At 36.8% G+C, this 144,179-nt stretch overlaps 1 protein-coding gene across 6 annotated transcripts; it reads left to right on the top strand.

The window, feature by feature from the left end:
- Nucleotides 1-26,785: 26,785 nt before the first annotated feature.
- VPS13A (vacuolar protein sorting 13 homolog A) lies at nt 26,786-135,463 on the top strand. Of its 6 annotated transcripts, XM_048292950.1 has the most exons (73): nt 26,786-26,951; nt 34,819-34,862; nt 35,345-35,387; nt 36,276-36,371; nt 36,652-36,753; nt 37,429-37,538; nt 37,806-37,865; nt 38,913-38,972; nt 39,168-39,248; nt 39,684-39,741; nt 41,745-41,872; nt 42,079-42,185; nt 42,862-43,033; nt 43,405-43,467; nt 47,234-47,369; nt 47,940-48,034; nt 48,831-48,973; nt 50,262-50,463; nt 50,544-50,658; nt 53,400-53,536; nt 57,229-57,361; nt 58,178-58,295; nt 61,975-62,113; nt 66,195-66,279; nt 68,000-68,172; nt 69,622-69,778; nt 70,131-70,210; nt 70,466-70,525; nt 70,604-70,760; nt 71,189-71,305; nt 71,388-71,491; nt 71,944-72,111; nt 72,755-73,062; nt 73,790-73,937; nt 74,809-74,959; nt 83,968-84,092; nt 84,776-84,945; nt 85,537-85,757; nt 86,886-87,118; nt 89,476-89,568; nt 90,040-90,396; nt 91,169-91,270; nt 92,559-92,717; nt 92,834-93,095; nt 93,956-94,116; nt 95,221-95,324; nt 96,566-96,863; nt 98,027-98,422; nt 99,214-99,318; nt 99,410-99,556; nt 102,998-103,036; nt 104,036-104,164; nt 104,856-104,989; nt 106,443-106,572; nt 106,956-107,191; nt 109,168-109,321; nt 110,181-110,327; nt 110,892-110,973; nt 112,219-112,288; nt 112,902-113,007; nt 113,378-113,491; nt 114,777-114,922; nt 115,042-115,123; nt 115,761-115,874; nt 116,341-116,416; nt 116,519-116,682; nt 117,049-117,094; nt 117,363-117,486; nt 118,412-118,526; nt 128,869-128,954; nt 129,585-129,708; nt 131,105-131,179; nt 132,601-135,463. In XM_048292950.1, exons 1-73 carry the CDS (start codon nt 26,852-26,854, stop codon nt 132,649-132,651), a joined length of 9,627 nt encoding a protein of 3,208 aa, XP_048148907.1. In that variant the 5' UTR covers nt 26,786-26,851; the 3' UTR covers nt 132,652-135,463. The 6 variants fall into 6 exon arrangements, with proteins under 6 accessions (XP_048148907.1, XP_048148909.1, XP_048148910.1 ...); XM_048292952.1 differs by lacking the exon at nt 102,998-103,036; XM_048292953.1 differs by lacking the exons at nt 128,869-128,954; nt 129,585-129,708; nt 131,105-131,179; nt 132,601-135,463 and adding an exon at nt 120,694-121,271.
- Nucleotides 135,464-144,179: the final 8,716 nt, after the last annotated feature.

Genomic DNA, 144,179 nt, shown 5'->3' with positions numbered 1-144,179 from the left:
CATCCTGTCTTCTGAATTTTCCTCTGAGCAGAGGAGCAGAACTGGGAACTGCTAGTGCCTCCAGACTGCCTCCTTTCCCTCTTAATGGGTGAAACTGTCACTTGTTTCTTGGCCTCAGGAGGACTGTTTGTTTCTGCCACATGCCCTGGCTGCTAGGAGATGGTGTTAACAATATAACCCAGTTTGGAAATCTTTTGTCTAGTGGGGAAGAGGTTTTGGGCCACGGTTTCTATGCACATAAAAAAAAGGAGCAAAGTCCTTAAAGATGGAAAGTGTTAGGACTGAGCACTTTGCTGTGTCCCTTCATCTGGCTGGCCTAATTTCTAGCCACCAAAGTTTTAGTCAACTAGGGAACATCTTAGTGCTATATGTAGCAGGGGACAGCTAATAAACAGCATGTTCTATGAAGACAAGACATTTCACTCGCCTTAAACAGGAATCAGTCTTGTGCAGCCTGAGTAAATGCTGTATCATGGAGCTGTTGGAAACCAGGACACACACCACCTCCAGCCACAGAATAAAGAAATGGAGTTTGACACTTAGTCAACACTGGCTCTGTTAGGTATCTTACCGAAGGACTTTGATGTATCTCATTATAAAGCAAGTATTTTCTGTGGGGTTGCCAGACAGCTAAATCCAGGGCTCTGGATTCTGCTACCTGACCTAGGCATACTCATTTTTCTGTGAAGCTAATCCTGCCTATGTATATTTAAATAATACTGAAATACTTATACCTTGCCATAATTCACTCCATGCTCTTTTTCTTTCAGTATACACAGAGATAAATAAAGAGATGCAATTAGAAGTCATAATACCAGTAAATATTGAGCAGAAAATCAGTAGTCCTATTTGGGTGAGGACTGAAAAGTTAGGCTGCAGTTATCCAGTCATATTTTTCTCACTTTGTGCTATTTATTTATGACATGAAAAATCACCTACATCCAAGTATGCGTATACTGGTAGAGCATACAGGAATTATCACTTCCAACAGTTCTTCCAATACAACAAAACTCACCTCTGCAGCTGTAGTTGCTGGAACCTTCTTTTAAATTCATTTATCTCTGTCCTTCCATCCAGTTACACAGTAGGTCAGTACTAGATCAGTAAGGGTAATCTATACTTTTCAGAACGTTGATTCATGACCTTTTAAAGTGATTTATTTGAGGACAAAATATGGTACACAGGGTCATTAGATGCTTAGATGGCAGCTCATGCCTATCTTACACAATTGTAAGTGGCTAAAGTAAATGTTATCAAGGGAGAGTTTGACCCCAGGAAATTATTTCTTTCTGACTTGCAATCACCCTTAGGACTGTATATTTTCTGAACTGTCCTTGACTAACATTAGAGTCAGAATTTTTTTACATAAGTTATTACAAAGGAGAGATCTTACATCTTACAAACAGAATAAGGTGGATGCACTAATGATGTTTGTTTATCTTTTGAAAACACTTCTTAGCATAATGTTCATCACATTTCCATAAAAGCAGAGTGGTGATGTTGTGATCAGATAGTTAAGATACTTTGTCATTAAAATGATTCTATGAATAGGATAAATAATGACAACTGGATACCTGAGAGAGCCTTGATCTGAAAAGTCTGTTACCTATCTACAGATATCAGAAGGGGCATAATTATAGATAAACTGCATAGCATTCATACAAAAAAAAAATATCTATATAGTTATTTAAAAATGTAAAATTAAAACTGATTAAAAACTGCCATAAACCAAATTTGCCAAAGTGAGTTTCAGAGGTTATATGAATGTGGGTAGAGTTTTCACAGGCAGGGAGATATACTTGTGACTGGGAAGAATTGGGAAGTTGAAATACAATTAATATCTGTGCTTGTGAGCACTGGCAGAGTGGAAACAGATGGGAACAATATAGGGAAAAGAGTAAGCAAAAAAAGGTTTGAGATTTGATATAATGGGAGGGGAAAGAGGGAAAGAAAGCAAGAAAGAAAGCAAGAGGGCAAGCAAGAGGAAGGAAGGAAGGAAGGAAGGAAGGAAGGAAGGAAGGAAGGAAGGAAGGAAGGAAGGAAGGAAGGAAGGAAGGGAGGAAGGGAGGAAGGGAAGAAGGGAGGGAGGGAGGAAGGGAGGAAGGGAGGAAGGGAGGGAGGGAGGAAGGGAGGGAGGAAAAGAAAGAAAGAAAGAAAGAAAGAAAGAAAGAAAGAAAGAAAGAAAGAAAGAAAGAAAGAAAGAAAGAAAGAAAGAAAGAAAGAAAGAAAGAAAGAAAGAAAGAAAGAAAGAAAGAAAGAAAGAAAGAAAGAAAGAACTTTGAAAATACTGAGTGTGAGGGATTGACAAGAGTTAGATATGGCCTGAAAAGGAGTTTCAAAGTCAGCAATAAAACACAGAAATCATTGGTCAAACCCATGTTGTCCCCATGGGATTCACTGCTGGGACAGTCACAGGATTACAATCAAGCCTTCAGCAGACTTAGATTAGTACCCATTTTAAGTAAGACAACATCATAAATATGATAGAGGATGCTTTTCAAAAGGGCAGACTCATGAAGTCAGTAGTGGAGACTGCTGAAAGACATAATGTTCATGTACATCACATGCTTTTAAACATATGACCCCAAATACCTATGGGAAGTCATAATTAAAATGTGGTCTTTCAAGTCTTTCATTCATACAGATTACTTTGGTTTCACAGATTTATACACTGATGAGATACATGTGTCTCTAGTTATAGTAGGGATCTGAAGTGAAATGAGATGGTTTTCAAATGGTCAGGAAAATTAAAATTCTTCATTTTTATGCAAAAATACACAGTAGAACATTCTATAAATTTGAGGGATTTCAGAAGATTTTGGTCCCAAACACAGCTGAGACAACTTGAACTGAACTCACAACATTTTGGTGTTGAAAAGCACATCACAAAACCAATAAAACACAGCCTAAATGCTTGTGACTGAGAAAATTCTCCCAATGTAGGTAAATTTAGGTAAAGCAATTTCCAATTGGATAGGTCAAGTCCCTGTTCTCAAATATTAAGAGGGCATTCTAGTTAAAGACAATGCACAGTATCAATTCACTATTTTCATATTAATAACATCTTAAGAATTATTAGAAGTTACATGAAAAAGAAGTTGCAGATTCCAATTCCCCTTACAGTTAAGAGTCTGGCTCTTATAAGGGTTCTAAAGACTGTATTTTTATCTTCATATTACTGTTGGCTTATCTTAATACATATGAGAACTAGGTGAAAATTTTTCAGTTTTTTTGTTTTCAAAACATCCCATATGTCAACTTTTGTAGGAATGGCAAAACAATTTATTTTGAAACTCTGCAAGAGAAAACAAAGTTTTGTGTGAGCAATGGAAGCACTAAAGCTGGGGCACTACTGATTTGCTTCCCACATTCTCTAGAGCACGACTCATATATGCACTCAATTTATCTTTCAGTTACCACGAACCATCCAGTTCTTTCAGTTTCATATTTAATGAAAGTCAAACACATTTCATCGTTTTGAGACGTATAATTCTCTGGAAAGGTGGAGGCTTGAAGGGAAGAGGAATTACAAATGGAGAGTCTGACTGTACAATTTTTTTAGGTATTTTGTGAAGGAAATTAGAGAATAAAATGGTAATATTAATGTAACCAGTACCACACAGCCAAAGACAGTACGGGAACTATTTCAGATTGAACTATTAGCTCATCAGTGGATGAGATTTTATTGATTCCATATATGGTCCAATACTGGAAATTGTGGACCAGTTATTACTTAAAGGCCCTTAGAAACACAAACTAACTAAAACATACTCCCCATTTGTCAATTCATGGACACACACACACAGAAAGAAACTCCACAAAATGGACAGATTAAACCTTGATTACAGTTGAAGTACAATTTGCACTGATGTTTATGAGTTCTTTGGCTAAATAAAATCAAATTAAATTAGACAGTCTAGTAAGTCTTACTTGGAGTAAATCTTAGAGACTAAGACTAGATTATCTTTATTTAAATTGATAATAAATAGTAGCTACTGCATTTGAAAAAGGGTAATAAAGCTGTTGAGACAGTTCATCTTGAACATAGGATCCTGCTTCTAAGAACAAGAGATTGTATAACATACCATGAATAAATGCACTTTAAAAAAAGTATTGAAAGATTGACATTAGTTCTTATAAAAACTGATAAATATGAATGTGAAAATGAATAAAATATAAGGTCATCAGCAGCTTACCCTATTTTATGAACTTTGATCATGTAATAGGGTTTGCATTTGTTTCTCAAATCTGAATGGAGATGGAATTCAAGATAAGATATTAATCATAATTAAACTGACTATAACAGGTCTATGCCAGCAAATTCTTAACGACAACAAAGAATGCTTAGCCATAATGAACTGCTTCATTCATTAATTTCCTCATTAAGAGGGCCTCCAGTTAATAAGTTCAGTAAAAAGTTGATATAATATTGTATTTGTATTCTCTTTTTTATCAATTTCTACTTCAGTGGTATATTATTTGGAAAATGAAATAAATAATTTAAAACATATAATTGCTTGTATATATTCATATAGTAATTCCCTAAGCAATGCGGTGTTTATAAGATGTCAGTGTGCATATTAATTTGTCATACCCACCAATCTCATGTTCATTTATTTACTACTATTCATTGAGAAACAGATTAAAAAGGACATGCTGCCCCTTCTTTGAAAGTTTTAATAAGGCCAAGTAGGCCAAACAGTATATTCCAATTGAATCCTGCTGGTTGCTAGGACTTGAAAATTACTCATTACTGTTCTTAGTGATTTAATATGTTTGTATGCATGATTATTTATGAATACATGTTAAGTGCCATATAAAATAACACTTTCTCATTTGAATATTAAAATGTATTAATTGTTCAATATGTACAGGCTCATAGGAACTTGTTGAATACCATTAATTAACTGAAATTTGTGTCATATTGATAAAAACTGGTGATGGCCCTGTGTAGAATAAACAAAAAATGAACTAAAAATACATCTTCCTTTTCCTTGTTCTTCTCCTCTTCCCTCCTTCTTGCTACTTCTGCTCTTCCACCCTTCTTACTGGGCCTTCATAAATACCTATATGACTACTACCCAGAGAATTTAGTAGCTGAGCTTCTGTTTTCCAAAAAAATAGCGACACACACACATTGCATATAAGCAAGGAAAAAAGCATACTGTTCCCACCTTTCCCAAAAACGATCAGAATCAGAGAATTATTCAGAAAAGGCCATCTTGAGATCATCACATGGAACCTACTGCTCAAGAGCTTGTTGTCCAGGACTGAGGCCAGCTGGGTTTTGAATCTCTTCACAGATTAAAACTCCACAGCCTCTCAGGGCAATCTCTGCTGGTGTTTGGCCATCCTCACAACATAAAAATATTTTTATGTTCAGAAGAAATGCCATTTTTTTAAAATTTGTGCCTGTAGTCTTTTGTTTTGTCAGTGGGCACCAGTAAAAGGAGCCTAGCTCCCTCTTTTTCATTCTCACCCATTTATCATTTACACACATGCTTAAGATCTCCCTGAGCCAATCTCTCCAGGCCTGGTCAGTTTTAGCTCTCTTAGTCTCTCCTCACATGAAAGATGCTCCAGTCCCTTTATCATCTTCTAGACCCTGCACCAGACTCACTCCAGTATGTTTGTATCTCTTCTTTACTGGGGAGTCCAGCACTGCACCCAGAACTCCAGATGTACCTCACCAGTGCTGACTAGAGGGGAAGGATCACTTCACTCAATCTGCTGACAACAGCCAGCCTACTGCAGCTCCAGAGGCTGTTGATCAACTTCAGCTTGGTGTCCCCTGCCCTTCAGGTCTTTTTCTGCAAAGATACTTTACAGCTGAACTGCCCCCAAAATGTCCTGGGCATGGGGATGCATTTCTCTCAAGAGGCAAATCTTTCTATTACCTCCTTTTACACATCATGAGATTATTCCCAACCCAATTCTCCAGCATGGCAAAGTCCCTCTGATGTTTATGCTAATCCTCCCAGTTTTGCTTCCTCTGCAAACTTGCTGAGGGTGCACTCTGTCTCAATGCCCAGGCCATGGATGACATGCTAAAAAGTACTGGCCCCAGTATTTTCCACTGTGTAAACCACTAGTGACCACAATCCTTTGGGCTTGGCCAGTCACTCTGTTTTCAATCCATCTCACTGCCCACTTAGCTAGACAGTACTTTGCCAGCTTCTTTATGATGCTACAAGAGGTAGTGTCAAATACATATCTAAAGTTGATGTAAATAACTTTCACTGCTCTCCCCTTGTCCACCAAGGTAGTCACCTCACTGCAGAAGGATTTCAGGTTTCATTGGATGTTGAAAGGGCAGCCAAGAAATGAGATTACTCTCTGCTTCTTTTAGCCCTATCAGCAGAAAAAAACCCCGATAGCAAAAAAAAAAGTGTTACTGCAATCCTTGCATATGTCTTTTTTTTACAATTTCTATGTCTAAACCTAGGGAAGAAGAACTGAGGATTTAATTGCAAAACTTTGTAATTTCAATGACGCTCTCAAAAAATAAGATTTTCTCTGTCCATATAAAATCCTAGGCCTAATCCCATATGATCATGGAAATATGATTCTAGTGTACTGTGGAATGTGAACAAAATTTATCTCCTGGACGCATTCAAGACCTCCATGACCAGCTCTTTTGCTGATGAACCATTAATTGGTAAAAGGTCTAACTGCATTTCCTTTTTTTGGCCCAAAGCCTCACTGCTGGGAAGGATGCATTTCTGGGAATTGAAGAGGAAGATGGTGTACACCTAGGAGCTGTCTGAGAGTGAAAAATGCCATAAAGCAGTGGACATTAAGCAGTTTATGGAGTTAAAAGAGAAATATATGGAACTGACATTTGAATTGGAAATGCCTTTATGCTTTTCAATGCCTTATTATATGCTTCATAACTATATAAATAACAAGCAATTTTATGTTTAAAATTCTTTATTTCATTTTCCAAATATTATATCACTGAAGTGGAAATTGATATAAAAGAGAATACAAAATATTATTAATTACACTGTACTTGTGAAGAGCAAAGTGAAAGAACTTCTACACAGCAGAGCTTCTGACGAATGAACCTTAATGCAGCCAGCGATATTAATACTTTACAGAATTCAAGAATACGGTTACATGGTAATTCTGTATGAAAGTCTTTATGACCTGTATTAAGCAACTCTTTCTTCCATTTCTTTTTAAGAATAGTAGGACATGAAAAAATAACAGTAACAATGTTTATAAAGCAAGGTTTTCTATGAAAGGAAGACTAAGTCTCAAAACACCTTTGCAGAAATTACTGGGTTTGTTGCCCTGAAGATAAATTACCAATCTTAAGTGCTTGTCCAAGAACATACTTGACTGAGATTCGTACTCAAATTCTTAATTACTTTCATATACCTGAAAGAAGAACCTAGCAAACTGATTCTACTGTTTCAACAGACAACTACTTACACTTGTTCCAGATGAAAAATAACATTGTCCTTCAGTTACAAATAAAAACACACAGATTAGAAATATTTTGTGTTTTTTCTCTAAATTGGAGGTCACTGCAAAAAGATGTTAAGATAATAAATCTACCGAATAAACATATTCTCCTGGCACTCAGCAGGGGCTGGCTTGGGCTCATTTGTCTCCAGTTCATTATCTTGTCTGCATTATTCAGTAGTCTGGTTCATGCTCAATGGGCTTCAAGCAACTTTTAACAGCTGAAGTCTTCTTCAGTTTTGACTTACTCTCTCACTTTGTAAAACAAATTTGAAAGTTGCTCAAATTGTTATGGTGAATTAATGTCATTAATGCCGTAATGGAGTGTTACTTATTCATGTGGTACTGTTAATGTTCAACTTGGAATTAGCTAATATACATGGCAAATTTCCAAAGTTTCCGTTTAAGCATCGTTAGATTCAGTTTCATATATGAATAACAGCTGTTAATTCAAAAGAATTTATACATGCTTTTGCTGCATCCTTTATACATATATATTATTATCGTTTTAAAATTATAAAATATATACTATCTTATTTTATAAATATTTATTTTATATACAAAGCTCAACAAAACCTGTTGAAATAAAACTCTGAACAACTAAATATTTATTTGCATACATTTATAATTTATTGACATGTACAAGTACTTAAAATCCACAGAATTATGTATTCCTAAAACATGACTCAGACATATTTCGATCTAAGGGTGCCAAAGATATTTGTAATACTGTTTACTGGGTTAGTATGGCAAGATTTTGATAGCAGGGGGACTGAAGGAATGAGTGAAGGTGCTAGAATGTTTGTCCATGTCTGACTGAGCCAATGCCAGCTACAAGATAGACCTGTCACTAGCCAAGGCAGAGCCCATCACTAATGTTGGTAGTGCCTTTGAAATTCTTATTTAAGAAGGGAGAAAAAAAATCTTCTCCACAAAAAGCAGCTAAAACAGAAGAATTAGAATATGTGAGAGAAACAGCCCTGAAGACACCAAAGTCAGTGGAGAAGGAGGGGAAGCAGGTGCTTCAGGCACTGGAACTGAGATTCCCCTGAAGCTTGTGATGGAGACCAGGGTGAGGGAGCTGTGCCCCTGCAGCCCATGGAGGTCCATGGTGGAGCAGAAATCCACCTGCAGCCCGTGGAGGACCCCATGATGGAGCAGGTGGGCTGTGACCCCATTGGAAGCTTGCACTTGAGCAAGCTCCTGGCAGGACCGATGGCCTAATGGAGACAGAAGCCCACACTGGAGCAGATTTTCTGGCAGGAGTTGTGTCCCTGCAGGGGGACTCATGCTGGAGCAGTGTGTTCTCAAAAGACTGCACCACATGGAAGGGACACATGCTGGAGGAGTTTGTGAAGAACTTCAGCCCCTGGGAAGGAGAAGGACCCATTCTGGAGAAGGCTGTGGAGGACTGCCTGCTGTGGGAAAAACAGGAGCAGGGGAAGAATGTGAGAAGGAAGGAGCAGCAGAGGCAGCATGTGAGGGTCCACAGCCCCCATTCCTTGTTGCCCTGTGCCACTGGGAGGGTGAAGGTAGCAGAAATCAGGAGTGAAGTTGAGCCTGTGAGGAAGGAAGGGTTGGCTGGTGGAATGTGTTTTAAGCATTGGTTTTATTTCTCATTACCCTATTCTGCTGTGTTTGGTAATAAAGTGGTTTCCCCAAACTGGGTCTGTTTTGCCTGTGACAGTAATTGGTGAGTGATCTCTTCCTCTTCTTATGTCATCCTATGACCCTTTCATTGTATTTTTATCCCTCTGTGAAGCTGGGAGGGGTGATGATAAAGCAGCTTCATGGGCATCTGGTGGACAGTCATGTGGTCAACCCACCATATGCTGGTTTTCTCATTCTCATTTGGAACATGAAGTAACAAAAAATTGCTCCTTGGCAATTGTGGGCTCATATTGCCAATTTCAGCATTAATTTGTGAAAGGGTTATGTCTGCTACATGACCTCTTGTCATAGAAGGAAGGCAGGGATTTGTCTTTACCTTCAGGCTAGAAGATACAGGTACATGTTTTGAATTTAGGAAAAAAACCCCCTTTTTTTTTTTTTTTTTTTTTTTGTCCTGGGGAAAATAAATTTAAACAAACCTGAATTCCAAATAAATTAAACTGTAAGGTATTTCTCAACATGAAATTCCAGGATTTTCAGAGGTCTGGTTTTGGTTTTTTTTCCTAGAAATGCAACAAAATATATTCTTGCATTTGAAACAGCTGACATCCACACAGAAGAAACTCATACTTAAATACTCCCAGAGAAAATACATAATATTCCATGCACTTAGCAGTAAAGTTGTGTCAGGAAAAAACTAGAAAATCAAGCTTCTTTTTAATATGTTTATCTGTCACAGGTCTTAAGACAGGCAAGAGTTGTGTCAGACAAGAATAATCTCTTTCCACACTGTTAGGCAGTTCTATCTGTTGCCAGAACAAGCTGCAATTTGGTTCTTGGTGATACAATTTGATAGGTACACAAAAGCAGTAGAGACTACATAAACTCCAGAAGCCAAGTAGCTATGCATGCTACATGGAAGACCATATACCAATGCAAAATAAATAGTCTTTTTTTCTGGTTAGATTATACAGTAATACCTCAGCTGAAACTTGGGAAAATTGAAAGGATAATAAATATCCTTAAATATTGATGTTAAATTTATTACATTATCATACATTATCACTACATGCTAATTTGTAAGGCTTCAGTGCTGGGGAAGAATACATTCTGCAGTCCAAAGTCCGTGCCAGGAAATGTACTTCAGCACCAATTGCTTCCAAGTTCATTAACTAGAAGTCATAACTGAATATAGAACAAATCAAAATTCTTTTGTGAGCAAATTGATTGCAGGAACTGCCAAGAATGCATGTAAACACAGAATAGGGGTAAAACATTATTACAGAAGATCTAATAGAAGCAGCTTAGGGACCTAGCAAATGCCAACTATTTCATACTATCAATCTTTCATAATTAAACAACCAGCAAACACTTAACAATGCTGGGATAACAGTGCTGACAAGTCTGAGAAATAAAAGTGACGTGAAAAAGAAGGAATTTGTAAAGAATCAGGCCCTCACCCATTTTCATTATGAATTTCCTATCAGCATTACTTCTCCATCATTCAGTAGTCTGACCACAGCATGATCCTCTACAAAATCAACAGGTGAAACTTCCAAATTTGTTTCCTCACTAAAAATACATGGAAATTATTTAAATAAAATATTGAAAAGAATTTTGCTTTGGAAACAAGAAGATTCATAACATTGTTTTTAACTTGGTCTCACATCTATGTAAAGATCAGTTACTGCAATTTGTAAGCTGGTACAATACTCAGCTGCCTTGCAGGAGACACCAACACCAAAGCTGCAAATAAATCATTATACTACAGAAGACAACTTCACTCATGCTTTTGAAACCTTGAATATTTAGGAAAGAATTCCAACAAGATAAATTAAGAAAGATACTTGAAGAAGATACAAAGAGAGTAGAGGAAAATCTTGGGCAGCCAGTAGCTGTGTGAGGACATGAATTTTTGTACAGTAAGTATAAATGACTGATGGTTTGCAACAAAGTTTTGTTGGGATGTGGGCAACTGAAATGTATTTAAAATGAAAAATATGTGTTATTAAAGAGATGAAAAAATAATGCCAGCCTTAATAACACATTTGGACGGCAGACCTGAGATTTCTTCTTGCAATTGGCATGCTGGGAAAAAAGCACAAGCTAAAAAATGTGAATGTACATATAACAATACTGTTTCTTAAAGTATACCTCCTCACTGAGATAAATTTGGTATCAAGAAAATACAGAAGAGTTTTAATATTGGCCAAAGGGGCTTTCTAGGTTTTTGACACTTCTGTATGTTCTGCAAAGACAAAAATCTTTTCTAGTCTTTTCTAGTAGTGCAGCTAGAGATGATAAATTTATTTCAATGTCACTGGCATACATTTAATGGAACACTTACATCTTAAAACATTTTTAAAATTTATTTTCAAATGTATAATATTCTCAGGTGGTAAAACCTGTTTTCTGTGTAGATGTATTTGATAACAGAGGCTGTGGTGCATTTGCTTGTATCATTATCGCCCTACCGATTAAGTAATCCAAAAAGCAATTCTGTTACTACAAAAGTGAATCACTCTCCAGAGGCTTTATATTCCACTGTGCACTAAGAAATTAATTTGAATGGGAATAGGAAAGACTATGTAAGAGAGTAATAATGGTAATGATCAATAAGATAAACCAAAAATAGAAGGACAGAACAACGAAACGTTACTAGACATCTGAATTCATCATTCATATAGTTAAGAAATCAATTGAGAATAAGATAAACCAAAAATAGAAGGACAGAACAACGAAACGTTACTAGACATCTGAATTCATCATTCATATAGTTAAGAAATCAATTGAGATGTTCTCATGCTTCACTGATTTGAATTTATTATGTGAGCTGGGGTTTTTTTTGGTTAGAAAAAATATGCCTTCAAAATCAAGGTCTAACTTGTCTTCATTTCTGCAATTTTGTAGTTACTCAGAAGCAAATACAACAGTGCTGGTGTAGATGTGGTATTTGTTGAGTAATACATGTTCTTCTTTTAAAGATTTGTAAAGAGGGAGACCAGAAACTGTACCAGCTATAAACAGACAAATGTAATCACACAAAAAATTATCAACTTTATGAACTGAGGAGTCTTAACGCTACTTGATATTCACTCTCAATTACCTATCTCTTGTTTCTCCTGGTGATTGAACAGCACTAGAAAATATGTCAAATAAATGAATAAATTTTGGGAACCTACTGTGGTGCAAGAAGCATGCTTCAAAGAAATTGAGTTAGCCAACAAAGCACTAAATGCTAATTTGTATTTAACAGCAGTCACAAACTTTTGAAAATGCACCTTTCCACTCTTTCAGATGCTTAGTTTTGAAGAAAACACTCAGTGTTTTGATGCAGTAATAAAGAATACAGTAATTAATTTTGAAAAAAGGGCATTTAACTGCTGACTATCCACAGCAGCAGATGACTAAAGGTGTTAATAGTCCTATTTGACATTTCTTCTAGTTATGCCTCCAGATAGACTTGTCTGAAGGATAAATCACATTGTGTATAATATGTTCATAGTATCATAGAATGGTTTGGGATGAAAAAGACCTTAAAGATGACCTAGTTCCAGCCCTGCAGCCTTGGGCAGGGATCCTTTTCACCAGACCAAGTTGCTCGGTGCCTCACCCAACCTGGCCTTGAACACTGCCAGGGATGGGGCATTCACAGCTTCTCTGCACAACCTGTTCAGTGCCTCACCACCCTAACAGTACAGAATTTCTTCCAATATCTAATCTAAACCTGCCCTCCTTCAGCTCAAAGCCATTTCTTCTTGTCCTACTAATACATGCCCTTGTAAAGAATCCCTCCCCAGCTTTCTTGCAGGCCCCCTTCAGGTACTGTAAGGCTGCTATAACCTCTCCCTGGAGTCTTGTCTTTTCCAGTCTGAACAACCCCAACTCTCTCAGCTTGTGGTCATGGGAGAGGTGTTCCAGCCCTGTGATCAATTTAATGGCTCTCCTCTGCACTCGTTCCAGCAGATCCATATCTTTCTTGCACTGGAGACCCCAGAGCTGGATGCAGTGTTCCAGCTGGGGTCTCACCAGAGCAGAGCAGAGCAGAGGGGCAGAATCCCCTCCCTTGCCTTGCTGGCCATGCTGCCTTTGATGCAGCCCAGGATACAACTGGCTTTCTGGGCTGTGAGCACACAATGAACTTTTAGTCCACAAACACCCCCAAGTCTTTCTCCGCAGGGCTGCTCTCAATGCTTTTCCCACTCAGACTGTATTTATGCTTGGGATTGCACAAACTCTGGTGCAAGACCGTGCACTTTGTTGAACTTCATCAGATTTGTTTGGGCCCATGCCTGAATCCTGTCACAGTCCCTCTGAAAGGCATCCCTTCCCTCCAGTATATTGACTGTACCATACAGCCTGGTATTGTTGACAAACTTGCTGAGGGTGCACTTGATCCCTCTGTCCATGTTGCCAAGAAAATCTTAAACAGTGCTGGTTTATTGGTTGATAACACAATACATGTTATCAAAGAACATATTCTTAGACCTGCATATTTATTTGGGGTAATGGGTTTATTTTAGAATAATTGTTACATCATTGTTATATTAGGAAACGAGAGAAGTTTCTCACAGTTTCACCAATCACACAGTGAACCAGAGAATCAAACCAATTGATTCAATTGATCAAACCAGTTAACTGATCTACCAGAAAAAATCTCTAATTACTTCCTGTCTAAATCTGATTACTATAACTTGTCTCTAAACCAGAAAGGTCTTGAAGGATCAATTAAAAAGTCGAGGTACTTCCTATACTGAATTTAATTTTGGAAATAAATCATACCTAATTTTCAGTATGACCTATCTTTTATACCAGATAGGTATAACAATCCTTACTCTTCTTCAATCTTATAATATTGATGGGTGATACTGCCATTTAAGACACTTGAATATTTACACTTTTCAAACCACTATTTTATAGATCTGTTTTTCTACCAGATGGATGGCATTCAGATCCCTCAACAATTCTTACTAATGTTCCCCTGAGCAGTGTTAACACAGAATCTTTCTTACAGACACCTATCCAACAAATATGGTCTTTTTTCTTATTATTCCTGTAATTTTAGTATGGCCACCTAGTTTACCTTGGAGTTCACGAGTTTTGTCCATTTTTTTTCCTACTACTCTACCCATTGGACAGAGGAAAAGTAATAAAACTTTCCCAGCTGTTCTATTTAGAAGTGAAATGAATTCCTGAACATGCAGTTGCAACATGCAAAAATGTTCTGTTATCAGTTCCACGGTTGTATTTTGCTTTCATTGCCTTCCCTCACTGTATGCCTGTTGGGCTACCAGCAGATACAGAAAAGCAAGTCAAATGTCATGATTTAATAGAAAAAGAATATGAGCAACATTACTAAGTCACTGAAAAAACATCCATATACCACTATTCACTCATGGCTCACCTGCACCTTGAACAGGTAAACTGGAAAAACAAAACTAAGACAATGTGCATAATCAAAGTTATGGGATGGTTTGTCTGAGGAGAAACTAAATAAATTAAGATTCTTTACACTTATGAAGGCTTGGATGAGGCAAGATTTTCAGCAGGCTTTTCAAATTGTAAGTGGCTTCCAGGTCACTTTTGATGAAACTTAAACCTTACTTCAAAATAGTTACACTGCAATTCGTTAAATTTAAAGACTTTGAAGGATGCTTATATGACAGAACTACTATTTAATGATGTGTGAAGTTCATAGTATTTTTCTCCCAGCTCGTCTCTGATACACTGTAATTTATATTAAATCAGGTGCACTTTTTCTCTCCTGAACTTTACCCAGATCTGTTAAGCTGTCTACTCAAAACTAGTTTTGATACGTGGTCCAGTAGGTCATTTCCAGAAGGATTTAAAATTATTCCAATGAGTTGCTCTGGCCAAGCGTGCTACTCTAATAAAATTGTGCAGAGAGTATAGTTTGTATTTATTACCACCTTTCCACAAGCTAACATTATACACAGTACTCAAATTAAAATCCAGAAACAAAGCATTAAACCTCCTGCACCTCTACCTGCTGGTTCAGTCCTATCTACCTTGCCAAACTAGAAACAGGCTGACACACTGAGAAGAATTAGACCTCAGTTTTAAGTGTTCCCATCAAGACCAATGGAAGCACTACCCTCATTCTGAGCTATCCTGAAATCAACATATAAGGTTATCTTCCATCACCATTAATACTTTTAACTGTTGATATGACTACTGAGAAACAGCATTTATCTTTCAAACACGTGCTGCAAAAAAGCTCCAGAGATGGCAGTATGAAGAAAAACTGTCTCTATACATGCGCATTTGTATTTATGTGTTCAACAGATCACCGCATTATTTCTTTGGCATATGCACACTAACAGCCCCTCACAGCATTAGTCTTTTCAAATGAATAAACCTGTTTGAAATGGATTAGCACTCTCACTTCCCTGTGCAAGAATAATGGTATTGATACAAATGTAAATTAGCTCTTTTCTGTTATACATCACATTCAAAGCAAATGCTTGCATTAAAAAGAATATTGATTTGCTCTGAAGGTGTGAAGAGGTTCAGTGGCATAAAATTCTAATCAACACTTGCTGCCATCTTCTGGTTTCATAAAAATCCACAAAAAGTACTTCTCTTCAAACCCAAATACTTCTTTGGTACAAACACAAAATTAAATGTCACTAATCTACTTCCCAATTCCATAAAAATGTTCGTATCTTACAGGTCTAATTCTTCAAAAAACACACATGAAGTTTTGGCAGCACAAAAAAAAGAAGAAGAAATTAGAAGAAACTATTGATAATGCAATTGTATTGCATAGATGCTAAAAATAATGTATTTGGTATGTTTTCAGTGACATATGTGGATTACTATATAATGCCATTTATGATACACATTGTTGGGTTTTTAGGAGCTCTCTTGGGTTTTTTTTCTGTTAAAGGAATTTTCCCCATTCGTGTTGCTAGGGGAGCAAATGGCTGGGTACTTAAGAAAAACAAAGTAGCTGGCTTCTCCTTTGTTTCACCTGGGTGTGTGGAGGGTCGGTCTCTGGCATTAGGACAGAGAGGGAGGCTGCTTTCTTCGGCTGCTTTTCCTTCTGCTGGAGAAGCCCCGCGATCCCAAAACCCTCCTTCCCCGCCCCGCTGGGAGCCGGGCCGTGGCCGCCCTGCCCCGCCATTGCTTTGAGCCTTCGCTGTGTTGTAGCCCTGCTCGCCCTGCCTGCCCAGACCTCCGGGGGGTTCTCCGCTTGGATACATCGCGTCTGCCACCCGGGATTTGTGCTCGTCCCTGCCGTTCCAGCCTGCCGTTCCAGCCTGCTGTTCCCGAGGGTCCGGCCGGACACCGGGATCGGCTGCCCAGGGGTTTGTGAAGCCTTTGTTCCATCCTTTTCCCGGGATCCCGGGGCACCGGTGCCGCGGGTTTCCCGAGCTCGCCCCGGAGCGCCCCCTGCAGCCGCGGGGGAACCATCGCACCTGCCCTGCTCACCGGGAGCCGCCAGCGCCCCTGCCGGCTGCGAGCGGAACTGCACCCGAGGGGAAAGGGCCTGACAGCCGAGAAGGCTGGCACTGGGTTTGTGATTGTTTGCTGTTACTGCCATAGTTGTTGTTGTTTGACTGGTTATACACATATAGATATATAATAGTAAAGAACTGTTATTCCTATTTCCCACATCTTTGCCCAAAAGCCCCTTGATTTCAAAATTATAATAACTCGGAGGGAAGGGGGGTTGCATCTGCCATTCCAAGGGGGGCTCCTGCCTTCCTTAGCAGACATCTGTCTTTCAAACCAAGACACACATGTATAGTCTTTCTAATGTATTATATGTACAGATATTTTAAATTTGTATAAAAACTAGATTTAGCAACAACAACACCAAAACAAAGTAAAACACATTTTGGGCTTAAGCCCTTTTGACACTCAGAGCACAGTATGCTTTTGGACACTGAAGGTCAACCTTAATGCAGTACTAGAAGAGGTGGAAGGGGAAATCTAGAGAATTCTAAAGCAGCTTCCAAGGCCCAGATCAACTAGAATTGAGCAGAGGTATGAAATGAGAGACAACGCCCTGAATTCTGAGGTTCAAAACCCCAGATGACATGAGAGTACAAAACAATGACACAAGGGCTTGCCAGCTAATTACAAATAAGCTAGACGTCCAAATAGCCTAGGACCTCTATTTCTAGGAAAGTAGACTAATTAATATGTACATACAACCAAGCTAATGGTTTGGTAATCCAAAATGCATGCATGATAACACACCACAATTTCCGAAGATATAATTATCTTTAGCATGGTGATCACTTCAGACCTACCCTGTTCAGTTTGAAAATAATATTTTCAATAAATCACTTTTATGGTGGGATAGAAGTGCCCTATTGGATGATTACAGGCAGGGCAGAAGAGGCTGGGAGGTGGCATTTTATGTAATGACAAGGATAAAATGTGTATGGAGCTCACAATTGGCAATGGCATGGTTGAGAGATACTGGGTAAGAATCAGGGACTAACAAATAATGTGGATGTCATTGTGGGAGTCTGCTATAGACCTGCCAGCCAGGACGATAATGCCGACAAATTATTCTTTGAGGAACTAAAGGACACCTCCAAGTCAACTGCCCTTGTCCTTATGGGGGACTCCAGCTTGTGAGAAATCAACTGCGAGCATCACACAGATGGTACAAGCCAGGCCAGAATATTCATAAAAAACCTGGATGACAACTCTATGAAAGAGGTTCTAAGCCTGCTGACTCAGAATCAGAGAATCAGAGAATCATAGAATATGGTGAGTTGGAAGGGACCCAGCAGGATCAAGTCCAACTCCTGGCTCTATGCAGGACATAGCAAGAATCACACTGAGTGCCCAAGAGCATTGTCCAAATGCTTCTTGACACAGAGAGGCTTGGTGCTGTGACCATGTTCCTGGGAAGCCTGTTCCAGTGTTCAAGCACCCTCTGGGGGAAGAACCTTTTTCTAATATCCAATCTAAACCTCCCCTGATTCAGCTTCATGCCATTTCCTTGAGTCCTGTCACTAGTCACAGAGAGATGAGATCAATGTCTGCCCCTCCTCTTCCCCTCATGGGGAAGCTGTAGACTGCAATGAGGTCTGTCCTCAGTCTCCTCTTCTCCAGGCTGAACAGACCAAGGGACCTCAGCCACTCCTCACAAGGCTTCCCCTCAAGGCCCTTCACCATCTTTGTGGTCCTTCTTTGAATGCTCTCTAGTAGTTTAATGTCTTTCTTGTGTTGCAGTGCCCAAAACTATACAAAGGACTTGAGGTGAGGCCGCCCCAGTGCAGAGCAGAGTGGGACAATCCCCTCCTTGCCAGGCTGGCGATGCTGTGCCTGATGCCCCCCAGGACATGGCTGGCCATCCTGGCTGCCAGAGCACTGCTGAGTCTTGTTCAATTTCCTGTCAAACAGGACCACCAGGTCCCTTTCTGAAGGGCTGCTGTGCAACACCTCCTTCTCCAATCTATCTGTACGCCCAGGATTGCCCCACCCCAGGTGCAGAACCTGTCCCTTTCCCTTGCTGAACTTCATACGGCTGATGATTGCCCAGCCCTCTAATTTGTCGAGGTCTCTCTAAAGGCCATTGGAGTACAAGTGCACATACACCCATTTCCTACGTAAAAGCTCATACAGAGGAACTACAGGGTTCAGATTTGCCATTTGAGCCATGGAGTCAAAGTATCTTCATTTAGAACCACAGAGTGAGTAACAGCGCAGAAAGACCAGAAAGCAAGGCATAGCAGTGATGGCTCTACTGCCTCAGGACTAAGCAGAGATGGCTAAGTTGGCACCCCATTTCAGCAGGGGTAGTCATGGTTCACATCCAAATGTTACTTTGAAGAACTGGTTTGCAAGGGCCTGTCTTCAGGAACTTTCCAAAGACTACAGTATCAATGACTTTTCAAAAGGGGGCACAAATGTGGCATTAATCCCTAGGAATTCTAGAAATTACCTTTAGTATCTATATTGCCTTATTTATTCTGTAGCTAAACATGCAAGAATATCTTTGCAGTAAGTTCTATCTTCTCTTTTACATATGGTACTTAAGAATAAACAACACGGGAAAATTACAGTCTTTATCTAACGCCATATAGAAGACACCCATTCAATGCTGGATGACAGCTGGGCTGCCAAAGGTGCTTTCCAAACACGAATTCCACTGCATTTACCCAACTCCAAATGCAATTACCTTTGTGTTGTGAGAATTCACATTTTCCATGTGCACTTAATTTAAAAAGGGACATAAAATAATTTAAAATTATGAATGTTAACTGTAACTATTTGTTGAACATAAACTACCATAAAATGCTTGAGCCCATCAATCCAACACTATTCACAAAAATCTGCATATAGCCACCAGATGGTGCCATGTCCATCATTTAACAAGGAGAGCTCTCCCACTCCAATTGTCCTTCACATAACCAGCAAAAATCGCTCATTTGCTCTGACTCCTGCAACCTTGTGAGTAAAAAACCAAATGCCAACTTCAATATCCAGAGGCTCCATTATGGTTAAGACTTCCCAGTAGCATTTGAGCTCTGCCACTCTCTCTTTCTTTTCTGCAAAACAGTCCCAGCAACGCACACTTCACGATAAAGGTTCATATTTCTGGTTTGGTGTCCTGGTTTTGGCTGAGATAGAGGTAATTTTCTTCACAGTAGCTATATAGGGTTATGTTTTGGATTTGTTCTGGAAACAGTGTTGCTAACTCAGGGATGCTTTCTTTACTGCTAAGCAGGGCTTACACAGTGTCAGGGCCTTTTCTGCTCCTCTCCAGCACCCTACTGGTGAGTGGGCTGGGGATGCACAAGGAGCTGGGAGAGGACACAGCCAAGACAACTGAACCCAACTGACTAAAGAGATATTCCAGTCCATATGGTGTTGGGGAAGATGAAAGAAGTGAGGGACTTTTGTCTTCCCATGTCACTGTTATGTGTGATGGAGCCCTGTCTTCCTGGAGGTGGCTGAATGCCTGTCTGTCCATGGGTAGTGATGAATGAATTCCTTGTTTTGCTTTGCTCGTGGGCACGGTTTGTGCTTTGCCCATTAAACTGTCTTTATCTCAACTCATGAGTTTTCTCACTTGTGACTCTCTCCTTCATCCTGCTGCAGGAGAGTGAGCAGGTGGGTGGTGCTTAGTTGCCAGCTGGGATTAAACCTAGACATTTGGTCAACTGAAACAGGTGGAAAAATATTTAGCCATTTGCTGACCTTCAGATCTGACACCACACACCTACCTTCTCTCTTGCCTCCCTTCCTTCCTATTTTCCCCTATCAAGACATGCATTTAGCAGACTAAAGAGTCTTACAGATTAAATCTAGCATACAGACTACTGTTCAACTACTACTGCTACTACCGCTACTACCAACCTTGAGCATTACAAGTGTGCAGTTGCATTAGCACAATGATATCACCTGACTGAGGTTCAGTAGCACAACAGAAGTGTGAATGCAGCACAGAAGTGCAGGCTTCATTGAAGACCAGTGCTTAGGGTTTAATTAAAACACAAATAAAGTGTTCAATAATTACATATCATGCATGAAGAGAGAAAAATTTCCACGTTGAGCAGGATATGCAGCATGCCATAGGTATTTGTCTCTGTAGCACAGCGGGAATGTACACTGTGACTGAATACATGGAGTTGTGCTATAATAAAAAAACCAAGTAGATGAGGATGGCCACTAAGTTCTGTGAATTGATTTCTTAAAAGTAAGGAAATAACATATACCTGCCCTTTGTGTCAAAAAGAGATCTGAGTCATATAAAATGTCAGGTAGCGTACCCTGAGCAGTTCTGCCAATAGTATCTGTATCCTCTGACTAATTGTATTTATGCTGGCTTCTCTTATGCAGATTTGTCATGTCAAATACAGATTACTTGTATTTAGTATTCAAAGTTGCCCCATTGGTGTCCTGATGCCATTTCTACTCAAATAATTGGCAACACTCTGTTTACTTTGCTAATAAGGGAATCACTTGGAAAGACACTAATGCTGCTCTTCCAAAACCAGTCAGTAAAACAAATGCTACTGCAGAACTTGACTTTTTGGGAACCCAAGAGTATGTGTGATAGTCCAGGGATGCGCCACTTTTAAGGTAAGTTGCTAAAGTTGCTGGTTCTTTTTCTACATTTCTTTTTTTCAACTGGAACTCTTTAGAGTTGTCCTTTCTCCATATTTTACTTACACTGGAAAAGTAAGGGTCAAGATAGGCCTCCAAAATCCTGCGAATTATACAAGAAATACAGTAGGAATAAGTTTGATGGGTCTAACAACTCAAAGTATGAAAGGTCTCGGAATTTCAAGTGCTTTAATAGCACTTTAATAGTGAAGCAATTATTGTACTGTGTGTGTTCAAACTGAGTAGTCCTTTCACTCATTCCCTTTTCACTGTCAACTCCAATTTTCTGTTTATATAATAATACTTGGGCTTCAGTGAAACTGCATACTTAAAAGGCGTAAAAGATGCTTTGACAGGCTTCAGTAATCAAAGACCTAGAAAAGTAGTGGAGCAAGAAATAAAGGTGGAGACAGTATCTCTTGAATGGTATAAAACAAAGAAGGGATCCTTTATCTGTGAACTTTTGGATGGACTAACTGTTTTTCATTATATATATATGTATAAAACTGTAAATTCTTTAAACAAATTTGATGGAAAAAATTACTGCTATTACTAAAAAAAGTGTCAAAAGTTTTTGTCTGTCTGAAACCATCATCCATAGGTTTGGAATTACACATCAGCATCGCTTTTTTGTACTCATTTTTTTTGAAAAAACCCCCAACTATATGTCTATAGGACCTCTCCATACTGTATCAGTCCCCATTCAGATCTTTTTATCTCCTTTTGCAGGCTCTTAATTCACAACAAATTCTACATCATTCCCTCAAACAAAAACATCTCTCCTTCCACTTGCCAACCCTGGATATATGTCTGCTCTGAGAAGGACAGATAAACTGCAAATCCATGAATACTGCTTGTGTGGGAAGATGATAGGGTAAAAAGATAATGTTATGGAAACCACAGGGGAAAATACAGTTGCTACTCCCTGGATGGAATGTAGCCAGCATATCTGACCTCCCACACACAATACAGTCTCAGGGTAACTAAATAAAGGGCAGAGTGGAGACACCATGACCAGGCTCTGCTGACACCCTTGGAGAGGAGGGAGGAACTTGGTGATACTTTCTAGCTGATAAGCTGCACAGCAGCTGAAAACCAAGTGAGATAAAGAAAGATGTCTTGCTGTTGAATCAGCAACTGCGGAGAAATCACTCTCCTTGGACTGACACATGCCCCTGTCCCAAGGTTATGTCTGGTACTGTACTGAGATATCTGCTGCAAAGGTACAGCCTCCCCTCACTGAGTAAGATGTACTCAAGCTCCACCAAATTGTAAAGAAGTAGTATAAAAGTGAGTTAAAAATGACAAGAAGTAAGGGAAGAGTCCATCATAACTTCTGGCATCAGTTGATGGGTTTCATCCTAATATCCCTGCTCAAAATAAGGCAGAACCATGCCTACTAGACATGTAAGTAGTCTACTTTACTTCATATCTGCTCAGAAAGAAGATTATACCCTTTACCAAGATAAAATTTCTGACAGTAAATTTGTTTTGATTGAAATCAGGGCTTTATTTGTAATGCCTTGTGTTGCCTGACACATACTTCGATGAGTAAAGAAAAAGGCAAGGACATGTAACAAAACACACTCAGTGTCAGATTTAAATTTATTCTGCAAAGCTATTTCCAGATCGTAAGACACATGTATTACTTTGCACATGCCAACAAAGTATTTCCAATTCTGATTTTCTTTCTATGTCATATTGCTTTTCAGTGTTTATGAATGACTTACCAAATGTAAAATGAAATGCAAATTCAGAAATCTGGTGTAAATTATATATATTTAAATGAAGTATAAAGACAGTATTCATAATGTTAAGCATGGTACTTCGTAAGTTCTTTTAATCAACTAGAAGATCTGCCAACATGCCAAATATATTAGAGAGACATGTTTTGTCTACTGCCATGTTAGACTACAATTTTGGATAAAGCTTGAAGATCAGGGTCTTCTCAGTGAAAGTGCTAAGAAGGCTCCTGGACTTCTAAAGCTTCTATCTACCAAGCCGCTGAATGCACTCCTTTGATGATGACAGGAAGAATATAATTACTCTCTAGTCTGTTCCTTGAACTGCAAAAACTGGCTTTAAAATTTAGCTGAAGTGTTTTATTGATAAGAAGATCTTGGAGTTTTTATTGCATAGCATGATCAGGTAAAAAAATCTGGTTTTGTCCTTGGGTTTCAAAATCCTTAAGCAGGTCAGCCTCAGTGCAACTGAGTAGAGCAAACATTCCACCATGATTCAGCTGATTCTGAAGGAGATTCAAAAGCAGGTGACTCTGAAAGATTTAGAAATAAGGCATCCCTGTGGTTTTGCTGCAGTTATATTCTAAAATTCTCCAGGAAATAGTTAAAAATTTTTGAAAGCCCTGTAACATTGGGCTTTTGGGTTTTTGGAAACACACTAAAGAGGTTCACAGGTTCACATCCTGCTTTATTCACTGCACTCCATGCTTTGAGTTAAAACCATTTTGAAAGCACTATCTGCAACACGGAAGAAACAAGGATAAGGATATTCATATTTATGAGCAGGAAAATGCATAAAATCATGGCAGTATGACTAAAGTTATGTAACTTCATTAGACACTGGAAATTAGATGTATTTGAGGAGAGTAAAAACAAGGATAAACATCTTTTACACTGTTTTTTTTTTTTAAATGAGCAAGTCTACTTCCTTGAACTCTAAGATGTGACTGAGAAGGCTGCTCGTGATTGTCCTGAAGCAGAGGATAACACCTAACCCGAAGATGACCTGCCATCCTGGCAGACCTGTGAGGTGCTGAGTCACTTCAGTACAAGTCTGAGCAGCCTTCACACAGAGGGCAGCAGAAAGCCGACATGGAATCTCTCATACTCACAGAGAAGTCTGTGGCCTCCAGCCTCAGTTTGCAGAAACTCTATGAGCAGGGAGCCCAGAAACTTGGTTGCTAACATCCAGCCAGACGTTAAACAGCTTTGTTACAGGTGTGAAGTCCCATCAAGGTATCAGAAGCTTTGATTACAAAAAGGGGAAAAGTAGAGTGATTACTAATTGATTTCAATGGAGACCGGAAGAACATATAAAGCAAGACCTCAAGCGGAAAAACTGCTGTCCAGGTGGCTCTGATTGTATCGTGTATGTAGACAGAGTTCCCAAATTCTGTGCAAATGCCAGGGAGAAAACTTGGTTCACGGGACTAGATGGATTCCCCACAGATGGTACACTGTTTGATGCACTCTGTTCCTTACTTCTCAGATACTGCTCCAGCCTGGGCTTGAAATTACACTGCATCTGCTAGTGCTAGTGAGCTGTGGGATATGAAAAGGCAGGAAGGGGAAAAAGACGGAACCCTGTGCCTTGACGAGTCTGCAAATGTTATGGATTTCTTAGTAGGTAAGAGTCACTAGTAGGAAACACATGCTTATCCATGGTTGCCTACCCTAGGCCTAGTAGTTCACCAGCAGCAAGCAGTTTTTCTCAGCTGGAGAGCTTCAAACTTAGCCGATTGCTGTGGAAGATTCACCCACACTTTGTGAATTGGAAAAATCCATCATAGCATAAAATTTTCTTTGCGGTAACAAAATAAAAATCCTGTATCCTTTTGATGCAAAGAAGTGGTACTTGACCTAGGACACTTCTGCTCTCCTGACTTCAGAGTGACTTCACCAGAATATTTGAATATGACAAAGAGATTTTACTTACACCCTAAGAAGCTGTAGGCTTACAAAGTAAAGTTACTTTGGAAAACTGACTGGTAGAAGATAATCCTGAAGACGTATACTTCCAAAGCTCAACTTTGGAATAGCAAATGGACAGGCATGAATATAAATGGGTTCAACATCTAGCTTTTCCACAACTAAACAGGAAGATATGTGATTAAGTCACAAAATAAAGCCTTTTGTTCACACTTCTTTCTTGAGATAGCTTATAAGAAATATGTCTGGCTTTGTGTAAGAAATTCATAGAAAGCCAGCTGCATAAATATTCTCCTGTATGTGTATTAGTGCATGGACACATGCATTGGTCCAATGAATCTCTTTCTAATGTAGGGTTTTTTTCGTATTACTTGTTTTTCAATAGAAAAAGATGCTAAATCCAAGAACTGAGAAACCAATGCTGAGACTGTAATTTTTCCAAACAATACAAAATAACTTCAAAGGAACCTAAGCCTGAATTAGACAGCGTATTTTTTGTCTTTTGTTAACCTTCTTCAGTATTACTCTTTCCCTTTCCTTGTGTTAATAAAGAATGTCATCCCTGATAGAAGTGTATTTCTTTAAAGCAAACTACTTCTTTGCAAATTATTTTATTCTGCATATGGGGTGGATGTGAGGCATTGCTGGTGTGGCAGGTTGTGGTAAGCAGGCTTATATATCCCATTGTGAAAGGAAAGGTCAGCAGTGGTAGGTAGTATTCTTTTATTTCTGTATAAAGGAATGAAAAGATGTGTAATATCTGACAATTTTCTCATTCCTTTCCCCCCAATGGTTTAAATTTCTATATTAAATACAAAGGTTCAGCAACACTGAGGAGGTGAGGTGTGTAGGAAGCCCAGCGGGGGCAGGGCACCCATCCGCTTGCTGGAGCCACCTGCTGTGAAGGGCCTTCTAACAGTGAGAGTCTCTGGCATTGGGAGTGTGGCTGTCAAGGAGCCTTGTGAATGGTCACACCGGGCAGTTACCTCAAAAAGCCTTGTGACTGCAGGGGTCCTCAGCACAGCCACTCAGGGCAAACATGGCCCAGTTATTTCAATGTGATTCAGCTGACACCCAAGCCAGAACACAGCCTGGGAGTCAAGCTCTTCGGAGAGATAAATTAAATTCAACTTGTTTTAGCCATTATGCCAGTAATAGCTCAACCATTTTTGAACAGCTCAACAGATGCAGTAATTTCTACATTTGCCTAGCTTGGATGAGAAAAATATTCAAAAAACTGTTATGGCTATCTCGCATTTAAATCCCTTGGACAAACTAATCGGTCTAGTGGAGAACAGAGAGATGATTAAGAAACTGACGTATCTCTCTGAAGAAGGAAGGTTGAGGGAGTTGGGCCTGCTCAGCCTCGAGAAGAGTTGACTGGGAGGAGATTTTATCAATGTCCGTGACTATCTGAAGGGAGGGTGTCAGGTAGACGGATCCAGACTCCACTCGGTGGCACCGAGCAATAGCACAAAAGTCAGTGGGCAAAAACGGGCGCACAGGAAGCTCCACCTGAACATGAGGAATAGCTTCCTTACTGTGCAGTGACAGAGCACTGGAACAAGTTGCCCAGAGAGGTTGTAGAGTCTCCCTTACTGGCGATATTCAAGAACAACATGCTCGCAGCCCTGCGCCATGTGCTCTGGGATGACCCGGCTTGAGCAGGGAGGTTGGACCAGATGATCCCCCGTGATCCCTTCCAACCCGACCCATTCTGTGATAAATCGTACCTTTCCAAGAGCGCATGTACGGAGCGATACTGGGAAGGAAACGCCCAAGGCAGGCGGACCTGCGCAGCCCCCACCGGCTGCCGTAGCCTCAGACAGGCCACGCCTCTTCCCCGCCTCGCCGCGCCCGCAGCCGGACGGGGCGGGACGGGGGCAGCGCTGGGCCGCCCCCGCGGGGTGGGGTGGGGCGGGGCGGGGCGGACCGGACCGGCGGGGAGCGGCAGGAGCCGGGCTGGCGGCGCTGCTGCCGGGCGGCGGCGGCGGGGCAGGATGGTGTTTGAGTCCTTGGTCGTGGACGTCCTGAACCGTTTCCTTGGCGACTACGTGGTGAACCTGGACAGTTCCCAGCTGAAGCTGGGCATCTGGGGAGGTAGGGGCCTGGGGCGCCGCGGGGGAGCCGCCTGTCTGCCCTCATGTCGCCGCGTGCCTTCCTGCCCGGCCGGGCTCGCACTGCCGCCCGCACAAGGGAGGAGCCCGGGGCGGCGCCCCCTGGGCGCGGTCAGGCCGAGCCGAGCCGAGCCGAGCCGGGCCGAGCCGGGCCGAGCCGAGCCGCCTGCTCGCCCGCCAACTCCACCACCGCTCCGCCTGCCCGGCCGCTTAAAAATAGCCGCGGGGGCGGTCAGGCGGGCGGGTTGGGGAGGTGGTGTCCACGGAGCCGTGGCTGCGGCAGTGGGGGGTGGCGGCGGCGCGGGAGGAGCTGCAGAACGGGGGAAAGAGAAACCGGGCGAAGTGCTGGCGGCGCATGGAGGGCCGCTCCTGTTTTGTTTTTCCCTACGGAGCCGTCCGTACTGTCTCGTAGCTGCGGACGGACCTTGGCTGGCCGCGGTGTCTCTGGTGCTCGCGGAAAGTTTGGGAATTGGTGGGCGGGCAGCTTGGAGGCGGGAGTCTGACCTGGCTCTGGGAATGCGAAACTCAACTGGCTTACGGGCGTTTTCCACGCCTGGAAGTAAACCGTGCCAAAGATTTTACTGCTCGTGGGAGTGAGTGGCCTCTCTGCGAACAGCAGTGCCATCCCGTTTTTTTTTTGGTGCTGTCATCTGTAGGTCTGGAATATTTGTTATTTTTAGCCTTAAAGAACCAGTAGTAGATACTGCCTTAAGTGTTTGCAGAGGTCGTTCCCAGCTGTGCTAGGTGAGGTAAACGGTGGTCTGTAGAATTAAATTAACGTGCTAGTTCTGATGGCAGTAAAGTGTTCTATTTGAATGTGCTCTCCTGAGGTCCCCTTGTAAGGTATGTGCAACAAAACAGCATCAGAGGTCCGTCAGACACAGACCACGAACGGATGTCTGTGCAGTGTCCACTGCTGGCTCGGTTTCGAATGTGCATCCCAGGTGTCTGCAGCATCAGCAAAAGCAAACACAGAGGTTCAAGGTTTTTTTTGCAGGTGCTTTCATGTATTAGTAGGTGTGAAACATCCTCGAGGTATTGCCTACCTGCAGTTCCATTCCTAGGCGCTCATATACATTAACCAGACTTTATAAGCTTCTTCTGGAGCTTGTTACATCGTGGACATTTTTGTTTTCATGCTTGTTTTCCGAAATGGCGTCCTTATTTAGTTGCATCTCTGCAGTAATTTCCCTTCGGTTAGTCAAGGCATTTATAGCATCTTTGTAAAGTTCAGTCTCTGTAAGGAGTCTTAACACAGCAACAGCACATGTAACTGCTGGAGACAAAGTAGTAGTCCTTGATCTATAGCAGTAAGGCTTAATATCACGTACCTCTTACTGATTAGGTGAGTCTTACTTGGAAGGTTTGACTAATTGCACCTTTCAGCAAAACTGTGTCAGCCTAATTGCTTGATTTATGTACTGAAGTTCTGAAGTTACCATAGTATCTTCTTTCTGTTCAGTGAAGACAGGCAGAATATTTAATGAAAAATATGAAATGCTTTGTAAATGTTTTGGGCAATGTTTATGCATTACAAAAAAGGTAGAAGTTTCTTTTACCAGCTCGCTACGTTACTGATGGTTAATCATGACAGCTTATGCCTCTGTGAAGCTACTGTTAACGGATTAGATGCATTGTCTCAGTTTAAAAAAACTAAAAAAAACCTCCACCAAACCCAACTGAAAACTAAAAAAAACCCCACCAACTCAGTTTTACTTGGAAGTTTCATATTCAGCTGCCATATTTTTTCATGTCTGTGGAATTTAATTTTCTTTTTTATTATCTCCTCTTCAAGAAGGTCTCATATATTAGAGGTTTTAGTATATTTTTATTTAAATTAAATTTCTCACTTCTCTAGTGTCTATGTATTAGAATAAAATTATTTTTTCTCTTCATAACCTGTCAACTTGTTAGTAGTGAATACTGATGTACAGCCGTAGTGAAGCATCACCTGTAGAGTTTTTTCCCTGGCCTACCACATGATGCTTTTTTTCAACTTAATAAAATTGTGTTTAATCATCTGTGAATCTGCAATATTTCTTTCATTTCAAATATCTCAAAGGACCCAGAAATTGCATTCTTCTATCTAAAAGGCAATGACTATTAGTAACAACAGCAGTAGAATACTGTTTTTATGTGGAGTGCATCATTGATTAGCAGATCCCTACACTCACAGTATACCTAAAGTGTGGATAATTTTTTTAGCTTGTTAATTACTAAAATTCTGTAACTAAGGTATTAAAATAAAAAAATTACTTTTTTGGCCTTCATATTAAAACTTAATGGTTTTAATGCTTGTCTGCATGCTCTGAAAGCATTTCCATGACAGCTATGTGTTTTCATACAGTGTTTGTGTGTCGTGATTACTAAACTTTACATAAATCATATACTATTGAAAGGAAATTGTCCTAAATCCATCACATGAAAAGAAAAAAAAAAAAAAAAGTTGCTTGTTTTTTTTCTTCCTTGTAACAAATCACCACTGCTTTTTGTTTATAGACTGAATATATGTATAAAACTTAATGTTACATAGTTTCAGCTTCTGTAAATGGAGAAATTTCTTAATGAGCTTTAAATGAGCATACTTGATATTAACTTTGGTTGAATAAATGAGAGAATTCATCATGCTGTATTAAAGCTATTCCAGATTCAATCTGTGTAGTAAAGTTGTATGATGATGATACTCCAGAAAATACATGAACATGGTAATAATTACGGAAATGCTTTGATTTTTTTTTTCTTGTTAAAAACCTCTCAGATTGAAAGGTAAAAATGTAGACTGTCTCAGTATTGAAGAAGGACATAATATCTGAAAACACTTGTGGCTGAGAATGTTGCAAGAACTGAAAGACCTGAAATATAAAAGGCAGTGCAGAAAGTTGAAGGTAGCTCAACCTACACAGGTAAAAAAGGTAATTTGAACATGTAAAGCTAATACTGGCAAAGGCAAGGCTCAGAAAAGAGGGTAACGGGACAAAATCACATGCATAAGGAACTCCATTAATATGAAGCAGGGTAAAAGACTAGTGTGTTAGGCAGCCATGAGAGAAAGCTATTGGATGGCTGATGCTGGGAAGGACAGTGTTTTTTAACTTCTTTTTGTTCGGTGTTTACTAAGAAAGATCGTTTCAATGGGCTGTGTTAACAAGTGTGGAAGTACTTGGCTTAGATAAACAGGTTAGATAAGTATTTAGGTGAGTTAGATATTTTTGAATGCTCTAGACCTGGTCAAGTTAAAATACCTGGAAAGATGCTTGCAGCAATGTGAGACATATGCAGTTATCTTTGACATGAGGTGAAGTGCCAGTGAGGTTTCCAGACAGTGTTGAGAGACCAAACAGTTGTTTTATTATACAGTTCATGATGCCATTATTTTCTTTTGACTATGTCTAAATAACCTTTCAGTGTCGTGGTCAGACCCTCTGTACTGCCCTTTAAAAAGCTTAATTCTCAGTTGGTTTGGCACACTTGCTTATTACATAATGTCTCAAGCATGTCTTACTTAACACAACTTATTACTTGAATAGCTGGTAACTTTTTTGGGCAGCTGTGTGAGTAAGATGATATAGGCAGATAATTGGCGTGTTTGTGAGCACAAAACCACTTTTTTTTTTTTTTTTTTTTTGCTACAACTATTACTATAGTGAAAGGCAACTACTTTTGCATGCCTTGCCTTGTCTAGGTATAGCAGGTGCAACCTCCTGCTCTCCCCTTACATAATAGTAATTTGAATTCACTTGAGGGATACATACTGTCTAGTAGTTTTTGTTGTCTTTCATGACCTGTTTTAAAATAGATGTCAATAGAGGAGGTATTTGGCAGACACTGATCCTCAAAGACTTACAGCTTGTCTTTAGAGGGTGTGCTTAAACAGAAATAATTAACGGCCCAAAAACAAGTGGAACATGACTAGCAAAGGCAGCTGTTTGTATAAAGTGATCAGGGGGGTTCACAAGCTGACAATGCTGTTGGAAAAAAGCAGAAATTTTGTTAAAATATGTGAACAGCAGTGTTGTGTACCGATCAGATACTAGCTAAGGTATTTGTGCTTTCTGATCTTTCCTCTCTCTCTGCTTTCCTTCCCCTTCCCCTTTATTTACAAGACAGCAGAGAGTGATTAATTAGGTAAAATCTGCAGGATTTTTATGTAGATTAATTTTCTCCCCTCCCTTTAACTTCTGTTTATAACCATAACAAAATTTCAGTTAGGCCTCTTTGGTGAAATAGTTTACCAGATCTCTTTTTGCAAGCTGAATCCTTGGTAGTAGATGTTGGTTCTTGAACTCAAATTCATGAAGCTATTTTGAGTATCTAAAATTAAAACTATAAACCTATTCTAGAATTTTGAAAACTTTTTAATTTTGTTGAATTATTCACATTGTCCAGAGATCAGTAAATCTAAAAATTTGCTTTATAATGCAGTCTAAATAAATCCTAGACTTTGCGATAGATATTTGAAACTGTTCTGGCTTTTATTATTGTTTCGGCTGGTAGCCTGCATGTTTAACTCTAGTTGTTTATACAACTCCAACTACTTGTACATACAGTTTCTGAGGTTGCTTAGTTGGGTAATTTTTAATCATGCATTGGATGCATTTCTGTCATCAAAACATCCAGTTGCTCCCGACAGGGGAACACCACCCCTGCCAAAAAAATCCCCAACAAACCATCAGAAAAACTAACAATCAAATCCTGATGTATTTCCTGATTTTTGTAATTAATATCTACTGTCAGTACTCCAAGAATAATTCACTAGCTGTGTTACATCCTGTAACTAGGGTTTGTTCCCTGATTTTCCTGCTTCTGTTTGTGGGGGCTTTTGGGTTTTTGCCTCCCATCCCCAACAGAATGGTCAAGATTCAGTGTAGTTGCACTTAGATCTACATTTCATTGCAAGGGAAATGACTACATATGGTAGAGACTAAATTTTGGTAGTGAAAGAGAGTACTGGCATGGTCAATATTTACTCAGTCTCTGTGCTAACCCATGAGTCTCTCAGGCTCTCTCTCATGTGTTGGAACAAGAAAGATCACATCAATACACAAAACCTAGTGCCTCCTTAGTAGTCTGTTGTGTGCTTTAATAGGCCATTCACTGTGGTTGTGACCCTCAACTGAGGTTTCTGTAAGTAAATTGTTATATTTTAGTAAATGTGTCTCAGTAATTATATACTAAAATTCAGCTGCCTGGAGTTCTACTAATGTGTATTTCTGCTAGTGATTCTTAACTAAAACATTAAAATTTTTAATTGTAAAATCATAAGTAAAAGCAGTGAAGAATGATGTACCCCACTTCCAAATCCTAGCATTTAATGTAGAAATTTTGAAGTCTTCCTGTTTGAAACATTATTGATTCCATGTTTATTGTCTGCTATTATGATGTGCTCAGGTAAAATGAGGAAGAGTTCTGCCTTCACAAAGTATTGTTTGTAAATGCTGAAGATAATCCTTACTCACTTTGCAGTACTTTGTTTTTGGAAGCATCTGGGCTACCAAATTATTGTAGCTTGAGTTATAGTGCCTCTGCAGAACTGTGGCATGTGTCAGACCCTTGCTAAATGAGAGGCAATGTTTACTTAGCCATCAGTGAAAATGAAGAAATTCAACCCAGTTAAACTGCTTCATGTGTCACGGAGTCTTACAGTTTCCTTATGAATGTTTTTAACGTGGCTCAACTGGCCTGCAGAAATTGCATGTTGTGCCTGGTAACTTGATTACAAACCTGGACCTTTGCTCTGGATACCATTAGAGTTACTTGCCATGAATACAATTACAGTTAGTGATATCTTCTTGAAGAAGCAAACGGGATGTGTTTTAGTGTTAAAATGGTCTCTGCAGAGTAAGCTTTATCAGGGAATAAATTTAGAATGGAGTTGAACCAATGGTATATAAAACTGTCACCTTGTTATTGCCCACAAAGACTATGTAGTTCTAGTTCCTAGAGTAGTTACAGACTACTACTAGGAATGCTTTCTTTGCTTTTTTTTTTTTTCCTTTTCTGTTGTTTCTGGCAATGTGTATGTATTTTAAGGCTTAAAAGCATCATCATCAGCTATCAAAAAACATCCTTCTGCATGTAGCATTTCTCTGGAGAGGCTGATGTTAGCATATGTCACATGTATAGACTTCTACTGGAAAGTGATTATGAATTGTTGCAATGAATAAATTAAAACGTTTATAACTTCATAGTATTTTGTGAGTGCTACAAGATGGATGGATTAGTTTACCTGATCAGCTCTTCCATATCAGTTCAACAATTTGAGCCAATTCTTCTAATCTATGCATTTTTGAGATTTGAGTCCAATTTCCCAAAATTGGTGGTACTTTGAACAGTTGTTTATCGCCATTAGCACTATATAACTGCAAGATTATTCTTCCAATTGGAGCTCCCATTTCCCCATACATTTTGCTATTTCTAACATGCATACCAAAAGAAAAGCGTTTTTGAGTCTATCAAATCTTCATTTGCAACCTCAAGTTGTATTCCTTTCCAGGCCTGTAATGTGCTTCTGGTTTCTGGAATCTCATTTATGCCCCTGCTCAGCTGTATCAGGTGTCTGTTCCATGTGCATGTGTTAATGCTATACAAGTAATTTGAAAGTAACCATCACAGAAGCTTCATTCTTGTAGATTTTGCAGAAGACATTGCTTTGGACTATGTGCATGTTTAAGTTATGAGTTTTCTGGTCCCAGTATTCCTTTTGTTATGGCAAGTGTTTGATGTGAAGTATATTGTAAAACTGATCTTGCAATTTGAATTTTCTTTGTTTAAGGACAGAAATTCAGTATACTGAATTTCTGTCCTTAAAAAATTAGATTACTGAAATGCTTCCTGTGAATTTTTGTGAGGCTATAAATAAAACTGGCAAGAGTAAGATCTTTTGAGGGCTAAAATTTAACTCGCATTTACTGTTCATAGATTTCTACAAGCATAGGAAACAGATGGTTGAGGAAAAAGAAGCTAACTTTTGGTTTCAAAATGGGTCCTTACAAAATTGAGACAGTGATTTCCAGCATTTTTACTTTGAGTAATTTTAGGTTATTTTTCATGGACATGCAAGCTTCATGTGACAATCTCAGATATTATTTTGTAGCATGATTAATCATCTTTCATAGTCTTAATCATCTTTCAGGGATATTTGACGTGTAGGATGTGGATCTGTTTCATGGTTAAGATTTTAGGAAATGTGGTGGTAAATCTTGGATAAGGGGTAGGATAAAAAAGAGAAAGACACACAGAGGTTAAAGTGCGGTACAGAGAAAGAAAGGAAGAAAGATTGGCAGTCCTGGCTCCAGCCTCAATGCAGCTGGGGTGTCCAGGGTCCTGGGGCACATATGTGCCTGGGTTTGATGAGGGTGCCTTTGCACAGTTAAGTTTTCTGTGCCATGGAGCTAAGTTGCTTGTTTACTATGCAAATGGGTTCTCATGTGCAGTTCCTTCTTCCAGACCTTTCTGGAAATGGGTCAGAGGGCTTTGGGGGTCTCTCGTGGTTTCGATCCCTCCATACTGGGTTTACCTTAGGTTGACAGTCCATGCCTGCTTCTTGACCTCATTGCTTTGCACGTGCTCTACTTCAGGAGCCAGAGCATAGACCTTTGTCTGAGAGGAGTTCTGGCTTATGTCTGTATGGCCCCCACTTCCTGCCACATCCCGTTCTTTCTCATGGCATGTTCTTAGCAACAATTCTTGGTTGACTCCAGTGCTATCCTCCATTGGTGTTTGAGACATACACATTAGTCCCCTTATCTTCTAGGCTTCTGTAACCCACTGATTTAGACTGTAGGACTTGCAGTGTATACCAGTCCTACTTTACTTATTCCAGTTTTACTTGTTGGCTTCTTTTTTTTTAGGAGCTGTAGCACTGAAGAATCTGGAAATAAAAGAAAATGCACTGGTAAGCTAGTGAAAATAACAATAATACTTGCAAAAATGATTCCTGAACTATGTTTAATGTGCATTTTTTAGTTCTTATTTTAGGATACACTTTCTTTTAAGTGGAAGCTTACTGATTTGCTTTCTTTGTACCCATGTAGATTATCTGATTAATTTGAGATTAAATTTAAAGGGGAAAGTGTATGCATTTTTTTTCCCCTTAACAGAACTTTCCGAAATTGCTAAAAGAATGTGTTTAGGTCAAAATCGGTACTGAAAGCCCTTTTTATTTTATAGCTCATGAAGCTAGGACTTTGTTTTTGGAAATGTATTTAGCCTAACATGGCTTAACAGTATAAATTGGTAACCAAATGCTTGCTTATTCATTATATTGAATTTTTTTTTTTAGTGGTTTGTTAAAATTATTGTAATATCTTTTCCTGCATTGGAACATTTCACAAGTTGCTGAATTGAGCTTAAATTTTCTGAACCTCTTTCTTTCAGAGTCAGTTGGATGTGCCATTTAAAGTTAAAGCAGGACATATTAGTAAGTTGCATTTTATCTTGTATACATGCAGGAATTTCTAAATATTACCTTTCCTTGCAAGTGACTTTAGGCATCCTAAGCAAGAAATTTCCGTATGTTCATTGATTTGTATACTTTGTACACTCTGAAGTTTGTCTCTTCTGAAAGAAACTTTCTGGAGAAGCTCCTTTTGATAAAGTATCCTCGAGTCTTGTTTAATCACCTCAATGAGAAAAGAGCCCAACACAGCAAAGATGAGCAATTGGTCAGGACTGGATCTCAGTCCTTGTCCTGACAAGACTCCATAACTGATTTTTACCTTTCGCTTGCCTTTTCATCTCCTTCCTTGTTTTCTTGTTGCATGTTGATTGTCTTGTAAAAGTTAGTGGTTTCTTAAAGTAAACTGAGTCTAAAGCCATTATGTGTCCTTTAAATCTACCTTGGAGTAATGTATTTTCTGTGATTGATTTAATATTTTATTAAAATTGGCACTCGGGTGAAGAAGAAGAGACCTCATGTAACTTCATGATCCCCGAGTTCACAAAACATAATATTTAGCTGACTGATGATGTATGAGCTGCCCATGTGCTTTTCTTGTTTCTGAGAGTGCTGCAGTGGATTTTCAAGGAGGGAGACATTGCTGTTGAGAAGGAAGAATGTAATTCAAGGGTTTTAAGGAAAGACAAGGAAAGACTTGATAGTTCTCCTCATGGAAAAACTTCTCATGTTGCTTGTGTGTTGTGTATGAATATACAACCCAAAGGACTTTTGCCTCAGATACACTGGGGTATTTTCTATCCAATATAATGATTTTTAAGAGATTTTGTGTCTAGTATCAATTAACTTTGCATTTCTTTTCCAGTCAACTATTTAACTGCATACCTCAACCTTTTTCTTCTGTGTTTGCAGGTCAACTTAACCTACAGATTCCGTGGCAAAACCTTTATACTCAACCTGTTGAGGCAGTCCTTGATGGAGTTTATTTGCTTATTGTGCCCATAGCCAGTAAGTTAATGTATCGGAAGAAGTGACTGTAGATTGGTGGGATTTCAGAAGTATCTGGAGTGGGTTGATACTGTTTTCATGACCTTTATTCCTAGTAGATACTCTAAGCAATTACAATTAAATAATGGAGTGGAAGTCTTTCAGTAATTTACATTTCATCACCTAATCTTTTTGCTGTTTTGTAACTGTTACAAAAAATGCAGAAATTACACCTTTTGAAACAGTATCTTTAAAAAAAGTATTTTTTTTGTTACTATATCTTTTTACATTATGTGTTTAGGCATAAAATACGATGCTGAAAAAGAAGCCAGGCAACTCTTAGAAGCAAGACAAAGGGAATTGCAGAGGATAGAAGAAGCAAAGCAGAAGATAGCTGACCAAGGTAAGAGTGGGAAAAGCTAATGAAAGTGGTGCTGCTTCTTTCTTTATTTTAATCCAGAAAGACACAGACTTTGTCAAAGTGTTCTAGATTCTTGTTTTTTCCTTATTGCTTAAAAACCTATTAGTTATGGTTTTTTAGGTATAATGGCCATTGCAGAAGCAGCATTCTGAAAACAAAAAGGGTTGAGCATTGACATGATCTGATATAAATTGGGCTTTTGAGATATTACTTTTGTATCATGTCGCCTGACATTTTCTTTCCTCTTTCGTAAGAAATAATTTAACTTTGTTTCCCATATCAAAGCATTTTTACAAATAAAGCTTTTTAAAGGTCTTCTTCATCCTGTTCTTCGATACATGCAAGTTCTTATCTTTAAATTCAACTTCCAGTACTTCCAAGAAATATGTATTGGCCACCTTGAATATTGGTGTGTGCTGGTCATACTTCTGAACTACCTGCTTCTTCACTCAGCAGGTAGTAAAGCTAGGAAACCTTCTGGTCTGAGAATATAAATGATGTAGATTACACAGAACAAACATGTTTTTGTACAACTGGAGTACAATGTAACAGAGAATTAAAATGCTTATCATGCTAAATTTGTTATGTTAATGTTTTGTCTAATTTTAAAAATACTGAAATGTAAACAAAACACTAAATTATTTTCCTTTTACATAGATAAAGTAAAAGAAGAGAAACAAGACACTTTTGTAGAAAAGCTAGTTACTCAGGTCATCAAAAATCTTCAGCTGAAAATTTCCAACATCCATATTCGCTATGAAGATGATGTAAGTATTTTTGTATATCATAGCATAAGGGATTGCTCACTGTAACATGAAATTGGGAACCTGTCTTGATTTCTTCCAGTTGCTTTTCATGCTGAGACAGTACTAGTAAAGCTGTGGAATTTTCTTAGTCTTATTAAAAAAAAATAGAAAATAAAACCTGAAAAAAAGCTTGTACCAAAACATAAAGATACTTAAATTCTTAGCCAAATATAAGTGCTTATAGAGCATGAAATAATTCTTTTTTTGTCTTTTCCTGTGTTCTATTAGATCACAAATCGTGATAACCCCTTGTCATTTGGGATTTCACTTCAGAATCTAAGTTTGCAGGTAATATTATTTTTCACCTTTTATCTGAAAAACGTGTTGATATATACCAATAGGTGAAGTTGTGTTTTTGTGTGTTGTGCTTCCGGTAACATACTGTTTAATGAAAGTGTAGCTATAATCATCAGCAACGCACAATGGTAACTACTTGGTTTATCAAATTCAGCATAAATACTGTGGTGGGTATGCCATTAAAGGTAAAATGCTAGCATTAAAATAGATTTTTAGGAGGAATCATCCTGCTGCACTTTGTGATTTCCAATCCACTTCGCTGGATTTGGGCTATTCAAACTCTGAATATTTTGCTGAAACTGACTTGAGCTCCAAGAAGGGAAGTTACTACCTGATAACAGGGAGTGGGGGTCGTGGTGGGGAAGGAAAAAGAAAAAAAGGATGATGTCTTTTTTTTTCAGCTGGAGCTCAATTTTTTTCGAACTGCACTTTATTGTGCTAAGAGTAGTCATCACAAACAGTATGGAATTTTTTTTCTGGAAGACTGTGTAGTAGCAATATGCTGATGGTGCTGAGTTGCTCTGATTCAGCAGTTTTTGCTGTGTAACTGCTAGTCTTAAAGAAAATATGTCTTAAACAAGTGCTACTTTCTTCAGTGACATGGTGATTTCATGAACGTTTGTTCCTAGCACATTGAAAGGTCTTCTTTAGGCTCAAACTAAAATGAATTACTTCCAGATTTATAAAAGAATTCAATCCCTTTTTTATCTCTGTTCAAAGAACCTGCCTAAAAATAATACTGGTGTGAAGGAAAACAGTTTGAAATACAGAAAACAGAATTTTATAGTGTCTTTGGTTCTTGTGTGAAGCCTATTAATCAGTGCATATTTTATAATTATACGTATTTTTTGGGGAAAGTAGCCTTATCAAGTTTTCACTTAAAATAATGGATTAATCATCTTAAATCAGAAGATTGTGTCCCAGTATTTTCCATGGCATTTAATTATGATGATGTTTCTTTCTTTTTTAGTAGTTTGTTTCGGTTATAACGTGTTGGTGAATTATAAACAGAGTAACTTCATTTAATTTTCATTTCAGACCTCAGATAAGAATTGGAATCCATGTTTACATGATGAAACAGCCAAGTTGTTCCACAAGGTACAGTATAAACTGTCTGCTAAAGAAAGAATTCCTAATAAAACCAGCTGCATTAGAATTTCTTCCACAGAAATTAAGATCAAGAAAAGTTGTAACTATATAGTCTCTAAACCAAAAGTAACATTCTCAATATTTTTATTCATCCAGACTTTGTGAATTTCAAATTATTGATCTAAAATTTGTTTGTATTTTCAGCTTGTGCGACTGGATAACCTTTTTGCTTATTGGAATGTGAAGTCGGAGATGTTCTACCATGGTGGTTATGATGAATCATTGGTAAGTAAAGCACGAGGTAGTGTATCTAGCTAGCATTCTAGTTGAAACTGGGAAGCAGAGAACGTGCTTCGCATTCAGGCCTGCTTCTGTTTATGTCAGCGTCCTGGAGAATTGTTTGTAGCTAAAAGCGTTTTTAGGAGAAAATAGTACACGGTTAAGGCTTTTATGTGATGGACATATAACACCCATCCGAGAAAGTTAAAAAAAACCTAGTCTTCTGCCAGTAACAAAATGTACACGATTGATCGTCACCTTGTTCAGTGATAGCTAAAGATAGACATAGCATTCTGTTTAAAACATAGATGAGTATTTGAATTTTACTTTGGATCAGGGGGATTATCTGAGAACTGTTTAAAAATGCTAACATTTTGTACTTTTAAAAGCTTTATCTGGAAATAGAAATGCAATTTTCTTTTAACTCTGTTGTGTGTGTAGGTTAACTTAAAACACGGAGTTGCCAGCCACAACGTGATTCCAGAGGGTTATGATTTTGGTAAGTGTTAATTAATTGTAATATGCATCCATAATTCTAATTTTTGGTGCATCTGAGAGGTTGTCACTTTGGCTGTTACTCAAAAATCTTAAGGAGTGCAATTTAATCCTGTAAGAGTAACTTACTGACACTTTCTGACACTGTCTTTGTGACAGTGAATACCATATTGTATAGGTAGCCTTAAAAAGCCTTAATAAAAATTTGTCTTGAGTCATGTGTCAATCTAATGGAATGTCATACATAGATCCTCATTGTTAACACCCATTGATGAATTCCTTTATTTAAGAAGCTTAGCAATAACATGTAGTCTGTGTAGATTTTGTGAATTTAGATTAGTTTGAGTATGTTTTTGAGGTCACCTGCTTTGTGCAAAGTGTCTTTGTTCATGTGAGGTGGAAACAGTAATCACACAGCTTTGAAACATTAACATTTTAGTGGGAATATTGCAAGTTACTATTGCTTTGAGTGTTTCTTACTTAAGTCGGAAAGCTGAAAGTCACATTGGCATCACTCAAACATGGTGATAGTTTACTTTCCATTGTAAAATACATGATTTGTATTTATCATGTGCATCTGTGTGATGGTTTAGAAACTGTTCACAAGGCTGAATGGCCTTTGAAGTGGCTTGTTTTCTGGGAAGAAAGTCCTCAGTTTACTATAGCCAGGGTTAAAAGAGACACTGTCAGCTTTATGCTGCCACTTTCCCCTGAGTGAGTCCTATTTTGACTGACAGAGAACTATGTAGCAATTTCTTCTGATTTCTTATCCATCTTTTTTGACTCTGGCTTTGACTCTTTTTTGTAAGAGAACAAGTGTTAAACATCGTAGGATGTTTAAGTCTTTATGTAGTAAGTTCAAAATAGGTGTATGTAAAGCTTAGGATTCAAGATTTACACTCTTTAAATTCAGCTGTGCCATCAGAGATGCAGACTATGGTGTTCTGTGGTAAATGAAAATTTGGTCCTGTTTAGGGCAAGTCTTCAGATTAAAACTGATAGGAAGGCAATAAGCATGAAGTCTAATTCTATCACTTGATGTAAATACAAACATTATACTTACATATGAGAATTACAAAAAATGAAGTTTAGGAACCTAAATACAGGGAGAAGATTAATTGAAATGCTATTATATACAGGTGTAGCTAGAAGTTGCATGGTTTCATCTTGCAAAAATGCCTGTTTCCACTTGTATGAACCTTTCAGAGAATTTGGAATATTTGCTATAGGTAGCAAATAGTGATATAAAATACTGATATATAGGTAATATATCAGTATTTTCTGTATTATGTATCAGAGATGAAAGAAATTGTGTTTGATAAAAATATGATTTACACACATTCAAGCAATATAAAAATTCTGATTGTTGGATCAATTGCTGAAACAGATTAAAATACTGAACTAAACATGGCGTCAAATGCCTGATATTGCCAGGCTATGGAACAGATAAAACATCTGCTCTGAATGTTTTTTCTTGTGACGTGCCTCACTTTTATGTAGAATCCATGTTGATTTTTTTTCATTCTTGCTTGGGCTTGGATTTAGAAATATGGAATGTTTGGTTTTAACCACTGTTGTGAGTATAATTTATCAAACAGTAAAGCATTCGTAACAAAAACAATTTAAAAAACCTTATGGAATAAGAGTTCCTATAGTGAAATAAATGCTATATTTGAATCTGTCTTGTGCTATAAATGTATCATAGCCAAAAAAGAATACATTTGTTACAAATGTAAACTATTTATTGAAACATCTGTATGTAGTTCAGCATACAGGAAAGTTTGTGGTGGTGATCAGCAAAAATTTGTATGATAAATGTTGCCAGAGTGAAACTGAAAATTTAGTTTAGATTGTATTCTATTTTAAGCTCTGTTGATGGACTTAATGTTTTTCAAGTCTAGCATTTTAAAACTAATAATCTGTCATAATTTAAGATAAGTATATATAAAATTAATTACAGTCTTCAATAATTTAATTGCACTTTTTGTATCAACTTGTGTTTTTTAGTATTCCGCCCAATTTCAGCTAGAGCCAAACTCCTTATGAATCCTCGATCTGATGTTGACTTTTCATCACCAAAAATGGACTTAGATGTAAACTTACAGGATATAACTGTTGAATTCAATAAGCCACAGGTACAAACTATTTTTCTGAAGTTATATGTAATGTGGTAAAAAATTCAGCTAGCACAAATAAGAGAGGCAGTCTTAAATTTTTCGGTGTACATATGGAATCTATTAACTTAGTCTTGTATTTCTTTGTTACTAATTTTCTCTTCAAAAAGAAGTTTGATACTTGTTGTTCTCAGGTAATAATGCTCAGTTTGAATTTCTTTGCCTAGTACTTCAGTGTTATGGAGCTTCTTGAGTCTATTGATATGATGACTCGAAATCTGCCATATAGGAAGTACAGACCTGATGTTCCATTGCACAACAACGCCAAGACATGGTAGGCAACCTCAGACTTCGAAAATAATTTGTTGGTTATTACCTTGAAATAATTACCAAGGAATTGCTTCTTACTTAAGGAGGTGAGAACTAATTTCCTTCTGAAAGGAAGTCTTCTCTTTTGTTTTTATTAGTTTTTCTTAAGCTAGTATTGTAAGAAGTTGATAAGGACCTCAAACCAAAGCTGAGGACACAATATTTGAAAACCTGTGATTGCTGTATTAAAGACCACTGTCAGGAACTTAGGTCTGATAGTATTCTTGTATCATAACTTTGTTTAAATGAAGGCCTGCTTGCTATATGTTAGGTAGTATTACAAGAGCATAGCTTTTTTCTAAAAATAGGTAAACCTTTTCAACACAGATGGCAAGGATTTGATTTCTTTTCTGAAGATTCCATACAAATATATTTTTTTGTTCTCACACATACATGCATAGATTTGTGGGTATTTTTCATACACAGTTACCTTTGAATTTTAGGAAACGGCAATCTGTCAACTTTGGGTGGGAGAAAAAGAGTAAAATTCTTAGGTTTCTCAACTCATCAGAAGTGCAGTATTAGTCAGGGCATTTCATTCTTTCAACTTGATGTTATATTTAGTGAAAGTCTGCAAAGGCTTAGGAGTCTTTTCAATATACCAAAAGGAAGGTAGGCTATACATTTGTCTTTGCTTTTAGGTGGAAATACATTATTTATGGCATCCTTGAAGTAAATGTTCAACCTAAGCTCCAAATGTGGTCATGGGAACATATTTCGCATCATAGGAAGCAAGTGAAGAACTATAAAGAGATGTATAAAACCAAGATAACATCAAAAAAACCTAATGAAGAAATCTTAAAATTGTTGGAGGTGAGTAATTTTGTGGTGAAGGCTTAAATATTGTTCATCTTGATACTTGTTCCAGCTTAAATGTTAAAATGTTCATAAATCGATCGAAGTTAAAATAAGATTTTCAGTGGCCATACTTGCAACTTAGTCACTACCTTTTTCTGTGGGTAATATTAACAAATACATGAGGTAAGTCTTTAAATTAGAAACTGCAAGAAAGAACAACTTAAACTGAGGTGCTTTTCTTTTCCAGGTTTCTTTGAAGTTTTCAGATTGAGCAAATTAACTTGGATTGCATAAATTTAATTGCTTGCTGTTGTTTCCTGTAAAACTGAGCTGTGGAATGTAACAATTGTCAAATTGTCAAAAATAATTTCTCACCTCTCTTGTAGGAATTTGAAAAAGCCTTGGATATTTTTAACATCACTCTAGCGAGGCAACAAGCAGAAGTTGAGGTAAAATTGCATCATTTAAATAAGTCTATGAATAGCTGAAACATGAGGTTGTGGAAATTTTAGGCAGACGCCGTTTAGTTATGGTGATCGAATTGGGTATCATACAGTCTTCCGATTTTCCTTGTTCATGGTTTTTTATTATAAAGTGTAGTTAATTTTTCAGCTTGTAATGAACCAAAAATTAAATAGCTCCATATACTGCTTCTTCAAAGTGACTGATCTGGGATAAATTCTTTTCTACTTCTGGTTGGAAAGAACTGCTGTGGAAAATATGGCCAAAGGATGACCGAAGTCAAATTGGAAACAATTACACCCAAAGCTGTGGGGTTGGAGGGTCCCTCCCTGCGCCCCACAACGGCCTGGACCATTAGTTTATTCCTTTTTATTCATGGTACTGTGTTACGTAGGCTGATCACCTGCAGTATGTTGACTCTTAGCAAAGAGATGCAATGTTTCTATTTGCAAATGTTACTCAGGATAGAGCAAATGCAGAACAGATTTAAAGTAGGTAAGTGCATTTAGGTAAGATGATGTGACTTGTTTAGTTACATTTAATTTGTTAGCCTTGGTTTTCCTAGGTTAATGTACTGCTTAGTTTTCCATGTAGTGTCTGAGCATCTTTCTAGGACACTGAAGTGAAATACTTAGAGTTTTTCTGAAATCTGTGAAGTGATTTTTCTCCATTAATAATGCACCTAAAAGTAAGCAGAATAAGAAGTTTGTAATCTGAAAGAAGGCAGTAATTAATAATTAAGCTTTATAAATATCAGTTACTGCTTGTAGCAGTGCTTGAGAGCAATTTTTTTGTTTGTTTGTTTTTGTTTTAGTATGTGAAGTATATTAAATGTGGTATATATGTAATTGCTGGAGTCATAGATACTGTGCTTCTAACCCAAAACTCTGAAGAGGAATCTATATACGTAATTTTTCCTTCTATTTTTCTATATGTACACTCACATTTGAATGCTTGTGTTATCATTATCCAGACTGTAACAGAACCAGAAGGAACATTCATGGCTGTTCCCCTTCAGTTTGGCTGAATTGTAGTGCTTTTCAAGGGGTGGGGGAAGGTTTGGTTTTGATTTAGTTCTCATTTGATCTTGGAATAGTCTTATCTTGTAGTGTATAGTTTCTCTTGGTTTTATCTTTTTCCTCCAGCTTCTTGCAAGGTGATGGAAATCCTGAAATATTTCCTATCTAGTTTTCGTCTTCTTTTCCCCAGTATGATTGTGCTGCTTACAAAAGGTTATGTCATATTGCATTCCTGACTACCTTCAAAACCTGAGTTTTAAGATAGCTTCCTGTAACACTTAGAAGTAGGTTGCAAGAAAATGAATTTTCAGTTGTTTGGATTTTAAGTCTTGCATTTGAAAAATGTTAGAAGTCTTGAAAGATGTGCTAGATGATTATCTGAATATATTTCAAGGTATTGAAAATCAGGTCACAGTGATTCTAAATTGAGTTCTATCTCCATTTATCTGTCAGGACCCATCTGTGTTATTGTTATCAGGTCATACCTCTGAAAAGAGATTTGAAGGACTTACAAGAGCCAAATCTGCTATTGGTTTGGTATCCTGACAGTTAGCCTTAAGTCTGCCAGGTATTTTAAGGAGCACCCATTAGATGTGGGCTGAGTAAAGCCAGGCAAATGATCCTGCTGTTTCCAAAGCTTTTCTGTTTCTTAAAAACATACGTAAGAGTTGAATTTCAAGGGCTTACTTTTATCTAGACATTGAAATCAAGTTCCTCAGAAATCACGTTTGTGATCACAGTGCTGATTTTCTGGCAACTTTGTAGCCAGAAAATAAAGTTTGGACTTTATATTCCAAACCTCAGACCACTTTTGCTACTTCATCATGAATGCTCGAAGTACCAGATAGTAGCTTCAGTGAGCTAAGTATCAAGTCTCTGTATCAGCTTGAGAAATGTTACCCTGTTTCAAGTTAGGGCAGACTTTTGGGATTTACCTAAGTAAGAACATAGGATGGAGTTATGGAATCATGTAGGTTGGAAAAGACCTGGAAGATTACCAAGTTCAACTGTTTACAGAAAATGCTAAGTCTACCAGCAAACCGTGTTCCAGAGCACATCTATGTGCCTTTTAAATACCTCCAGGGATGGTGATTCAACCACATCCCTGGGCAACCGTTTTGCTTGGCAACCCTTTCAGTGCAGAAACTTCTAATAGCCAATACAAACCTCCCCTGGCACAACTTGAGACTCTTTCTGCATGTTCAGTTGCTTGTTCCTTGAGAGGATAGACTGACCTATCTGGCTGCACCCACATTTCAGGTAGTTCTCTCTTTTAGTCAAAATAGTTGACCTTGCTGATTAAGGTTTAAGTCTACGACTGTGTTGATTACTAAACCATTGTAAATGGAGGACAGAGAAAGCTCAAGAGGATTCTTCAGCAAATTTTTGTAGTTCCCATACTGCACAAATTTTTTTGTTCTTCTTTGCAGAAGTGGCTTCTGTCTGCAATCTTTCTTACCCTGCACTCTGGTGCTTCTGCCTCAGACACATTAAGAGTCTTTAAACATCACCTATTTGCCATGGCAGTTGTCATTCAGCACCAACCCCTCAGTATCCCAGAAACCTGTAATTTCACAGTAATTTAACATCCTTTTATGTATGACCTGTCCATTTTTACTTTGGGCCATTCACTTTGTGACATCTGCTTGATGACATGGTAACCTTTATAAAGAGGACTTTGAGGACTTTGTTCAAACTTCTTGAAGCTTTGTGTTGTTAAGCTGACATTCTGTATCATCTCTCGAGGTGAATCAATAGTATAAATTCAGAAGCCTTTGTGTTTTTGTGGTGAGTCCTGCCTTCCTTTGGCCAGTAGGTATATAGATGTGATAAGTCTACTGACTTATAGTCAGCTGTTTTCCCTAGTTGTGTTGCAGAGATCTTGGGGTTTTGAATGCTCAGAAGGGATCCCTGTCTCGCTTCCACTAGATTATCTTTAAATTTAGGGCTTATCTGCAACTGTTTGTATATTTTTGGATCGTATCAGTCACAAAGAAAGTTAGTTTGTGTGGATCACTGCAGTTCTGAGAATCACTTTGTCTTTTAGATCTCTTGATGTTTGTTTGCTGTCCACATGACAAACTTTCAGTGGTCAGTTTTTGATGTAGTCTACACCTTCTTTGAGGACCCAGTATTGGAATCATCACTGGCATCAGCTAGGACATCCCCTAGTTGTGGAAATAATGAGTGTGGGAGAAGGGAGGGCTTCCTTACTATTCTAACTGTATGTGTCACATGCAGGAATAGTTAGAGTAAATACTGTATTATGGGAGTAAATACTACTTTAATTGCTTTGGGTATCCATATTGTAAGGAAAAATATAGGGCTAATGTAAAATTTGTCCTGTGATGGCTATTTAATTGATTACATATGTTATTTTAAATGGTTTTTTATAAAGCTGTTGTAGTAATGTAAAACACTATATAATGTTGGGTTTTTTTATGGTGAAAGCTAGAGAGAAAATCTGCTATGTAAGAAATGTTTATTGACATTTTACATGCTCTGTTGTTTTGCAAAGGTGGTTGTTATTATGCAGAATAAAATTGGTCCGATAATGCACTGTGTACTTGAAAAAGTGACTAGAAGGGGAACTGAAAAACAACATTTTGCCTTTTTAATGGTTGTCTAATTATGTTCTGGTGTGTTAGAGCTGCCTTGGGTCTATATTTTTCTTAGGAAAATGAAGAAAGAAGCATGAAGAAAATTACTTACCTGAATATTTTTTAAATTTAAGGCAACTAAGGCTGGATTGAAAATCTACAGACCAGGCGTAAAACAAGATGATGAAAATTCTGGTGGCTGGTTTAGCTGGATATGGAGCTGGTCAGGTGAAAAAAAGGATGAACAAAGCCAAGAAATAAAGGGTTCAAGTATGATAATTTATTCTTTTTGTTACCGGAATCTATTAGAATCCTTGGTCCCTAGCAGTTGGAACTTTGTTATCAAATTACTGCTGTTTACATGTTCCCTTAGCTTTTTCTTTTGCTGATGAAATTGTTAATTGTATGTAACAGAGGTTGTACAATTGTACAACTCCTTCCATAGTTTCTTCTGAACTGCCTTCAATACAGTAGAAGTTAATGGAATGTAAAAAATTTTACTTCAGTTTAAAATTTGTCTATTTCATGCAATGTATGTTTGATTTATGAGGCGCCTAGTAAAGATTATGGAACATAGAAAGTAAATCAGAAAGGCTCCTTCTGTTGTTACCAAGCTAGGAAATAGAACAGGTAAGGAAAAAATTGTAAGAGCATTTTAAAGCATGCTTTAGATTCTCAAGACTTGGCTTTAAGCCCCAGGGTATTTTCTTCTACTAATTCAGGGCAATGTTGACAGTATCTATTGTATGTTATAAAGCTGCTAAGCACAGGGAAGTGTATAACTGTTTTCATTTTTCATATACCTATACTGAGTTTACCTAACCTCTTGAAATGTGACAGGTCTTGAAGAATTGATGACACAGGAAGAGAAGGCTAAACTTTATGCAGCAATTGGATATAGTGAAACAGCTGTGGATCCAACCCTTCCAAAATCAGTAAGTCATAGCTGACTATATGATACCAAACAGTTGGTAGCTATATCTACTAATAAAAATCTACAGATGGTAGGAAATCACTTCTAAATTACTTGAAGCTCTATCTCTATATTTGAATACTGTTCTGATACTTTTTAATGAAGTTACTGCATGCCGGATTTCTACATAACAGAGCATCATTAGATGCAGTTTCAGTATAGTGGTTATAAAGCTTTCTTTTAGATATTCTGAAATAGTAAAGAATAAAATTTTGCTTGCTCTAACAACAATAAAATCGTAGATTTAGTGTATTGTGGTTTAAACATTGAAGTATAGTCATATATTATCTTAAAATATTCAGAAGCTTTTTAAGAAAATGCACTAAGGAATCTTAATAAGGGATCAGAAAGTGCACTGGAATATAAAATATGAGTGATAGTAGATGAGGTAGAATAAAGGATTATATAAAGAAAGAGGTGGTTCAAGGATTGTAATGGGGAAGAGCAACATTTTGAACCATTTGAAAATAGTCTGATAAATCATCTTAATGTGAGATACCAAGGATTATATGATGAACAGCTTTCTAGCTTTGCAAGAGACGGTCTTTATCACAAAATGTGGTAAAGGTATCAAAGACAATTGTTTGTAAGGATAGTCTAGTCTTTGTAGACTTTTGCACCAGCTATGCTACAAGCTATTCATGCATGAAAACAACAGTTTCAAACTTACTTGTAGCTGTCATCTCTTCATAAACTGTATCAAGATGTATATTAACATATTTTATACTCTTGTGTTGTTGTTTTTCTGGCACATGTAGTATGAAGCCATGAAGTTCTCTGTGAAGTTATTAAGCATGTGTATATCAATAAGAGAAAACAAACAAACTCCTAAGCTGGTAGAATTTGCATTAACTGACTTGAGTACAGTATTTACCCAACGACCAGGTGCACAAGCAATAAGGTGAGCTTTCTCTGTCAAACTGGTTTTGCTCCTCATGAAATGATGATGATGTCTAGTAGGCATTTTAAGACTCTGTTATGGTATTTAAGTGGTCAGTTCTTGTGCAGTTTGGAGTGGAATTACTCTGCAGCTAACAGATGAATCATGGATACTCTTTCCATGATTGGTTTCTCTGCCTCTTCAGAGCTTTTTGTGCCAATACAGATACACTCCTTCTTTTTTTCAGTTTGTCATTGTTGTGTGCAAACAATCCAGTTACTAACTTGTTACTTGCTTTGAAAAGTGACTGTTACGTATCCTCTTGAAACTTAATCTGAACAAGGTGATCTCACAACCGCTTGTTCATGGGCATTTAACATGACTGAAAAGTTCTTGTGTTCCCAGTTCACTTTTAGATTTATGGAAGAAAGATGTAACTGATGATTTTTCCTTTGGTTTGTGCTCTCACAGTAGGTGGTGAAAAGCATCTACTGAAATATTTCAATTTTATTTCAAATGTAATGACTTAAAAATTCTGGGAGAAGGTAAACTTCCTGTTTTAAACCTTGTTCCCTCTACTTTGAGACATATAAGTATAATCTGTGTATGATACCAAGATACCATTGATCTTGATTATTTTTATGCATATTTTTTTGTTAAGTTTTGCTTAAGGGTTTTCTGTTGGTACTCCTGTGCATCTAAATAGCCCTGATAATGCTATTGTACTAAGAAAAAAGGAAAAATACTACATTTTTTACAGTGAATTATTTTTCTTAGAGTATTGGGAGATAAAGGTCTTCAACTGAGAGCTGTTACAGAGGTGAACAGTGTATTGGAAAAAAAAAAATCCAATTAAAAAATACCTCTTGGAGTAATGAGACTATTTATCTTTGTTTCTTTTATTTCTCTGCACCAGAACCCTTTTCTCTCTGCTGTATGTCTGTTTCCTACTATAAATATACCTTCTAATTCCTGAGGTCATACTGAAGAATTCCCATTTGTATCTCTTACCTGCCCCGACACCTGTCCTCATGAAAACTGTATCGAGGAAGTAACTTGGATGTCCTTTCGTATTTAGACAGGGGCAGCTAACAGACACAAAAGATAATGAAATGGAAAACAGTTAACACATGATTGTATGTATTAAATCCTTAGAATAAGCTGTTTATATTTAAGGTGGGGTAGAGATGTATTGTACTGGTTAGTGGGGGGGGGTTTTCCCCATCTGATTTTTTTATACTCTTACCATCTAATTGTACTTAGCCAGATGGATATTGCATCTGAATAATCTGCTTACATTTCTTTACAGGTTTGAAACAAAAATTACCTCGCTTGAAGTTACAGGCGTGTCTCGAGAAAAGTGTACACCCTGTCTCCTCTCTTCTCGAACAGTCTATTCAGATGAGAGTACCTCACTTTTAAGCATCATGTTTGAGACTAATCCTTTGGATGAGAAAGCAGACCAGAGGATTAGAATAGAATCACAACCACTGGAAATAGTATATGATGCAGTAAGTAAATATTTGAATAAACTATAAATCATCAAAAATCCTGCTTAACAGTAAATTTACCATGGGTGTTTTTTTAACAGATGACAGTAAATAACTTAGTGGATTTCTTCAGACCTCCGAAAGATGTACATTTAGAGCAATTGACATCAGCAACTCTGATGAAACTTGAAGAATTCCGTGAAAAAACATCAACAGGCAAGTGCTGAATGCTCTTCTGATGGCACACTCAGACAAATTTTAGATTCTAGGAGTGTGAAAACTGCATTTTTCCCTATGGAGATGTATGCATCCAAGTCATACCTTTCTAACACACCACCTAAATAAGTTGAATTATTCAATCTCATTGCAATGTGTTGATTCTAGGTATTGAATAATTTTATGTCTGTATCTTTTTAAACTTCACCTATTTCTACATATTTGTAAGATATACATATCTATGGTTATGTAAAAACTATAGATAGTCTTTCAGTATTTTTACTCCATACAGAGTTAAAAGAGTGTTATATCTTCTGTTTAGTTCATCTGATATGTAAATGGCTTTAGTTATTTAGTACTCCTCAAATACTGATACTGAGATATTATTCCTCTAAGTTAACCTCTAAATCCCTTTCAGATTTCTTGTTTTTGGGGACATTATGCCTTTGTATAGGTGTTTTTGATTTTCTGACTTCCTTGATGAATACTGATTTTGATTCGGATTGACTCCGTTCAAGTTATATAAAATATGTTTATCTGCCTTGCAGCTGCTCAGCTTTACAGCCATTTCGCTAGTTTTCATTTCATCCTGTTTATCTCTAGACATCTTACATTTTAAGACATGAATGCAAGTGTTGAACAGTTGAATACTGTGAAGACTGTATGAGGTCTGTGGAATTAACTTGTTCTAGTAAGGATGTCTGAGACTTTGTACATCAGAGCTGTGTCCAGCACAGTGTCCTGTCTCTGTGGATGGGAGTGGATGCTGAGGGGAGATTTAATATATAAATTATTCTTAAAAGAAAAAAACGAACAATGGATGCTTTCTTAAACCTCTTTTAATTTTATAACCTATTAATAATTAAATTGTAAATATAAGAAAATCTGAATACTCAAGTGATAAAGAATTTAAAGAAAACTCAAGCAAAATGTTTATTTAATTGATTGCTTTTATCTGGCTAGTACTGGGAGGGAAATCAAGTATCAATGGTATCTTTATTCATTAGTTCTTCTTTGACTGAACTATTTAATTAAGGACTAATATCAGATAAACCAGAGTTATGTGAGTCATCTTGCTTGTCTTTTCTTTCAGAAATTTCTTGAGCAATATTGAGTATATTGATACAACAGTTCATTGTTAATTTCTGAGATGAAATTTTAAATTTGCTTAGATAAAATATGCTTGGTTCTCTGTTTGTTAGCACCAAATACAGTGGTGTTGATCATAATTAGTTTTTTTGTGGAAATACGAAATTGTGCTCTGTGTTTATTACAGTTTAACCATATCATTACTGTAGAAGTATACCCAATACTGTTTGTACCCTCATGAGAATGCTGAGTTGCCTACAGTAACCTAAAACCTTGTTCCAGTCACAAATGAAAAATTTGGTGGGAATGTCTAAAAATATGTGGTACATTGCTTGTAAAATCTTGTCTGAGTCTTAGAGAATTTCCAGGGAAAAAATATTTGATCTGCAGAATATTCTGTTGCAAGGGACTATGCTAATCTCAGAGGTAGAATAAGAAAAATGGAAATGTATAAATGTAATTAGTATGTTCAGACCTGCAGTCCTCAAGAATGAGTTCTTCACACTTTTCTTTGAAGCAGTAGAACATAGCTGGAAAACATGGCGGAACTGTGAACTGCAAAAGTGAAGGAACCTGCTACACCAGAATAGTTACGATTTTCAGCACTAAAAGACATTACAAAAGTTTGGTTTACTGGAGGTCAATTTATGGACTCCGCTACATTTTCTTCCCAAATAAAAGAAACAAGAAAATATTTGCTTGACCTTTCTACATCACTCAAATTCAGTTAGGCAGTGCAAACTGAAAAAATCTTACTCTTTTTATTATTCCAGGTTGTTTTGTCTTGCAAATCTTGAAATGTAGTTGCCATCCAGTTCTTTACTGACTAGTCTAGCTCTCCAGTGGCAGGACAACCTTTGATAATGTAACAGTTTTAATTGGTTTTTTACCAGTGGATGTGCTGAATGTCATGTTGTCATCTTCGTAATTCATTATCTCTACTTCTTTGATCATCAGCGTGTTGTACATGGTAAATATTTAATGGATTGTGGCTGCATCGTAAGGCAGTTTCCAGACTAATTTGAAGCAATACCATTCATTCCTCTTCAGCTGAGCAAAAAAGCAGAATTTGATCTCAAATCTTATGACTGTCTGATTTTCCCAACTAATTGCATGATTTTTAAGCATAATTTTTGTAAGATTATATATCTGCATATCTTTGATATCTCAAGATGGAGATGCTTGTCAGCAGAGTTAGTGTAAACTTCTGTATCTCAGTATTAGCAAACACTAGTAGTTTGACCAGTGCAGTTGGATACTCCCAGTAAGAAAATCTAGAGCAATTAAATTTCTGAATCTATGGAGCATAGTGGGTTAACTCAGTAATTGCAAAGTTGCAGTTCACATTCCGGTTCTTCTCAATTCATCTCTGCTCAGTGGGAAACTTTTTTGAGTTTGCATATGTCATGTTGTTGTTTATACTTGTTAGCAGTGTTAGCTATCATCATTTCATGTAGTTGATGCTTCTTTAAGACTGCCTATAATGATTGGTTCAGAAAAAATATGAAGATCATATGTACCTTAGTTATCCGGCGTACAGAGTTTATTTAAAATTAGACCTGATTTTCTTTTTATTGCTTTCTTTTAATCCTATAGGTTTTGTATGAATTACTTTTGTTTGTTTATATTTACTAATTGTACTGTTTTTTCAGGTTTGTTGTATGTTATTGAAACCCAGAAAGTTCTTGACCTCAAAATTAACCTCATGGCTTCATACATCATTGTTCCACAAAAAGGATTCTATGATCATACATCAAATTTACTACTTCTGGATCTTGGTAGTTTTAAAGTATGTATTTGCCTAATGCACTAATTTACCAAAAATGGTAATTCAGCTTTTACATGATTTCCAGTTTTGTAATTTGCATTTTATGGTAGTGATTAAGTAAAAGTATCTCTTGCAGTTTATATATTAAGTATTTATTTTAAAGTGCTTTCTAGTCAAGGCAGAAGTTACTGAACTCAGTGGATTCAATGCAAAAGAATTTCTAGAAAATACTCTTTCCCTAGTATGAAACTACTGTTGATGTTTTGGACTGTTACATGGAAAGTGTCTAATAATTTTTTACATTGCCTTACAATATAAAATAGTGAACTTCTTTCTTATGTGATTAAATGGTATTCTTATTTTTCATATTATTATTACTTACCTCTTATGTTTGAGATAATGATATATCTTTTTGACTTTTACCTTGCATGAAGTATGTAAAATTATAATTTATCACTACAAAATCATAGAAGAGACTTTCCCCATATTATTAGCGATCTTCTTACTCATTGATGAACTTGTGTTCTTCAGGATAAATGATCTTACATGTGTACAGGCAATTTAATTTTTTTTAGTTGTACTCTGTGTAAGATTGATTCTGCCACTTTCTGTTTAAATTGCTGTCTGTTTTTTTAGTAAGAATTTGTTTCAAATTTTATAATCTTGCTAAAGAGATAAGTTTTCTATGTAGTTTCCACAAAATTACTTTCTGAACGTGTGATTTCAGTTAGAATCATAGAATGATTTGCCTTGGGAGAGACCTTTAAAGGTCATTGAATCTAACCTCCCTGCAATGAGTCGAGACATCTTCACCTAGATCAGGTTCCTCAGCCACCTGTCCATCCTGACCTTGAATGTTTCCAGGGATGGACATCCACCCCTTCTCTGAGCAACTTGTGCCAGTGTATTGCCACTCATTGTAAGAAAATTCCTTATATGTAGTCTATATCTACTCTTAGTTTTAGAATGTTACCCATTGACATGTCAGAACAGGTCCTGGTAAAATGTCTGTTCCCATCTTTTTTTTTTGGCCCACTTTAAGTGCTGAAAGGCTGCTGAAAAGTCTCCCCAGAGCCTTCTCTTCTTCAGGCTGAACAACACCAACCCTTTCCGCCTTTTTCTCAGGGGAGATGTGTTTTGTCCCTCTGGTCACGTTTCTGGCCCTTCTCTGGACCTATTCCCAGAGGTTGCAGTATTCCAGGTGAGGTGCAGAGTAGAGGGGCAGAATCCCCTCCCTTCCCCTGATGGCCACGCTGCTTTGGATGCAGCCCAGAATATGTTTGCCTTCTTGGGCTTCAAGTGCACGTTGTTGGGTCATGTCCAGCTTTTCATCCCCCAGCACCCCCAGGCCCTACTCCATAGAGCAACTCTCAATCTGCTTGTTAGCAGCTTATATTGATCACAGAACTACTGAATCACTCAGATTGGAAAAGACCTTGAGGATACTTGAGTCCAGCCATTAACCCAGCACTGCCAAGTCCACCACTAAACTATGTCCGTAAGTGCCATGTCTACATGGCTTTTTAATTCCTCCAGGGATGATGACTCAACCACGTCCCTGGGCAGGCTGTTCGAGTGCTTGGCAACTCTTTCAATGAAGAAATGTTTCCTAATATCCATTTTAAACCACCCCTGAGGCTGTTTCTGCATGTTCAGTTGCTTGTTTCTTTGGGGAAGAGACAAACTCCCCACCTACATCCTCAAGAGTTACAGACTCCTTTCAGGTAGTTTTAAGTAAGGGCCCCTCTCTTCCTCCTTTTTTCCAGACTAAAGAACTCCAGCTCCCTTGAGGCTGCTACTTGGGCTCCAGATCCCTCCCCAGCTCTGTTGCCCTTCTCTGGACGTGTTCCAGCACCCCCATGTCTTTGTTGCTGTGAGGAGCCCCAAATTAAGTATAGTATTCAAGGTCCAGCCTCACCAGTACCAAGTGCAGGGCGACAATCCCTTCCCCAGTTCCGCTGGCCACACTATTTCTGATACAGGCCAGGATGCCACTGGTCTTTTTGGCCAGCTGGGCACACGCTGGCTCATGTTCAGACAGCTGTTGATCAGTTCAACCTGCTGACCTCCTCCTGGAGCTATGTCACTAAGCAGAGGAATTCTCTACCTGGGCACACCTCCTTCAGGACTTCTCACTGCTGCTGTATGGTGTTGGCGTAAGAGTCAGGCACATCCTGCAGCCTGGCACCTCGGTGGCAGCATGTTCCCACCAGAGCTCTGTGTGATCAGCTGCATCATTCATGGTGGTGCCATGCTTTGGTAGTAGGGGCTGCCCCAATCCAAGTGCAGGACCTTGCAATAGGTCACGTTTAAAAAGATTGTATTGGATTGCTCCAGAAAGTAGAATTAGTGAAGAAGATTGCTCTGTAGATACTAAAAATAATGTGGTGTGGTTGTAAATCCAAGTTCTTTCAGTGGCAAGTAATTTCACTAGCTCTTCTGAGTGTTGGTCATTTGTAGGCAGTTTGTGGAGCTGGCACTTTGTAGCTGTGTGTGTGCTTGAGACAGCCTCCTGGATCAAATCCTAGATCTAATAGCCCACCTCCTTTTCCACCCATACAAGATTAGTCTTTGAAGAATTACATAGAAGAATACATTTCAAAATCAGACTTCAGTGTGTCTGTGAGATCTTTTTCCTGAAATGGATGAGTAATTTTTGTAGTGAATATGACTTCTGGATTGGTTCCTCTGATTCAATAGAAATTAGAAATACCATAAGCGAAAATTCAGTTGCCTCTCAGGATATGTTTATTAATTCTGTATTCACTTTGAGTGACATATGCTTAAGTGAGAGGTAGGTCGTTTGTTGAATGACTATGCTTCACACAAAACAAATAGTCTTTTTTCTTCAGTTGCATACTGGAGAAGATCAAGCCCTGGGAGGAAAAATGACATAAGAAATTAAAACTGTGTCTCAGTGTAGATAAATGGGGTTATTAATTTAGTCATTCTGAATTTGAATCTCCAAGTTCTTTTTAACATAAAAGTTAAAATGGACTTAGAGTCCAGCAGTACTGAAAAATAAATGCTATGTCTTAGATGCTAGTTTTTAAACTTATTTTAGTTCTCTTGAATATTACCTGGGTTTGACAAAACCAAATATGAATCCAAAGTTATTAGACATATTAGGATGAGGACATACACATTTCATCAGAGATGAACATCAGGGAGGGCACATATAAATGTGAAATATCACAGAAGTATGGGTGTCCCAAAGCTGAATCAAAGGCATATTGACTCATATTAAAGGAAAGACATTGATGATGAACAGTCCAAATAATCTTTTCCTCTCTAATATGTCTCAACTGAATTCAACAGGATTCAGAAATAAATTTCATGTGTCTGAGTTGACGAATGCAGTAATATTTTATAGATAAAAATTCTGAATTATTCTACTGATTACAAAGGGCTAGAGAGTTTATACTTTGGAGTATAAGCCACTTAATAAAGAAAATTATTCTGTACAAAGTATACAGTATATTTTAATTCACTTTTTGTTTATTTCTTTGAGGAAGAAATGGTGTTAATACTCTGTTTTTTGTTTTGGTGCAGGCTAGGAATGTTAGATATTTGCTGTGCTGTGACAGTTGTAAGACTCTGTGACCTTATAGTGAGGACTTAATCGTTTGTTGTGGTAGGAACAAGTATTTGTAGAATTAGTGCTTTGAATATTTTTTAAATTGATTTATGCTTTTTTTTGGTCCTGTTTCAAGATGACAAGCAAAAGTCGTTCTGATTTATCAGAACTCAAAGTAGGACAAAGCACTATTGAAGATATAATGTCAAGGGCTTATGACAGTTTTGATGTCCAGCTCAGCAGTATGCAGTTACTGTATAGCAAACATGGTAAGTATTCATGAAAGTAATCTTTCTTTATATGACTAAATATAATGTGGGAGTTGTTGTGCCTCATATTTTTAGCTGAAGCAGTGGAGAATCTCTTGGAACATACTTCTTCAAATGTAAATGTTCTAAATTCTGTACTATGAACGTGTTATGAGTTTCCAAAATGTACCTTTAGGGCTTCAATTCCAATCTTAGCAAATTTATAATAAAATCCCTTTTATTGAAGGTGTCTCATTTGATTTGTTGCAAAATAAATATAAGACTGTAATTATTTTGTTTATGGTGTTTTCCTTCAGTGCCTTTGCTTTTCTCCGGATTTTAAGCAGAATTCACAAATAGTTGTAGGTTTGATGATTTTTTGAGGGTAAAGAAAGGATGAGAATCAATTTACTTCAAGAATTGGAGTCAATTTATTTCAATGAGGTATCAAAGGAAACTTTAGTATTTTGGGAACTAGCAACACAGAGTCAGTCATAATCAGAGAAGTCTTAAGCATTTAATTCTTAATCCTTTGGTTCCAGGGGAGAATCCAAAGCCTTAACTCCCAGTACCTGTGCTTGTTAAAAATTGGGTCCTTAGAAGTCTACCCCATGGATGGGTTAGCTGTGTAGATGAGAATGGGAGAAATTATTAATTAGTCTTGTATGTCTGAAGTTCAGATCATGTGTAATATACATCTATTGATAAAGCTGTAAAAGAGATCGTGGCACCTGAATTTTTAGCCATATATACTAATATCAGATACTTGAATTCTGTAATGTGTACTGAGAAGGAATATCTTTCAGTGTTTAAAGTAGGTTTTCTCTGCTCTTCTAGATGAGAACTGGCAAGAAGCTCGGAAGCAAAAAAATTCATCTCAGTGTATCTTGCAGCCCTTGGATGTAAACCTGGAATTTAGCAGGGCTATGGTTGTTACAGATGCAAGAATGCCCAAGTATGTATTTTTCCCAATTTTGAAATTTTATGCTAAATGACTTCTTTGAGGGGGAAAAGAGAAAAAAATAAGAATCATACCTGTGCTCTTTTGCATTGGTTATGTGTAAATCTTGGAAGTAAAATACATTTATCTGGAAAAATAGAAAATAAATAAGTTTTTAGATATTGAGAAGGTGATAGAATGTTATAGTAGTATGTTTAATACATTTAAAAATTTTTATTAAAAATATTATTGCCTCTTCTAATTCAGTCTTACTAGTAGCTGCATTTCAGTTCTTACTGAAAATACCAAGGAACTAAAAATCTGAACTTAAAATCTCTTTTATAAATAACAACAAATATTTTGAGAAGTAATGTGCTATCATACTCCCTCTCTTTTGACTTGCCTTATTGCTCTAATTAGTTTACCTGCTGTGAATCACTTCTCCAGGAAACAGCCCGTAATGCCTTGAAGTTTGCCCTTAGGCTTATTTAGCAAAATCTTGTTAGTTATGGAAATTGTACCAATCAGAACAAAATAATAAGTGCTGTTAATAATGGTCAATGATTGCGTGGTGTAATACTGCCACGTTCTGGAAACCTGGGAGGCCGGATTCTGAATTTTGATGCTTACAAAAGATGTTACGTTTTCCCTCCTTACTTTTTCTCTGTTTGGTGAAGAAGGTCAAATAAGGGGAATACAATTCACAGGAATCTTTTTATGTTAGAAAGTGAAATTTAATTTCTATGGTCATGGAATGACATAGTTTTAATGTAGATTTGTAATTGACATCTCTTGAAGTTTTTCAAGTATAACCTGGATTACGGAATGTCTGAATGTCTTCTCTTAATGAGAACACCTGTTGCAGTATTGCAATACTACCTGTCTAACTGTCTTGGCTACCAGGTGTGCTTTGCCAGTTCATGTGTCCAAACTGATTCTCGAAAATTTCTCCCTAGTTTTTCCTCTGTATCACATTGGGTATAAATGTAAAAGTTAACTCTATCTTTTGTTTCAGCAAGAATCCCCTAAACTGTAAATTTTAGGAAGTATAGTTGAATAGGGTATTATGCTTACATCAGTTACATATAAATAAAAATGTATTTTTAGTATACATGTATCTATTCTTTTAAATTTCAATTTTTCTAAGTATACTGTCATGTAAACCCAGAATGATATTTTTCTAGAGTTTTTTTTTAATTAGTGTTTTGAACTGTCTGCATAGAACAGCATAGTTCTGTTGAGAAAAATGAGTGGAAAGATGTTAGTTTTACAGCAAAACCTAGTACTAGAATTTTTGTTTAGTGTAGTAGGTTTTTACGAATTAGTTTCTTAGTTTGGAAAGCCCCTGTTTTACAGTTAGTCATCTGAAAAGCAGGTGGTTGGGTGTCTCTGTTTTTTGATTCTTTGATTGATTGTCTTCCAGTGACCATCGAATTCGTTTGAATTCCTTGCAATTTTGTTGTTCAAAACAGTAATGAATTTACTAGGCTTTGTCCTTGCTTTGTTTAGAAAGGCACATTTCTGTATTGCTTGAGGAGAATACCAATTTAGGTAATTTTGTTAATCACTACTGTACCAAGGCACTTCCATTGTTTATCTGTCCTTTCATCTACTCATATTTCCTAATCCTTAAAATGGTCTTTCATTCTGATTGGATATGTATATCTGCATTTCTTCCATTTCTAGTAACAGGATGTTCCTTACGGTTTCTGTCACTTCACATTTAGAAGCACAGATATGATTCTGTAGTTTTATAGCCTGTATAAGGTTTTATATTTTTTTAATGTTTGTTTTATCATGTCATATGGTTCCTCCATTTTCTGGAGGAAGTGTCTGTCATATGGTTTTTGAAGGTGTGTGAAGAAAGTATTAGGATAGCAATGTTAAGAGCATCTATATAATAGCATTCATTATAAACACAATAAAAATTCCAGTGTGAAGGAATGCACCTATTAGCAGCTTTGATGGTGGCATTCTTTTAACATTTCTTTCTCTGTAAATACAACCAGACTAAACTTGAAGGAAATTTCTGCACACATTTCCTCATCAATTGAAGTACTTAGCTTCTCCTTGCCTCAGTCTCTACAGATGAGGATCTCTTAGATCTCTACAGATCTGGAGGTTTTCCACACCTTAAAAGCTTTTGTTTTAAGGAGGGGTGTAGAGAGCTGAGATTATTTGCAGTTGTCTGCTTTGTATCTGCTGAGTGTCTTCCTTCTAACTGTATGGGCTGTCTGTTGTACAAACACTCATCAAAAATGTGTGTTTTAACATTATACACAAATTTTTGTAGAGAGGTTTAAGTGAAATGAAAGTGAGAATTGCTATTGTATGCTCCTCCAACAACTGAGGAGCACAGCAGAGAGAGGTCCCTTCAAACCCGGTGGCTACATACGTTAACCCTCTCCATAATAATGAAAGAACAAAAAAGAAAAAAAAAAGGAGGAGTCTAAATCTCTCCCTGATAGAACTGGAATAAGAGTAAGATTAGTAGTTGAGAATTAATCCTGTAAATTTAAGGATGTGAAGAAATTAATGATCTGATGAAAACTGGTTAGTGTCACAGTTTAACATGTACTGTTTTGTGCTTGCTTAAGTGTCAGAAGTTGTTTTTTCAGATACTCCTAAAGTATCAAGGTTAGCTGAGATGGATTGAAAATACGGAGCTTTTTGGTTCTCACATCATCTTCAGTCTTATATTTTATGTCCCTTTGAAGACTGACAAGTTTGTTAAGAGCATCAAAAATGGAAGGAAGTAGCTTGTCTTGTTCCTTACACACTACGTGTTAAGCATCTGGTGCTGCCTTTTGGTTCAACAGTTACCTGTTGAACAGACCTCTTTATCTGTTCTAACTAGAAGTTGTAATAAAAGCACAATAATGTTCTTTGAGCCAATTTTCTGCTTACTTCTGTTACACTCACTTTTATGAGAAACTGAGTTGTGTTTTAGGTCTTTAAAAACTCAATGTCTATGTTTGACATGATTCTACTTCTTTTTTGGCCAAAGCCTATTCAAATACACTTAAAATGTGTTTTACTGTTGTCATTTTTAGTAATGGTTATTTTATTATTTTATATCCTGTATTGCTATACTGTTTATTTCTTTGTTAAATATCCAGACTACTGCTAGAGTCCACTTGGGTGTACATGACTTCTAGGAAGTATTTTGTATACTTTTTTTGAGCTTTGAGCCTTAAACATTTCATATGCAAAACCCCCTCCACCTTCTCTTCTGTAAGATACTGTGTAAAAGCTCAGTTATGTGATTTACTGAGTAATTAAATTAAATACATGAACTAGAGGGAGCAATTTCTGATTGTAAGGAAAATATGCCTTATGCAGCCTAACGGGAAGTGGTTATTAGTACTGTTTGTAGTCCTGATCCACAAGACTTTGTAGCAAATGGAAATATAAATTATTAATTAATATTATAATATAAATTATAAATTAATGAATGGGTATTTTCTGATTAAGTAACTTTTCTGTGTGCAACAGAAGGGTTGCATGTATATATACACACACACATATATATACATATATATACACACTACATGTAATGATTAGATGAATAATTTTCTGACCAGGAAGACTTACGTGTTTTTCAGAAGAAAATTAATGTGAAGTTTGATTGAAAAAAATTTAAGATTGATTGTTTTAACTGTGGAACTTTTGACTTTGGTTTTTTAAAAAACAGGTTCAAACTCTCTGGACAGTTGCCTTTACTTTCTATCCAAATATCAGACCAGAAGCTGACAAGTATTTTGGAGCTAATTGATAGCATTCCTAAGCCAGAAAGTGCACCTGCTACCAGTTCTCCTCCAAAAGTAACCGAGGTAAGGTTTTTAAAAGAGATTTAATCAAAAATGATCAGAAAAATACCTTCTTGATATTAGCATTCCAGTTTTGAAAGGTGCACAAAGAAAGTGGAGAACAAGCATTGGCTTAGTGCCTCTTGAAAAAGTTAGCTCTTTCTCTAAAGCTGTAGAAAATTTTCTTGCTATTTAGTTTATTATGAACTTTAGCCAATAATTATGAAATAGTTGTCCAGTGTTTGGACTTAAAGTAGAACCCCTCAGAGTTTTACTACTATGGGAATTAATTTGTAGTTAATAATTATCTTGACTAACAAACATACTCAGTTTTGTTGAAGATGAGTTTAGTTGTACCTTCATATTTACACATGTATCATAGTGCTGCAGAATTTGTGTTCAGCTGTTTCATGTAGTGAAGAAAACATTAAATGCTGTAATTTTTGAAGTTCAAGTATTATGTGATGTTAGATGAAAGTTTCAAAAGCCAAACAAAATGTATTCACTATCTGTTTTGTAAACAATGCCTGTCTGGCAAAAGTAGCAGGTTTTTTTCATCAGACCTCAGTGCTTTTCCCATTTCAAGTTCATTACACAATGTAGCTCGGGGGTGGAAGTTCTTCCGCACTCAAAACAATTACGAGTTTGGAGGGTGGTTCTTGCTCTTTCCCCACCCCCTTTCCTTAGTGAAAATGGTTTGGGTCACTGTTTTATACCTTCTTCAGAACAGAAGTTTGCCCCCTTCTTATTATTCCTGAAAAATGTATTTCACCTTTTGAGCTGTTCTTAACAAAATTAGGAAATGAACTCACAGTTGCTAATTTTTGACATGACTAGTCTGTGTGATCTGGCTATGTTTTACATATGTGTAAAACAGTTCTATCATTAGAATAGGACTCATCTTAAAAGTTAAAGACAGAATTTGGCTCTCAATTTTTCTGTCATTTGTAAATACTTCTAACAATGTGTTGTTACTTAATAACTCGCGCACTTGGTTCTAAAGGACTAGTGGTCATCTTTGTATTTGGGGTTTTTTAGATTATTTGATAATCTTTCCATATTTGTACAAATTATTCTGCCCTGTTCTGGAAGGCTGTTGCTACAGCTTGGTACTTTCTGTGGGTTATATTAGCATACTATTTACTAACAGTAAATGCAACAATTAGACATGTATACCTGTTTAAAGTATATTTAGAGCGAAGACTGTTTCACTTCCATGTGTGGTTCTTGCCATCTCTTTAGTGGTGCTGTTAAAATTTTAGCTAATTGTGACCTGCTCTTTCACTCTTCATATACTAGTAGTATACCCAACCAAAAGCTGCCTTAACCTCTGTTGTTTTGTGCAACTAATCACAGACTAACTTTTTTTGAGGGTAGGTATTGGGACTTCACTTTTACATAAATAGAATCTGCATGTATAAGATGATTGCCCTGTGCTTTCTAACACTGACTATGCTTGAATTTAATTATAGAATTCAACTATTACATCTGAAGTATTTTAAGTGACCTTGAAGTAGTTAGTATTATCTGTACATTAGTTGTGATATACACTAGATGAGGTGAGGGAAGACTGTGGACCAAGTATGAATATATTTGCATTATATGTGAATCCGTATCAAAACGTAAGCTTAAAACCCGTCTGCTCAAGCTTCCATCTACTTCAGACCTTGACAGACTTTAATTGCTGGTTAATTTGAGTGGATTTTGTGCTTTGGTGGTGGCTGGTATATTGCCATACTTTCATCCTTACAGCTGTAATTCTTCTGAACTTTGTTAGCATCACATCACTTCTGAACTGAAAAGGATGTGAAGTCCTTTTTCAGAGTGCTGTTTTCTTCTTTACATTTTGAGTTAGTGATGGAAGTGTTCTTGAGCTGTGAAAACAGAAGACATTTTGGAACAGATCCTTCTACATTTTTGCGCTCAGTGTTTTAGTTCAAGAACACAGTCCACTTCGATGTGGAAGGCTATTTTTCATGATTTAGTACTATGAAGTCAAATTTACAGTTTTTTCTCCATGTTTTGTTAGAATGTGGAAGTGTTACAAATGACACACTTTCACAGTTACAAGACTCTTGAATACTTTGTTTATTACTCATAGGCATGAATATACTTGGTAAAGTCAGATTAGGTAGGCTGGAGACCAAGAGAGATGTTGAAATGTTAAGAGTGAGATGAAAAATGTAGCCTTGGAAACAATATTAAAGATGAGTGTTTCTTGTTGCCATAATGTCTAGATTTGATACTGTGATTTTGTGAATAATTGTCTGAGCCTGAGCTTTGAGAGGTGCAGTAACAAGGGAGAGGAGAAGGTGTGGTGGTGCAGAGAAAGAACTCCTGTCAACCATGCAGTCCAGAACCAAAGACACTCAAGAAGAAGGGGCACACAGTGTACAGTTCTCTTACTTTACCACTCTGTGCAAGGCACATGTTTAATACATGTGCATGTCGAACTTGCAGGTGAGAATTCTTTACAAACTCAGATTGCTGAGATTGCTTTCTGAGACTTGATGGTAGATAAACCATTTGGATACCTTTACTAAGAGAATTTAATTCTATCATATATGAAACCACGTGGAGTGGAGGATTCCTGTTCTATAGTGTACTCTAGTGGCATTTCACGTATTTTCAGTTACTACTCTGGGCCATGCATAACTGCATTTCACAGCTGAAGACTCAGAATCATAGATTATCCTGACCTGGAAAGGACCAACAAGGATCATCAAAATCCAACTCCTGCACAGGACTATCCCCAGGAGTCACACCATGTGACTGAGAACATTGTCCAAATGCTTCTTGACTCTGTCAGACTGGTTCTGTGACTTTCCTGGGGAACCTGTTCCAGTGCCCAACGGCCTTCTTGGGATAGGACCTTTTCCCAGTGTAAACCTCCCTGACACCCCTTCATGCTGTTCCCTTGAGTCCTGTCACTGGTTACCAGAGAGAAGAGATCAGTGTCTGCCCCTCTGCTGCTTCTTGTGAGAAAGATGAAGACTATTGTGAGGTCTCCCCTCAGTATACTGGTTGATTTTTTTTTTCCCCATATGTGTGAAGCAGTGCAATTCAATAAGGCGAAGTATCAGGTCCCACACTTGGTTCACAACAGCTCCAAGCAGTGCTACAGGCTGGGGACAGAGCGGCTGGAAAGCTGTCCAGCAGGAAAGGAGCTGGCAGTACTGTATGACAGGCAGCTGAACATAAGCCAGCATGTGCTCAGGTGGTCAAGAAGGCCAATGGCATCCTGGCCTGTATCAGCAATAGTGTGACCAGTAGGACCAAGGCAGTGATTGTCCCCCTGTCCTTGGCACTGGTAGAGCCCCACCTCGAATCCTGTGCTCAGTTTTGGGCTCCTCACTCCAAGAAAGACTGCGGTGTTGGTCTTTTCTCCCAGGTAAAAAGTGACAGGACAAGAGTAAATGGCCTCAGATTGCTCCAGAGGAGGTTTAGATGGGATATTAGGAAAATTTTTTCACCAAAATGATTGTCAAACATTGGAGCAGGTTGCCCAGTGGATGAGTGACCATCCCTGCAGCTGTTTAAAAGACTTGTAGATGTGGCATTTAAGTTTTATCACTAAGCCATGTTCCTGGCAGTGCTAGGTTTACAGTTGGACTTGGTGATCTGAAAGGTCTTTTCTAACATAAATGTTTCCATGATTCTACTGTCTGCTCTAATTTTTTGTGTAGCTCTTTTTTCTTTCTTCCCCACCTGGCACTTGGGTTATTTTTGTAAAGAACTGTTGATCTTTGTTGTTCTCTGAAGTTGCTGTATTGTAGTCCTTTGAGGGACTAGGTTTTGTCTTTTATGATTTTTCATATAACATGCCATTTCTGACCATCTTTTGGTCTGTGAAGTTGAGCGTTTGAACCTCTTCACTGTTTCCTAGTGTGTTCTCACTAGCTAGATGCAAGTGCAATAGCTGCTGCTTCTATCTATTTTAGGCCTCATTTCTCCCCATGCTTATAATTTTAGTAATGTGTTAAACTTTACTGATTTGCGCTTAAGCGAAGTTTCCCTAAGCTGTAAAACTTTGATGCAGCATATATGCATGCAATAGCATGACCAATAAACACAAGAAAAAAATTTATGGTATCTCCTGTTTCAGGCAGCACTGTCTCCTGTGCTTTCAGCACCACATTTATCTCAAGGCATGTATCCTGTTTTGGATCTTCATTCATTTGCTGAGTCAGGTAACATAATCTATTTTAAAATCTTGCTTAAGAAGCAGGTCAAGTCAAGAAGTTTTTTAGTTCTTTGAATTAATTTACTATTCTTGCTGTAAGGAAGGATATGGGGCTTTGTTGCAAGTTCTTGAGGGCTGAATAGTGTTATATTCTGTTTATCTTATAATTGATACTGTATAAACTACTTGAGTATTTTCTCATAGCAATAAAATTCTGCATGCTTGTTTTTGTCATTCCCCTCCTGAAGGGTATAGCAGTAAAATTTTATTTGGTATGGTGGCCTTATTTTTGTCAGGGCATATGCTATTGCAAAGCTCTATTCAGGGCATCTGAAGTAGTATGACATATTTAGCTTTAGCATGTACTTAGTCCTCTGATGATGGTTTTGGTTATTTTCTTATGGTGAAGGATTTCTGTCCTATTTAGGTGGATTTATTTATCTGGTACTGAAGGTACCAAAATTACGACTGTTAGAAACTGCTGTGTTTCTGTAAACAAACATCTTGACTTCTACTGGATAAAGCAGAAGATTGGCTGTGGGAGAACCAGTTGTGTTCAATACTGCCTTCCTATTCAAAACAGCTTAGCTAGATCCTAACATTTCATCTAGTTATTACATTAGAAAAATAATCCAATATATCAATGTTATTTCAGTGTCAGTCATGTTTGTGATGCCAAAACACTCAACTGGAGAAACAGAGAGCTAAACTACTACTCCTTTCTTTAGTTAATGATATATGTGGTTAGCAAACACTAGCAAAATTACCAGCATAGTTAATTTTTATGTCTACTTTATAGCTTTAACATCAGTGTGTATGCAGCATGTGTAGAAATATGTACTTGTACATCTTCATCTGTTTTTATATGAGTTCCTTTAAGTGTCCAAGGTAGAGTGGAAATGTCTTTCAGTTCTTAAAAATTAGGCTGAAATGAGAATGCATGTTGGAAACAAGTAATTTGAGAAAGTAATAGCTAGATTTAGAATTGAATCAAGTCTGATTTTTAATCTATGCTTTAGATACAGCCATGCAGTCCTTTTAAATGATTTATGTTAATTCTCTATCTTCACCCTCCAAGAGCTCAGAGCTGCTTTTAAGCTTTAGAAAATACTTCATGTAATTTGTTGAGTTTTTTTAGAAGGATATTTCTTCCACAGTTACTTTATACTTCAGTGTTTTTGGTTTTTAGGTAAAGGAGAAGACCTTCGCAAGACAGTGCAATCTATTTATCTTGGTTATACTTCTGCAATAAAGTCAAGTAGATTAAAAGCTTGATAGTTCCTAGGAGTCTCTCTGAAATGGGAGATCTACAGCTGGGAGAAATCCCAAGTAATGTGCCTGATACTGAGGCAAAGGCTCCTGTACTGTCAAGAGCAGTCTGACCAGCAGACAAGTTAAGCTGTTAGGTCACACCAGAGGCAAGACAATGCATCGTTTGTGTGCTGTCTTTTGCAAAGCCACAAGTGAAAGAATGCTGACGAAGGAATTAGCTAATGAGAACTGAAGTTTATGGTGACGTGATGGAGGCAGCTGTAGGTGTGGTGTAAAGTTGTGAAGGCAGGAGTTGAGATGGTTATGGAAACAGATTTTATTGGTTGTTAATTGTCAGCTAGATACTTGTATGTTTAAGCTTTTATAGATATAGATGTAAAAACTCTAGGTCACAGTACTGTAAAATACTAGCTGTGTAAACTGCATATGTAATGTTGTTGTGAACTAATCCTTAGAATCAGAAGAAGAATTTTATGATGCACTAAGCAGTCCTGTGGAAGATGTGCCATTTTTTGAAGTCCCATCTGATTCTCTCAAGCGAGCCGGCAGTTCAAGGCGAAAAACCCTACGTAAACAAGAATCTTTGAAAAATATGACAGAATTCCAGCTAAGGTTTGAAGTAGCTGAGGTAAAATTACTTTTTAAATTTCCCTGAAGCGCATCAGGGAAATTTTTTTTCCTTGTTTGTTGGGTTTATAAATCCATGTCTGCAGAGATATTAATTCCCCATTTTTTCCTAAAACTATTATGCAGAGCTTTTGCCAAGTCGTAGTTGTGCTTCTGTATCCTTGTCATCACTGAAATGCTTTGATTTATCCACTTGATTTCCCAATTCACTTTGTCACTGAATTTCTTTACCTATGGCTCAGAAATCACATTACATACTTGTTTTAGCTAAATATGTGCTTGTGACTTGATACTGCTGTGGTTAGTGGGAAAACTTCATTGATGTTTTATCTTGTAAAAAGCACCATATTTTTCTCCTCTAGTTTTTCCCAGTTGCTGTTGTCCATACACATGAATCTGTAACATCTTTGTTATGAAGAGTTTTCTGTGTTCTTGCTATTTCAGGCTTTGGGGGGAAAAAAGAGTATTTTATCCAAATGCAAGAACACTTTCTAACTGTATCCGTTCTTCTTGTAAAAGAGGTGACCTCTTAACACTTAACGCTCCTGCTACTCACTGTTTTTTACTTTTAATTTATTTAAAAAAATAAATCGTACAAATTCAGTTAACTTTATAAATTCTGTTTTAGGGTAGGGCTCACAGAATGTCTTCAACACATCACAGCTAGCTTGTAGCATACTATATACTACACCTTTACTACAGATAAAACTGAAATATACTGTTTGTGTGATGACAAGACCTTATTTAAGAACTACTAGTCTAAAAGGAAGATGCTGGGTTTTACATTATTCTCTAATAGCAACTAACTTTAAATCTTTAAGAAAAAAAAAATGGGAATCTATTAGAAATCACCTCTGTCATCCTCATAGTTTAAAATTACTTACTGGATTTTGTTTTGATTTTCCTTATTTGTAGACAGCATTACATGGAAAGGAAGAATACGTATATTTGTTTGGTTGTCAGTCAGATACAACAGCTCAGCTAGGTCTTTATTTAACAACAGTATTGTCATGCATGGGTGGAAATGTAGTAAATCCTCTTGCCTGACATTCTGCTTGGGAATCTAACTCTTAGCAGGAGAGTTCAGAGAAATTCCAGTGAAAGTAGTAAACACTTTGTGTTGACTGAAAATCTAGTTTTGACTGTATTGAACGTTGCTGAGTGCTGTACAGAATTGTTTTTAAAAATAACTTAGTTTGTTACTGTTACTTTGGTATTACATGCATGAATGTTCGAAGTTTTTGTTACAGTAACAGCAACCAGTACTGCTTGTTGAATTATTTTTTTCCAAGGCATTGGCTGTATAAAGTTAAATGATCAATACACAAATAGACATTAGCCAATAAAATATAAGTAAATATGTTATATCCTGTATAAAAACTAAGAGGTTTTTATACCTCTTATGGTCCCTTACTGGTTTTGGATGTGTGTTTTGGTTCTTTTTTTTCAGGTCTTAATTAAGTTATGCCGTCACACTGGTAATACTGAGATGCCTGTGCTCCAGCTTGATATTTTGGGCTTAGGCACTGAACTTAAATTAAGAACATTTGACATGACTGGAAATGCTTTCCTTCGTGAAGTTGGTCTTCTGTGCCCAGAGTATATGGGTAAGTATTTATAACTTGGTCAAGGAATTATTCACAAATAACACTGTGAATTTGTCTTCGAAAACTCTGTAGGGCTTTTGTCAGATAAGGAAGATTTGCTTCCTAAGTTAAATCCAGGGCTGAGGGGAAGTAAAGCAGGAACTCATCCTCTTGTTAGTGTTTTGGTAAATATGTTCGGGTGCTGATGATTGTAGAGAGACATTTAACTATTTCATGTCTGCAAAAGAGGTTTCGTGATTAAACAGGAATAACAGCTAGTAGCCTAGTTTGCAGTTTATAGTTAAGAAAGTTTTAATTTTTTTTCTTTTAAAAAAAGTAAATTTCTATATTCTCTTTTTCCTTTTTTTTTTAGATGATAATGACAAGCCAGTTTACATAATTACTACATTGGATAATGTAGAAGATGATCTTCTCACTCTGGAGTATACAAAGGTTAGGAAAGAGTAGACTTAGCTTTTGAATTGTAAGCCTGTCACAAACATCACATTAACATGGAGCAGATGTTGAAGGTTTTTTCCTTACTTAGTGATGTTTTTAACATCTTGAGTGTCATGTGCAAAGTCTGTCTGCTCCTTCAACAGAATAAGTTTTACATCTTAAATTGTAGTGGTTTTGAAAATAAGTTTTCTCTAATGGAATTTGCGAACTTCTGATTTGTTTGTTTTATGTGCACTTTTGATGAAATAGACTGATATTAAGGGACCAGAACTGAAAACTGTCTGTCAGAATGTTCTACAAAAAATAAAGGTATGATATCTTTTTTTAACATAATTTTCTCAGGGTGGGAGGAGAGGCATACTGAATAAATAAAGATTTTTCTTTTAGGTGAACTTCTCTTCTCTAGATGTCCATTTGCATACTGAAGCTCTGCTGAATGCTATGAACTATCTGAATAATCTTCTACCCAAACAAGGAACTAAAGTTGCCGAAGAACCAGTCCATGAAAAAACAGAGGAGAAGAAGGATGTTCTTAAAAAATTAAGTAAGTTTCTTTATTATTGTTTCCTTTTTTCATTCCTCTCTCTTCACTTAAGTAAGGAGGAAAACAAATGTATTTTCTATCTTTGTAAACCTGTTAATGATATTTGATATGAGAAATTTTGCTTAGGGCTATATATACTTAAAAGGTTGTATCCTTAACTATGTGCAGTTTTCTGACACATAGGTCAAGGCGTACCTTTGCTGTGTATTGGAGGCACTGAGTCATTGTAAATAGAAAACCCATAAATTGTTGTCAGGTTTTTTTCGTTTTTTTCCTGGTATGAATTAAGACTTTTGATGGCCTTACCGTTATTGCGTTATACTTGAGGAGCATGAACATCTTGCTTGCTGTGCAGTTCAAAGGGATACCAAAATACTACATGTCCTCACTGAAGAATGATAACTTTTGTTATTCTTTATTTCCCATAGCATCAAAAAAATCGAAGTGTGACGATGTTGTTGACCTCATTATCTGTGCGGATTTATCATGTTTGCGTATTTTTATCAGAGAGAAAAACCGCAGAATAGCTGAAATTCACATTGAAGGTAGGAAGAAAACTTTAATCACAAAGACACAAAACTTTGTAACCGTAACAGTGTATAGATTTTCTATGTCTCATTTTTTGAGGTCTGGATAGCCAAGTGATCGTGAAGAAAGCAGCAACGAATGTGACTGCAAAACTGAAGAACATCATTATTGTGGATTCTGATGAGACAGCATTGTATAAAAAGGTGGGCATATGCATGTATCATTGAATTTTTTTTTGAATGGATGTTAAATTAAACTTAAACTTACTTTGTAGACTCTACTCTCTACTGTGATTTTTTTCAGTCATGTTTTATGTATTTGTTGAGAGTAGCATTCTCTGTATGACAGATTGATTTTTCTCCCACAACCAGTAATTATTAGGCTGATATTAATTTGTGCAACTGTGATATTCAGCTGCTCATTGTGCCTCTTACGCTGTTGACTTTAGCGAAGAGAATTATTCAAGCTGACACGTCAACTGAATATTTTCAGCTATCAATGGATTTTTTTATTTCCTTTTTTTATTTTCATATATTGTTGAGATATTTGAAGTAAAAATGTCTTAGTGGTGTGAGGTACTGCGTTTTGTTTTGACGTTAAGTTTCTCCAGTATGTAAGGTTCTACAGTAGAGATACTATTTTTTTTCTTCTTAAGGCTCTTTACATCACAGAAAAAGAAGTCTTCAACTTCAGAATGGTATCATATGTGAATGCTACAGATGGCATTGCATACACAAACATGGATGTTGTTGACAATCGTATTTACCTAACTGTTGGGTGTATTCAAGTAGTTTTTGTCAAAAAGTTTGTTTCGTCTATTTTGGTAAGTTAAATTTTCCAGATACTGTTCTTTAGCATATAGATGAAGTTGTCAGAGCAAGAAAGGGATAAGAGTGTTCCATATGGGGTGTTATCCATTTGTGTAAGAGCTCCGATATACTATTGTAAAAACTTTACTGGGATTGATGGTTGGGCTATTTATTTTTCCTCTACATGTGCTTTTTACTGTGGAGCAGATGAGTAAGCAAAAAGGTTTGCTGTCATTAATAATACTGGTTTTCTTAGATGATTTGTGACAGCTGTTAAGTATACATCCATTCATTATTTTTAACACTGAAATATAAGTAAGAAACCCTGAAAATTAATGCCCTTTCCATAAATTTTGCTAAGTGAATCAGTCTTTTGCTGCTTGTATGATTAAATAAAATGTAATTCCTACAAGTCATGTTACAAGGTCATTGCTCTTACTGTCTAATTTTCCAAATATTTTGGATAGCAATTTATTTTTATATATGCATAATTTGTCATATTTGAGGGAAGATTATCCTATTAAAGAATCTGGACAAAGTATATAGCAAAAATAACATCTTAGGATGCTTTGCTGTTTAAATAACTATGATTCATAGTGTTTTTGAAGTACTGTAATTCTTAATAATTAATTCCTGAGACCTGTATTCTTTTCCTAGGCTTTTATAAATAACTTTCAAGCTGCCAAGGAAGCTCTTACTGAGGCAACTGTTCAAGCAGCAGAGAAAGCAGCTACAGGTGTAAAAGAGTTAGCAGAGCGTAGTTCCCGTTTGGCACTAGATATCAATATCAAAGCACCTGTTGTGATAGTTCCTCAGTCAGCAATGTCTGCAAATGTCCTGGTGGCTGATCTTGGTCTGATCACTGTGAAGAACCAATTCTTTATTGCTAAAACAAAAGCACGGTATAATCTCCCACCTGTTATTGACTCTATGACGGTGAAATTGAGTGAATTGAAGTTATACAGGTAATGTAGTGTCGATATTTTTAAAATCCATTAAATCCTTTTGGTATTCTTCAGTTACAGAGCTTTGAGGAGTTGTTAAATAATTAGTTTATGGTTGGTGATTGACAGATACACTATTATCTTGGAATATAACAGCAAACTAGTGTTTTTTTAAAGCAATGAAAATGTATGTCTTAGGAAAAGAGCAATCTACACATCTTTAAATAGAAGAATGTTTGAAGCAAATGTTTGTTTAGGGTAAATTGTGTATTACTATATATTTATGCATTATTCATTACTTTGGGACAGGTTATACACCTATTTGTATTAGACTATTTTGATGGGGTTTTCAAGCTATGCATAGCAGCAAAGGTACTGAGTTAGCCATAAAGAACTGTTTGAAAATGGTCCTTGGTGCAGGGGATTCATGAGGGGAGAGGGAAGGGAAGGGGCTTTTCAAACACTGTTGAAGAGTACTGAGGAAAGAAGGAATAGCTCTCCACTGGAGAGCAGGTAAGAGGTCCTGACTTGGGAGAGTTTGTGTGTTGCATGCCTGATATGTGCCCAGTACTTCCTCCCTGCCAAGGGAAGATGTCTAGTTTGTGGAGTAAGGCTTTATCTAGAGCTACTTGGGGTAGTATAAAGGCAGTTTTATAGCATTATTTAAAAAGATGAGGAAAAGACAGAGATGTGTTTGTTAGAATGTGAAATATGTTGAAGCTGGGAGTATTGTTTCTTCTTTTCACAGGTCTTACTATGAGCAAGATTCTTTGCAAACTGAAGTACAGTTGCTGCAGCCAGTCAATCTGGAAGTAGCTGTTGAACGAAATTTAGCTGCTGCATGGTATAATGAAGTTCCTGATATTGAAATATCTGGCCGACTCAAGCCTATGAATGTAAGCACTCGTTTCTGAAAGAAACTGTTAAAATATGTGTGCAAAACAGATTCATTTTTCTCTATTTATATAAAGTCCAGGCTCAGTAGTTAAGGTATTGTTTGATTTCAAGACACAGAGTAGATTTTGTTGTTTCATAGGGGAAAAGGAAATTAATAGATTTCTGTTCTAGTTTAAGCTCTGTATTTCATCTGTGATACTCCAGGAAGACCTTGTACTATGAATTACTGTTGCTAGTTAAAAATGGTTATGCTGTTCTAGGCTTTTACCTGTCAATGTCTTTCAATGAAGGATTGGAAAAGTTGGGGTTTATTGGTTTGTTCAATAGCAGTGCTGAATTTATACCTATGACAAGCCTGACTTGTAATTAGTGAGCTGCTGTGCCACATACGTACTCACAAATCTGTGAGGCCAGATGGGATTCATCCTAGGATGATTTAAATTTAACATTAAGAAATAGAAAGGTTGTGAAGTGTATGAGGAAAACCAACTTGCAAGATTTTGAAATAGAACTTTTAATAGTATTAATAGTATTAATGTAGAGTAACTAGTGCCTTGTCATTAAATGCAGATAAAAATTTTGGTTGACTGTAAGTCAAACTGTATATGTATGTGTTCTGACATTCTGGTTTCTAAATTGTAACATGGTAGGGAAATTTTGTGGATGAGAACAAAATAATGTGTGACTGACTTCCAATTTCTAGAAATTACTGCAAGGTGTTGTGTGAATTTGAGAAGAATGTTTAGTGTCCTAAACAGAGACTCAGATGAGATTAATTTGGTTTATCTGTTTATTTGTAAGCTTAGATTTTAGTTACCAAAAGTTATGTGAACAGAGTTGTTCTGATTTCCATTCCAATCTCTCTTAAAGCTAATTCTTAGTCAGGAAGATATTACCACAATACTGAGGACACTGAATGAAAATGCAGGTGAAAGCTCTGGTGCATCAACAGCTTTGCCAGAATTGAAAGCATCAACTAGTCATTCCAGTGAAATGCATGGTACTTCACAGCACTCTGCAGGTAATATTTTCTAAAATGACATCATCTAGCATTTTTAGGTATTACTATCTGGATATTACTTCTGTTGGAATTGCATTTATAAAGGATGCCAGATTCATTTGTGTATACCAATATTGTAGAATCACAGGATAATTAAGGCCTCCAAGATCATCAAATGCAACCTTTGACCAAACACCACCATGTCAACTAAACCATAGCACTAAGTGCCACATCTAAGTCTTCTTGAACACTTCCAGGGATGGTAACTCCACCACCTTCCTGAGCAGAAATTCTTCCTGATGTCCAGCCTGAACCTCCCCTGTCTCAGCTTGAGGCTGTATCATCTTGTCCTGTCACTCACTAGCTGTCTGTGAAAAGAGACCAGCCCCCCATCTTGCTCAAGTCGTTGTAGAGAGCAATAGGGTCCCTTTGAGCTTCCTTTTCTCTAGCCTGAACACACCCAGCTCCCTCAACCACTCATCATACAACCTGTGTTCCAGACCATTCACCGGTTCCATTTCCCTTCTCTGGATATGCTTCAGGACCTAGATGTCTTTGTTTTGTGAGGGACCCAGAACTTGAAACAGGATTTGAGGTGTCACTTTCCTTACTGGCTTAGTACAGGGGGACAATCACTGCCCTGGTCCTGCTGGCCACACTATTTTTGATACAGGCCATGATGACATTGGCCTTCTTGGCCACCTGGGCATAGCTGGCTCATGTTCAGCCACTACAGGGTCCTTTTGCCCTGGGTAGCTTTCCAGCAACTTTGCCCCCAGCCTGTTGCACTGCCTGAGGTTGTTGTGATCCAAGTGCAGGACACATGGCATTTCACCTTGTTGAACCTCCGTTGGCCGTTGGCCGTTGGCCTCAGCCCATCGATCCAGCCTGTCCAGACTCACCTGCAGAGCCTTCCAGCCCTCCAGCATATTGACACCCGTGCCAAACTTGGTGTTACCTGTGAACTGACTGAGGGGCATTTGATCCCCTTGTCCAAATCCTTGATAAAGTTTTTAAACAGAACTGGTCCCAGTACTCAGCCCTGGAGAACACCACTGGTGACGGCCACCAACTGGATATAGTTCTATTCACTACCACTCTCTAGATCCAACCATCCAGCCAGTTCTTAACCAGCAAAGAGAGCACCTGTCCAAGCCATGGTGTGCCAGCTTCTCCAGGATAATTCTGTGGGAGAAGGTGTCAAGGACTGCCCTAACATACATGTAATCAACATCCACAGCCTTTCTCTCTTTCACTAGATGAGTCACCTGGTCAAAAAAGGAGATCAGGTTGGCCAAGCAGGACCTGCCTTTCCTAAACCCATTCTGAAACCATTCTGCCTGGACCTGATCCCTTAGTTGTCCAGTTTGTGCCATGTGATTGCACTCAAGATACTCTGCTCCCTACCCTTCCCCAGCACTGAGGCCAGCCTGACAGGCTTGTAGTTCCCTGGATCTTTCTTTTGTAGATGGGTGTGACATTGGCCAACCTCCACTCATCTGGGACCTCTCCAGTTAACCAGGACTCATGTTAAATGATGGAGAGTGAGTGACTTGGTGAGCTGCTCTGCCAGCTCCATCATCACTCTAGGTTGAATCCCATCTGGTCCCATAGACTTGTGAGTGTCTAAGTGGCACAGCAGTCACTAATTACTTCCTCATGTATTGCATCAGGTCTCTTCTGCTCCAGGTCTCTTCTGCTCCCTGACCCTGTCTATGAGCTCAGGGGCCAGTTGCCCAGAGAATAACCATTTTTACTCTTAAAGACTGAGGTGAAGAAGGGTTGAAGTATCTCAGCCTTTTCCTCATCCTTGGTGGCATCTGCATCCAATAAAGGGTGGAGATTTTTCCTTTGCCTGCTCTTTGCTGTTAATGTATTTGTAAAAACACTTTTTATTTTCCTTCACAGCAGTGACCAGATTGAGTTCTAGGTGAATTTTAACCTTGCTAATTTACTCTCTACATGACTCAACAACATTCTTGTTCTCTTCTTCCAGTTGCCTGCTCCTTCTTTCAAAGGTCATAAACGCTGATTTTTACCCCTGAGTTCCTCCATATTCAGCCAAGCCAGCACATAGAGACAGTCTGATCTGTGCCTATAAGATTTCCTTCTTAAGGTACATCTAGACTTCTTGGACCCCTTTGGTTTTAAGGGCTTTATTGCCAATGCACTGTCTGAACCAGTGTCCTGAACAGGACAAAGTCTGCACTTTGGAAGTCCAAGGTTTTGTTGACACCCCTGACTATTGAAAATTCTTGTGTCATGGTCTCTGTGCTCAAGATGGCTCTGACCACAGTGTCTCCCACCAGCCCTTCTGTGTTTGTAAGCAGCAGATCCAGCAGGGCAGCTCCCTTGGTAGGCTCACTTCCCAGCTGTGTTGGGAAGTTACCTTCACACACTCCAGGAATCTCCTAGACTGCCTCCTCTCCACTGTGTTGAATTTCCAGCAGACATCTGGCAGGTTAAAATTTCCAGCAGACATATCTGGCAGGTTAAAATTTCCCATGATTTCACGACAATCATGAAACATCAGCCAGCTGATCATAGAATACTTCATCCACCTCCTCATCCTGGCTGGGTGGTCTATATCAGACTCCCACCAGGATACCTGCCTTTTTGGCTTTCCCCCTCATTGTCACCCATAGGCACTCAACCTTCTCATCACTATCCTTGAGCTCTGTACAGTCAGAACACTTCCTAATGTACAGAGCCGCCTCACCATCTCTCCTTCCTTGCCTGTCCCTTCTGAAGGGCTTGTAGCCATCCAGTGCAGCACTCTGGTCATCCCACCACATTTCCGTCATTGCTTTCCTGCTGCACAGTGGCCTCCAGCTCCTCCTGTTTGTTACCCATACTGTGTGCATTGGTGTAGATGCACTTCAGTTGGGCTACTGATTTTACCCCTAACCCTGGCATCCCACCCCTAGGCCCATCTTCAGTGAGCCTGGTCTTAATCCCATCTAAACTAAGTCTGGTTTAAAGCCTTTTTAATCAGCCCTGCTAACATGGGCAAGAATACTTTTTCTCCCTTCACGACAGATGAATCTCATCTGTCCCCAGCAGTCCTGGTATTGTATCAACTTGTCCTTGGTCAAAAAAAGACAGAATTCCACTGATGTCACCAGCCTTTAAGCAACGTGTTCATCAGGTGGGTCCTCCTGTTCATTTCAGCATTCTTCCCTGCTACTGATGGGGTCAAGGAAAACACCACCTTATGCTCCTGTGCCTTCAACCAGTCATCCTGAAGTCCTTTCTAATTGTCGTAGGACTTTTTTCCTCAACCTCATCATTGCCAACCTGTACAAACAGAAGTGGGTAATAATCAGGGGGCTGGATCAGTCTAGAGGATCTCACAGAATCACAGAATGGGTCATGTTGGAAGAGACCACAGGGGGACGTCTAGTCCAACCTCCCTGCTGAAGCAGGGTCATCCCAGAGCACATGGCACAGGATTGTATGCAAACAGTTCTTGAAAATTTCCAGTGAGGGAGACTTCACAACCTCTCTGGGCAATCTGTTCCAATGTGTGGTCATCTGCACAGTAAAGAAGTTCTATTTGGAACTTCATGTCCATAACTTTCTGCCCTGTCCACCTCACTGTCCACTGATCCAGGCAACGCTTGCTGAGTTTGCCTGTAAGGATGTTGTGAGAGGCATTACTGAAAGCCTTGTTCGAGTCAAGGTAGACAATATCCAGTGCTCTTACCTCATGCATCCAGGTAGTTATTTCATTGTAGAAGGCATTCAGGTTGGTCAAGCATGATTCCCCCTAGGTGAATCCATGCTGACTACTCCTGTCTTCCATGGGGATGGAAGAGATGGCCTCCAGAGTGAGGCCCTCCATCATGTTTGCAGGGACTGAAGTGAGGCTGACTTGCTGGTAGTTCCTTGTTTCATGCCATTTTTGAAGACTGGGATGACATTTAGTTCCTTCCAGTCCTCAGGCATCACTCCTAACTGCCACAGCCTTTCAAAGATGATTGTGTGCAGTCAGCTCTCTCAGCACTCATAACTGTATCCCATCAGGACCCATGGTCTTGTGGATGTCAGGATTGCATAGGTGTTCTCTAACGCAATCCTCCTTGACCAAGGGAAAGGCTTCCTTCCAACATTCCTTTACTCTGGCCTCCTGGGTCAGAGATTCCTGAGGGCTGGTCTTGTCAGTGAAAACTGATGGAAAGAAGACATTCAGTAATGCCTCTGCTTCCTCTGTTACCAGTGTCCCCCTGTCAGAGACTGAAATATTATATTTTATGACTTAAACATTTTCTTAAAGGACTTTTTAAAACTGTATTACAAAAGCTGAAGAGAACACTACCACACCCTGAATGGGGCCCTGGCTGAGGCCTGACACTGCTCGCTGATGAAGATAAGATAAAGTAACAACTCAGGGCTGGGGACATTCACTGAGCACAGGCTTAACACCTCCAAGATGAGGACCACAGCCCCAGGGCTATCAGCTGCCAGGCTCGAACAGACCCCCACACCAAGGGGGGGAGGGAGGAGAGGCTTTGGGTATCTTGGAAAAGCCTCTGGTCAGAGGCGCAGTGACTGCCCATCCTCCAACTGTGCAGAGGAGCCCAGCTGAGGGGTCCTCACTGGGGGCGGGGGGGAGCTTATCCACAGCAGGAGGGGGTGACATGGCCCATCACAGGGGCCCCCCTCAAAAGGGTCCCCAGACTGAGCACCAGAGCCCCAGAGATGATGCAACAGACCCTCAGTGTTGCAAGGCACAGTGTCAAGCCGGCCCCTGCAAGGGAGGCACGTGGGCGTTGGCACCTGGCCCAGAGTGTATATGAATCCACGGAATTCTGCACTCTTTGGCGTGTGGCGGCGTGTGGTGGCGTGTGGCAGTGTGACATGGCGTGTGGCAGCGTGTAGCGGTGTGGCCACAGCGGCGACAGGGGACCCTCAGCACCAGCAGAGCGGATGGAGGGGAGCAACGAGATGTCACTGAGACCCTCGGATGGGTGATCTGCTTCCATCTAACCCCTGTCACCTCTCCCTGTTGCCCCACCCCCCCACGCACACTTCTTTTTCTTTCTCTCTTTGTTTTCTTTTCCCTTCTCTTTGCCTCTTTTACTATTAAATAAAACACATCAATTTTTTGGCAACAACATCTAACCTCATTCAGTTTTAATCTCATTTCTGGGAATATTTTGAACCTTCTAAGTTCTTTCCAGTTTATGCTCAGAGACTTAGCTTGCTTTGCTTTTCTGGGTTTAAACCGGATCGTAACACCCCCCTCCATTTAGCAGTGGTCCCATGTTATCCTTAGTTTTACTTTTGTTATTGAAGAGGGCCTTCTTGTTGTCCTTGACATCCTTGGCCAGAACTAACTCCTGATGGGCCTTGGGCTTCATTGTCTCAACTTACCCTGACAACCTTTCTATACACATTCCAAGTAGCTTCACCCCACTTACATCTCCTGCGCATTTCCTCCTTATGTGTGAATAGTGGCAGAAGCTCTTTATTCATCCATGGAGATCTCTTGCCCCTTTGCCTGATTTCTTGCTCGCTGGCCTGCATTGGGATGCTAGTTCTTGAGCCTGGAGGAAGTGATCCTTGAATGTCAACTCCTCTTCCCTGCAGGGCCTGTTCGCATGGGATTCTTGCAAGAAAATTCCCTGAAGTGGCTAAAGTTCTCTCTCCTTAAGTCCATGGTTACAATCTTACTTCCTGCACTGTTCACTTCTCACCCAATACAGAGCTCCACAATCTCACGGTCACTACCCAGCCAAGGCTGCCCCAACCCTCACATCCCCCACAAGGCCTTCCTTGTTTGTTAGTGTGAAGTCAGGCAGCACAACATTCCTTGTGGGATCCTCCACTGTTCATGACAGGAAGCTGTGATCAGTGCTTTTCAGGAACCTCTGGGCTGTTTGTGTTTCACAGTGCTGGTTCTGCAGCAGATGTCAGGGTAGTTAAAGTTCCCCACAAAACCAGTGTCTGTGACTCTGAGGCTGCTTTGTGCTACCTGTCGAAGGCCTCATCCACTTCCTTCTCCTGCTCGGATGGCCTGTAACAAACACCCACAAGTGTTGATGCCTTTTCCTGGTCTTAAAATCAAGAGTCATACATGGTTAGAAGGGGAAAAGGGATTTTACGTTGGTATTTATTTTAAGGATCCTTAGGTGCACACGTCCAGGTCATATGCATTGAAATGCACTCCGCCCAGTATGCCCCAAAAGATCTAGTATAACATTATAGGTTTTACTAATTAGCATATCTATCAAAGATTCCCCAGTGAGAGGCTCGAGTGAGCCCCCCTCCCCAAGGAGCCTTCCCCTGGATGGTTCTATCTTAGTTTACAGAATGTGTTCTGGAGAGGACCTTGGGGTCTGGGGCACACTGATCCCTAGCTACGAAGCTTCTAAAATGTTTAGACTCTTAGCTTGACAAATAAGTCCAAGAATGTAGGGAAAAAGCACTAAGAATACAGAAGTTGTATAAAAGGTATAACAGGGGTATAAAAGAAAAGGCAAAAAATCTTCATGGCATCAGTGTCACCCCTACTGGTCTGCCCTTTTATCCTGACCCATAAGCTTTTGACTTGCTCATCATCCATTGCAAGACAGAGCTTGATACATTCCAGGTGTATCCTCACATAGAATGTTTCTCCTAAACAGAATATAGCCCTTCATGACAATATTCCAGTCCTGTGAGCTATCCCACCACATCTTTGTAATTGCAATTATGCCAAAGTCCTTTGACTGCACACACATTTCTTGTTTCTCCTGTTTGTTCTCCATACTGTGTGCATTGGTGTACAGGCACTTTATAGAAGTATTTGTGCAAAGGGATGCCCCATAGTCTTGTCTTGTAGTTACATCTTCGGATGCTTGTACTCGCTGAATATATTCCCTCTTAAGCCTTATTTTGCTGCTTGGGTGATCACTGTAGTTCTGCCCTTCCCACACCTTATCTCTGTCAAGCCTGGCCCTGTCCCCGTTCCCCTTCAAATCTAGTTTAAAGCTCTCTCAACAAGCCCTGCTAACTTCTGAGCTAAAATCCTTTTTCTCCTTTGAGACAGGACGACTGTGCTTGTTGCCAGCACGCTCAGTGTTTTACAAAATTACCCATGATGAGCAAAACCAAAATTCTGATGGTAACACAGAATTGTGTTACCAAGGTGTTCGTTTGCATGATTTTCTTGACAGGACAGAAGAGAACACAACTTGTGCTCCAGATCCCATCTCGTAGTAGTATCTCTTACCTGAGCCCCAGGGAGGCAGCAGACTTCCCTGTGGGATGGGTCCAGCTGGCATGCAGGGCCCTCAGAAGAGAGTCACCTGTAACAATTACTCTTCTTTCTCTCTTTTTAACCTGAAATTGTGATGCATTTGGTTGACTGACTTTCTCTGGGTGACCCTCCAGGTAGTGAAAGTAGACCTTCACCTTCACTATCAGTTGCTTCACCCTCAAGTTCTGGATCCTCCTACTTATTTCCTAAGGTTACCTGTGAAAGCAAGGGAGGTGACTCTCCTGCCGCACCCAACAGGGACCTGTTTCCACTTCCCCCTTGTCTTTTAGATCCCCTCCTTCTGATGACAAGTGTTGGAGTTCCTCTGACTTGTGCTGAGCTTCCATCTCCTGCATTTCTCTCAGGAATTTTCACCAGTCTGTTTTTCTGTCACACCCCCTGATACTCTTCGGCCTCTCTACTTCATCTTTAAGCTCAGCCACCATGCTCAGCAGGTCATCCACCTGGTCCCACTTCACACACATGTAGTCTCTTCTGCCTTCTGGTGCTAATGTCAAGCTCAAACACTCCCTGCAGCCACAGGCCTGGACAGCTGCATGCTTCTGAGGAAGCTTGGTCTGGGTTGCTGTGCTCCTACAAGCAATGGCTTTTGGCTTTATGGAGATGACTGTTGTGTCTGTTCTCATGGGGTAGGTGTAAAGCACCAGGTGAGCTCTCCTCCAGAGCTGAGATGGTCACTGTGCCCTCCTACATGAACTGCTGCAGCAAGTGCTGTGTTACATCCTTCTGATGTGCCGTGTCCTGTTTGCCCACTTTTTCACTGTGCTCCAAGTTGCTCATGCTCCCTAGAGTCTTTAAATCTCCCTCAGTTGCTCTGGCAAGGCCCTCACGATACTGGCCTCACTTACGAGAGCTTCTAGTCCCTGCCAGGTCTCTCCCCTCTCTTAGGTTTCCCTGACTCTGGGAACCCCCTGCCAGGCTCTCTGAGGTAATTTGCCCTGCAGTTGTAGGCACTGCTGCTGTTGTTGCTGCTGTCACTAGGTGCCTCATTGGCTGAGGCAGTCAGTTGACTGCCAGTGCATCTCTTATCTTGACATTGTGGTTTAAGCTATATCTGATGGTAATGATAATGAATAGGAACAGCTGGACCACTGTAGTGAGTTTTTGAGCATGACATGTAATGTAAGGACTGTCTTGTTTTCCTGGCCATAATGCAAGGCAGCACTTAAAGGTCTGTCAACTACATTTGGTAACATCCCAAGTTTGGAAAGTTCTCTTTCCTGTGTATGCTGGTTTTGTTGCTGTTCAGATTTAGATCTGTTTGTCTGTTGTAATGATGACACCCCTGAAAGTTGTTCCTAAACAATACATGTTATTGCCCATCGACTGTTCAGGACCTACTAAAAACAAAAGCAAGTAAAGTTAAGAAAACAATCTTTTGCTGCATTCCTTTATTAAATGCAAAAACCAGCAAAAATGTGGCAGATAAACAAATGAGGATTAAAGTAAATTTGTATTCTTTGTAAGAGTCTTGCACACAGTACTGTGTAACATTAAGGGGAAATAGTACATTTAAGTTTTGAAGATGGTAAAAGCTAAATCTAGAATATGTAAGCAGAGTGTTTTATATTCTCAAACATTGTGTGATTTTGTCAAAAGTAGTTACATAAAGCATGATGCATACATGGTAAGTGTAGATGGATTTACCTGTGGAGAAAAAGGAAAGTTGCTGTCTTTATGGTCATAAGTGAGGATGTTTTGGTTTTTTCCTTATTTGCAGTCAGGTAATTTTCTTAATACTAACCATTTTTCTGATTTGTGAAAGGTGTAACTGTTGTGACATCAGCTGTGGTGGAATTGCATTCACCTATGAAAACAAAAACAACACTAAAACTGGACTTCAGATTTGACTCTCTGACTTTAGTGTTGTATAGTCCAAATTCAAAACAGGTAAGTATAATTTTGGTTACAAAGAGAAATCAGCAGCTTTCATGTTGCCTAGAGTCCTGGAAATGCTGAACAAGAGTAGCTTAATTTATGACAGAGAAAGTGTGTTCTAGCAATAATAACAAATGTGATGGAAATGATGGAAGAGCTATTTTAGCTGAATTGTTTGGCCGATATTACAGGAAATAGAATAACCAGTGGTAGCGCATAATGTGTGGCATCTTCTGTCACCTGACTAAAAATCTAATGAAAATTTATATTAATTTAAAATACAGCTTGGAAAAAATGCAGAGGAATGAAACATATTCATTAGTCACATGTAGAGATGTGTACACAAAATTGTGGAGAAAGATTCTTAAATTTGTCAATAGGAATGCATTTATATTCATCTTGATTTAAACTTAGAAAACTTGTCACCAGATTTCTGACTAGAAGTTTGTAATTAATTGTAAACTTAGGTCTCTCACTAATGACAGGTTGCTTTAGAAAGATGGTAGAAGGGTAAAGCTTTGCTCTTTGAAAGTTTTCTCTTGTATGTTGTTGATTGGGGTTGTCTTTTTAATTAGTAGTGGGTTTATTTAATTTATTATTATTGAAAATATTATCAGTTAGAATAAAACTGTGTATATAACACCTATATATTATTTTTGCTACCTGTAACCAAATCTATATGTTTGATTTAACAGGTTAACAGTTTGGATCAGAGAGATGATCTTTTGAAGCTTGCAGAGTTTAAATTAATTCTGATGTCAGCTGCTCTGAAAATGTTATCAGATGGTTCAATGAATGCTTCAGTCAAACTGGCGAACTGTACATTAGATGATAAAAGACCATCAATCCAGAAGGCTACACCAAGGTCTGTAATTTTACATAATTTACTGTTTATTAGAAATGTTTGAATTTTATTAGTATTCTGTTAAAACCACAATTGTTTTAGTGTAGGGGTTCTTAAAGTACGTGTTACTGTGGATTTATGTGTCTTACTTGCCTTTTGTTCCACATATCTTTATGAGAGACCGATATAAATGCTAGATACAAAAAATTAAATAAACCGAACTTTAAATACTAATCTAATAAATGCACATAGAAAACAATTCCACTTTCCACTTTAATGAAATGCTAAGTAAGACTGAGATGATGTTTCATGAATAGTAACAAACTTCAGTAAAGTGTAGTACTTCTGATATGTAAATGAGGAATTACGTTCATTTGACTTGTTAAAATTATAAACACCCTTAGTTGCCAGTGTATGGGATTCCAGTTAGTTTTAAAGTTATATAAAATTTGTGTTAGTGTTTTTATTGGTCGTGTTTTAAAATCAATAGTATTACTTTTTAAATTCGGTCTTGTTAATGGATTGCAGCTGGGATGAGAATCTTGAGTGTTTTTCAGTATTTGTTGCTGGCTCTTTATTGTTACATTAAATGCCTCCTTAATTGTCTTTCAGAATGCTGGAAATGAAACATGGATTTGAAAAGAAAGTTATGGTGGATATAAACTACAAACAGGGGAGAGATGGCACTATTCTTGATGTTATTGCTCAAGAGATATACCTTTGTGCAAGCATGGAGTTTCTAATTACTGTAGCAGATATATTCCTAAAGGCTAATGCAGAGAGTGCTGCTGCACAGAGAAATCTCAAACAGTCATTACCTTTAAAGGACCAAGGTATATACCAGTATATACTGGAAATAGTTTAAAATTTGTATTTAAATATCAGCTTAATTTTGGTTGTAATTGTAATACTATGTAAAAAATATAATTCTCCTTTTATGCTATTTCCTATGTTTATGTGTATAGAACAGCTTCCTCTAACCATTGATGTTGCTTTCTTTGCATCATGGAAATAGATTCATGACCTTTAGTCTTTGTTTCCAAGTGAAGTCTTGTCTTACTAGACAAAGAAGATACATAAAAATGTATGTTTAAAATAAAATGGGAAGAATAATGAAGCGTGTTGCACTTACACATGGAATCAGCCTGCCTGATATTGCTGCCTAGAAATGTTGTCATTTCTTTTGTCCACTGATGTGCATTTCTTCCTACATCAGAAAACAGATTTTTAGATTGAGTACCTGACATCAAAAACTGGTCCATTCGAGCAGGAAATACTCTTTTTTTTCTCCTCAGGTGTACCAAAGCAAGTCTCTGCTTTTTTGGTGGTATTTTCCTGTGCCCTAAATACTGTAGTTGTGTTCTTCTCAGCCAGGCCTGTTATGATTATTTGCTGATGATCAAAGTCTGAACAGATAAGGAAGTCTTATATGAAAGTATATTTTTATTGCAAGTGGTTACATTAAGCATCAGTAAATACTGCATTATTGTCCTGTGGAAAAATGTGGGTTTGCTACTCCAGAGAGCAGAAAATGTGCCCAGCATCAGTCTTATCAGAGTTGGCAGATGTAGGTATGGAGTGAAGCTGATAAATTTGTTAATGTCAGAGATAGTAACAGTGGTGATACTGTTATCCTTTTCATTTTGACAGAGAAGCTTTGTGGAATCTTTTGTTGTACCCAAGAGTAATTAGATATTAAATGGTTTTGTGCCTGCAATGAAGAGCCTAGAAAGAAATAAGTCAGTTGCACGGATCTACAAATTTGCTGACACTAGTTATGCTAGATCTTACCCCTAAATAGTTTAGGCCTCCCCTGTAAGTTACAAGAATTAAATAACTACTGTAATTAATATTATTAAGTATAATAATTATAAATTAATATTAATAATTAAGTCACAACAAGCAAATAATTGAAATGTAATCTTTGAACAATCAAACTAATGTAATTTATATTTCTGAAGCACCTGTGCAGCCTGTATCTACGATGGAAATGAACATTGTTGTTAAAAACCCAGAGATTGTGTTTGTGGCTGATTTAACAAGAGGTGATGCTCCTGCGTTGGTGGTTACAACACAGTGTGAGATGTTCATTAAAAATAGCCCTGAGAGGTACAACATGACAGCTGCTGTTAAAGAGATACAGATGAAAGCATGCCCATTTCTTCCAGAAGAAAGGAAAGGGAACATTACTACGGTGAGTTTGCTCACTATGGTGAGTTTGTGTGTATTTAAAAGGTGCTGTGTAAGTTACACTACTAAAATACAAGTATTTTTGAAATGTTCTTCATTAAAATGTATACTACAGATATATGAGTAAAATTTGGTGGTGAACATTTTGTTGATTTTATTCTCTTTTATCTGATATGCCTAAAGCATCATCTTGATCTATGGCATTGGGGTTTGCTTTGTATGACAAGGTACAATGAAGAACCCCAAGGAGTAAAATGTTAATTATCTTTCATATCCCACGTAACCCAAATAAATAGAATTTTTTAAGTGTATGCTATTTCAAATGCAGTATAGTAAATTTGGAATGCTATCAGTCTAAAACTTTGTATTAAATAACTATGTAAGAGAATAACAGTGTCACAGAAAAATGGGAAGTGCATATTATGAAATAGTTTACTTACTGTATGTTGTGCATCGATTCCTTTATGTTAAGGTCCACAGATCTGTTATATTAATGCTGCCTGTTTATATTTTGGCAAGAAAATCAGACTTGCTAGTTACTGGCCAGGTGGAAGTGCATTGACTCCTGGAGCTTCTTTCAGCTTTTATGCCTCTACAGCAGACTGTACCTCAGTTAACTCTGTGATGATATTTTAGCATCAGAGAAAAAATTTAAATATCCAACAGTTACACATGTCCCCAGACCACAGATGAATTTTGAAGAGCAAATGTTTTCAGCTCTCTGTTAATGCCTGCTTACTTACAGAGTGGTGTAGGAAAGATCAAAGCTATAAGCAGAAAGGACTGGGGCTTCCCCTTCATCTCAATTTGAGGTAGAATCATAGCAGCTCAGTTTACTCCTTGGGTGTACACAATCTTTAATTGCACTAAAATGTTAACCTAGTCATTTAGAAAGTGATGCACTTGGCACTGATAGCCCCAACACAATACAAAGATGTTCGACATCCGTTCTTGTAGTTGACAAACGTGGTATAAATGTGACTTTCTTTGTAGAAAGCTATTGAAAGACTTCACACCAAGTTTTCCCTTGTTCCCAAGTTTACAGGAATATCTTCTGATGGAATCTCTTATCTCAGACTGTAGGAACAGGGAAAAAGGCCTGAATCTGACAGGATGCTTGTGCTATAGATAGGGAAAAAAAACTTCATAGGACACTGGTTTTAGTGCTTAAAACAGTACCTTCCTTGAAAGATTCAGAAAGTTCTTGAGAAAAGTCAAAAAAAAAAATAGATTTTACCTGCAGGTAGCAGCATAACTGCTCCTTTTTAAAACGTGTGTAAGCAAACCTCTGAAGCCAGGTTTTCTAAACAATCTAATTTTAGTCTGGTAAAGTAATTGGGTTACACGAATTCATCCTTTTGATGACAAAATTATCAAAACTTAAAGAGACCTTCAGTATCATTTAGTCCAGCTGTCAACCCAGCACTACCATAGTCACCCCTAAACCATATCCACAAGTGCCCTGTCCAGACGCCAAGTAGGGAAACTAACCTCCAGATTAAAAATAGCACCAATGATGAGGGGTTTTTTGTGTATTTCTCACAAGTGTGTTGGTCTAAAGAGGAATATGTTATTTTTCATTCCTGAATATAATAAAGAGTAAGAAAAAAAGGTAATTTGAGCAGTAGAGTATAAAATAATATTGTGGACAAAAGCTTCTGTTAGATCAAATTCATTTGGGGAAAGTGTGGTCAAACTGATTCAGGGTATATTTATGCCTCCAGCACCTGATGCAGACATGGAGAGAGATGTCAGAAAAGATTGCAAAATCAATATGGTTTGAAATTATAGTTTTTGAAAGACTTACTATCCTAGATAGGGATTGGAGAGCAAATTTTCATATCTGAACAGTGTCAGTAGAGTCTAATTACATCTGAGTGCTCTGTTAATAACATAGCACTGATTTTGTTTATAGCATACCTCTGATTTGGTAAACTTCGTCAAGTTAAAACGTTCAGGGACTGACTGCCAAACAAAGTTGGAACAGAGTGGTTGTGATTCCAACAGTTACATTGTTATTCAGGAAAACTGTAACTGTGTTGTTGCTGTGTTGCAACTGAAAAACTGGTTCTCAGAAGTCAGAGGCATGGTGGTGCAGTGCATTGAAGGCATCTGCAGACTTTACCTAAAAAGTGGAGTTACTGAAGTGTAATGTGTTTTACTGTAGCTGACATTTCAATCTTTAATGATAATTCTGGATACTTTTTCCTTTCAACATGTTTTTAGTGTTCAAGTTTCTCTTAATTTTGAAGAATGAAATAATGGTAAGTTTTCTTCAGTACTTGTTATGTGTATGATTTCAAAGTAAGTTTTTAAAAATAGTTTTTTCTCTATATGACGTGTTTTTACTTTATTGTGTAGGTATTGCAGCCTTGTGACTTCTTCTTTGAAATGAAACAATCGGGTACTAATCCACAGACAGCTGATCTAACGATTAAATCTCTAACAATAGAAGTAAGTAGACGTCTATTGTGTTTTTAGTTTCCTACTTCGCACTCAGCAGGCTATGAAATTGCTTCAGGAATGACTGAAGTGGGGAATTGTTCCTGTTCTTCATTAGGCCACCTACCTGTTTAAGCATGTCAGAACAAATAATATTGAAAATGAACAACTCTGTCGCTATGCTTCGGCTTTGAAATCTGTGTTTTATGAAATGGCATGGTGTGCAGAGATAAGTTTTGAAGTGTTCAGATAGATCATTGAATGATGTAGTTTAGAAAGCTTCCATCTGGAAATAAGGTGGGGGCTGAAAATCTGAAAAGATCGAACTATAGCTTGTGGAAGGGAATTATTTTCAAACAAGAGAGCCCTGTAGAAAACTCAAGTGTTTTGTTATTGTAACATACTCATTATACTTTTGTGTCTGAAAGTAGCTGTTTCTGTACTAGATTCTCATTTCCAGTTATTCCAATTTCTTATTTGTAGGTTTCACCAATAATCATAAACACAGTAATTACTATTACGTCAGCCCTTTATCAAACTGCAGAAACAACAGAAGAAGAGATTAGTCAAATTCCTCCTGACTTGTGGAATAAGAAAGATATAAAAAATCTGAAAATGTGGTTTCTTGAAGAGACAAATGAAAATGAAGATAAAAATCCAACCACTGAACTGGTTCCTACAGGAGAGTCATTGAAAATTAATATAGAATCTGTTTTTCTAACACTTGAAGCTGGAGTTGGGCACAGAACAGTACCAATGCTTTTAGCCAAGTCCTCATTTGCTGGAGAAGTCAAGAACTGGAGTACTCTAATCAACCTGCATTCTCATCTTGAGCTAGAGGTGAGGAATCCTACATAAAGAAACCAGAGTTTTTCGGGATGCTAAATCCCACTGTCTAAATGTTATATACACGTTATTTAGACAAGAAAAGAAAAATAACCCTCATATTTGATGACTAAACTCCTACAGGTATGTGTTGTGGGAGCACGATCGGAATGAGGTGTTAAGATAGTTAAATTAAAATGAAAATCTAATGCCTCAGATGTAATGATAATTAATGGCACAGTAATTGGTGTTATGCAGCCTCACATTTACGCTCTTTGCAAGTTCCTAAAGAACTTGCATCAGAACCTGTTGCATCAGTATTAAATGTTGGAATGGCAACGGGCTAAAACTCTCTAATAATCTTAAATTAAAATTGCAATAGAATATATCATGTGTTGTTTCTATAAAATACAATGTAGTTCAAGTGTTGTTCATAAAACACCCAAACTGACTCATATTTGGAAATTAGTGACATAAAATTCAGTGATTGTTGTAGGTAGATTCTTCCTTATTTATAGTGCTTTTGAATTCCAGTGCCTACTGTTTAAGGCAAAATTATATTTTAAGTGGCACAATTTTTACCACTTTTTTGGACCTGGGACTTTACAGTAGAGACTTTACTGCCTCATTTATTTTTCTAATGTGTTTGTTTCATCTTATGGTGGCAGCTGAAAGTGCAATCTGATTATGAATATTTTAGATTACCAAAATAATTAATATACTTGTAAATCAGAATTTTTAATTTAAGTTTTATGTAAATTCCTAACTGCTTTCTGGATTTTGATAGGTACATTATTTTAACGAGATGTTTGGCGTGTGGGAACCTTTGCTTGAACCGCTAGAAGTTGAGAAGACTGATTTATTCAAGCCATGGATTCTTGAAATCAAGGTATAGTTTCCAAAGCTGAACTCACATATTGCATTTCAGTACCTTAGAAAAAACAAATGCTCTCCACCTTTCATCTAACAATTTTGTTCTTTCTTGTTGGTTACTGAGAGTTTTTTCACAAGTAGTGAATGAAACTTGTACAAGGAAATACTCAGACTCCCACATCTGTGAAATATTGTCTTTCAGGTGGCAAAATTTTATTCAAGTTGCGCTAGGTAATCGTAATGTCTTTATATCAGTTTTTCTGTTAGGCCATATGCTAATGATGCATTCAGTGACTTTGGAAAGACAAACCACTGCTCTTGTTCTACAGTAGTAGGTGTAGCAGAATTGTATTGGAAAAACTGATAGCTGTTGAGCAGCACAAAGAGTACTGTGGGAATAGTGCTCTTACCACTTCATTTTCATCTTTCGTGGAAATAGTCTAGCCTTTATCTAAGGATGGGAGGTACCTTTTGTTTTTCCTCCTTCTGTCTTAACTGTTTTATTTAATTGTTTTCTGACTTTTTTCGAAACTGTTCAAGTATTTTTAACCTGAGACATTGCTCAGAATAGAAAACCCGCCCTTTTCTTAGGACTATTATTATCAAAAACTTCCTACAGTAATACTCACAGAAGGATAAAGATTATGGACTGGGATACTGCATTTAAGAAACTGCTATTAAAAATATCCCTGACAATTTTCCATAAAGGTACGAGACCTAATGCAGGAGAAAGGTAGAAGATAATGAGTAAAACCTCATGTCTTCTCACCCAGATATGAAATATAACATTTAGAAATACATAATTTCCAGAACTGTTGGAGGCTGGAGAAATGTATTCCATCAGATTTTTTTAATTTTTTCTTTCAATCAAATGAAAACAAAATAGTTATTTAATTTGGAAACATATAAAGACTAAATTTGGGGACTGTTTTAACACTAGGAAATCAATTATATGTAACTTCTTACACAGTGTTACTTAATAGGTTAAGATGAATGTTATCACACAGTATTTACTGGATATGTTAGTAGTTACTATATATTTTCTTTACTTTTGAATAATCATAAATTTAACTACTGTTACAGGAATTTCATTGACTTCCTGAATATATAATTTGTCTCTTGTCTTATTTATTCTCTCCCTCTTTCATTTTTATTGGAGAATTAAAAACATGAACAACAACAACAAAAAAGAAAACCATGGCAGGACATAGGTATGGGAAAGGGAGACATAGAAAGTCTTGAGGTGAAACTTCCTTCTACAGAATGAGTGGTCAGATGAGAATTCTTTAAACATCTCCTTTCAGATGAAGAAGGCTAAAAAAGCGCTGTTTGAATCAGATGAAGAAGAAGAAGAGACCTACAAAGTTCCAGAATATAAAACAGTAATAAATGTTTCCTCAAAAGACCAGCTCAATATTACACTTTCCAAGTTAGGACTGCAAATGTTGAGTAACTTGGGCACGGTAAGAAAGATTTCTTAACTATGCAGTGTTAGAATTGCTAGATGAATGTTTGCAGAGATCATCTTGGTGAAGTCTTATTCAGTATGTTGGTTTTGTATTGATTCTTTGCTTTCTAGGCATTTGCTGAAGCAGCTAGTCAAACTTCAGACATCTTCAAAAAAGACCGAGCACCTTTTGTAATAATCAATTCTTTAGGACTTCCCATCACGGTCTCGCCTAGTGATTCCTTCAGTGTCCTTAATGTTGAATTTGGAGCAAAACTATTTCATTTAGAAGACAGAGAGTGTTTAAATATGGAATTTGTCAGAACTAGAAATGAGAGTGACCAGTTCACAGCAATGACAACACTGAGTAGGAAGAGATTTTACATTCAGATCTGTAAGTTCCAAAGTTCATACATCTCCTGTTTTTATAAATATTTATCATGTGTAATACAGTGTCTTGTACAGTTCAGTAAATTTTGGAGGACTACATAACATGAAAGGAGTGTTTCTAGATGTGTGGCAGTATTTGAAATCTTGCTTTAGCCTTTACGTCTAAATATGCTTCTTAATTTTTGCAGCCTAGGTTTTCTACTGTGATAAATGATTTATGTAACAATCTTTATTGCAGTCAGATATTTGTTTGCATTGATATGTTATTGCAGAATTCAACTGCTCAAAATAATTTTTGTTTTAGAATTGATTCCTGTATATATGTGTGTTTACAGAAGTTACTCTTAAGAGGGATGTTTTTAAAAAAAAAAAGTTTTAAATAATTTTAAACAAACCACAGTTAAAGCTAAAATTAAAATTTAACTGTTTTTAATGGTGTTTGTGTTTACAATTTGAAGTGATTTATTGTAGCAATTGGCAGTTTTTAAAACTCGACCATATGACGTACTAGTTGAATTGTTTTTACAATATAAAAGCTGTACCTTGTTAATAAGCCATTGTAAACATTGTAAACATTTCCTGTGAGGCACTAATTTTATTTGCAGTAGCAAAACCCACTTAAATGTTTGAGTGATGGACCCATTTGCTCTTTTCCTTGTAGCAAAAAAAGAATCTTTGCCGTTTCCTTAGTAACACTGCAAGAGCAGCGTATTAAGAGTGCTGCTTGTACTTTTTCATCTGACGGGCATTTTTTTATTATTAGATTGAATGACACAGAAAATTCTATTGAATGCACATTTTTGTCTTTCAGCTCTTTCTTTATGCTCCTTTTGAGTGTTTCATGTCTCATCTCGCAAATTCTAGGTCCGCATAATCATTCTGCTGTGGAAAAGATTCCATTGACAAAAGTGGGTCGATGTATTTACAAAGTGCGACACGAGGAATCGGGTGTTGAAAGGTCCATTGTCTGCCAAATTGACACTGTTGAAGGAAGCAAGACGATAACTATACGTTCCCCTGTTCAGGTCATTATATATCCATAATGTATTAATTAAATTTTTTAATGAATGAAAGTGATCCTGTAGTCTTCAAATAAACATTGAAAAAACATACTTTAAAAATTTAACTGAATGGTTCATATAACTTTGCTTTGTGTTTGATTTTTCAAGAATAAAAAGCTTGTTCAAAGTGACAGATGGGTTGGATGCAGGTAGACATCAATCAGATTTTGGATCAGGGTAATTCATTAGTAATGTTAACTAATACTGGCTCTAATTTTGTTCTTGAACTATTTGCTTTGTACGAAGGGATCAAACTTCTTTTAATCTTACCTTGGTTCCATAAGTTATCCTTCAATCAAGGTTATTTCGTTTCTTTCATCCTGTACCATTGATATGTTAATTTCAAATTTAGTACAGTGTCAGTTGAAAAGTGAGACCTTCAAGTGTATATGTCTTTTGATTGAATAGTGTTTTCGATAGACATTATGTGGTTTACAGCTACAGTGATGAATCAGGTATTACAGTTCTATAGTGATAGTGTTCTTGTTTCATTTCAGTTGCTTTTTTTCATTCAAAGTGGTTTATGACTTGATTAATAACAAAATTTACTGTTTGGTTCTTTTTAAATTTTTTATTTCTAAGAGCTAATTAATGCCATTAAATTAACCCTGAAATAAATAAAAAATAATGTTTGCAAGAAAGATAACTACATGCCCCTGAATGATAATGGACATTACTGATTTAACCTTAAACTTCTGACTTCCCTTACACTTTCACTTTATGGATTTTTGAACCTTGTATCTATTATACTTTTAGGAGACCACTGTTCGGAAAGGTACCATATAGTTGAGATTTAGTTGCCTTTGGTTTTTCAGTCTTGTGTTTCTCCTTGAAAAGCATTTTGCAGTTAATATATTTATTTCATAAACAAAATACAGCATCAAACTGCACAACCAGATAATTTAAAAAGATTTGCTGTTTTAGAGACAGTTCACCTGAAATACTGACCTTGAGTGGTAAATGGGTAAAATGAAAAACAAGACTTCCCATTCTTGCTTTATTAAGCTCAAAATACTTTGTCCTTACAGTTTTTCCTAATGTGTGTTGCTGGATTTTTATTTTACATAGATAAGGAATCACTTTTCAATCCCGTTAAATGTTTTTGAAGAAGGAAGATGTTTAGGGACTGCTTCACCAGAAAATGAATTCAACATACCCTTTTCCTCTTACAGGTACTTTACTGTATTTTTCTTTTATTGTGGAATATGTTTATTTATTTTTTATTATTGTATCCATACAATTATGCTAAAAAAATTGTTTACCCTTGCTACCTAATACTGAAAAAATACTGTGCTCTCATTGTTGGATAGGATCTTCTCAGGGCAGGTAGTCTTAAGCTAAAATTTTGAAATCCATTTTTATGAACAAGTTAAATTAGCTAAGCTACTTTAAGAATCTGAGCTCAGGTACTTCTGGAACACAGTGATTGTAATTCACACAGTACACTTCTTAGTGGGGTGATGTTTGGTGAGTTAGTGCAGTTTTGGTTTTTTTCTGAAAAGGCTTCTTTTGATTTTTTGATTCTGAAGTAAAAGATTAAAAGATATACACTTAAACTCTATCAAAGATGTAAAAGAAGACTCATCACCTTAGAAAAACTTGGGTTACAGCATAGCCATGTTATTATCACATTCAATCTAATAACAAAGCTGCAATGAGTTTGCATGTACATTTTAGCTGAACTATCACCAAGTTTTAGGTAGGTAGGTTTGCTTTAATTTTTTTTTTATGGTTGCAGAGACTCTTTCCTCCTTCTGTTTTCCCCCAAACACTCTCCTCATTTTTTTTACAATGAAAGCTTTGTATCTTCTTCATTACTTAAGTTACATTTTACTGTAGATTCATTAATTCATTGATATTTTAACTATCTGTATTTCATTAATGAGATTTAGTAATGTTCGGATTCATTGCACAGATGAGTTCCACTAGGCAGTCAGGAAATGTTAAAACAAATCTTCAGTGAGGAGCAGCTGTATTAGATTAAAGCTTCTGCCTTATAAAAGCCATGTATGTAAATAATCCATGAACTAACTTGATGTTTTATGGGACTGAAAAGAAGGGCACTTTCTGCGTATCTGTTATAGGAGTAAGTTGTTGATCCAGACCTTTAGCTTGGAACAGGAACAGAGCAGCACATGTAAGGAAATTCAGTAGTCTCTTCATAAGAATCTCCAATAACCCTTTCTTTGTAAGGGAAGCGTGTGGAGGTATGGAACAAAAACCCCAGCTGTTACAATAGTATAAACTCTTGGGACCCAGTCCATCTTTTGATTCCTCCTTTAATCAAGATAAAGGCAGGCAATAAATTACTGCCAGAAATCTTCCTAAATCCAAGTAATATTAGACTGTCCCTGTTGCATATTAAGTGTTAATATGTCCCGTATTAAGTGTCTAAAAATGTTTTCATTTACAGATCCATACTGAGTTTGCAACCACTAGCCAATGAAAACGGAGTGGGTGGAGAATATGATATGTGTGAAGGAATTACATTTGATGATATTATGAAAAATGTTGACAGTTTATTGCAAAGGAAATGCCAATCTGTGAGGTCAACTAACCACTCACTTATCATCAATATTGTTCCTGTAAAAGATTCATTGACGACATCATTATGTGCAGAAGATGAATGGGATTTTCCATATGTTGTGCATTTATGGCCTTCTGTTCTTCTCCGCAATCTTCTTCCTTATCAAATAACTTATTCTGTAGAGGTAATTACATAATGCTTGAATTTTAGTAATGTTTCCCACTTATAATGTTAAAGCTGGTTGAAATGGAGATTAGAACAAAGGGATTCTGATGGAGTATTTGTGAAGCAAGTTCACAGGTCTTATAAGGGCATACATCTTACATAGTCTAATAAAGTCTGTATTTACAGAATTGAAATATTACCACAGAATGTGACATGTGGCGTTATTAAGCCATTCTTTAGATATATGCAAAGTAAAATGTAGCACTGTACAAGTTTGGCCCTGTGAGAGTCACTCAGTTGCTCAAGTGCGTCTTGAGCCTAATTAAATAGTGCAGCTTTTCCTGTGAAGCCTGCCTCAAGTGGATCACCCTGTGTTAGCATTTTATGTGCAGTCACTGACTTTCAGCAGTAGCATTATTTTAACAAATTCTCATAGGCTTGCCTTTTTTGTCAGGTTTTGGCTTGAATTGCAGCCTAGTGCCAGACTTCAAGTTCTTTCCAGATGAAATTAAACAATTAGGTGCACTTTGAATGTTAGCAGGCATTCTTTCCAGTGCCAGATGAGAGACAGTCTTGAGTAAAATACCTAAAACATGCAGTGTAGACATTGATTCCTCAGCACTTTATGTTTCATTCTATGGATCTGGTATAATTGTGTCCCACTCCTTCTTGATGTCACTTAGGATAATAGAAATACAGTTGGGAACAGATTTTTTTTCAGATGGTCTTAATATTTAGTATTTGACCTCAAATATTAGAATCTAATAGTAAAACTTCATCACAAATAAACAATTACTATGACTGGAGACCATAGCTTGTACCAAATGTATGGAAGTAACAGGCTCATCTTTGTATGTCTCTTACGAATTTAAATTTAGCGAAGAAAGTACTGTGTTGAGGAAATTTATCATTTAAGAACATATGTGTATTTGAATTTGGTGACAGATGGGCTTTTGATGATGAGCATTGATTACCATGCATTAGGGTTCTCTTTGCAAAATATTGTTTTAAGGTAGATGTTTAGGAAAGTAACATAGTTAAATAACACAAAAGATATTTTAAAATTGTGCCTAATAACTTCTGTCATAATTTTTAAAGCTAGCTAAAACATAAAAGTTGATATGAATTTTGTGTGTGATTCATGTAAATGTATCCTGTTTGGTGTCTGCTTGTCTTTTTAAGGGAAATGGGAACAAATATGACACTTTAGAAGAAGGATGTTCAGTCCAGATTCATAATGCAGTCTTGGACCAAACAAAACTAGATTTGCAGTTGCTTAACTATCTTGATCAAAACTGGAGAAGCGAGTACCATATAAAAAGCAATCTGCCTGATATCAGCTTCACAACATTTCACTGTGTCACAGAGCTGGATAAGACTGAACTGGATATTGCTGTTCACGTGACCTACACAACTGGGCAGATGATTATAGCAATTCACAGTCCCTATTGGATGGTGAATAAAACCGGTCGAATGTTACAATACAAAGCTGATGGTATTCACCGCAAGCATCCTCCAGATTACAAAAAGCCCCTCCTTTTTACTTTCCAGCCTAAAAACTTCCTTCAAAATAATAAGGTATTGTATTTTGCAAATCTGACAGCCCTGTACTCCCTTACGTTGTTGTATGAAAGCATTTTTACACTTTAAAATTTATTTACTCTATCCTATGCTCTGTAAAGGGCATGAAACCTATAATATCTCTGTCTAAAAACAGTGTTCAAAATGAGTGTTGTCAGATATGCTTGAGATACGAAATTTACATTGTCAGAGGTGTTGTTAAGAATGAGATCCTCACTTTGAAAGAAAAAGGTCACTGAGAAGTGTTTTCTAAATAAAACAATTTCGTTTTAGATTTAAACTGTCAGTAAAGGTTCTTACTCCAAATAAGACGTAGAAATTGTGTAGGAAATGTAAAGCTGGGGTACTTGAAAAATGAATGCTACTTGAAAAATGAATACTTGCAATGGTGGTTGGTAGATTGGTTCTGGGTTCATAGAATGCTAAGGTTAAGTTTACCGTTTGAGTTTCCTGAGTTTTTTAATGCTGAATGTTACTGATGGATAAATGAGAGAGATTACAACAGTGCATTGATTTTCCTTTGAAATTTTAATTATGATAAGTTTTTTAAAGAATCTTTATGTGATGCTTCCTCTGGAGTGTCTTACACTTAAAATGCTTATTCCACATAGGTTATAACTAAGCATGGTGGAAAATACATTTGTGAGATGATACTGGCAGTTGTTATGTCCTGACTTTTCAATAAAAACACCAGTATTTCCATTTATGTTTATGCATACTTTATATATAATTTTAAATGTTGTCAGTGACTTGTAAATTGAAAATTAATTCAGGGTGCTTCTTCACAGGTACAACTTAGGGTAACTGACAGTGAACTGTCTGATCAGTTTTCATTGGACACTGTTGGAAGTCATGGTTCTGTGAAATGCAAGAGTCATAAAAAGGAATATCAAGTGAGTTAAATTTATCTTTCAAATTCATTATTTTCACAAGATATAAATGGGGTAAAAATGTGTACTTAAAATAATGTCTTTCTGTTCACAGGTTGGTGTCACCATAAACAACAGCAGTTTCAATATTACTAGAATTGTAACCTTCACTCCATTTTTTATGATTTCAAATAGAAGTAAATACACTTTGGAAGTAGCTGAAGAAGGCAAGGAAAAGTGGATTCCCATTGTTTTGCAACAGGTAAACTTATAATGGAACCTATTCCAAGTTTTGTCTCTAAAGAAAAAAAAACTGGTTTGAGCACTCACTGATGGAAAACATGAGCCATGTATGTGTCCCATGACAATGCCTGACTATACCATGCTTTTTCAATAAATGACCTGTGTCCTTTACCATTTCTCAGTGTTGCATTAGGACATACTGTAAAGCTGGTTTACATTGTAATTGGAATTTTTCATTCTGTCACCTTGCATCATAAATAGTATGAGGAGACTTATATTATATTATATTATGAATGTATTAGCTTTCTGCAGTGGCACTGGAGCTTCTGTTCAGTTTAGCAGTGGTACACGGTAAAATATTTTGACTGACCTGGTATGTATGAAGCCACTTTGGTATGGGAAGAAATTCCCTCACATGGATCAGTTCAGAGAGATTCAAATTGATCTTCTGGATCTAGTCTCAATTCTGCTTTTAGGTGCTCAACGTGTACTTCCTAGAAAGGCATCCTTGGCCCTCAGGCCAAGTGGTGTGAAAATGGGTTTTAGGGCTTTTGTCTGTGCTGCAGAGGTGGAGACTATTGCAGACTTGTGTGCATCTTGACTGGTTGCACTGCAGTATCACACAATTATGTTTTGTATGTGTGTTGAGTCTTTGGGCCATTCTGCCTTCCTGCAGTACATGTAGGGAAAGCAGTGCTTGTTTAGGGTAGTGTTGGAGGTTTCTTAAAGCTGCAGTGCTTTCTGGGAAGGGTGAAATCCCCTTTCCACTCCCCTTCCCTCTGTAAGAGAGCATTATCCAAAACAGAGTTTAACATAACAAATAGCATGGTTGAAGGCCCAGCTGATTTCCTTTAGAATCCTAGAAGTACAGGATTGTTAAACTTGGAAAAGATTTCTAAGATAATGTATCAAGTCCAACCACTAACCTGGCACTACCATAAATAAACCACCACCACTAAGTAGATCCCCAGATAATATGTCCACCATTTTTTTTAACACTTCCAGTAATGGTGATTTCACCACTTCCCTGGGCAGTGTGTTCTAATGCCAGCCTTCCATTTCAGTGAAGAAAATTTTCCTGATAGACAATTTAAACATCCTCTGGTGCAATCTGAGGCTGTTTCGTTTGGTCCTGACGCTTGGAGACCACCCCCTGCTTTGCTACATCTTCCTTTCAGGCGGTTGTAGAGAGTGGTAAGGTGGCCTCTGAGCCTCCTTTTCTCCAGACTAAACAATCCCAGCTCCTTCAGCCACTCCTCCCAGGACTTGTGCTCCACACCCTTCAGCAACTCTGTTGCCATTCTCCAGCGCCTCAGTGTCAGCACTGTAAATACTCTAAGTGGTTACCAAAAATGCTTGCAAACCAAATTGCAAAAGTTAAAAGAATGTATTCAATCAGATTCCTAACCAGATCTTTCAATAATTTTTTGGTACCTTCAGTACATGCTCCTTAGCTGTGCGTATTATCTTTAATGATACAGTCATTAGAGACATGCCATTAAGTAATATTTCAGTTACTGATATTGATATGTTGTTCCATTGTGATTTTTGTTAAGTGTGCATTAAGATGTTTGGATCTTTAAATGTTGGAGTCAGTTCAGCTTTCCATTATGCTAATCATTATTTAAAAATAAAGTTTCTTTGCTTTTACTCAACAGTGGACTGTTTGACATAAGCCTACATGTTTGTTCTCTTTCCTAATATTCTTATGTTCCTCTGAACCAAACTTTTGCTTGGCCTTACATAGTTTTTGGGTTCTTTACATGTATGATTCCTCATCTAGTTCATTGGTAAAGATCTGAAATGACAATAGGTATAGTGTATAATAGTGTATATGTGGTGGTATGGGCAACTTCATATCTAATTTCGTACTCTTAGGAAATATAGTCAGATGGTATTATTTCTTGTTTTCTGTTTTATATTTTATATATCTTCGTTATTAGAATAAGCTAAATTATTTACAGAAACTTCTGTAATTTCTGCAAAAACTACTCAAAGGTAATAGTTTTGAAAGTTGAAATACATCTGCATATATCCTCTCTAGGTTTCCTATGTTGGCTGTTTTATTCGTATGCCTACAGGATTTTCTAGTTTGTCCCACAAATGTCAGTGTTTCTTAGGTATTTCATAATTGTATTAATTAATCTTAGTCTTCTTTCAATTATAAAGTATCCAGGGAAGACTTGCAGATCTTGGGATCACTCCTAAAAACTTCTAAAAGGTTAGAATGGCAGTTTACCAAATAGACCAGTACAGGTCAACAGAAGAATCTATAAGCCATTCTATTCGCATTGTGTCCATATTTTTCCCCTTGATAGGCAGTCTCTAAAAATCCATATTGTGACAACCTGGTCTGCCAGGGTTGTTCTTTTGTAATTCAGTTGCCTAATCCAGTATGTTTTTCATCTCTTCTAAATGTAGGTAGTATCAAGCCTCTATTGGTCTGTCTTTGGTCTATCTCTGTTCTTAATCCAGAACAACTTCCCGGAGCAAGTTTCCATCTGATTCTGTTGCTGAAATGGGGAGCTCTGCTGTTCTGCTAGTCTAGATTATTTTTTGAACTAATGCCTGTGATTTTTTTGAGTATTTCTCACATAACTCTCTTACATTAGGTCGATCTTGAAAAAACTAAGCAGCTTGCTGAAATGTTAATGCATATTTTGGCTTGCTCCTTTCTCCCCCTATTGTATTCTTGTCATTTTAAGTTAAGCAGAGCCTTTCCTGCTGATTTTTATTTTAAACACACTGTTCGTTCTATAGTGACAGATAACTTGTCTTTTCAGGAACAAAAGCAATTCTTATGTAGAACCAATCTCCTCTGAGACGTCTTCCCTGTCTGGAAAGCAGTAAATATATCAGAAACCTTAATCACTATTTTTAGAAAAATTCACCGTTCTTCAAAGATTGCAACAGAGTTTGTTGGACAGTGATTAGTGTGCAGTGGCTTGCTAAGGACAGTCTTTTGCATTATGTATAGTGCAAAGCAATTGATCAACATATATCCTTCGAGAAAGAAGATATTGCTGAAGACTGTTCATAACACCACTGCTAAATATAAATTAAAGATCCCAGTGTGGGAGCAAAATTGTTGTGTAAATATAAGCACTTAGCAAGTGTGTGGTAAAAGGCTTGAAAATGACATCATTATGTGACACAATCTGGCTAAAGTCTACTACAAAAATTTAATTTTTCAATTCTCTGTAGTTGATTCTGTAATGTCTTGTTTAGCCAATCTTTTTCACTTATTTGGTTTGGATTTTAAACTTTCATTTACTGTTGACTGATTTTCCGTGAACGTCCTCTGGGCTCAAATAATTCCATGTTGAGACTTACTTGCTGTGTTTTATGCTAGTTTACAACACAGTTTAATTTTCCTTTGTCTGTGGGATACGTTGATGTAAATAACACCTTCAATCTTACCATTTAACTATATTTTTTTCCTTTGTCTTCCTGCTTCCTGTGGTGTGAGAAACAATGGGAAAGGGAACTTAGTGGCATGGTAAGTTGGTGAACTAGTCTTTCACCACTGAAGAATTAATTCTAGGATTCAGGTGTAATTAAATATGGACATCTCATTTCTTAAACTATGTTAGAGAAAGATGGTTCTCAAATTTTGGCTGCTGCATGTCAACAGTTTGAAATACGGGAAAGACGGTCTATCTAAATAGACTTTGGCTCTTGATAGTTGAGAATTACTGTTAGTCATAGCTTGTTCTTGTGGCAGGACTCTATGAATTTTTTAGAGACTTTTCATTAGTTACTCTTAAAACTTGTGTCTTCTCTACCCTCTGGTTGTATCCATTTAGCAAGTAAACGATGGAAGAGAGATTGTCTCTGAGATTTTTAAATCCATAATGGTTGTGATTTCAGTTGTGAATGTGAATAGCAGAACATGTGCTCTGCTTTAGCTGCCTAATGCTCCATACAGTATATGTGTTTTATACCCACATACATGTGTGTATATGTACTTTTAAATATATATGAACCACTTTTAAAAGGACTGCTAGTAGCTGATGTCAAGTTACCCTGGAGTGGCATTTATGCTGATATCCTGTTTTGTCATTCCTTGTCACTTTAAGATTGATTTGAAATTTATACTTATTTGGAAAAAGGTTTGCTAATGGAAGAACAGTTTTATCTTTTTTTTTTTTTTTTTTTTTTAAGCTTGGCATTTTCAATGTTGTATCTGTTTTATACTGGATTTTATGTACTTTATCCATTTTAAAGGTACTTCTTTGTGTGAATATGAAGTCTTACTGTTTTCACTTTAGCTCCTTAACTCCTCACTTTCTTCACTGTAGTCTGAATTATTTCTTCACTTCCTTTGAATTTATTGTATTCAGGTAAGTACTAACTTTTAGGTTTTCTTAATAGGGTTTCTGATCCAAATCAATACAGTTTTGAATAGAATTTAGTAGATGAATTTTGGGCTAATGTGAATCGTATTTGACGCCTCAGTTGTATTCTCACTTTGAAATTTCTGATTTTTCTTTTCTAGTGCATTCCCTTTTGGCCTGAAAATGATGCCAACAAACTGCTTGTTAGAGTTGAAAATTCTGATCTCCCTCCAAAAAAGATAAATTTTGATCAGCAAGAAAACTGTCTTTTACTGCATTTGGACAATAAGGTAACGTGTTGCCTTCCATGTTTACATGTTAGGTAAAACAGCATTAATTCACTTTTTCGTTTTCATTCTCAAAACTGTTTTTTCTCATGCAATCAAGTATTGCAAAACCTTAGCTGAGGATAAGATTATGTTTATGCATTTTCATTCCCATGCTCTCTTTTTTGTCTGTGTACAGATATAAGTAGGTATTCTGTTTTAAATGCTTCTCTGGGAAGCAGTTCTACAGGAGCTAAAACGCAGATTGTTTTGCAAGTATTATTTGTGAGAAGTATTAATAAGCTCTAAAGTAACACTGAGTTGCTCTGAAAAGTAGCTTTGACTCCACTAAATTTACTTGTATGTTGCAGATAGTCTCATCTAGCAGTAGTTTTTAAGTAGGTGAGTGGTTTTTGTAGTATAATGGTCTTGAGGGCTTGAATGTGTGTGCTGGTAATAAGGAAGGTTCCTCTACCACCAGCCTAACTTTTCACAGTACAGAACTGCTGCATAGTTTTAATTACTAAGTGTAATACCTCCTACCTAGCATTTAGATCAAGGAAATATTTTGAAGATATGGTAAAATGGCTAGGTTTACTATATGATGGTTTCATCTTATGATGAGAGGAAAAGTTTTTCAAAATATTGAAATTACATTTACTTTGCTGGAAATCAATTCCACTGTTACTTACTTTGTAATTTTTACCACTGATAGCTTGGAGGAATTGCAGTGGACGTTAATCTGACTGAACATTCTACAGTGATTACCTTTTCTGATTACCATGATGGTGCAGCTCCATTTTTGTTGATAAACCATACCAAAGAGGAAATTATTGAGTATGGACAAAGGTATGTATGAAAAGGTTTAGTGTGGATGTTTGCATGGAGACATGTGAACTGTAATTTTGTATATTGTCAGCATGTATTCTCTAAAGAAGCCTATTTTAAAGAAGTGCCTGTCTAATTTTGTTGGAGCACCCAAAAATCTCTTGCTTCGTAAATTGAAGACAATGAATTGTTACCAATGTTATATAGTGCTAGGTAGTTCTACAAGTGAGATGTTTTGTGGTGGTTTTTTAATATTAATTTTGTGGCCTTGACATCTACATTCTTGCTGGGGGCAAAGGATGTGCTTTTCTGGAACTGTGTAGGTGCTGACTGTGCAGAATAAGTAACAAGGGAGATTTAGCTGAAAGAATTGCTTAAAGTTATGTGAGATATGAGGGAATGTACTAAAAAATGAGAGGTAGTCACATAAATTTTGCCAAGCCAGACCAAAACTAGGATAATTTTAACAAATACTAGTTTTCTGCAGTCACTGAAGATTTAGTTCTGCACGTGCACACAGTTATTCTGTTCTCGGGCTGTAATGTCTTTGTAATGCTTTGTCACCATATGCAGATACTGTGCAATGCTGAGAAGTGTATACCTGCAGCATTCTTGAATTGTTTCTTTTTAAAAGCCAAACAGCCTCTACTCTTTCTTCCCCTCAGTCAGGCAGAGCAGTGTTGTTTAAAGATTTTTACTTGGAAGATGGAGGCGTTGCTAGTCAAATCCTGTTTGCTTCCTGTTTTTCTGAAAAATATGATTGATTGGTTTGGTGTTTCTCTGTAAAGATTAGGAATTTTTATCTTTTTAGGGGAGTTGTGGGCATCCCTAGTGTCAATTTAATTAGAACAGAGTACAATATTTCAAGTGGAAGGGCCTATCATTTAGTCCAACTGCCTGATCACTTCAGGTCTGATCAAAAGTTAAAGCATGTATTAAGGTTGTTGTCCAAGTCAAGGGACATCTCCTGCCTCCCAAGAAAGCCTGTTCCAGTGTTTTGAAAGAAAGTCTTCCTAATGTCCAGTCTAAACCTCCCTTGGCACAGTGTGGATGCAAGGGAATGGTTCAAATTGCTGGATCCCAGCAAGAAGAGATCAGCATCTCTCCACTTCCTCTCCTGAGGTAGCCTCTTTTCAGAGAGCTGGAGGAGACAAATCTGCCAGTTTTTGAGGTGGAATGGAGTTTAAAACACATTTGTCTGAAAATGTTGATCATAAGGGGGGAAGAAAATGTGTATTTAAAATCTACTGTATATACTTTTTTAAAGTACATGTATGTATTTTAAAGTACAAATCCTTGTTCTTATTACTGTTCTGAGAATGGTTTTTTGTGTTTTTTCTCATTAATAATGTTATTTTTGGTCTGTTTTCATTAGTTGAAAATATAATTAGTGTTCTTGTTGAAATGCTAGAATGCAAAGGTCATTGACACAAAATATTCATCGACATTTGAATTTAAAATTACTTTGTTCTAGCTCCCTCAGTGAATTGGAAGACTGTCTTCAGCCAAGTAAGGCAGTATTGTATACTTGGGCAGACCCAACAGGATCTAGGAAATTAAAATGGAGATGTGGAAATAGAACCGAGGAATTAGCCCCAAAAGAGGTATGTTTTTTATCAAAATCTCCTTTTAAAGGTGTCTACTTTTATGTTTATATGTCCATTCATCAGTGTATGCATGAAACTTCATATTCATAATTAATTCATAATTAATATTTAATATGAGTATGATCAGCCATCTCACACGAGTTCCAAACACAGAACAGTAATAACATTTTGTTTGCCAGAGCTTGTGCCAGTAAACATTGTCTTCAGTTGAAAAGTGTCAGTGTGTGTGGTGAGAGACTGTTGTAAAACTTTGTAATTACTTTTTTTTCCTGTACTTTAAAAAAATGTCTTCCATTGTTGTGTTGCTAAGACTTTTGGGTTTTTTTTGTGGAGTAGAACGATTAATAGAGTTGTAAAAACTTTTCCTCTCTTATTTGTAGGACAAAATGGAAATACTCAGTGTGGATTCAAGAAAAGCGATCTATTTAATGTCGTTTTATGAAGGTTTGCAGCGTATTGTCCTGATCACTGAAGATGAGAATGTATTTAAATTGACATATGAAAGTGTAAAAGCAGAACTAGCAGAACAAGAAATTGTTCTGTCTTTGCAAGATGTGGGAATTTCATTGGTTAATAATTACACAAAACAAGAAGTGTCGTACATTGGAATTACAAGGTAACTTACTTTGTGTGCAGCAATCTAAAATGTTTAACTTCAGGTATTTTCACTCCGTGAATTTCATTTTGGCTTGTGATGAAAGAGTAAAAAGAAGTCTGGGTTAATAATATTCAAACCTAATCACTATATTTTCCTGCTGTCAAGAGAAATGTTTTCACTGTGTTTTGTAGTAATGCATATGCCTTCTGTATTTAGATGTATGTGTTTTGGAACATGTATTTGTAACTCTGTGTGGCAGACTTCCCAATACACCAAACAGAAGTATTTCCTGCCCATGTAGTTTGAGAAGTGTTTACAGAGTTTTAAGGAGTAAGGTCTGTGGATAGTTTGTGTCAGTGGGTTTTGTTATCTTCACTACAGAAGCAGCTGAATTCTGTGTTGAAAATTTTGATTCAAAAGTTTATAGGTCTCTTTAGTTTTGGTTGATTAATTATGCTGATCCAGGCCTCTACTGCTTGGTTTTCCTACTACAACATTTCAGAGGGAAGCAGAAAAGTTATGTAATGCTTCAGAAATGTGTGTTATCATATATTTGAACAGGGGCTCTTCAAAATCATCAAGGGACGCTTGAATATAATTGCCATAATCCACACCCTTCTGTATATTCACAGTTCTGAGGTTGACAGAGTGAGGGTTGTTTTTTCTTGATTAATTCTTTGGACTGCACTGCAAAGCAAACAAGCATAAACTTCACATACACATAGGCTTCACATAGTCACATCCATCATTTACTAACAAAATTCCAGTACTTGCCCTCACCTGAGAAACTGTGTTCTGATATTTAGACAGTAGAAACACTCCATTAAAAGTGGCAGCTAATTGCCTAGATACACAGTAGTGTAGAGATTTCACTAAATTGGTTTTTCTTTGGAAGCAGTCATCCATAGTCATTAGTCTAGCAGTGCTTATAGTTGGTTTTGTTTTCTTGTCAAACCCTGGTGAGATGTCAAACTCCTGGAAAATGGATGGCAGTACTGTTGAAATTGACTTGCTTTTTTTTAGGAGCAACAAAATCCCCAAAACCCAAAAGTGAAAACAAAAAAGGTGGGAAGAAAAAAAAAAGGAGAAGCTCTTAGCAATTAAGATAGTACTCTTTTTTGTAGTTAGTTTTTTGTTGTTTTGAACCTTAGCTCACCTTTTTTTTCTGCCATTGATGTGTCTCAACACAGACACACATGTAGCTAAAAGAGGTTAGGTGTCTGTGTCTCATAAGCTACGTATTTGTAGGCTGTAATTTGTGGAAAAAAGTACCTTCCACCTGCCTGATAGTGTTGGTCTGTGCCCTATTTTGTGCCTTAAGTTTGACTGTAAGGTGAAATCAGGCACAAGAATGTCTCACAGAAGCAGTGGAAAAAAGTACAATGCCCTTAAAGGTTGATTAATTATTTGCATTAATAAAACTGGGAGACAGAAGAAAGGATAACATTTTTAAAAAACAAACAAGCAACAAACCCAAAACTCCCACCATGAAATCAGTAGAGGAAACATGTAAAACAAAATCATCACCTATTGATTTTAGATGGAAAGACTAAATAAACAAGCTGTCAAAAATAAGATGCATTGCGCTAGGCATTTTGTCTTGACTTGAACTTTTCAATTTTCAGTAAATTCAAAATGCCAAAATAAATGCAGGAGTATAAGCAGAAAACCACATTTAGATTGCAGAATAATGAATATTGAAATCAAGCTTCCTTGAGTATCGCTACATACCCATCTTCATCAAAACGGGAAGTTACACAGACTTGTTAACTTTTTTTCCCCGCCATTATATTGGAGAGACTGGCTTCTGCTTAGTACTAAGAAGGCAGTGGGTGATTTGGATCATTTCTATTTGCTACAGTAGTGCTTTATGTTGTGGTTTCTCATTCCCTAGTTACAACCTGTTAAAAGTCACACTAAAGGAGGTGTGTTTTTGAAAACTTGTTTCCAAAAAGCTGATCCTTCTCTTTCCGTTCTTTGTTCCGTTTTAAAAGTTCTGATGTGGTTTGGGAGACAAAACCCAAGAAGAAGTCAAGATGGAGACCAATGAGTGTTAAGCAAATTGATAAATTAGAACAAGAATTCAAAGATTACAGTGAGCTAAGTCCTTCAGAAAACAAGATTATTGAGTTGGAATCAAATGTTTTGGTAATACTGATAGTTTTCTAATTTCTATTGCTTGTATGTATGCACAAGAAAAAGATAATACATCAATTTTGCTGTCTTTGATAAAACTTCTGGTGAAATTTGAAATGATTGATTTACCTACTCCATTTGAAAACACTTCTTTATCTCTGTATTAAAAAACTGCAGGAAAAATTTCACAATTTTTTGATACCTTGCTATAGACTTTTTGTTGTTAATGCCTAACTTTGAAATGGAGGTGTAACATTTTTGGGGGTCATGGTACTAAATATGCATAAAACTACAGTAAGGAAGCTTTGCATTTGGTTCATATATTATACCAGTAAATGTGTTAGTCTAGAGTTTGTTTATTTGTTTGTTTTAGCCTGAAATCCTGTATTCTTAATATAGCTTGCTGTGGAATGATTTAGCTGTCATTCAACTATATGCAATTGAAAAAGAAATTTCAGAAATTATTCTGGAACGTAGAAACACATTATGCTCCAAATACTCAGTCCTTGTCTATCAATAAATTCTAGGCCTCCTTAGAAATGTGCTGTAGGAAAATAAGCATTGGATAGGTAAATGATCCAGTTTTTATCTCAGTCATAGTTCATTACACTGTTCAGCTTTTCCTCTGGATAGCTATGTATTAAATGACAGTAACTCCCAAATACTGCAATATTTTGTAGTTTTATTTCTGTTGAAATCTATTGCAAAATTTGTTTGCTTTAAATAAAGTTATGACATCTAACTTAAAAGCTGCAGAACTTTCACTGCTGAGCTTTAAAATATTGGTGAACAATGTAAATTTTTAAGAGTATTAGATAAAGCAGAATTTTAAAACACTTGACACACTAAATTTTCTTTGATAATACAATAGGTATGTTTAACTCCTAATGGAATGAACATGAAAATTCAACAGCCAAATGAGATTCCTATCAGAAGAAATTATCTGCCAGCTTTAAAAGTGGAATACAGTTCCTCTGCACATCAGAAGTCTTTCAGAATTCAAATTTACAGGATACAAGTGAGTCATGTCAAAAAGTAGTAGTTATTTATTCAGAAAAAACAACTTTTATGGAAATTTGTGTTCAAATTGTTTGGATTTCTCATGTTTTCAGTTTAATTGCAATCATTGGCTTTTACATCAGTGCTTCTCAATCTTTGAAAATACTACCTAAATGCTTCTTGGAAAAAAAGGAAGACAGCTATGACTGTTCAGAAAAAAAAAATTTGCCATTGATCTTACTTGCTTTTTCTTGGAGCATTTCTGTATAACAAGCAAAAAGAGAGGTAAAATTTCTTGTCTTGCTGTGCACAAGGTTTTAAAAACAAATCCTTTGCAAAAATTTTATGTACTATTTATTACTACCAATTTAAATAAGCTTTTCTAAATTATTAGAATTGGATTACTAAATTTTTAAAATAGAAATGTTTTAAATACAATGATGGCTTTTTTCTGCTTTTGGTTTGGTGGAAGGCTACATGATCATATCTCTAGAGTTTGTCCTGATTTTAAAATATTTCACTATTGAATTTCACTATTGAAAAGCTAATGTGCTGCACCTTGTCCTGTCCTTACCCCTACTAGATACAAAACCAGATTCCTGGAGCCATATTTCCCTTTGTGTTCTATCCTATTAAACCTCCAAAGTCCATCACCTTGGATTCAGGTTTGTTCTAGTTTAACATACTTCTTCCTTTTAAAATAACAAGTTGCTTGTACTGAAGTTAACCATTTTATCAGATTTATTACTTTTGTCAGGTGAAGTCTGCATGAGCTTTCTGACTACAGATAACACAAATAATAGTGTTAGAAGTAAGGAAGCAGTTACCTCAACAAAGAAGATATGCAGAAAACCATTTCAAGAGCTAACAGTCAGAAGAAAAGAAATTGTCTTTTATTTGTCATTATCATACCTTTTAAGAGTGTCTTTTTGGCACATTACTTTATTGATTTTGGAGAACATAAACATGAAAGTTATATAAGCTTAAAATGAGGTATAGCATTCAGACCGCAGCTAAAATTTAATGCTGACTAATATATGAGAAGACTTGTCTGTTCATAAAATAAGTCTTGTTAATTTTGATGGTAGTGAATCTGTTGCACTCTTTCTGTGCTACTTGCATTTGGAGTTTTGGGGCAGTGAGGATTCACTTGTCGTCTTTAGTCTTCCACTATTTCCCTAGTGCTCCAGTATCATGCAATGCACGACCTAGTAACCTATCTGAAGTTATCTTGACTCATAAGAAAAGAAATGTGCCTAAGCTCAGAGCTGTTAGGTGAGGCACTGATTATAACCTCTGCAGATAGCAAATTCTATTTTGTCTAGTTTTTATGTAGCCTTCTCCATTGCTTGGAGTATAGAGCTCCATGTCACTATACTATGTGATGAACCGCAGTCTTTCATTAATTTTTTTACACCAAAGTCACTTGGAAAACCTGACTAATATCAAAAGGAATTCTGGATTGAGGCAAAGAATACTACTTGCAGTTTTGTACAGAAGCTAGTTGGATATCAGTTGTTCATTCTAAATATGACCGGTTTTAAGCTGCAGTGCATGAATCTGCAGAATTCTTTTTTGTTTGTTTAGTTTATATTTTTGTATCAGCCATTAGAAAGTTTTATTCCATGACTAAAGAAATTATGGGAATCTAAGATTATATTAGTATGCTTTTAAATGAAAATGGTGCATTTTCAGTTAAATAGCATCCGTTTCATCCTTGTCTTCCTGTTACTTTCTGTTCCTGCTCTTTTCCCTGTCTTAGTTGTTTGCCAGTCATATCCATTATGTAATCCTGTTGTACAGGATCAAGAAAACCCTGAATGTATATGACATTTTCATAAAAAAACTATGAAGTTATGTATATCATATAACAATCTGTGCTGATCTCCTTTTATTTTACAACTTCATAGCACCAAAACCTTTTACTGATGTCAGTATCGTCATGAGAACTGCGGGACACTCACAAATATCTCATATTAAGTAAGTATTTTGACATGTTCCATCTCTATTACTATTGGTTATGTTTAACCAAACTTTAAAATTAAAATTATTATAGAGGCAAACATAATGAAAGGTAATTTTAACACAAACTCAGTCTTGGAAACTCAGAGCATTTTAACAGAGATGAAAGCTCAGTGTCCTTTGTCATCCACATAACTGAAGAGTAAAGCAAAAATTTTTATATGTCTTTTTAATGCAGATTTTTAGTCATCTTTATTTAGAAAAAAAATCTATGTATAGGGGTGTCATATACAGTGTTAAATGCTGCTGTGTGTTTAAAATGGTTCTGGTTACTTGGAAATGTATTTATCTAATGCCTATATGGGAAGCCTTCTTTTCACTAGTAATGACAAATCCCTCAAAAAAACCCAAAACAAACAAAAAAAGAAAACACCAACAAAATACAAACACACGCACTCAAAACAATCCCTAAAAACCCACCAAACCACCAAACAAACAATAAACCCACAACAAAAAAACCCACCAAAAATGGTACCTGAAGTAATATGTAGGTGGTCTAAATACCTATGCTGTTTTAAGTGTTAACGTTTTTATAGAACACCTTAATAATTATTTTCCGTTTCATGTATAGGTATTTTAAGGTCCTTATTCAAGAGATGGATCTCAGATTAGATCTTGGCTTCCTGTATGCAGTTGTTGAATTCTTTACGCAGTCTGATGTGCCAAGTGACCAAGAGGTAGAAACCTTTCATTGTTTGAAGATAAACAGATTTCAAATTTGTAATTATTCAACTTGTATTTAAAAAAAGTTTAAAATGGTTTTCTGTGTCCATTTCAATGGTTAATTGCTGTGTATCTGGGAATAATATGAAGCTATGAGGTTTTTAATCACTATTGCCTGAGACAGATAGTAGACTCTTTCCTTTATCCTCATCTTGTATGCTATGCAAAGAAGGCTTTAAACCTTATCGTACAGAGACAGTGAGAGGAGTTTGTACATAGGAGAGTATAAGTAGTATTAGTCAATGTATTGAGTCAGTGGCAAATGACTAGTAGTTATATATACTACAAATTTTGAAGTAATATCTTTTTCAAATGCATTTATAGCTGGAACTTTTCAAAAAGGATGTTGAGTCCCTTCAAGAAGAACTGATGAGTGTGTCATCAATGGATACATCACAAATCAGCTTGTATGAATATTTCCATATCTCTCCAATTAAGGTATTCCTTTTTCACATTACAGACTGAGTTAGCTCTTTGAAAATTTTTGTCTTGTGCAGGATAGTAGGCACTGGAAATAAAGAAAGATTGAAACAGCTGATTAAAAAAAATCACCAGAAAAGTACTTTCATTGTTACCACTAACTTACTATTGCATTCCTATGACTTTTTTTATAAGTAATTTTTTTTCTTTTTATTATTTAAGAGGTCCTTTTAAAATGCCCTGGTTTGTGTGCACACAGTGTATTGTGGATTGGAGAATGACATAATTTTTAAAAAATGCACACAGTCAGGGTAGGAGATTAATGTGTAGCTGACATTACTACAACTGTGATAGGACTTTATAGGCTCTATAACAGTTCTTAAGAGAAACTCCCCTCAATCCCATGGGAAGTAGATCAAAGAATGATTTGAGTTTCACCTCTTTGCAGTGTCTTGTGAGATGTTAGAAATTATATTTGACAAGAAAAATTGCATGGAGGAAACAGGATGGAATAAATGGGCTTGAGGTTTTAGTGAAAGATTAGTCTTTAATGGTTATGAATTATGTGACAATGATTCTGCAAGGTGAACTGTGTATCACTGAAATGAACTATAGTTAAACTCTGTTATAACATAATGAATGGTGTGTGATACTGTCTTCAGAGAGTCAGAAACAGGTATAACTTCCTTTAATCTGATTTTGAAAACTGCTGGATAGATTTGTACCATTTTGTGCTATGAAAGAGCCATTTGAGCAACTTTCCTTAATGTTGTTCTGTTTTGATTTCTGTGAAACAAATGCTTTATTTCAGGTGTGCACGGGTAGGATTTTTCCTGTATCAGTATTCCAGTAGTTATTTAGCATCTGCAAAACTTGTGTTAGTAATTATTTGTTTTCAGGCTTTTGTGTTACATTCTTGCTTGGACACTGTTCTGTGCTACCATTTTCTGTCTGCTTTCATTTTGAGTATAACTTAGAGAAACGAAATGTTTTAAAAATGACCAAATAACCTAAATTACAGCTAAAAGAATCCAGAGATCTTCTCTGAAAACTTAAGTAAGCAGTTTCAAGTTCTTGTTTTCTTAAAGGTGGTTTAAATTCTTCAGTTTGGCTTTAAATGTCAATGGGGTTTTTTTGGCCTACCTTGTGTATTTGTGTACTCTATTACAAAGTCAGACTGGTTTCAGTCAGACTAAAAATGTCCTAACTCAATTTTTAAATCATCTAGAAGATTATAAAGATAGAGATATAATACATCTAAGAACTAACCATGTTATTTTCCAATCTTGTTTTTATCTTTCAGTTACACTTAAGCTTTTCACTCAGTACAGGTGGAGAAGATAGTAACAAAGAAGAAAGAAAGAATGAATTGATACCATTTCAGTCCGTGAATCTCCTGCTGAAGAGTATAGGGGCCACCCTTACAGATGTACAAGATATTGTCTTTAAGTAGGTTAAAAATACAAATGCAAAAACCACTCACAAAGATTATACCACTATTACATATGTTAAGTTTTATTTTGCTCTGCATACTAAGGATTTACTTCTTCTCTCTTCTCTTTTTTTAGGTTGGCATTCTTTGAGCTCAGGTATCACTTCAGTACTACACAGCAGCTCCAATCATCAGTTGTAAGGCATTATTCAAAACAGGTGAGAATAAGTAAATGTCAATATTCCAATAAATTTATATTTTGAAAGTGCCACTGTGCACTTTGATTCTATGAAATTAAATAGAATTACTTTCATCTTTGTATCTATGTACAAAGGTTAAATAAACGCATACAAACCAATTACTCATTAATAGAATTTTATTGCCTTGCCAAGTGGCATGGATAACAAAACAGCTTGCTGGAATAGATAAAGGAACCAAACACGATGGACCTCTGATAGAACATGATTGGCATTAAAATACTAATGCATTTTGTTGGACATTAGTACTATATGAATTATGGTTCCTTCTTGGCTTTTGTGTACTGTTGAAAGTCCTGTGTGGAGAGAATCCAACACAAATACTTTTGCATAAAAGAATTAGTTCTCTTCTATCTGTCTATCATTAATAATAAAAGGTTACTGAAATGCCTTTAAGTACTGTTGTTTCTTGGCTGATGTAGTATGGTTTACTCATTGACTTTTTCATCTTTTTAGTACAACTGCTTCTACTTTTCCACACAATTTTGAGGTTTTTATATTGAACTCATGTTTCTTCACTACTTTAATCTGAGATACTACACTGTTTGTTTTAGTGTAATTTAGGAAATATTTTCACTAATAACTGTTTTTATTTTAGGCTATTAAACAGATGTATGTTCTTATTCTTGGCCTTGATGTGTTGGGTAATCCATTTGGATTCATAAGAGGCTTGTCTGAAGGAGTAGAAGCTTTCTTCTATGAACCTTACCAGGTAAAATTCTCTTTTACAAGAGAATTTACAAATCTGCCCTTTTACAAGTAGGTAGATATGCATTGTATTGAAAATCTATATTGATACCTTTTCCGGTTTTAAATTTTGATTTAAAATTGAAAATTTCAAGTGAAAATGCCTGGAAAAATCAAGTGAGATAAAAAGGACAGAGAAATCCATTTAACTTAACTGCCAAAAGGCCGTTTCTTACAGTTCATACCTTAAAATAAATCTTACCATTTTTCTGTTCTCCTTAAAGTAAGCAGACTTCAGGGAATTATTTAGTATTCTAAAATAGTCTGTCTTTCTGTCACAGGAGCTTTTGTGGGTGCTTTCACACTTTATCACTCAGTTTCATCCTGTTGTTCTATTTCTTACATATAAATCCCAGTAAAAATATAAGGTTTAAAAATATATAATGCATACTATTCAAAACTCATATGAATGTGTCTTTTTTTTCTCATAGGGAGCCATCCAGGGCCCTGAGGAATTTATAGAAGGGATGGCACTAGGACTTAAAGCACTGGTAGGGGGAGCTGTTGGTAAGTTTTCAGCACTGTAATGGTGGTTTGCCCAATAGTAAACAGTAGAGGTGAGTGTTTGTAAATTGCATTGGAATTTTAATTTGGTTTATGTTCTAATAGGTGGATTAGCAGGAGCTGCCTCGAGAATCACAGGTGCTATGGCGAAAGGAGTAGCTGCAATAACTATGGATGAGGATTACCAGCAAAAAAGGAGAGAAGCCATGAATAAGCAACCCACTGGTCTGAGAGAGGGCATCACTCGTGGTGGAAAAGGACTAGTTTCTGTAAGGAGGAAAACAAAAATTAATTAATTTTATGCAGGCAAGAGTAACAGGTGCTTGTTGTATTCAGCAGAGTTGTTGATTTGCAATTTTTTTAGTTAGATTTTTGTTTCTTAATTTTAATTTTGGTTTTGCAGGCATATAGCTACAATTGAGCGACAGTTTTATAGAAAAATACAAGAGGGTAGAAAAGAATATAGAAACTGTGAAGCAGGTGTCTCTAATTCTGTTAGCTTGTAGTGAATTCTAGAATACTCCCAACACATACACTTTGAGGGTATTCACCAATGAAGTAGAAAGAAAAAAGTTAAAAATGAAAAATGTTATCTTGAAGCATATTTGTAATGTCTGTTTTGTTTATCTTGGTAGGGTTTTGTCAGTGGCATAACAGGCATAGTTACAAAACCAATAAGAGGTAAGTTTGGGTCTTGATGCATTAAATGTTCACACAATAGTAAATTCTTGATATTGGATGAGACATTGTAAATCAGAGTTATAAAACTCTTTGTCAAGATTTTATATTCCTGCTGACTTACAGTTTAAATGTGTTTACATGAACTTTGTGTGGAGACTACATAGTTGTATATCAAATAAGATTTGTAATTAAATAGTAGCAAAACTTGTTAAGATTTTAATAAAAACTCTTATGTTTTATAATGATTTACTGCTTTTAATGCTTTTAGGAGCTCAGGAAGAAGGAGCAGCTGGTTTTTTCAAAGGTGTTGGAAAAGGCTTAGTGGGAGCAGTAGCTAGGCCCACTGGTGGAATCATAGATATGGCAAGCAGCACATTTCAGGGTATTAAAAAGTAAGTAAAATATGTGTACAGAATACCATATGGCATGAAACAGACAATAGTAGTATTAGTAGTATCTTGTGTCTTTGTATCACTATTATGTTATTTACATAATAAATAGGTGGCTCTTTAACAAAATACATACTTGATATAATTTAAAAAACCACAGACACAAATCTCAGGTATTTCTAGCATTACTGAAAAAACTAGTTTAAAAATCTCAGTGATCAGAATTCCCTCATTTGATGATTTTTAACTTTTACCCCAAATAAGCAGGAAAAAAAGGACTTCTCAGATGAGTTCAAAGTTACTTTATTTATTATTACTACTGTATGAGTTCCAAGACCAGTAGATGATGCCAGTCTCAGAGCTATGTTAAGATTACATTTAAATACCGTGATAATCTCACTTTAATAAATTCATTGCTGAAGATTATCTCACACTGTTATGTGCAGCAAACTAGGAGACCGTGTTTTGAAGAGGCACTTAGTAACATTGAATACAATTGTTCAGTGGCCCTGAATTCTTAGTGAATTGTATCACTTCTGTTACCATAAGAATGCCAGTCTCTTTTTGTTTTCCTGTGTAAGTTCTTTAGCAGAGAAATGCAAGAAAAATATCAGAGTGAAAGTTCTATATGGTACAGTTGTGTTTAATTTTGAAGTTTTGATGTGCAGCAGTTAGACACTAATTAAGTCTTTGCAGGCATGTGCTGCTGTGTGCCATCTAATTTTAATTTGATAATAGTGATTCTCTGAAATAGATTTGTGAGTCTGTTGCTGTTTCATGTAATGTTTGTTCCCGTGCAAAAGTCCATATATGGACAACAACAGTTGTTTTACGAGTCAATTTGTATACAAAATAATTTGATTCCATAGCTAAATATTATAGTTGAGTAGAGATACTGACATGTGTCTTAAATTTTCTGCTTTGTCAGGGTTGCAGATTCATCAGAAGATGTGATAAGCCTGCGCCCACCTCGCTTCTTTGGTGAAGATGGAGTTATTAGACCTTACAGATTAAGAGATGGAACAGGAAGTCAAATGTTACAGGTGAAGAAAATGAAAGATAAATTGACATACATTTAAACTTACACATAGAAATAAATACTTTTGAATTTCCCACTTCCTAAATTCCCATTCACTTCTTACCTAGTGCCTCAGTAGTCAAGAAGTTTCATTTAATTGCTTAGGCATGTAACCACATTGGGGATTTGGCTGCTGTGGTACAACTTTTGAGGAAGACACCATAAAGTATATCAGTATATCTATAAAAGTTTATGCAAGACACAGAGCATTTTGACAGAAGAAAAAGTTTTATATGTGCAAATGAAAAGTTTTCTGCCTTTAAATTTTATTTTTTTGTGAAAATTGTTGATAAGTACACGTAGTTTTTTCAGCAATTTTATAATACATGGTTTAAACAGTGACTTTTAAGTCCTAATTTTATGTAAAACAGCATTTTAAAGACACTTATAAATAGTTGTATTTATGTCATACTGAAGCCATTGAAAGAACTTAAACAGTTCTGAAGTGGAATTCTGTTTGCAGGAAGTACATGCTGAACAGCCCTTACTCTTTAATGATTCATCTGCCATTTAAGCAAATTTGACTTAAAAAAATTCCCCTCATAAAGGGAAATAATTTAAGTTGTGACACACACAGCTTACTGAGTTTCTGGTTTTTCCTCTGTTAGAAATAAAACTTCTTTCTGGAAATGTTCAACCATAACAAATAAAGTAGTAATTAGCGGTTGCATGAATTTAAACAGAGTTTTAAAAATGCACATGTAAGGATTCACAGTGTGCCATCAAAATGTCATACCAGAATAACCTTTCTGGGGAAGTAGGTAAGAATGAAGTAGCCTTTGGAGAGCATTTTATGACTCATTTTGATTATTGCCACAGCTGTTTGTTCCATGTTGAGTTCCACTCTTGTTTCTCTTTCTCCTGCATTTCATTAGTTTCTCATTCATTTTCTGGTAGAAGAGGATTGACCTGTTGGGGGTGCCTTAGCTATATTCACTGTTCCTTTCACTGGTGATGTAGTTCAGCAGACTGTGAAAATGCCTTGATAATGAATAGTGTACCTGTGCCTTTCTTGCAATGAGATGGCTTTAAACTGTGCTCTCCAATTTATAACTGGTGATACAAAGCAGTATTTCCTTAACCAGAGGGTAGTTAGAAGCTACTACTTATGAACAGCGTAAATTTGGTACTAGTCTTTATCCTGCTTTTGGTAAGAAAATAAATTTAAAAACACCTCCTTTTCTGTTTTAAAGTGTATTGCTAAAACAAATGCTGGTAAACGGAGTCAGCTCTAATGAACTGACTTTACATTGCTTTTACTTCTTAAATTTGTACATTTTTGTATTTTGGGTTTTTTTCTGAGAAACTTTTACAAAAATCTGCCATGTAACAGGTAATTCTAATTTCTCTGTATTGTATGGCTGAGTACAGTACCTTCCATTATCCAACTTAAAAAACACTAAGGTGTGGCCTTGTGTAATGCACTTGATATTTTGTGATGGGAGCCACCATTTGAAAGTAGCTAAAACTGAAGAATTGTTAGCTTCATATTAGTTTTTGCTACTGATGATTCTAGAGAGTAATTACTCTTGAAGAAATGTTTTCAAAGCTCCAAGCAGAGTAGACAGTTCTCCCTGTAGACAGTCAAATCAGAAAATAGAGATTTGCATATTTTTTCCCCCAGACATTAAATTATGCTATAGGATATTTGGTGTCTTAATCTTAGTTTAACCCTTAAGTATACTAATGTTCTTGGTTTTTAATGTTTGTGGCTCTATAGCTGTTACTTAGTTTTGCATGAGACTCAGTGTATTGCATGTCCAGTATTTGAAACAGTTTGAATAGAATAATATTTTCTTATGTGTAAAAAGATTGTTCTCCCCTTTTGCAGTGCTTCTTTGCATACAGGTCTGGTGACAATACCGGTCACTATATTGTAGCTTTTCAACAGATTACAGGATTAGGTTGGAATAAAACTTCTTTTGGTCATTTTGAGATTGTATATGCTGATCAAAGGAAATAGGATATAGGTTATTTTGTGTGCTCATACTGTGCCCTAAACTAGGATGTTGCTTCAGAATTTCTGTTTTCTGTAGTTTTGTTTTGGTTTGGTTTAATTAACAAACTTGCCAGGCAAACTAGTACTTTTGAACTAATACTTCTGCTTTCTTCTTCCCTTACCATGCTTTCAGAAAAGACAGGCCTACAAAGAGTGGACTATGGCTCACAGTAGTAGTGATGATGATGACAGTTAGGATAATGTGGATTGTAACAGATATACATGGCCTTTGTTGCATTCTTTTGACCTTTAAGTTTTAAATGTTGCTGCTATAATACCCGCTGAGAAATCAGATTTTGTGATACTAAATTCTTACTTTTTAAACTGTGAAAAAACGTGGGGATAATAAGCTGTGTGTTGATGAGTGCTAGACAAACAAGCAAATAATATAATAAAGATAGTCTTACAGATAAAACTGGACGTTAGTAAAATAGTATTGAATAATATGAAGAAATAAGTAATACCATGACTTAAGAGTTTATTTCCAGATGTGTTTTTATCAGCTGTGTTTAATGTTTTTGCATTTATATAAGTGTTTAACAGGGTTTATTTACAATTGCTTTAAATGTATTAAGTAAAACTTTACTGAGTTGTACAGTCATTATTGGTGTTAAAATGCTGTTTGACTGTTTTATTCAATTACTATTTCAAAAGTATTTTGTCTGCTTTTCTTCTTAACAATAAACATGCCTAAAGTATATCTAAAATGGATTCATCTGTTCTGTTCCAACATTGTTTCTCCTGTTTCCTGGAACTAGATAGTGTAAGAACACTAAATGGCTTATAAAGGTATTGAAAAATAAAATACATACATTTTGCAAGAAACATTTAACATAAACTTTTGATTTTTCATTTGTTTTACCATAATTTTTAAAATATTTATTTTGTGTATCTTTTGATATCCTTAAACATGTGAACTAACAGTTTATTTTGTTTTTTTATTTTGACTATGAAGTGTTTCATAAATCAGTATCTTTATTTTCATAGCAGCAAAAAAAAAGTTAAAAATCAGCCCTAGAACTAAACTCCATGTAAAAACCACAGACAGGTGTAAAAAATACCAGTAGTTCTTCAAGATGCTGCGTAATAGAAAAAATGGAATATGCAGAAGTATTTAGTTTTTTTATTTACCTAGACATGGGGGTTGAGGGGGAAGTGTCAACACTGGTCCACTACAATTTGGTGTTATAAATTCTACCAAATACCTTTACAAGTTACTGGTTTCTTTAAAAAATATTTATTCTGTATTCACTGAAATGCTTGCACTGTTTTCTCATTCTTTATCATGGTTTGTTACTAAATTCAGATTTTTGTATGGCACTTTAAAGATATCTTGTAATAGATAATTCTGTACCAGTAAGTATTATAATGAGAATTAATTCTTCTGCCAACATCTGGACAGTTGGCATTGCTCTAAAACAATAAGAACTTCTGAAATGTTTGCATATTTAACAAGGTAATGTTATGTCTTTCACTGTCTGTTGGCTTCCACTGATCAAAATTCTGGAGGAAGAACCATTGAAATGTGTTAAGATTGCATATTCTGGCACTATGCATTCAAGAACTGCTGTATAGGCTGATCTTTTGGGACCTGTTGCCTCTACTCTCACAGAGAAAAGGGGGAACAAACTAAATTTGGGAGACAATTTTAGCTGAAATTGCTGATGCTTATGACTGCTACAGGTCATGTGTTGCTGTTTGTTTTGTAATGTTGTCACCTCAAAAGGATGCCTTGCAGAAATAGATGAAAGGCTGTATTGCAGTCTGTTACTGCCTGAAGCATTTTGGGAAGGATTTTGAATGTTTCGGGTACAAATGGATCTCCCATATTTCTTTGAAGAACACAGGAAATCATTTTGATCTTCAGTTCGGGAAAAAGACACATCATGTCGAAAGGTTGAGGAAATTGTTAGGTGTAACATTATGGAAAGGTTACTGTGACAATTAACTTTACTGGTTTTTGAAAATTTGAAATAATGTTACCTAACATCATCTTTTTCCTTTGTGCTGTTTTAGTGCAATTTCTTTTTTTATCCTGTGAAATAGTTTTTCTTCCATAATGACCAGTCTTACTAGAAAATGATGTCAATTTTATGAAAAAAACATTTCTTCCTCATTCTAAAACAGCTTTAGAAATGTCACCATTTTTTGACCAAAAATTGACCTACCTTTTAAATTTTTTTAACTTAAAATCCTACAAGTTTATGCGGAACATGGAGGTAAAATTAAACATGAATGGTAGTACTTCTGGGTCAGATATTATTAATTCAAGTTACACTGCAGTATAACAGAGAAGAGTTCTTTCTTTACTTGCTAGATTAAAGGGTTGTGGAATGCTAACTAAAAAAAAAAAAGGCCAACAAAAGTAACAGAACTTGCAAGTGGAGTTGGCAGATATGATTATATGCCCTAGAATATTTTGTCTCTTTGGTGGAGTATAGCTCTATTTTTCTATTTTTGAAGTTTGTCTGTTAACAAAAATGATAGTAATTTCGTACAAGTATTTTACATGTCTCTCTTTTGAGTCTAGGCTCCTCTGACTATACATGGAAAAAGAAATAAATTGGATGTGTGGATATGGGGATCTTAGATAACAAAAAACTTTACCATGTGGGATATTAGTACTTAATTTGTCTTTAGGTCATGGAACAAAAAGCTGTGAAAACTAGTAGCAGAAACTGATCTTCCTTCAGGATGGAAAAAAACTCCAATCCAAAACTAAAACAAGAACCCCAAAACATGTAGAGATTATTTTCTTGAGGGATTTAAAGTAATATAGCAAAAAAATAGAGACCATATTTAATTATTTTTTTTCTTCAATTTAAAGTATTTTAACAGTTCAACTTTCGGCTGCATAATTCCCCCATCCCGTCCCTTTTTAACTGCTGAATTGAATTTGAAGTCCAGTACTGTCCCTGAAAACTCCAGGTCTAAGTGCTCTTCTTTTGTCTCAGATTGCTAGCTTTTGTGCTGTTGACAAGCTGACAATATGGCTTTTCCCAAGAGTTCAGTTTTACTCTTCTTGTGACTTGCATAAACTTCCTCGTTGCTGAGGTGAATAACTGGCTGTGCTCTTTACCTTTGACATTATCCAGTACATCCCTTTTGTTCAGGATTCTCTGGTGGTCTGGTTTTCTCAAGATGCTCTGTAGACGTAGGTCAGTGCCAGGGGATACTTTAGACAGTTTCTGGGATCATTTAATGGATTGTTTATACATTAATTTTTATTAGTCATTTCCAGAAGCAATAGACCTGCAAGGTCTTGGTCCTGCAGGGGAATAAAGCTGAAAGACTGGTTTTGTGCTTTTGAAGCTAAGTCATTAGCATTTGTACTGTGCAGTCAGTGGTTCTCTGTGTCAATGTCTACCCAACCTCAAAATATATGCAAAATATTTTTTTATTATTATTTTTAATTTGCTTTTATAACCTGTGAGTTTGTCAGAACACTTACACTGTGTTTAGTATAAAGTTGCTGCACAATTCTGTTGCTTTAGAGAAGACAGTCCTTCAAAGCTGTGCTTCAATACCATATCCTATTGCATTGGAGGTGTTCAGCTTTTGGTTTAGCGATTCTTCTTGGTCATGAGCTTCAGATCAGGTAGGATGTTGAAGTGATTTGAACAGGCCTTCGTTCCTTAGTATTCACACTTTGGTTTGCTAGGAAGAACATCTGAGGGGTCGGAAAACTATGTCATGCTAATCCTTTCTCTCTTTCACTCACTGCTCTTGAGCTGGGGTTCAAATCAAAACTTAAACATCCATATCATGAAGTACCCTAAAACTAAGGTTTCACTTCATAAAATTATATTCTTTATGAAGTTCAAATAACTTCATTTTTATTTGAGATTGTCATGACTCTTTCCAGATATTCATGCATGCCATCTAGTTTGCTGGTCCCTTTACTAAGTCACAGATGTCATGATCTGTCCTGCTTTGGAAAATCTTGTCTGTCTAGGTTAAAGGAAAAAGCAGGATCCTTACCACTTAAATGTCCAACATTTGGGTACTATTACACAGCCATTGCCCAATCCCAAATAGAAGACATTTTCCATGAAACCAGCTAACGCCAATTGTTGCAGAGGTACATGGAAGCTTGCATGACTCAGTTTCATTTTAGCTTGATTGTGGTTGAGGCTTAAAGACAGTATTCTTCCATTTCCCTGGTAATGCAGTAATCATGCTTCAAATGCTATGAATCCAAGAGTTTTGGTTGTATTGGCAGGAAACAGAACATCTAGATGTGATCATCATGAGGAAAGTGTAGATCAATATGATTTCTCCATGTCAGCTGTTCAAATGAATGCTCCTGTGTATTCAGATCAAAAATTGATCAAGGTAATTCTGACAGTCAGCATAGGCAATTTATATTTCTACTGTGAAGTAGGAGTTTTGGGTTTTGAAAGAAAGCTGAGCTGCTGTCCTAATTTTTTGTTTTGCATACTGTGACCTTAGATTTAAATGTTAACCATGACCACAAATTCCTGTTGATCTTAATAAAACCATGTTGGTTTCAGAGTTAGTGTTCAGCATGGCTAAATGAAATCTTGAATACTGACACTAACACATCATGGACATTGCACACTGCTTTGCATTTTGTATAATGACATTGCACATTAGGATAACTGAAGTGAGGAAGTAGGTAATAAAGGATTATTGGTGGTTATTATTCATAAATGATGAGAGAATTTTGCATGGCGAAAAAAGAATGTTTTATATGTTATTTTTTCTTTTTCACATTCATTCAAACTACATCTGACAAGTCACCTGGGAACTTCTTAGAACTACTAAATGTTTCTATGGGGAAGACGGGATAGGTAATTATACCAGGTTAGCCTGCTGAAATTAGGAATTCTACAGCTTTTGAAAAAGTAACCTTACAATTTGAGCTGAAAGATGCATTCAGGGTTGGAGTTTCTAACAGCAGTGGATTGCCTTCAGAACTGACACATTTGGACATAACCAGTTCATAGGGAAATATGCTGGTAATCCAGATGAAAATTAATGTCAACATCAAGAGAGAACAGCAGATTTATAACCACTTTTTAAACAGTAACAGCCTTTTCAGTGTTTTTTTTACATACTGTTTCATCTGAGATAAGTTCAAAAGGTTATCAAACATTCTGACTTAAGTATCACACATACTAGTATTTTTTAGAACTATTACCAGAAGGATCATAGATTTTAATTTTTGCCTCCACTATTTAACACTGTTTAACTCTGTATCATTTCTAACTTTATCAAAGGCCTCTCTGCTTGCTTCTCATTACATTAAGAGAGTGTGGTGTGATTAGGAATCTCTCCCAAGTGCAGAGATACCACTTTTAAGACAGTGAGCATATTGGCATATCTCTGCGTTACTGATCACATTTACTGTTAGGTTATTGCAGTGACATCTAAGCAATTGTACTATGTAAGAATTTGCAAGGAGGGGGATCTGTTCTTGTATTAATTCATGCGTTACAGCTTCTGGAGTGTCCTTTTTAAAATAGATTTGCATATACCTAATCAGGTTATTAAAATGTTTTTAATTTGAAATACAGACACTGTCTTTTAAAAAATTTGTATGTGTTTTCTTACAATGTCGAAACTAACATTGAACAAAGAATGACAGATCCATGTTACCTTTCATAGTTTTGCGTCACCAAACAGTGGTCCAAGTTGCTGTCTTTCTCCAAACAATGGCTACATACTATAGAAGTTTTAAGAACTATTTATGCATCTGTATTGAGTGATCAATTATATGTCATTTTATGTTTGAGTTGTATTAGACATTTCAGTAGCAGTGCAGTAGTGAGCTTGTTATAAGAATTATCAGCAGTATCCCTCTATTATGTATTTCCTAATGAATAGATATAAGTCTAATACTAAAAGGATTAAAGATTGTAAATGAAGGGTAGAAAAATCCAAAGGCAGAAAATTTAAAATTAGTTACTGCTTAGCATTGGCATAGATAAAAGTATTCCCTTTGTAAATAGCCTGTGCAGCATTTCCCTCTGTTTTATTTCTGAATTAACTCCTGTTGTCTACTGTAAAAACAGGTAACTTGAGTTTATGATTTTTGACTCATAGCTAGCAATGAGGACTAGTTATCTCAGTGTATGCTACATGCCAACAATGTTTTTGTGCTCCACAAATCACATGTTCGGGAATCTTAGTAGAATGAAACACTTTTTGTATAATTTGGTATACATTTAAATAGTTTTTGTTTAGGGTTGTCATTTGTGCAGTGGTTAAGTACTGTACTTTCATAATAATTTTCACAATTCCCAATTTGTTATCAGTAAGCTGAGTAAGTTACAGCAGGGGACATGACTTCTTGAAAATTAGCTAGCAAGCTAATGAGAAGACAGAAAGAGGTAGCACCCCTCTCCTAAATCTCACTTAAGGGGAATTAATACTTGGATTGAGAGCCTTACTTCAGTGCTATGCAAAGCATAAGAAAGTTATCTCCTCCAACATGGGAAATCCTCTCCATCCTAATAAGGCTAAATTGCTAAATGCTTTTACACTATACTTACTTTGAATAGAACAGAGATACTCGTCATTCTGTGTGACATTTATAATTTTGGTCAGTAAGAGATATTTGTGTCATTGTCACAGTGTCTTGCAGTTAAGTGCAGTTATGTGTATTTTTTACCTCTTCTGAACCACCCTTGCTCTTTCCACACGTGTTATTTGTTTTCTTGTCAGCCTTCTCTTCCATTTCCCTGTCTTTCTTTCTAAGCCACTAATGAAAATCCATCAGGGCATAGACCTAGACCAGTAGCCTGACCTGTGGGTCATGTATCCTATCCATGCTGTCCAGAGGCTGTCCATACAGCCTCCTTTGTCTTCTAACCATCCAGTGTATTACGTACTGGAATGTTGTAGAACAGCTACCTTTTAGAGAGGTTTTTTTAGTTATTTACTTATTTAGGTCCAAGCTTCTGTTTAATACAAGAGGCAGGGAGACACATTTCAGAGGCAGAGCAAAGCCTCGATAAAGCTTGCATAAGAAGTTTCCAAAAATTTAAAAAAACAAAGCTTATTTTCCAAGCCCTTAGTTCCTCATTTCTTGCTGAATTCATCCTGCTCCCAACAGTAGCTCTTGCAAAAATAAACGCAAGCAGTGACTTCTGTAAGTAGGCACATGATCAATAGCTGTGATTTTGTACCCTAACCGAGTTGGGGAAAGAGAAATAATTTGAACTTTCTAAGAGCTTTCTGGAAAGCTCTCTTTAGGGTAACCTGCTACTCAAATATTCATGCATTTTAGTCACAAAAGAATTGGTATCTTTGGGGAAGACGTAATTTTTAAAAAGTCTGTTTGGGCAAGTGGAATTATCCACACAGTCAAATTTGTACGGCACACTAATCAGATATCTTCATCATTTTACTGTGGTGGGGAACATACATTAAATGGTTTGCTTTCCTAATTGTTTTAAGATCTAATCTAGATATTTTTAAAATTTTGGCATACATATATGAAGCTATATGTTTGTAGTTAAAACTTTTTTGATAATTATACTAGTTTATTCTAATCTGGTGTTGCTTCCAAGTTGTAACAGCTGGGAAGCATACAAGCAATCATGTTCCTATTCCCAACCAAGATACAGCAATATTAATTTGACCACTAGTTTAATCACTCAGTGCTCAGAAAGTCAGAAATCCAACGCTTGCCAAGTCATGTGAGAGGTACAGGGCTTCTGTTTTTAAAAAGTTATTAATCTGCCGTCATCAATATTTAAAATATATTGCTCATTAAAAGTATTCTGCTACAGTATTCACATTAATTATAGGAAATGGTTAAGTTCGTGGGGAAACAAAAGAATATAGAGGAATGCTAAGTATTGCCTCAAGTGTATTATTGTCTCACTGTCTACATGATAATGGTGCTTATATACAGTTAGGTATAGATTTATTCTCTGAGTTAATTAGCCAGTGTTTTGTAGGCAAAGACATAAAGTAGGAAAGGAATTTTTATTTTGTTCGTTGTCTCAGAACTGTATTAGTTAGCAGAAGTTCAGTGTGTACCAAAAGTGTGTAGAAAACTGAGTCCTGAAATTTTTTGAGAAATGATATTGTTCCTTGTCAGTTTTGGTTAGGATTGATTTTTATTTATATAGCTTTATTAACAGCAACCAAGTAGTTATGAACATTAGCTATTACAGATGTTAGTTATATTCTGACTTTGTGAAAGTAGCCTTTTATTTTGAAGTATGTGCTTTGTTACAATTTATAGTTTTGGAGCATAAGTACCTTTTATGCACAAAATTGGTACATTAATTTACTAGCATATTAAAAACTATAAAACTTTTATCTCTTTTAGAAAATTGAAAATGGAAGATTTGCAAAACTCAGATATATTGCACATGCTATGGTCAACAGTACTGATCTGTTAATGGTAACAAAAAGGTAAACAGTTTTAACTCTGAATAATATATACTTAAAACAATCATCAAAATGTGCATGCCTTGATGATTGCTGATCAGTAACTGCACTGTCACCATATATGTAGACAAAATAATGGGGAAGGCATGCCTAATGTGCTGTTAATAATCTTTAACAGTGTCATTGTTAGGAGAAGAGTGTTCAGTGTTATTTCTTTCCTATTTAAGAAGGGAAAAGGAGTATTGGTTTTAAGATTTCTTTAGCTGAGAAGGATTTGTTATAAACTGGGTTAGGCTAAAATCAGCTGAACTGTGAGATTCACTTACAATGGTGTATTGAAGGAAAGAGGATAATACAGGAACAGTCAATGTCTAGTAGTGGAGTATGAGACATCCTTCTCAAGTATAGCTTGAAGTAGTGTTACAGTTTTGCTATGAATTTTAAATTTAAATTTTAAAAATATTTTAAATGTTAGATTTTCAAAAATCACTCTTTTGAAAAGTGTGCTGTATAGTTAGAGATCATGAGATGAAACCTATTTTGCAATGATGAATGAATTCACTAGAGCAAGTGAATTCATAACTTGCTCTAGTGAATAACTTCTAAATATTTTTATATTAATTTTTAAAACTACTTTTATTTTCTGGTGCCTAGTGGTGTGTTATTTGTGACAAAAGGGACATTTGGACAGCTGACATGTGAATGGCAATATACTTACGATGAATTTACCAAAGAACCATTCATCGTTGATGGTCGAAGATTGCGCATTGAGGCCAAGGTACATTACTCTTACCATGTTTTGTTGTTGTTTTGTATTACTGTTTATAAAATTGAACTTTGAATTTCTGCTCACTCTCCTTTGAGTTCTTGATCTCCTTTGTATTTGAGATGCATTCAGAGAAGGGAGTTGAAATTTGACATGGGTGAACTCCTCAGATAACAAGTCTCTGGCTGTTCTAAGCAGCATGGTGACTTGGTCTTTGCAGATGAAATTATTCCTTGAGCCCCAGGCATTTTTTGTTTGTATGTACCAGTTCGCAGTGTATTCACAGTCTGGAAAATGGTGATACTACAAAAGGCTCAGAAGATTACAGAATGTTTTTATTATGCTCTCTGGGGCATATAATAAGGTTTTATTGTTGTCAAAAATGACCATAATGACATATATTTTTCCCTTTCAATACAAATTGAAGAATGTTGCTCTTAGTTGCAATTTTTCCTTAAAAAAAAAGAAACCAAACCTTAAAATTCCTTTCCCTGGTAAGATGGCAAAGGACATAAGGAGAAAGATGACCACCAATGGCTATTTACAGAGGCAGTTTCTTAATAAAAAATCTTGAATTCTTATTGAAATGTTAACTGCATTTAGTTTCACTTAATGAATTTGCCTGCTGGTGTTTTTAATAAGCTTCACATGTGTAATTACACATATTGGTTGTCAGGACAGTCTTGACAGTGCACAACGTCATTCAGTTTTTCACTCAGATTATTTGTTTCTATTGCAGAGAGCATGAAAGGCAGAGCCATATTGGTTTGGAATCCTCCAAACTGGATTTCTGACTGCAAGTGAACTTTTACAGGATGAAATAATTCTTAGTGTTTCTGCCATTTTAGACAATGCTGAATAACATATCCATCTTTACCCCTACACAGCAGTCATTTCAGAATCCATTAACATGTCTGCAGTATGCTTTATTGAAATCTGTGATTGAAAACTGTGTTTTGCAAATAACTCCTTCTGTTTTTCTTTCTGAAGCCTAAGCTGCTGGTTTTGCTACCTAAGTCCACTACTTGCAAGTCAGTATTGGTGGAATGTCCACTCAAGTAATGACTTGAAGGAGAATTACAAATTAAAACCTTGGAGAGTAATGGATTTTGTTACCATATGTACATTATCTGCCTTCCATTCCTACACACTTTTATAGACCCTTATCCAGGGACTCCATGGTAGAAAGGGGAGTCTGTTATTGCTGGAGTGTTCACTCTACTGTGCTTTCATGCAGAAAATTACCTCTCTCAGGGTATGTGCATGTGATGCAAACATACTTAGATGACTGTTCTTGGTACATGTGGCTGTTTGAACCATTATAGCTGCCTTGCTAGTAAATAGCATCCTATTCTTAAAGCCTGAAGTAACTAACTTCAATTTTAAATTACTGTTTTGTTTTTTTTAGGAACGAGTTAAGTCTGTCTTCCATGCCAAAGAATTTGGAAAAATTATTAATTTTAGAAGTCCAGAGGATGCTAAGGTAAAGTCAAAATACTATTAAAATTATACTGTGGTAAATTTGACTTTAAAAGTGTAACAGAAATACTCTTAACCCGAAACTATGTATATTTAAAATTCAGTATTTCCACATATCCATTACAGAGATGGAAATAGCAATAATCTACTCCATAATGAATTTCAAAAATACTCAGTTCCAACACCAGACTTTTCCCTACATAAATCTTTGGAATTACAGCAGTCTGACAAAAGATTGATTAAACAGTATTGCTAACAAAAATTAAACAATCTAGAATATGAATTTAAATAGTACATTTTAATAGAACAAAAATATTTGTAAATCACTCCTAGTTTTGTTCCTGGTGGGGGGCAGGGGTGGGGTGTTACTGCTCTGTTCCTTAAGATACAGTTTTGTTTGAAGAATGAAGAAAATCCTTAAGAAGAATACCAGTAGTTTATTTGATATATGGTATTAATGCTATTGTTATATACATTTTCTGATAACCTTTTCATTTTAACATCACTAGTTTTGACTACAACAGATAGTAGGAACAGTTCAGATCTGCTACCAGAACTATAAGGTAGCTGCCTGTGAAAGTACTGCCTTGTTTTTAACTAGTGTAGCTAGTAATTTTCAGAAAAAATAAACAAGCCTTGTGTATACTTCAGTGGGGTGTGGTTCCCTGGGATCATGGTCTGAGACAGCTTGCAAAAGTTGCATTCTCTCATTAGTTTAAATTGCTTTTGTCTTTGTGAGGGTAGTTTCTAGCTACAGGTAAGTGATAGCAGTTAACTCTTACCTCAAAAAGGTAAGGGCCCTGTGCTGAATTTGACTTGCCTGTAATCTTTGGAGGTACTGAGGTTTTCTGGTTTTACTTTTTGGCTCTGGTGGAACAGGGGTGGGCAGAGCTGAGGTCCCTTAGTCTCTGTGGGAAAAGAATCCTGTCTAAGCCCCAGCTAAATCAGGAACAATTCCAAAAGTGAAATTAGTACATCATATTACGTATGCCACAAGTCTTAAGTAAGGAAAGGATTATTTATTTTCTAAATAATTTATCACATTGCTGCAACCTGTTACTGTCTTCTGTCTGTTGTGATCCTTGCTTCTCTGTTGTCATCTGTCTAGAGTTGTAGACTAAAGCAGAGCCAGGAGGGGGGTTAAATGTTGTCTTCTTTTTTTTTTAAATCTTACTCCTTGAAGTACAGACCAGGAAACAAGTTTAATTAGACGTGGTATCAAATGTCAAATATTGGTGCATGAATGGCTCCATTTTCATGTTAGAAAGCCAGGGGTTTATAATCTATGGAAGTATTTTTAACACAGTCTTAAAACTTGGTTAGGAAGAGAGCAGATAGTAGTGACAAAAACCAGTGTAGTTTTCAGCTGCTTTGTCTGTTTTGTACCACAGAAAGATTATTATTGTTACTTTTTTCTTCACACAGTGGATCCTTTCCAAACTAGAAGAAGTAAGAGAGAATCAGCCAAAATTGTAATGAATGGAGAAGCACCAAGATATGAAGAACACTGAACAGCTACCTTTTAATTCCTCTTTCACAAGCAGAACTGTTTGAATATCAGCAACAAAAGCAAAGACAGGAGGGAGGGAAGATTTATCCAATTGCTTATTATGGTCACAATGGTCTATATCAGAAAAGTAGATGATGTTAGCTTAAAAAATTATGTAATGATAAAAAAAATTCTGCCAAATTTTGTCTTGGTTTGCTTGATTTTTTAATGTAAGAACTTCAGATTTCATTTTTTATATAAGCAGTATAAAGTGAGTTTGTCTTAACCTTTGATACTGAAATTGAACTCTGGAATAATTACTGTGATACTATTCAGAGCAAATCTTGCAGTTTTGATTTGATGGTGAAAATCAATACTTTATGTCTTAGTTTTAATATGACTTGAGGCTGTGTTGAAATACAAATTTCTTTGTCAAAGGAAATTTTAACTTAATCACTAGTGTTACAACTCGAAATACAAGGAGGAGGCTACTGATCAGAGAATTTGAATTTAGATCACAAGTGTCTGCTTAGTTGACAATACTAGTTTTTTTTGTAAATGAGTGGACCAGATCACAATTACAGATACAGTACAGTATTGCTTTTAGTGTAAACTTTTTTATATCCTACTCGAGGAAATGTTGCAGCACCTCAATCAATTATTACAGAAAATATAACAGTTTACAAAAATGTGTATTGGGGAGAATTAACTGCACAAAAAATATTAATAAAAGCCTATTATTTTGAATAGAAGTTAGGAACAGTCTTGCAACTCAAGAAGGAGTTTATGGGGTTATAAGTGCACTGTTGCATACCAAAAACAAATGCCTTGAATTACACAATATTGTGTGCTAAGCAAGTGACTGGTGAAGTCAAATTTATATTAAATAATAAGTATAATGTCACAGTTGCTTTTGTTAACTTTTCTTACCTAATGGAACTTTTTTGTTTCATACCCAGACGGCAACATTTTATTAGCTTGAATGTCTGCAATTCTGTTTATTTCTTAGATGTAGTACTCATAGTATTGTTAATTGGCTGTTTACTGCAGTTGATACAAAAAATACATGAAACACATGTACTTTTACATGTGTTTCATGTTTACACATGAAATACAGTGTTATATGAAGGTTTCCATAAATTCCCATATCAAAGTCTTCAAAATATCTTGTACATATAGAAAGTACCTACTGCCAAAATGTGATTTCCAAACAATAGTTTGGAATACTCATAGCTACAGGATAGAATTCTAACATTGCTGGTGATGCTTGAAATATCCAAATTGTTCCATTACTGTAAAATGTAAAACAACTAGCATGTAACCTATAGTTGAAGATATTTAATTTACTGTAAGTCTTGCCATTGGTGTTGAGTAACCATTTAGTGGGTTACAAAATACATGTAATCTTGCAATTTTCCCCATAAACTGTAAATGGAATCAAAATATTTTAAGGGGATTCCAAAATATTACAATGATGGTGTTACTCCACTCATTTTGTACACCAAGTACATATCAAGAGCATTAACTCAGGTTGTATCATGCCAAACTTCCATACTTTGCCTTAGATAAGTAGTGGTTTTAGGTGCACTGAGTACCATTCTTTATCTGTCACTTGTTTTTCATCTGTCATTTCTGTCTTAGGCATGATAGTTCATTTAATATCCTCATAATGTTCTTGACAAGTATGTGGTCTTCTCTCCATCCCCAGCATTTACGGAGTACCTGCTGCAAATTTCATTTACAATACCTCTTGTGTGTGTACTTTGTACATTCCCATTTGTGTGTAGCTTTTCCATTTACCTGATTCTAAATATTTTTTCTCCACAGAACCTATGTTTTAATTATTTCTTACATTTATTTTGCCAACGAGCTCTGATTCTCAAATCTCATCTGGCTTTTCAGTAATATTTAAACAATTTAACTCTTAATGTTGAAGGATTTATTTTAAATGTGCGTATTTGTGGTTAAGCAGCTCATGTTTTGGAAGGCATAGCAATTCCCCCAGAATGGCATTTTTCCTACAGAGTATAAAATATTTTGGTCTTCTGTGCTAACTAAAAGCCTTAAGACAGGGTCTGAAATGTTCAGAAGTCAATGTGGGACCTCTCTTCCACATCCCTTGTTTCCACTTGTAATGAAAATATGATTTTCTATAGGTCCCTTTTCTAGTCCGTAAGTTGTGTCTTTTGACTTTGGCTTTTTTAATAAAGCTTTCTCCATACAGTTATGAAAGAAATTTGCCATTTCTTGGCAAACACCGATTGTCTCCTTTAGCTATATATCACCCCAGGAGGAAGAGAAAGGTATTCAGACTTGGGCCATTGTGTAATTTTCTGGATTGCTGCAGATTGTATGAGATGTCTACTCTGCTGTGCCTCATTCCTTATTGCAATATGCATATTTTTTTCAACAAGAAGGCTGAATAGGTATGTTAATTTTTATTGAAAGTGTATATGCAACTAGAAAAGGGGATCTCGATAAAAATTAAAATGTAGGCATTTAGTTCTGCCTACTGTGGTGTTTAAAAGTGTATCTTGGCCTTTACTGAAATGCTAAAGAACAGTTTCTCTTTTATATGACTGTTATGTAAACTTAATACATTTGAGAAATGTCATTTGGGTTTTCAGTTTGCTAAGGGTTACAATTACCTCTAAGAAATTGCAGAAACATTTGTAAGTCTAATTGTTGCACTTCCTTTTTGTTCATCTGCATGGCTTTCATGGCATGGCTCTCTTGGTTTGCACCCCACCCTACCCCCCCTTCTTAATCTTGAATAAAGTGAAACTGAATTTTATTTGACTGAAATGTGATTATTACTTGTTTTCTTTATATACTGCTTTAATTAATAGAGAGTACCATTACTCAGAATTTTGTAGGTCAAGTCAAATCCTGTTTATGAGAACACGTGGTCAAACTTCTGTTGCAGTCATCTCAGGAAAACAGAATTACAGACTTTAGAATTTACCTTTGGTTTATTGTAAGGACAAGTTTTTAGTAACTGGATTAACATGTATAAGCTTATTTTTAAATTGTTTTTTGGGGGGTGTGGGGAGTTTTTTTGGCTGTTGTTTTTTTGTTGTTTTTTTCTTCTGTTGCTGTATTGAAAAAGACATGATGGTGTTGCCAGATGATAGAATCATGGAACGATTTGGGTTGAAAGGGACCTTACAGATGACCTAGTTCCAACCCCCTGCTCTGGGCAGGGACCCTTTCCACTAGACCAGGTTCCTCAGAGCCCCATCTAAACTGGCCTTGAATGCCTCCAGGGATGGGGCATTCACAACTTCCCTGCGCAACCTGTCCTCACAGGAAAGAATTTCTTCCTGATAGCTTAATGTAAACCTACTCTCTTAGTCTGAAGCCATTTTTCCTTGTCCTGTCGTTATGTGCTTTTGTCAAAAGTTCCTCTCCAGCTATCTTGTAGGCCCCCTTCAGGTACAGGAGACTGCTGCATCATCTCCCCAGAATCTTCCTTTCCCAGGCTTAACCTCCTGATTCGTAAAAGAGCTCTGTCTTCATAAAAGAACTGCTCCAGCCCTCAGACCATCTTCCTGGCCTTCCTCTGGACCATCTCCAACAGGTCCGTGTCTTCTATTGAGGGCCACAGAGCTGGCACAGCACTACAGGTGCAGTCCTGTGAAACTGGAATAGAGGGGCAGAACCCCCTCCCTCTCTCTGCTGGCCACACTGCTTTGGATGCAGCCCAGGATACATTTAAATTTCTGGGCTGTAAGTGCACACAGCTGGGTTGTGTCCAGCTTCTCATCCACCAGAACCTCCAAGTTCTACTCAAGGCTGCTTTCAATGCATTCTCTACCCAGCCTGTACTTGCCCTTAGAATAACTCAATTCTTATGAAATCCTCTTTTTAAAATTTTTTCTCCTCCTCATAAAGATTCTGTATGTATGCCATTAGCTATTTGTTATCTTTAGCATTTTACAAAATTATTCTTACCTGTGCTCTTGGGAACTTTCTGCCCAGTATATACTATGTGTATACATATAAACATACATGTATGTATGTATATGCAAGTACATCTATGCATCACCTAGGAGCCGAAGCTTTATGTAATCTGTGCAACTATGATCTTGGTCACAATTTTTTCTTTTGTGACTGCAGGAATCTACAGTTCACTGACCATACACACAAGATTTTATAATGAGGATTTGATTGTCTTCATGGCAAATCTGGAACAAGAATTTTGAATATTCTTGTAATACTTTAAGGGAAGAATAAATTTGTTTTAAGTCTGCTCCAACAAGAAGTAAAAGAATGTCTCATGTAATTTTTTTTTTTTAACTTGCCATGGTACATCAAAGTCTGAAACAAATGTGACTGCCAGAACAGGCATGATGGGGTAGAACACTAATAGGCAAAAAGGGGAAAAAATGGAATTATCTTTTTGCTGGATGTCTCCAAATGGTTTCTTATCTTTGTGCATGTTCACTGCTTATTGCATCGAGCAGATTGAGAACTGGGTGCAGAGGTTTTTCTTGGTAAGTGCCTTCATGTAGGCTTTGATTGTTGGTTTTGAAGTGTGACAATAAAGCAGTCTTGCGCTGATGAGTCCTGCAATGGTAACAGTCTCACCATCTGCAAAACTCCTGTTCCAGCAAAGCCAGGCTCCCGCATTCATGGTTCCAGTGTCCTACTCATATAAACAGCAAATCTTGACTCTTAGAGGAAACCTCTAGGAGTTTAAACATATTTTTCTGGAAGTTCCCAAGGGGCTCAAAACTGGATCAAGCAGTCCAAGCATTTGGGCATTTCATATGCTTTCTTCTAATAAATCTGCTGCCCTAGGCAAGTATTTGTGTTGATGTCTTTTCATGTACTGGAATTTTTAAAGTAAAACTCCATTTTCTATAGATTTCATGACAAGAAATGCTTTTGAATTATGCTCTGAGCAACAGTGGTTAATTTAGGACAGTAGGTTTGAGGATTTAGCATGACATCAGTACTTCTAAAGGAGGGTACAGATGACGTTCTGGGAACATGGCCGATAATCACACAGATGGGCTGTTGTATTCTGTGCCTTCTGCCACCCCCCCTTGGCTGCCTCTCATTCAGCAAGTGGCTCTGTAGGCCTGTGCTTCATCCCAGGGTGTTCTTCACTGTTCCCTCAGCATAGAGAACTGCCAGTCACTAAGTATGGACACAGTGTTATAGGTCAGTGTCCTTTGCTTCCTTAAAATCATAAAAGCATTGTTAAGAAGGGGCTTCTCCTGCTTTTTCCAACACTAAAGAAAGAGCAGATGAGTCAAATGTTACAGACTGTTTTCTTCTGGAAACACTACTTTTTCTGTACTGCTGGAAAAAAGGGATCTGTATTGTTTGATATGTGAAACTGCAAACATCTTTTATGAGCAGGGAAAGGTCAGGGTGTGCTTTTCCCAGGACCGAGCTGTGAGAGCTATCACCTGGCGGAATACACAAAACCACTACTCAAACTAAAAAGTCATTAGAACTTTATTTTTTTCTGTGCTGCACAGAAATTGCTATTTTATGCTGATAGTAAAAAACTATTGCTATATTATTTTCTCTTAGAAAAATGGCATTTTCATGTATTTAAGTATAGGAGAACATCAGCACATCTTTTGAGCTTAGTTACCGCTATTAAGAGGCTGTTCTACTAACATGCTGTACTTACCAGTGTTGCTGGGTGAGCTGATCGAGTGCCAGTAACCTCTGCAAGTTTTGCATGGTAAGAACAGCTTTGAAAATGGCCCTCGTGCCTTAATTGTTTTGTCTGAGAACTGTTGACCCAGTGAAGGAGAGCTGACTGTGCTATTAGTGGTGTTGACTTCTTTAGTGGAGAGGTTTGTAGTTGGGCAGAAATTGTAGCAGGTAGGAAAATGGCTGGAAATCTTCTAAAGAGCTCTCTAAGCTGTAGAAAACCACCCATGAAGCTTAATGGCAGGGGAAATGCAAAGTGCAAATAGCAAGTTATGTTAGTGACTTGGAGGAGTTTAAGGCCTAGTTTATCACAGGTTAATATTTCAGCTCCCATGAAAGTGAATGCTGGGAACATTTGTTAAATGCCTTGCTCTTTGAGAAAGTATTTTTGTAAAGCATTTGTACAAAAACTTAGTGATGCACAAGATTCACCAGTAATTAGTATTTTGTAATTATTTTTTGAATGTCCTAGGACTTGGTCTATCAAGGCTACAGAGAGCTACTTCTATAAAGTGTAATAGGCTTACCCTAGTCTTTCAACTGCATTGCTCAAAACAAAAGTATAAAAATTTCTAGCACCCTAAAAACCCCTAACTTGTTATTTTTGAGGCATTAGTGTTTCAAATTTTATAACCTGTGATTGTAAATGCTGAATTTAAAAAAAAAATCTTAAGAATATACCAGCTGGACAGCAGTGTAGCTATGTAAATTCTTCTAAATACACCTGATTCTTACAGCTGTCAACAAATAACTCACAGACAAATCTGAGATGCGAAATACGAACACAATATTTTAAATGTATAACTTAAAAAGTAAACTTTAATTCTTTAAAATTATTTTAATCCATATTTCTTCAGTAAATATAAATCCCCCTTCCATTTCTGTAAACGGTATTTAAAAAGATGCCTTTTTTTTGATCAACGCAGGCTGTGTTATGAGCAAGCCACACTTTGTGGCTGCAACCATGTTTTTCCTTTGAAACAGGTTAAACTCCCTCAGGTTTAATGGCCTTGACAACAGCAAAGACAAAATTAGTATTTTCTGTCTGTGGCATGAGTGAAGTGGGAAAGATTATCTTCTTGTCTGGATTCTGATCCTGATACAGGTCCAAAATTAAGTCTCTGACAACTTTGACATCTTGTTTTAGTCCAAAGCGCAAATTGTGGTTTTGAATAGTTAAAAGATACAGATTAAGGAAGAAAAACTTGGACAGTATCGAAACAGTCTAATTTTGTATTTAAATGTCAAATCACCATAAAGACATAGTCCCTTGTTAGCTTTTTCTCATTCATATGTTAGTGGAACAAAGGCTGTTTCTAAATGTGTGGAGTATGCTTTTTTCAACGGTAAACCTTACAGGTCAAAGCAATTTTTTCCAAAAGCCTACTGAAATTATCCAGCATATGTTAATATGCTACACTGTCATAGTTTGTCAAAGGCCATGAGAGAAATTAAGTTTTCTAAAACACACAGCATAAATAGGATTCTCTTTGGCCAAGAAGGGAACATGTGTTTTCTCTATAGCTAATAAATTAATACAATATTTTTAATTTCTGATTGTAGGATTCAACATAGAATCATAGAATCATTTAGGTTGGAAAAGACCTTCAAGATCATTGAATCCAACCTTTGACTGATCATCACCTTGTCGACTAGAGCATGCCACATCCAGTTGTTTCTTGGAACACCTCCGGGGATGGTGACTCCACCCACCACCTCCCTGCTGCTGAAGCTCCCCTGGTGTATGTTGAGGCTTGATACATGTCTTGCAGAATATAATCCTGTATTAAGTAATAGAATATATGTTCTTAGTGATGTAAAGCATCAGTAACATTTGTTAAGGGAAGTTATTCAGGCTGCTTTTATAACTTTCACCTTTTCTCTCAAGTCCACTGAACATAATTTTTCTTTTAATTATTTCTATTACTTGGCAGGAAGAATAGAAGCATCCACTATTGCGACCCTTAGCTTTTTTTGTTACCCCTCCTCCTTCTCTCAGTGTCTTCAGCTTGCTTCCATAACTTTATCCAACTGGAAGCTGCAAACATACTTCAGGGCTTTAGCATATCTACTAGGGCCTTCTCTTCCAAACAGCTACAGGCAGGAGATAGAAACTGTTAGCTCTAATGGAATTAAACTACATTCCAGTAGGAACTCCGGTTACTACAAATACTTTGCACCACTTCTCTCCCCCATCCAAGACTTAATTAAACTAATAGTTCAGCATACACGGTAATTGGGTTGCTTGAATTGGAAAGCTTTTTTCATATAAGGTAAATTTTCTAAAGCAATGTTTTGAAACACCATTCAAGTTACTGTGTTAACTTGGGAGACTAAAAGGAATGGAAACACATACAACACTCACTGAATGCAAAAGCGTGAAGGACCGTAGAAGGAAAGCTGCAGCAACTACTTTCACAGTTGTATACTGAATTATTTGGCAGGTCATCTTACCTAAAAGAATATTTTCTAAATAAAAAGGACACTCAATCATTCCTGTAGTTGGCACTAGGACTCCAAGAATATCTTGACGAGCTGGCACAAATGAGAACATAACAATATGACCAAGGTTAGGGAGACAACTGAAAAGTTAATACAACAGAAAAAAGATGAAGGCACTATCATAAATTAATCACACTGACTCAAACACAAAGTACTAACTAGAAATCACTAAAGTGTTCCCACAGAAGCAGCTGAATAGAAATTCAGTTGTGCATGGCCTTAGCACAGTTGTTGCAGACATAAAATAATCAAACCCTTTAACATTTGTTTGAGTAATCTTTGCTATTACCCCAAAATAAACATAAGGATTAAGATCTGAAGGCAAATATAAATATCAGTCTAGTTAATAATGCTTCCCAACAGTACTCTCTCCCCTGTCTCTTCATCCGTGCTGTTTATATCGCACACTAAAGTGAAAGGCTGCAAAGAAGAATGCTTCGGACTTATATATTTTTAATATAAAAGACGATGCATTTAGTTTCTTGTCTGACTACGCTATTATTCTTAACGTTGCTCTCCTTAGCTTCACAAGTCTTATGGTTTTAATGTCTGGGTTTAAGTTTTAGGATGACATTCCTGTGCCTCGATAAAATGTGTTTGTGTGCAAGGAGGGCAAGATTCCTCTCTGCAATCTACCTTCCCACCACTAGATGTCAACCTTAGATCATCCAAATCCCTAACGAGGGCGGAAGTCCTAGGAGGATTAGAACAAAAAATCGATGTATTCCAAATCCTACACCACGGTTGTAGCACAAACCTTCCTTTATTTAAGCACCAAATTCTCTCTCCCTTTTCCTTTTATGGAAAAGTGAGGAATTGGATGTATTTGTCCCTTGCTGCCCCAGCATCCCTCACATTTGTGCTTCAGAATAAAAAATACAGTGTAACCAGTTGCTCAGAAAAGTTTTCTCTTAAGAATATGAAAATTCCTCTTCTTCAGTAAAGTAACAAACTATTATTGAGATTTCAATCATAAGTAACAGTAAAAGGAAGATATAATAAAATTCAAAGTAAAACTAATTATTGATTGTGGCCGATTCCTTAAATAATGAGGCTACAGTAGACTGTTAAGTGACATCCTTCTTCTTCAATGTAGGACTATTTAAGGAAAATGCAGACAAACACATGACAAGAATGATAATGCTTGACACAGAGGAGCAGATTGCCTATGTGTAACTGTCCTGAGTTAAATTTTACCATAAATGAATAATCTAAATATTCCTTGCTGAAATGTAACCCTGTTACTTCTCAACCTTGGCAGAAATAGAAATGTAATTTTTCTGTTATCAGAATAAAGCTCTCCTCCCCACCTCCTGCCAATGAAATCACTTGAAAACTGGGGGAGAAACTTATCTTCGTTCTTATTTATATGCAAAACATTTCATATAACTGAACTGTCTGACCTGCCTGCTTATTGTCAATATATTTTGTGCAGCTGTTTTTCATGATTTTCCCCAAGGGAAATTCAGTTATGTACCAGCTGTGTTGATCCCAGAATTGGGAGGAATGATGGTTCCAGTATGTTTAGAAGGCCTAAAATTAGTTACTTTAGTCACTCCAGGTTTAAATTTGCTGTGTACCACTGACTATAGACGCAGGTACCTCTGCATTGAGACAGGTATAACTAATAAACTCAGAGTGAAACCATCTCTTCTTCATGAGCCAGCATGTGCTCAGGTGGCCAAAGAGGCCAACGACATCCTGGCTTTTATCAGAAGTAGTGTGGATGACAGGGCCAGGGAAGGGATTGTCCCCTGTACTTGACACTGTGGAGGCCACCCCTTGAAGACTGTGTTCAATTTTGGGTCCCTCACCCACCACAGGAAGGACATTGAGATGCTGGAGAGTGGCCAGAGAAGGGAAATGGAGCTGGTTAAGGGTTTGGAGCACAAATCCTTTGAGGAGCGGCTGAGGAAGCTGGGGCTGTCTAGCCTGGAGGAAAGGAGGCTCAGGGATACCCCTTCCTTATTGCGCTCTGCAACCCTTTGAATGGAAGGGTGTAATGAAGTGGGGGTCGGCCTCTTCTCCCAAGTAACAAGTGATAGGACAAGACAAAATGTCCTTAATTTGCTCCAGGGGAGATTAAGATTGGATATAAGGAAAAATTTTTTCACTGAAAGTGTTTTCAGAGCACAGGCTGCCCAGGGAAGTGCTTGAGTTACCATCCCTGCAGGTGTTTGAATGCTGTGCAGAAGTGGCACCTTGAGACGTGGTTTAGTGGTGGACTTCGTAGTGTTAGTTTAATGGTTGGACTCAATAATCATAAGAGTTTTTTCAGAATGAAACAATTCTGTGTTTAACTCTTTAAGTCTTGCTCGTTGCTGTAATTAGGCATGGTAATTACTGCCTAGAGGAGTCTAAGAGATTCCCTCTGTCTATTGTAGAATTCTTGAATTCATAGAATCATAAAAAATGTTTGGGACTTTAAAGGTGTGTTAGTTTCAACACCTCTGCTATGGGCAGAAACACCTTGCACTAGACCAGGTTGCTCAGAGCTCCATCCAGCCTGCCCTTGAAGACTCAGGGATAGAAGTTGTACAAACTACTAAGCAATTTCTTTTTCATACCTAATTTAAACCTACTTTCTTTCAGTTTAAAGTCATTTTGCCCCATCCTAGTCTGGGTTCCTGAATCTTCCTGGAATTTCTTGATTGTCTCAATTTGTCTTTCCAGCAATGTCACTTTACTCACTTCCACTTCTTTCATCATTTAACCAATTAAAGTATTACACTACTGTAAGACAGGATTGCTGATGGCACATGATGCAGCCCACTTCCCCCTTGTTTATTATGCTCTTGCCATCAATGATACTAGGCATCACAAAGGAACCTGGGAGAAATCAAGGAGTTTTAATCCTTGAATTCATTTAATTTTCAAGTAAATGACTGCTATTGAATGTTTGAACCTCTTGAAGTTCAGTAATATCAAGTGTGAGGTCTGCACCTGGGTTGGGGCAATCACCAACATCAATATAGACTGGGAGATAAGACAGAATGAGAGCAGCCCTGAGGAGAAGGCTACTGGTGGATGACAAACTAAATATGAGCCAGGAATGTATTCTTGCAGCCCAGAAAGCCAACTACATCCAACTGACCAGTGTGGCCAACAAGTTGAGAGAGATCTCTTGAGATCCCACCCCAGTGTACTCCATACAGCTCTGGAATCCCCAGTACAAGAAAGACCTGTTGGAGCGATTCCAGCAGACAGCTAAAGAATATTTACTTGGGCCTGTAGAGAAAGGACAGGGGGCAGTGGTTTTACACTGAAAGTGGGTAGATTTAGTTTGGACATAAGGGATAAACTTTCATGTTGAGGGTGGTGAGATACTGGAACAGGT

The sequence above is a fragment of the Corvus hawaiiensis genome, chromosome Z (assembly GCF_020740725.1).
Source record: "Corvus hawaiiensis isolate bCorHaw1 chromosome Z, bCorHaw1.pri.cur, whole genome shotgun sequence".
Lineage (NCBI taxonomy): Eukaryota > Metazoa > Chordata > Aves > Passeriformes > Corvidae > Corvus > Corvus hawaiiensis.
This window is presented reverse-complemented; position numbering and strand designations above follow the sequence as displayed.

Coding starts and splice junctions, on each gene's coding strand:
- VPS13A (XM_048292950.1), top strand. CDS start 26,852: ATGGTGTTTGAGTCCTTGGTCGTGGACGTCCTGAACCGTTTCCTTGGC. Junction 84,093..84,775: donor ATAGTCCAAATTCAAAACAG/GTAAGTATAATT, acceptor TTGATTTAACAG/GTTAACAGTTTGGATCAGAG. Junction 113,008..113,377: donor ATGTGCCAAGTGACCAAGAG/GTAGAAACCTTT, acceptor ATGCATTTATAG/CTGGAACTTTTCAAAAAGGA.